This window comes from Python bivittatus, unplaced genomic scaffold (genome assembly GCF_059951505.1).
Source record: "Python bivittatus isolate LINGU-HERP-01145 unplaced genomic scaffold, Pbiv_v1 ctg000610_np1212, whole genome shotgun sequence".
Taxonomy (NCBI): domain Eukaryota; kingdom Metazoa; phylum Chordata; class Lepidosauria; order Squamata; family Pythonidae; genus Python; species Python bivittatus.
In genome coordinates, this window is record NW_028277088.1 from 30,568,386 (window position 1) to 30,712,564 (window position 144,179).

Sequence of the window (144,179 nt, forward strand, 5' to 3'; positions counted from 1 at the left end):
AGGGGGGAAAAAACTCCATTCTCTATTTCAGTATGCTGCTTTTTGTGCTATTATATTTTTTACCCACCTAATAGAACAGATGCCATCATGAAGCCATATGCTGGCTAAAATATAGCAATACACATAAAATATACAATAGGACCCCCAAATTATCCTTTTATTTTCTTTTTGACATTATGGAATGTTGGAAAGGAATTATGTAAAATGAGAAGGGACGTTGTCTTTGAACAGGTGTCTTTGAAAGCAGAATAGAAATGGAATAAATTTGGTGATCTAGGGAGAGAAACTTGGCAAAAATGGACTGGGTGAGGCCAGAGCCTGCAAAGGAAAACATTCCAGAAAAAAACCCCATTGCATCCTTAACAGGAGGGGCATCTGGGCTGCAGCTCAGAGTACTGTTGCCTGCTCCAGTTTAAAGCAGGTCCTCTGTGTCCTTCCTCCCAGTCACATGACCCAGAGAGGGACTATCATTAAGGGTTAGGAAGAATTCCAGGAGCCATGCCCTGCCTGGTTTTCCTCCTTCATTAAAAAGTAATGTAGTGGGCCAAATTAGATTGGGCTCTGGCTCTTGAAGAATGAGTAATCGCTTCCCCGTGTCATTTTCCTGATGTAAATCATCCTTCCTAAAGCTGCTGCTTTCCATTTGAAACCAGAAAGACACCCCACACACACATGCACACACAGCTTTTGGGAAATGCTTTTTAAATCAAGAAAAAGACAGAGAAAAGATTCAAACCTGAACCCAAAATGGTAGCCACAATCCAGTTCAGCCTTTACATTTAAGAAAATTCTTGTGTATTATCTTATTTACCCTGACTGTAAGAAACATACCAACTTAACTAGATCAGTCCCAGTGCCCAGGATACAGAAGTAAAATTCTTGAAAACTAACGTTCAGGCCAAAATGGTTCATATTCAGCATGCCGTATTTAGCTATGGAACTATTGGTAACGTTCTCTACTTTGAGTAACAAATGATTCTAGGAACTGCGGCATGATTACCTAGCCATAATTATAAATAGGCCAGCTTAAAGCTACAAATAATCCATGCATCTGGCAGAGGGAGGCAATTTGGGCTTCTGTGAACAAAAAAAGCTCCTGTAATGGTAACCAAGTGACATTTAAAATGCTCTATGTGCTTTAATATAATTTATTTGTGATAGTAACTTCCGCATCCTACCTTGATCTAGCATACACCCCTTTAGTACAAGTGATGTACCAAAAGGAATGAGGTCTGTTAGCCATGGGAACATATTTGAGCACTCTCACACTACTTTTCACTCCCCAATTTCTCACAAAGCAGTTTGAAGCTATCCTATGACGTTTATTTCTGGAAACCCTAAGCAGGGTACATCATGAGCCAAACTGTGCTCACATCCAGCTGACCAAAAATGCCATTCAATCAATGTTCTGCTACTACAGATTGTGGAACACCACCTTCCCTTCCCTTCCTCTTTGCTAGTGCCCCCCACTTCCATATTCTTAAAACTTTGTATGCTTTTCTGATTGAGTGGTTGTTAGAAAATTCCAGACTTGAGAAACATTATTATTCCATTACATTTTAAAGTTTCTTGCAAGTTATGATGCTGAAATGAGCAAATATGCCTTAATCAGTATTTTTGCAACCAGGAACTATTCCCAGTATCCCTATCCAGGGTTGCATGCTACTAAGGTGGCTGAAATGGGGGAAAGGCATTGCTCTTTGAAGTGGTGGGAAGAGAGTCGTGTTTGCTAGATGCAGGTGACCTGTAATGGTGGAATTAAGTTGCACAATCCATTAAAGTGAAATTTGCCGAAGTAAATGCTAAGCAGGGTCAGACCTATTCAATTTTGATGGAAACACAGGAAATCACAGGACTGTAGGCTAAACTAGGAAGTTGAACATTCTAGAAAATAAAGGCAAACCATTGCCAAGAAATTAACATGGACATGTCCACAGACATCACAGTCAAGTTCTACTTGAAGGAAACTGTACTTACTGTATGAACATCAGAAATATCTCTAATCAGGCATAGAATTATCATTATCATTATTTTCCCCATACTGATTGAAGCTGGGTGGGGTAAAACTGAAGAACAATGGGTTGTCCAAGATCATCCCATGTCAATGCAAGAAATTTTACTTGGACCATAATAAATTACCTGAAAGACAGAAGCTGCCTTACTAGTCCCTCCAGCCAAATCCTGCTAACTCTAGGGCATCAGGCAGAAACCTTCCACAGTATCTGCCGCCTGATCCCTTTAATTATAAATATTTGGAACTCTGCACGCTTCTGCCTGAAAAGCCTATGATTCATTCCCCAAAGAAAGTAAACTTCCTTGTTCAATTATTTTGTTCAATTAACAAGCATTAAACTAGACTATAATGTACAAATACCTTCCTGCATATTTGTCAAGTGAGCAAAGAGGAATTACCTCATTTAGATAAATTTAAGAAACCATGCATCATTGCTGGTATGATTAGATGTCAATTACCTTAATGTAGGTCTGCATATATTCTTAACAAGTAACTTGAAATGCAGAGGATTTTGTAAGGCTGCAGCTGGGTAATGTGTTATGGACCTGTGTTCATAATAGCAGAAGCGCTTTCCCTGAATGACCCATGGATTCTTGTTTAAACTGTTATAGACTTTTTTTTTTTTTTTTAATCTGCACTCAGTCGTTACTGATTCTGCGGCAACTGCCTGGACGAGTCCCTGCAGTTTTCAAGGCAAGGTGTTTCCGAAGTGGTTTGCCATTGCCTCCTTCCTAGAGCAGAGCCCAGCTGGCGAGCACAGGAGGCGGGGTTTTCTGTTGCTTCGCGCTTTTGGGCATGCGCAGTTTCCGCGCTACCGCCAACTGCTCCTGTCTCCTTTTTGCAAGGTGCCACCAGCATTTTTCCTCCCACCAGGGTAAGAGTACCCATTTATCTACTCACGTACGTTTTTGAGCTGCTGGGTTGACAGGAGCTGGGGAGGAAGCAGGAGTTCACTCTGCTGCGCAGAGCTGGGCTCGAACCACTGAAGGGTTGACCATTTCTGGCCGGCAACTTTCAGCGTCATTAAGCCGCTGTGCCACCGCATATTTCCCCCATACTGACTGAAGCTGGGTGGGGTAAAACTGAAGAACAATGGGTTGTCCAAGATCACCCAGGGATTTCATGAGTAATTAAATTAAATATTTGAATACCGGACAGACAGCCCAAGGACATGCTGTGAAACATCCCATTATGGTAGAAAAGTTAAGCAAAAACTCAGAGACATATTCATTAATATCATTTGTATTTTTAAAAGCAATTATTAAAAAAGTTTAAGTGTAACATTTTGCTTTTACAAGTTTTATCTTTGTATTGCTTGCCATTATTTTGACAAATTATTGCTTACTAACTCTCATAAATACACAAAACAGTGATATATACAGAAATCAACACACATGAAATATGTAAAGGGCTACATTGGCAACTGTATTCTTGTTAATTAAACCAGAGTATTTCACATATGCCAGTTCTAATAATGGTAGGTAAGTACAAGTGTGTCCCTGAGAAGTTAGGCAAATAACCTTAGTTTGGGCAATCTTTCTATTACTTTTAATGCAGACTGAAACACAATGGCACTCTGGAGAGACCAAAATGGGCAAAACTAAAGGAGCCGTATCGAAGCTGCAAAAATACAAGCAACCACTAACAGCAGCAACAGCAGCATTCTTTCTCTTTGCTGCCATTCAATTATCCTGGTCTATGCAGCCCAGATGCAAGTAGCCTTTTCTTTGTATCTTGAGAGTGCCTTTGTTCCTAACAATGTAAAAAGAATATAATAAATAGGCTATGCAAATAAATAGTAATTTTAACTTTACTAAAAAGGTTAGTATTTACAACTTAGTTTGCATTTTTTACAGCCATGCAAATATTCATTTACAGTGCTTGATACAATCCAAAAGGTGTTCCACTATTCTGCAGCAGTGCCCTTTTTGTCTGTATTATTTCCTCAGTTTATCTCCTCCCTTTTAATCGCTGGTATTCATGCTCCTCTTATAGGCCTTATAACAGTTTGGGGACCAAGAGTCAGCCAATTTATACTGCAATCCTATATATCTTTACTGAGGAACAAGCCCCATCATGTTAAATGGAACTGACCCTCAAGCGTAAGACTGCGTAACATCGATTCTAATTCTTCTTCTGAAGCCAGCAAGACTTGGGGTGCACACAGAAGAGTTTATACCCGGACTGCTGCTTTGTTATGACAGCAGTACGTATTAACCACCGCAAGGCTGGTTCAGTCATTCAGCTTAAAACTGCCCTCTTGTTTCAGGAGAAAGGTACATAAATGTATGAGGAGTAGGGTAAGATGAGCCTTACACAGTACATACCTGGCTCCTGCTCCAGACTCCCCAATTTCCCCCCCCCCGAACATAACCCTGGAAAGAAAACTCTTCATTTTTACAATCTGCAGCCTGAATACACTTCTGCAGACACTATTATCTACTTGTTTAGCTCTAAGGTAACAAATGAAGTTACAAGACTCTAAAAAACCAGTGCAACACTGGCTGTGCAGGTAATATGTTATTCCCCCAAACCAATAAATTTGTTTTCCCATGTTTTAATATACCTTAAATTACCTATATGCAATTAACTGCTATAATCTCTTGTACAGGCAGAATGAGATCCAAGTTATAACCATAGCTTATTTTTAACTTCATGAAATATTTGGCTCATTACTTAATTCTGACTGATCCCTTTGGCTAAATAATGACCAAGTGGCCACTGAATTGAAGAACTCAAGTAATGCTCCCTACAAAGCCCGGCACCAGATAGTCCAGCTAACAAGATCTGGCAATTACCCAGTTTTTGCTTTACATTGCTAAGCATTAAACTTGCTCATAAAAGCAGGAGAGAGGTTTCAGAACAGCAGCTAAACAGAAAAGCCAGATTTGAATGCACATTGTCTTGTCAAGGAAGAACCAAAACAGTATCTAATGCTAGTCTTAACACTGCAATTACACCAGCTGTTAATGGATGTGTAAAGGCAAGAGGACATCTAGAGGTAAGAGTTAGCCAGCCCGTGTTATGCATCATCAGTCTTACATCTACCAATCCTTCGCTGCAAGTCCCATCCTTTCCAGTTAATTTATTCCATCTGGTGGTAAGTTATTTTATAAGCAGCTGGACAATGAAGTTTTAAAACAAAAGGCAAGTTGCATGTCAGAACTACTAATGTGGATGTATTTTTATTTTATAGGTTTATATCCAGCCGTTTAGCAAACAAGAGGTCCATCCTAACGTATGGATTAAATAACAGGCTCAGATTCTCCCCTCCAAATATCCCCCTGCAGTAGTGTTACGAAACAAGCCAGGTTTGGAATGCCTTGTTTCAAAATGTTCAGTTCCATTCTTGAAGGTGTGGTTGGTTTCTGTACACAGAAAGCTTATTTACAACAGTTGGGACTTCTCCCTCTGAAAATGCTATTTTTGTCTGTGGATAAAAATAATGCTTGAAACATATTTCTTACTACAGCAACTCCTACTGCCAAACCAAAAGCAGCTATTCAGTTAACAAACATATTGCTTCTTCAGTTAAGCTGCTATAAGAAAAACATCCTGGAAATTCCTAAATAGCTTATCTATGTTGTTTCTAATTTGTTCAACTACCTAACAAAGTAATGTATTGTTTACTTAATGATTTCTACCAAATAATTCCTAGAAGACATTGGATAACCAATATACTGAGTACTACCCATTACGTTTCAGAAATATACATTATTCTTTTTATATTATACCTGTACAGGATTTTCAATTCTTTTTATGAGGAAGGCCAAATCTAATGGAAAGACTCTCTACTTCACTGCAAACAAAAGAAAAAAAAACTATAATCAACAATTCCTTATCACTTAAAACTGACTGTCATCCAACAACAGTCAATCTTCTGGGAAGTGGCTTGTGTGGAAAAAGTTCTTGAATAAATGTGAACTAAATAGCACAACAAAGAAAATAGTTCAAATGTTTTCGAGGCAGGCCTAATTTTTAACACAGCTTCTCTTGTTGGCCAGTAGTATCGCAAAGCAGTATGCTCCTGTGGTACTTTAAAAGTCTATGTTATATCAAGCTGCATATAAATAGATTTTCACAGTGAAATCCTTTGCTTTGCATTGTATTTACCACATTCTTTAGGTGATTCCTTGAGAACCCTTAACAGAAGGATAATGAAGACATCCCGAACACAGGAACAAATTGCATACATCATTTCAAGAATGTAAGTGTAGCTTTGATCTCTCAGTGAAAACTGAAGCATGAAAATTATTACACCAAAGCTTTCACTTCTAAGTCACACGTTCAAATGCATTCAAATACACTGCAACAAATCTATGATTGTCACACCTATTTGATGCACACGTTTTAAATCTTTCTCTCCAGGAAGCTTTTTTTTTTATCATGGATTACCATGTTGCCATCCAGAATGAATGTGCTGCTTAAACCTAGTTATGCAAGTGTCATATAAGTTGAGAAAGCGCTACTCGTGAAATCAGGGATTCTCTTTTTCTGTGCTGCATCATGCTGTGATCTTGACAGCACAGTGCTTATATAGCAATGTGAATGAAAAACAGTCTGTTGTCAGTGTGAAACCCAACAATCTTCAGCCTTTGTAACTGCACCTTGATGAAAGAAAGCCAACAAAAAACTTTCTCAGACAGACCTTCGAGAATCACCCATTTCATTTCCAACACAAGTTCTCATCTGGTAGTCAGAGTCCTCCTCATCTTGTAAACTGGAATTCAACCTCAGCTTTTAACAAAGCAAGGGAAAAACAGCAGTATGACTGTTTCTCAAAGTACAACTCTTCTATGGTCAGATTTACACGACAAACCATAATATTATTTGTTTGAATTTGGCTACGTATGCTGTATGAACGTATTCATTATTGTTTATAAATCGTGGTTTACATGATAAACCATAATATTATTTGTTTGAATTTGGCTACGTATGCTGTATGAACGTATTCATTATTGTTTGTAAATCGTGGTTTACATGATAACCCATAATATTATTTGTTTGAATTTGGCTACGTATGCTGTATGAATGTATTCATTATTGTTTGTAAATCATGGTTTACATGATAACCCATAATATTATTTGTTTGAATTTGGCTACGTCTGCTGTATGAACTTATTCATTATTGTTTGTAAATCATGGTTTATGACTTATTCAACAAAATCAGATTTAATTTAGCTATAAAGTATTACCATTTTAAATGTTAATAATAGTAGTAAGTGTGCCATAGTACTTTCACCCTCATTACTTATTTGAGTAATTCTGGGTTCTAGTTTTTTGAGTTGCAAGCAACAGCCCCACAGTATGTTAGATTCTTTCTTACCAATTTATCACTGTTTTGCAATAAACTTGCACCAGTCTAAAGTTAGTAATGGTAATTAGTAACAGCATAGTAAAGTGAACACAGAAGTAAAACACACTACATTTGTTTGTAATAAAGCTATAGGCAGGACACTTTTGTGTCATTGCTTGCCTCTAATAGAATTACTAAGAAAGGACTAAAAAACTGAGATGGCTTTAAAGTTTAAAAAGCATTATCTGTAAGAAATATTAAAAGCAGTGCTCTAAATCCTAATCTGGCATAAAAGCACAGCACAGGTTACCATAATTGATGGTGTGACATCTTGCTTTATAAGCAGCACATTGTGAAATATAAGATGTTAAAATCAAGTATTAACTGTGCTTGGCTTAAATTTTACATTTGTTAAATTCTATTAAGTATGCTAAATTCTAACAACTTGTCTTTCCTTATGCTTTGATCTTGAAGTGGATGCCAGCACATATCTCAGGGAAGATTAATCAATACCTGCCCTGCTGCTTTCATTTTGGCCCCACAGTCAATACTTCAGGCAGCTTATGATTACCGAGGTATATCCCTGTGCGCCAAATTGTGAGCACCTTTCTCAAAGCAGTGCTGCTAGCTGAAAATCCTTATAAGAATAGAACATTTTATTTCAATTTAACACTGATGGACTTGGGACTGAAAGCTACTCTGAACAAGGTTTTCAAGAAAATCAAGGTTTTGAATATGGTGAATGCATTTCTTCTCTCCGCAGCTGAATGGATATGGCATTTCTTCATCTTGGAAGGCTGTTGTGAAGAGCTTCTCCTCTTGCTTTGCTTGGGATGCCAGCAAGTACTGTGGCACCAATTACTGATAAAACTCAGTAATCATCCATTTCTTATGGAAGTAACATGCTTGGCACATAAATCTTCACTTAATTAAAAGTGCTGGAGTTATGTGAGTATGAATTCACATACGAGGTTCTATCCTGTGAGAAAGCTCAAACAACATCTGCTGGTTATCAATGATATGCAAATGATGGACATAGGATTTCAGCTCCTCGTGCTCTTTTGAGGGTATTTCATTTCCTATAGTTTTCAGACGAGAAAAACAAGAAATCAGTTACCCTGCAACATCTTTTCTGAAGGCATATCTCAAAATTTAATCAATAATTTATTTTAATGAAACTCCTGAACTTCACATTTTTTATTTCTAGAAAATAATGGACATTTTCTAATGACTTCTAACTTCACAGTGGCCTGTGAATACTGGCTTTGCATGACTACATTAATGAAGAATATGAAGTAGATACGTCATTCCATTATATGTGTAAACTGTACAGTCTTAAACAAGTTTTTCATCATGAACTGAGATCAAACTGCATTACAAAAAAATTTGTAAAGATTACACTGAAAAACCTGTTCTCCCAATCATCTAGTACATGAACCAAAATATATTTATTTTGGTTCATGTACTAGATAAAACACTCCAGACAATGAAACTAATTTTGTGCAAATCAAAAATACTAACAACTATTTATATGAATATATAGGATTTCATTTCCTGGCATTTTTCATTCCATGACTTGCATGTATTCTGTGTTTGTGTGTGTTGATACGTAACGAGGGTGGAAAACCTGTGTTCCTCCAGATATTACTGAATTCAATGCCCACCAGCCATGCTGCTGCTGGGAGCATGCTAATATTGGCTGGTAAAGGATACTGGGAGTTGATGTTTAACATCTGAAGGGTCCCCCAGAAAACTCCAAAACGAGTTACTAATTTATAATATTTAATGTGATAGAAAGAATTATTAATACATAACTAGAGATAATCATATTAAGTATATTTCATTTTAATGTAATTGAAATAAAACCAAAACTGAACTCATCTACTAATTGTAAGAGTATAGCCACCAGCATATACTCTTAAAACTGAACTCATTTACTAATTTTAAGAGTATAGCCACCAGCATATCAATCAAAAGCCAAGGGTAGCCCTTAGGGCTGAATGAATTTTGCATCCTTGTTCTATATGTAAGAACATAGACACTGAGAAGGTAGGCTCTGATTCACAAAAGTTTAAGCTACAAAGTGGGGGGGAACCTCTCAAAATGACATTCGCTTACCAAACTGGTTGCGCCTGCAATGCCTCAATGATCGGACTGTGTCTGCAATCATGTGCTGTGAAGATAAAATACACAGATTAACACCGAGCCAGTAAACACTAATATTGGGACTGACCAGCATGTATAAGCTCCAAATTATGAGGGCAGGAGGTCTCTACCATAAAATGGAAATTTAGATTGTATTTGCTCCAGAAGTCCCTATATAGATGATTTCAAACATTTAACTCATGGTTGCACTGACACATTTTATACAGGAGCTATAGGAAGCCATTTGAATTCTGCCTTTATCATATTTGATATGACATTTTATCATATTTGTAGAAAGAGGTGACAGAGCAGGAATCTGAAGTTTGTTTTTTTCCAAAAACAGTCCAACCTCCATTCCTTTCGGGAGCAGAATGGCAATTCAGGCAAATAGAAGAGATTTTAGCCAGCAAAAAGTACGCAGTATGGCATCAGAAACTGAAGAAGTCATAAAGTCATTCTTTCCAATATATTTAGGAACTGCAGGTCTTGGACTTAATAGTTTTTTTAAAGGAAGATTTTTATCCTATGCCATTCTTTTCCTAGGTAAAATAGGTCACAGGGATCTACATGTATTAAAGAGAATAGAAGTACACTTATATGATCAGATGTCAGGCTGATTTGAACTGAAAAATCTCCATTAATATTCACTGAGTTATTCCTGCAGAAAATAATGTATTTTTCTACAATTATTATTTAATTATAGTTGCAATCCTTTAATCAATATAGGCCAAATAATTTAATAGTGTATAGTAACGAACTAACCTGACTACAAATTAGCCTTAAGTATATAGAAACGTACAGAATAATAAAAAGCACAAAATGGTTAACTTCCTAAAAATACAACTACCTTAGGAAAATAGAATGTTTTCCTACCTTAATGTAAATTAACACAACATAGTTATAAGAACTCTATGGAAAGAAACAGTTGATAATTCTGTGGACAATGTTAAATTTCCCCAAATTATGTAAATACTTTTACTTCTTCAAACAACTGCCTTCTATTTATCTGATAATCCCTTTTATAAACATTTTCTCCAACCAATAAAAATAAAGTAATCACATTTGATATAACCTGTGCCTGAGCATTGCAATATACCCTGCTGTTTTTGTTCTACTTTAGCTTGTTTTTTTAAAAAATTAAAAAGAGTCATGAAGAAGTGCTTTTGATATGTGATTCAGTATATTATGCTATGGATCTTGTGCCCCTTCTGAAAATGCTTATAAAAGTAAACTTGAAGCCTTCCTTGGCATCTTCCAAAGTTGCTTCAAGTTCTGTTTATTACTGAAACTAATCACAATTACTTTCTCAATTTCTTTTGTTATCATTTTAATGAACTTCCTTTCTTAAAAAATATGAATATTTCTGCAAGGGACGGAACAAACCCACACGTAATCCACAATCACATAAACAACAGAGAACTAAAACGAATGGCAGTGACCAGGTATGTTCTTTTGCATAATAAAGGAAGTATATAATTAAGAATACATGGTGACCAATTAACAAAGTGCAAAATATTTAGAACAGTAGATATTAGCAAAGTCTGACTATTGGGTTAATTATTTTTATAGTGGGAATACTCAGTGGAAAGCTGAAGCAAAGAGAATTAAATCTAGTTTTAATATGAAGAAGAAATAATATAAGAGTAAGAAAGAAAGGAGGATGAACAATAATACAGAAATGGAAGGAAGTCTTTTCATGATGTTGACTTTAGAGTGGGAAATGATACATACCAGCTTTTCAAAATTTACAAGGTTATCCAGAAATGTTTTGTTTCCTTCATGTATAAATGTCACATCTAAAAAACACAAATATATTTTTCAACTTAACTTTCCATTTTTCACATAATAGTAATAAAGCACATTGGTGATCATTGTTACATTTTCTTGTACAAGTAATCATTCAGAAAATTTAACTCTGATACAAATGTAAAAAAAAAAAACTGAAGAAAGGGAGTGAAAAAAACCAAACTGTACAAATTCTGGAGTTCTAAGTGAAATATTATGTGTATCATCATATACACATTAGGCAGTTTTCTGGGAACATCCCTAATGTGCATCAGTCCCTGGTTCCTGTCCACATTTGATTACTCTTCTCCTGTAACCTGCTGATTTGGCAGCACCAAATCTTGTATTTCCTGTCATCAGTGGAATCACCACAACCACCTTATTTAATCAAACCTCCTGATACTCCTTCCTTTTTTATGGACAAATCCTTACTACCATACTGCCCCTGCCAATTAAAACTGGTGGACCTTCGGCATAACTTTCAGATTTTATTTCCATACCAAAAGCTCAGCACCATTAGGGAGGTAACTGATTGCCTGGTATCCCAAAGAAACACCTTCTTCTCTAATCTTTTAAGCTAAAGATCCCAGCACCCACCTCTCATATGGGCTCAGTAGTTTGTCTCTTTGGGGCGATTGAGAGGTGAATGCAGAATGGCAGGAAGGAATTTACAGTGGATCTTGTTGGTTTTCTCAAGGCAACAGGGAGAAGGCTCAACAAAACTCTTATCTCAAGTTAGGAAGATTTAAACAGTAGAAATCCCACCTAGCCCTCCAAAACATAAATTAGACTAATACAGCATGTAGTGGATTTGTGGCAATATATATATATATATATACACACACACACACACACACACACACACACACACACACACACACACACAATTGCACTTTACAGTTGTTCATTCTTATTTTGTTGCAATGTAGTTAGGCTGTTTGAATAGCGGTTATTGCTTCAGAACCATCTGAAGAAGGAAATAGCCAATCTTGTTGACAGGTTTATCACTACCTCCATGTTTCTGTTCAGCTTTTGCATTGACCAAAGACAACCTAAGTTTGTTTCTTTCTGGAGGTCTTAATTTGCATGGTTGGGGGGAAAAAGCCTTGCTCAGGACATATCCATCTGTAAATACAATGTTTGCTGAGTTGAGGGTTACACTTGGTCTTTGAGTAGTATTCTAAAGGCTACACTCCCAAAAGTGATGGGTATGGCCAGGACAAAAACCATTTTTAAAAATGTTCATTTAATCAAATTTAAATATAACCATTTAATTATTTATGTAATGACTCTCCCTTAATAGCTTTCCTCTTCTGTCACATTAAGAATTACTGTGACATCTTTTGATAGTCTTTGGGGTCACACCAAAGGATGATATTTAGCTCTGGGGCTATAGGCTGGACAGTCTGACAGGGCTGGGTCTGTATTGGAGTCTTGCAGCTTGCCATTCACCATTGCCTTCAAGCTTGGTGTAGAACTATGGATGTCCATTCAATGGGACCATTGTTCAGTCAGCTCTGTTTTTAGAGATCTTCAAGACATCTATAATCATTTATCTTTTCTATCTGATTTTAATAATATACAGTAGTTTTAATGTGCATTTTATAGTAATGCAAACGTATTTATTTTGCTTTATGGTATTTAAATTGTTTAAATTTTAATATAAACTACCCTGAGTCTTTTGGAAAGAATAAATGTAGAATAAAAATAAAATTAAATAATTTGCCTCTCTTTTTCTTTTTGATATGCTGCTTTAAGTGTTTAATCAATAAAGGATTAAAGAGTTCCAGTGCCATTGCATATACTCCTTAAAAGATTTTGATTTCTTGAATTCTTTCCAAATTGGCATTTGCCAAATTAATGCCCGAAATGCTACTCATTTTTCCTCTTCTTCCATAGCGATGGGCATTTTTCACTCCTGGAACTTTGTATTATAATATACTTATATATTACATATTATATACATCTTTTTACCTGCTGAATGTGTTACTGTCAATGTTAATAATGAAGGCTTTAACAGCCATTTTTTTAACATTTTATTCAAATCAAAGACAAAACTGAAAGCCTTAGGAGAGAGAGACTGAAGTAAAGAAATCTGCTTTGCTACCAACAATTACAAGCTGAAATAAATTCATCTGAGCTGCAGTGTAAGAGCAAAATAAACAAACCAGAGTTTCAAAAGCAATTATCTGTAAGTCTGTTATAAAAATTCAGCTAATTTAAATGGTGTACTACAGAACTGATACTTAAGAAAGTAGTTCAATTTTCCTTTGAACATTATTAGTCAAAATCAGACCTCTTAGGAAAACAGGCAATACATTTTACCAGTCTATTAATCAGTCAAGATGATTGAGCAGCTCTGTAGGATTTCAAAACAGGATCTTCCCCAGTTATGCAAGCAGACTGAATCTGAAATTGAATCTGATTCAGAACAAATGCATATACCACAGTTAGAATATAGAATAAAATATAGGGGGCTTTATTTTTATGTAAACATGTACATGTTTACATAGAAATAAGGCCCCCTATATTTTGTCAGCTTTACTGGCTAGTAGATTATGTAATGATCTTGCAGCCTACATATGTGTGTTTTAAAGAGTATGCTACTTTACTCTTCAATGCCTAAAAATATAATCCTAAATATTATTGAAAGGGATTAAGACCCATCACATTTGACTGAGGCAAGGCCTTTTAGGATTGCATTATGATATATAATCTGAATAAGCAATAAATATGGTCAAACCGGATTACCTTTAAGGAGTAAAGGCATGAAGGGGATCTTTGGAGACTTCATTTTCTTGAATGCATCCCTATAGGCTTTGTGATTCAGAGAAGGATCCTGTTAAAATGATTTGACGCTATTAAGAAAAGCAGTTTGAAGTCAACTACATTTGTATAAGCTTTCCTTTAGATACAAAATATTTAGATACAGAAGTATTTTTTTCCTTGAAAAACAAGGCAGAAAAAGTTTCTAAAGAGGACTAGATGAAGTAATATATAGTCTTATCTGAAACATGAAATTTGTGTAAAGCTAAATGTTGAATGCAACACATCCAAAGTTAGATAATGATGCTTCCATTTACCAACAAAAATACATAGGTAGGGAAATTAAAGACTTTTCTATACAAAGCCCACTTACTGTCAAACTTTCAAGTTCAGCAAAGAGCTTCTTAAACTTTCCAGGCATTCTCTGCAATACAATACTGCATATTAAAATACTGGAACTGGAATCAAATACTAGATCCTATCAGTGACTCATTTGTAGTATATTAAAAATGAGACTTTCTCTGGCATTATCTTTCTTATCTTAGCATTCTTTGTTATAAAAAGTGTCTGAGAGTGACATAAAAGCTTTATAAGAACCCATATTTATTATTTAATACTGTTTACAAACACCTGAATCTGTATTTCTTTAATAATATCTTTGTAAGATTGATTTGTGTAGAGGAGGAGGAGGAAGATCATCATCAACCACATTATCATCTTTGTTGAAGAGAAAATGCTCTGATTGTTGATTTTACCACAGTAGCTTTACTGGGATTTCGAGGATGGAAAAAATCAGTGCTGTTATATTTGTATGATTTGATTCATCAAATGCAATTTTGCTCAACCAAAAAATATCAAGGGTGAAAATACTAGAAAACTGAAATATTCAACAGAAATATGTTAGCAAACACTTGGAACTCTTACAGTAATTATGCAGGAGAAGTGTCCCTCTCAAGCAAACTGGGCTCAATTAAGCTTTCTTAACTTATACTGGACTGCATTTTTTTAACTTACACTAATTTTGAAGTAATACTTGTACTTTGGAAGAAAATTTCATAACAGTAATACTGTACAAAATTAAATAACAGTATATTTCTATAACCAAGCTTCTGTCTGATACAACGTGTAACTTCCCAGGAATTAACATCTGTTAAATAAATGTATAGGATTTTCCATCGTGGTTCCAAGTCATGCAACTCATATTGAAGGGAAAACTTAGACATTATCAGCTTCCAAAACTGTATATAAATTTTGTTTAGGATTTATTTCCTTAAAATAAGGTTTCTTAAATTTGTTGTTTCAATATCAATAACATTTATGAGAAATTCAGTAACGCTTGCCTGTAGTTAAGTGCAACTTCTTTTTCTTGTCATATATACCATAGTGCTGAAAAACAATATGATTAAAAACAATTACCTAGAAAAAGAAATAAAACAGTAAAACTCTCATATTACCTCCCATGTCTGAGAAAGCCGGCTGACAGAGGCAGTGTTGAGTCCCATGACAATGGCAAAAAATGAATTCAGATTTCGTTGGGCTTTGCAGCTATGAAATAATATCAGAACAATAATTTACTTCTGATGTTCAAAGTTACATAACAACTTGTTGTTTAAAATACAGACTGTTGAATTTATAGAATATTGGCGGGGTTCTATTTTTCAGATAAAATGTATGCAAAGCTATTATTTTCCAACTTCATGAATCTAAACTATGTAAACTTGAAGGATTCATTCAATTTTTTTTAACTCAAAGGAAACACTGCTCCATCCTTTGGAAATTACCCCATTATTGTGATAATTCCAAGCAACACTATTTAAAATGCAGATTAAAAATTCAAAGTTATGGATATTCACAATAGAAAGAGCACTTCCGTTTTCTCTAAACTGCCACTCATTAATGTGCAATTTCTTCTTACAGTTATATATACATTACACACACACACACACACACACACACAAACACCTTGGCAAATTAATATTCTCTAGCTACACAGCTTGGATTTATCTAAATTAAATCTTTCTCCACTGTTGCTTGCACAAAGCTTTGCAATGTTAAGAATACTTTTCATGTGTTCTGCATCCTTCAATAAATTCTATAGCTTCTTATTAAAAGTTTAGTTAACGTGCAACCAATATTTTCTACCAATTATTTATTATTGATTATAATCACATTATGATGACCAGACAAGTACTTTTCTGGTATTTATACAGATCAGATTCTATACAGCAATTTTAATAACAATGATAGTGCTGTCTGGTTGAAGAATCTCATTATCTTAATGGAAATGTTCAGTTTATCTTGTTGGAATATATATTTCTATACCAGAAATACTTGCTCAAAAATTTAAATATGGACATAATATGCAAGTATCAGTTGCACATGACATCACACAATTAATGTTATGTTAACTTACCTGCAAGTTAGTAAAGAAGCTAAATTTTTAAACTACTAATTTTTAAGTTCTTACTCCAAGTATGCATTTGTTTTATGATTCTAATATATTCTGCCATGTGTAATATTTCCAGGACAAAGTATAAATGTGTTATGTACTTTCCTAATTTGTGGGAAATACTTACAGAACAACTTTTGTCTGGATATGCAGTATATTGTTTCAACAGAAGGTACCTTTACTGAGTAAAGACGACAGCATCTTGACAGTATTTTGAATACTATTATAAATTATAATTATAGTTCCATTAGGTGGGCATCTTGTTATTGTTTAAACAAATAATTTGAATGGGGCTTAAATAATTTTTGAATATAATATGACTAAATACAGTTCACTGAAAATGTATATTAAGATTTTAATGTCTATCTTCCAAATACAATAATAAAAATATATAAAAGACTTTTGATGTTAAATTTATGATGCTTAGTTTCAAATTTTCCCAAATTCAAATAACATAGTTAATTTTTTTAGATTCTTGGCTAATTCTTATCTGTGTATACTGTATATTACAATGTCAATCTTGGAAATATGGTAACACAAAATCAACTCCACCTTAAATAATCAAATTTGATAAATACACAAAATGAATTTGTTTCCGTTCATAAAGTTAATATTCATATGAACAGTGTCTTCATGTTTGTAAGCATACTGCTGAGAAATTCATTTTGTACATTTGGTAGTATTTAAGTATAAAACTGAAAGAGACCATGAAGAAAGTTAAGGGGAATTAAATGAAATGAAACTAATATACCTTAATAGTAGTAATAGTTCAGTGAGACTTTGCTTAGTATCACTGTGTGTACAAGAATAGAGTTTCAAACAGAGAAGCAACTGGAGAAATAAATCATGCATATACAGACAAGTGAGACTACAGTAAAGTATAAAAGAATTATCAATGTGCAGCAAGTTTTAGATATATAGTTCTTTTAATCAGGCATAGCATTTTCTAGGCATATTTCAATGGACAAAGCAAAATATATAGAATATTTTATTTCATTATCCCTGGCTGAATGTATTCAACAGGAACCAGCTATTAATATTCATATAATTTTTAACTTACTGAGCAGCAATTTTAATGAACTTTTTCACTAGCTGTACACGTTTACAGAGCTGGTTGCAAAGTAGTATTTCTGTGGCAACCCAGAGTTGAACTTCATTGCATCTTTGAAGCAGAAGACTAAGATTCACAGTGTTTTTCCCACTGCCTTGTCGGCTGAAGGTAAAATATATCAGTTCTTGCTGGAAGACAGTTAAAAAGCATTTAAAATGCAAATTAGAATTTAATAATCTGAAAATGTAACTATTGATACTCAGTCAGATAATCCATTTTAGTAACTTATGAATAAATCTCTAGCAATTCAGAAAGTAATTTGGCGGTTACTCTTTTAGTCAAAACTATGAAAAATGTAATATCAGATTGTGATTTAATATCCATTAAACATCGTTGGTTTCAGTTTGAAAAGCTTTTGAGAATTGGATGATATCTGTTCTTCTTTGTCAAAGAATACACACACACACACACTTGGCAATAAGAATTTTTTCATTCAGCAGTTGAAACTATAACGATTTTTATTTATTTACAGACAAAAATAAATTATCAATTTTAAGGAAAATATTTAGGAGATTTGTGTGGTATGGCCCCAAAACAATTACAAAGAAATAATTACATGAAAAAAACATGTTGCAATCAATCAAAACTAAACAAAGCACTGTTCATACTATGCAAATTCATTATCTTACTTCATGAACCAAATTGAAAAGATTCCAGTCAAAAATTGTTAATTCCAAAGCAAGGTCCCAGGTGTTAATCCCCAGAATTTTCACTGATCGTTGCTGTATTTCCTCATTTTCAGCAAAAGGGATCTAAACCAACAGACACACAAAAAAAGAAGCATATGCAACTTAAAAGTCAGCTGCAAAGAAATGTTTTAAACATTTTTGCCTTGAAATCATTATGGCCTCTAAGACTGAATGAATTTTAATATTAAGAGCAGCAGCATATGTCTTATTACGTTAGGTAACTCCATGAAGATAAGTATCTGTATTTATAGCTGTATCTAGATACACAAAAAGACAATAATCAACAGGATACCTGAAGACCATACTGAAATGAACATCTCAAATAAATTTGGCATACCCAATAAGATTTTACTGCAAGTAAACTAGATTTTATTTCTAAGACCTAAACCAGCATACAATATATTACTGTCCATGTAGTCAGTATGCCTCCATACAATATTCAACTTTGTAGACTTCTTGGACATGTTGGTTCTTTTTTTTAAATGGCTAAATCTAAACATACCCACCAAATAGTATTAAAATAAAAAAATTGTAACACCAAGAAATAAACTTCTTAATTTGTAGTGGTATTTTAATAATTAATCAGTTCTGAGTTTAATCAAAAATTTACTTTTTTTTTTTTTTTTTATAAAACAGTGATATTTTGTAAGAAAGCAAATTATTCAAATGAAACTAATCATGTGGCTCTGCTCTGCATCAGAAATATATCACACCAAATTCAACTGAACTTATTCACAGTAAATGTGTACAGGTATCAAAATGCCAAGGATGGGCCAGAATCTCCAAGTAATATTTCCTTCAATACAGTTGTAATAACAATTCTTCTAATGTGGAATGCCAGTTTCTATTTGAAGTAGCATGCTTTAAGAGCGATTTAACTATTCCACAGGAGTCACTTAAAGCAAACACTTCAGTAATATTTAAAAAGATACATTTCCCCATATTCACTATCATATCATATATCATATCATATCAATGAAGATTTTATAAATGCATGTCTTAAATCTTCATAATAATTCTTACTTTATATCAGAGTTTCTTGATTGTAAATACTTCAGGACAATAGGGAGTCTGAATTTGTGCAAATATTTTTGAAATATGCTATAATAAGGGAGAAAGGCACCCTCAGGGTCAAACCAGTCCCTCTTCTGAGGTCCTTTGGTTCCGAGGTAATTCACCTCTGTAGGTGAACAGTGACTGGGAAATGAGGTCTCCTTGCTGCCACACCCCCCTTCACTATAAAACATTTTCTCCTTTCCTCCCTAACCCTCTGGAGCACCAGGAATTGACTGAAGGGGAAACCCTCACCTTACCTGGGTCTGGCTAAATACAGGAAGGAAAATCAAACAAGAACTTTGGGGAGTCAATAGCTCAGTCAAGCTGAGGTGGATGATAGAAGGCAACCGGTGAATTCCAATTTTATTAATAACTCAATTTTATTAAAGGTAGCAAAAGAAATTAGGTTTCCACACATACAATACAGAATTAAAAAAGATAAAATACAAAAAAAACAAAACCTTAATGCAATTCTAACTATAGCAAAATAACTTTCAACCATGCCTGAGGTAACCGCTTTATCCAGCCAATGCTGTCACACTTCCCACCCAAAACCTGAGGGAACCCCCTTCTCCTCCTTTACAGGCAACTCCCAGAAGTGACTCCCTCTGGGCACCTAAGGCTGGTGGGTTCTTTGAAGCACCAGCTGCCACTACATATGCAATGTCACATATAAATAGAACAGGACATTTAGTTATCTATGAAACAGGTCTATCCAAATCCAAACATTTTAAAGGGGCAAAAAACTATTGAATCAGCCTTCTTCCAGATATCCTGAATTCAGTCCCTGAATTCCCCAGGCAGCACGGTTCATGATAAAATTTCTGGAATTAAGTCCATATATCTGGAGGGCACACAGGCTGGGGAAAAGTGGTCTAGGTAATGATTTTCCTAGTCTTTGTTCATGCTGGGATTGTATGAGAGTAATATTTTTAATCCAATTTAAATTTAAAACTTCAAAGCCACCTAAAAACAAGAACCACAAAGACTTACCAAAGTATCTGTCAGATCCTTTCGAAACACAAACATGCGAGCAGACAACTCAAGAGATTTGGAGATTGCCAGATCATTTGGTTGCAATTCATGCTTTTCTTTAGGAAGGGTGGGAAAAGTATCGTAGTAAGAAATTAAAATGTATTTTTAAACTAAAATCTAATATCTTCATAAGACTGCACAGGAGTGAAGCTTCATATTCAATTTTTATTTATCTATTTTCCTAGGCTAGAAAAGGCAAGTGCTGAATTCAGAGGAGCATTTAATAATCCAGTTATTGTACTATCCAAGACTGCTGGATAATTTATTTCAAAGAGCAAAAATTCAACATTTTAAAAACAACAATTCATTTTTAGAAATTGGTATATGAGTTCTAAATTAAGCATTTAAAAACTTTTTAAAATATTGCTTATAATATTTCGCAAAACATTCATTTTCTGGAAGTAGTATGTCCCAAGGTTTTTCCTGGTTTTGCCTTCATATCTAAATACCATTTGGTTACTTCAAAGAAGGAATCCATTTCCCAGGGTGCATTTTTGTTATACAGGTAGTTTTAGATTATGAACTGGGAGAGTTATCTGTAAAAGCAAACCTTACATGTTTCTGAACAAGAAAAGTCCTTTGCAATCTAAACATCATATGGAATGCATTATCCAACAGAACTGAAGCATTAGCAGTTGTCATGGAAACATCTTTCTGCTGAACAGCTCCTTATTATAACTATGGTCATCCAGCTGTGGACCCATTGGGGAAGAAACCTACATCTGCATTAGAAAATACTTTACAGATAAGGTACCAAAAATGGTATTTAAAAAAAGGGGGGGAATATTAATAGCTGAAAATCATTTACCCTCAGAGAATGAAAGAGCCACTAGAGCCAGATCTTCTTGAGAATGCTGAAGCTTCTCTGCTACAATTTTCAAAATCTCTTGAACTGAAGTGGATAATTTAGTTTTCACGCTGATGTAAGAATGTTCTGTGATATACACATGGCAAAAAACTGCAAAGAGAGAAGGAAAATAATTCCATCAACAGAAGAAATTCTTATTGAAAACTGTAAAAACTTTAATGATTGCACTGCTTTAGACTGAAAACTAGCTTGCCAGTCATTCTTTGATAAAAGAAACTATAGCTGCTATACTCTGATCTTCAAGCAGATTCGCTTTTCCCAATCCAAATCTAATATTATAATTAATCCTGTGTAGGACTAACTGTACAATACCTAGTCGTCAAACAAAGGACAACTTGCTCAACCTGAGAAAACTTCAACTTCTGACTGTCCCATTTTATTGACTCCATTTCTTCAAAGATTTCTAGTGTACAGTACCTCTCAGACCAAAGCTGCCCACAAGTGGCTTAAAGAAATATTTGAAACACTAAAATGAATAAAGTGTGGTGGGCCTACTGAAGATTAAAGCATTCCAAAACTGAGGGAGCATTCTTCAACAGATACTCTAATCCCTATACTCAGCAATCAGGGAGCCATCACAGTAATAAGTGGTGTTATTACCAGTACTACTGCAATAGTAGTAGTAATATTTCTACCAGGGAATCGAAGTGAAATGTGGGATAGGGATTACTATACATAGGGGTGCATGTATATGTATGTGACCATGTCGTATGAATGTGTGATTCTGGGTTTATGTGTTGAAAGAGTGTGAATATGAGAGAACTGTTAAACTGGATTTTTTTTTTTTGCTCACATAATTTATATTAAATCTAAGAATCTATTAAATTTGTCAAATTAAGGAAGGCTGTGGTTGTTAGTTTTCCTATATAATGGTATAAAATACACATGGAGGTCTTTGTTCCTATAACACTTCTTCACCACCAAATTGTGGAGGAACAAGGTCACAGGTCTGGCATTTAACAGAACCAACCTGGCTCCAAAATTCAGCACCAAGGATCTTGGATTGTGGCTGGGAGAATGGGGGAAAAGATGGAACAGGAATCAGGTTCCTTCCTTTCCAGTATTTTTGCAGAAATAGTGGATGCTGTTAACACTTTCTTTCATTCTTTTTGTTTGATTCATACTTACCTTCCTCTGTTTCATTCACAGTTTCTCTGTTCTGGAGCCAGTTCTCCTTGAGGCTGAATTGATGTAAAATGGCTTTATGCTATGAGAGAGTTAAAAAAAGAAAAAGAAAAAAAAAGAATGCCAAAATTGTTGGGTGTTTTAAAAAGGGGAAAAAAAAAAAGAAACCCATACTGTTTTGTCTAAATAAACTAAACACTATCTGTTCATGGGAAACAGATGTGAAGATGAAAAGACCAATGTGTACATGTGAATACATTTTATGAGAAATTTCACTGAAACCTTATTTTCTGCTTCTGATACCTATGATTGAAGTCATATTTGAAAGCTGATTATATTAATCAATCAACCCAGTGAATTTTCTGATAGGAACACATTTCCACATTCATCTCTCTAAATTTGTGAATACATTACTTACACAGGTACAAACATATACACTCTTTCTTTTTGTCACCTAACATTTGCAATCAATATCTTTGTCCATATTTGCTAGTAAAAATCCATTTAGATTCAAAACTATCTTTAGACAGGGCAGGAAATATTACTTGGCTTCTGCTCAGCGCATGCCAACTAACTAAACTTTAATATTGCCACAGGCACCTTCTCTTTGTTTCTATGCTTGGAAGCAAAGCCATACCATCTCTAGCAAGCAGTTTTAACAATGCCAGCAGAACAGTGTAGCTTGCCTATTTATTTATTTTGGCTGTTTGTTTTTATTAATTAAAAGAATTTAAGGCAAAGAAAAATGAAGTTACTAAGTTACAATTCAAATAATAATAGTATTTTTTTTTGTATTACCTTTCTGTGAGGTGAATATTCATCTACTGTGCTGAAAGAAAGAGTAAGTACATTATTCATTTTTCTAATACAAAAGCTTTCAGCATTGATGTAGATCTCTACTATAAAAGGGACACAGAATATTAATGGCTGAGAATGGTCTAGAACCTGGACCTTCAGACACTACACCACGCTGACTCTAGTAATGTAACTATTATATATTACTGATTTTATTATTTATTACATGATATTATTAACTAGTAATCTGTAACAGTAAGTGTTGTGATATGGTAGGAATAATATTTATAGCATTTGCTTACACAAAAATTGCATTGCCTACCTGAAAACTAATCATTCCATCCTTACTTAAGGGTGAACAGGATTCCTTTTTGTCCAGTATTGTAAACACTCACTGGCAGGAAATCTCTGAATTTCAGGCAAGTTTTTCCAGCCCTACCTGGAGACGCCCTCCAATTTTATACTAAATACTCATTAAAATATATCAAAGATTATACAAAGTACACCATCTGTTCTTTTTTGGAAATATTTAATAGGAATTTATATATTTACATAAATGTAATTATGCAATTATGTAATTATATTTATGCAAATATAATTGTGTTTATATAATAATTATATAACTGCAATGTTTATGTGTCATGGGAGCAAAATGAATACTGACTTTTGTTAAAACATATAAGCCCTGTAAGCCACCTAGATTCTGTTGGTTTAAGTCAGTGGACAAATCTCAGAAAAAAAACAAAAAACGAACTGATGACACCATTGGAAATAGAAAGTTAACAGTCATTGTGCAATTGCTTGCTTTCAAATGAGGGAAACTGTTTCATTAAATCATGTTTGAAAGAGGTGGGAAATAAGATTTGTGCACAATAGTTCTCAAAACTGGTACAGATCACTCAGTATTCCTGCAGAGAAAATTAAATTTGTGCCCTATATTAAGCTCTGTTAAAGCACTCCCCCTCCACCCCTCACTCAGATAGTAATGATTTTTACTGCAACAGCCCTCTAACCAACTTTTCTTATAATACTAGTAAGAATGGAAGATTAAATTACAATAATTCCTCTTTGTGTATCAAAGCTATTAGTTAAAGATATACCCTTGTAGCTACATAAAATCAAAGCTTGCCTATACAAACATTAAATGCTTGAAACCATATAGAGCATCTGACATTACTTACTCAAAAAGAAAACAATTATAATTAGCAGAAAACTAATTATAACCCTCTAAAGGAAGAAATTCAAATTAGGGGGGAAAAACTTACTGACGACGATGCATTCCAAGTAATTTCTGGAATTCTTTCAGGTCTTTCTCCAGTATAGGGTATTCATACACATCATCTAACACATTCCTATATATTGTCTACGGAAGGAGGAAGTTGAGAGAAAAGGGGGAGGATAAGGAATCAAATAAATGTATGCTACAGCTTTTTGGTAATTCAGTTAAAGCAAAAGTTTCAAGTTGAGGTTTTCAGAGGGTTTAAAACAAAATTTTTAGCCCCCCTTTTTAAAAAAAGGGGTTTAAAAGAGCCAGTTTGGTATAGTGGATTAAGGCACCAGGCTAGAAACCAGGAGACTGTGAGTTCTAGTCCCGCTGTAGGCACGAAGCCAGTTTGGTGACCTTGGGCCAGTCACTCTCTCTCAGCCCTAGGAAGGAGGCAATGGAAACTACTTCCGAAAATCCTTGCTAAGAAAACTGCAAGACTAGTCCAGAGAGTCGCCAAGAGTCAAAAATGGACTGGAAGGCACACAACCATCAGTCAGTATTAGTTGTCTTGAAAGGCAGTCTCTGTACTATTCCTAAATAAAAGTCCTAAGTGTATCTACTCATACCTACGTCAATATTTAAAGGGACATTTCAGGATATTACTTAAAATCTGCAATCAATTTGGTCTTTCTGTCTCTCCTTAACATGAATATACAAATTCATCACCACTCAACTACTTGACAAAACAAAGTATAATAGCACAGCAGCAAGTAATTCTAACCATTTATGCTGTGCAGAATTATTAAAATATAACTGGTTCCACTCTTCTGTTTATATTCCTAAGTAAGTAATCAGTTTATTCAATCATTATTGAGGCAGAACACTCAAAATCACATGATTTCTAGGTCTTACAAGCACATACAATTTTTTTTGTTGGGAAGATGTGTTATTTTTTTACAACTAGCATATAACCTTGTCATACTTTTTCCAGGGTATTTCATAGTACATCCACTGAAGAATGGATAAAGATAAAGAATGTGTAAAGATTCTAATCAAAACACACCAGCAAATCTGGAGAAAGACACAGAGGCCAATAGATGGAAGAAGTCAATGTATATACGAATAAACAAAGGAGACTAAATAAACTGTACAAACTAACACATAATACCCTTAATTTCACATGCTACCAAAATTATGATTAGGATAATCCAATGCAGATTAGAGCCCTACATGGAAAGGGAGATGCCAGATGTTCAAGCTGGCTTCAGAAAAAATCAAGGAACAAGAGACATTATTGCTGATGTATGCTGAATAATTGAGAAAACCAAAGAATACCCAAAAGTAGTCATTATGTGCTTTGCTGATTATAGAAAGATCTTCAGTGTTGACTATGTTAAGCTATGAAATGTGCTTAGGAAAATGGGAATCCCAGAACATCTCATTGTCCTCATACAAAACCCATACACAAGTCAGGAAGCTACAGTCAGGAAGAAACATGGTGAAAAAGACTGGCTGCAGGTTGGCAAAGAAGTGAGACATTGCTGCATAGTTGCTCCTTATTTGTTCAACCTATATACTGAACATATATTGAGGGAAGCTGAATTAGAGAAAGATTAATGTTGCTTTAAAACTGGAGGAAGGAACCTCCATAATTGTGCTATGCTGATGACACTATTCTGATAGCTGAAAATACAAATCATTTGGAAGCTCTAGTAATAAAAGTCAAGGAAGTCAAGTGAAAAAACGGGACTATGATTAAATCTAAAGAAGACCAAATTAATGACAACCGGTAATCAACCAGCCTTATAACTGACAATAAAAAACTGAAGTGGTAGGTAGCTTCTGCCTTTTAGAACTGACTACCAACAGAAAAAGAATTAGCAATCAAGAAATACACTGGAGACTCTCTGGGAAAGGGGAAAGTCTATAATGCTGGTAAAGAAGGAAACAGAAAAAGAGGGTGACCAGCAGCAAAATGGACGGACTCAGTCACAGCAGATCTCAGGGACCAGCTGGGGACAGACTGTCATAGAGAAAATCTATCTATGTGTTTGCTAAGGGTTCACACTGATTTAATGGCACATAATCAATCAAATCTTATGACAACTATTTTATCATGTGTACTTTCCAGAACAGGTCAAGATTTATTGTTCCATTTTAATCATGTTTCTTTGTATGTAAGGTTATAATCTCATTTTCTACCCTTCACACCATCATGAAAAATTAAGAAAGGGCAAAGGATTTCATGCCCACTCCATGGACATTAGATAGTGAGATGTACCCATCATTAGAACACTAAATCCTCTGAATTCTGGAATCTCAGTTGCACATTTAGGTTGCTTAAAAGAGCAATTATTTGCAGGCTAGGTATTTTTCATCTGGAAGCACCCAGTAGAACTTTAGGAGATACTACATTATAAATGCTGATCTTATATCCCGTAAGTGGGCTTGCCTCAAATTTACTATTAAAGGGAACAGATTGCATAGACTAATGTAGAGTTTTGAAGTTTTTTATTTTATAATTGCCATACTGTACTGGAAAGTATTTAAGTAAACATACCTTAAGGAACTGCTTCAAATGCTCATCTTCATGCAACCAATCTTTGTAGAGTGAAGTCCATTGTGACACCAAATGCAAGACTTTTCGCTTTCTGCAGAGAACATCAAGAATTTCATCCTTGTCTTGATGGTTCTTAGCACAATAAGTATATATAAGTTAAGGTGAAATCTCAAAAATTTACAAAATTTTACCTATAATATTTATGTCCTGTTTTACTGCTTTTCACCCTGTTTCCTGAATATATTTTGCAATTTATGTAAGCAGTACTTTACTTTATTACAGTCAAAGACCAGTACAACTGAAAATGCAACAAAATATATCTAATTAAAAAATTCTTAGATATAATAATAGCAAATAAAATCCATATCATAATTATAATTTGGCAGCCTGGCTATCATTTATACGTGAAGTCAAGCAGCCTATACTGTAGTATATTATTACTCCTAAAATTATGACATCCTAAAGTTATTGTTAACTACTAAAATTACAACAGAATTATAGTATCTAAAATTGAAATGTGTTGCTTATGTAAAAATGTTTACAATAAGTTATTCATCAGATTCCAGTGGACCTTTAGTGCTGCTGCAGAGAATCTAGCTACCTGCGCCGTGACTATAATCTGTTCGTCTTTAAGCAGAAACTGTAGATAGTTGGTGCCAGAGCAGCCTGGATACCTATTAATCATCAGATAAATAAATTTTGTTCGAATGTCTCTATAGAATGAGCATCAAAGAAGAACGTGTCTGGTGGTTTCTACCTCTCCAGAATCACATTTCTGCCAATGGTATCTTTTTATATTTGCCATCCAAAACAGCTGAGAGGAGCGCATGGCATCCTGCAAGTGAGAAAGCTTTCCGATGATTTGCTGACTGATGACTTATTTGATAAATAAGTGACTGATAAATAAACTGGCTAAGATATCTGGCAGGATTAACAGTGTATCTGGTATAGTCTGGAGACAAGAACAATGGGACTTTCTCTAAGTCCACTTGCCTCTCTATGTCCTCTGTCCTTTGTCTCTGATTTTGTTTTGCCTGGTCATAGTCCAATTCAAGTACTGAGGAGGGAGAAAAGACTAGTTTTGCAAGGTGGGACTCAACAGCTTTAATCCATGAAGAGGAAAAAGGCCTTGAGGAAAAAAATTTAGCTTTAGCCAGAGGTTTAAGGAAGCTATACAGATTCTTGATTCAACTTTTGTCAACCCAGTCTCCAGACGTAGGTGTGCATTTGAAACACAGCAAAGCATTTGGAGAATTGCTCTAATAAATTTTGATTGCACTTTATGTAAGCAGCTTTGAGTAAATATTTATTTAGATAAAGCTTTAAAATATTATAATGAAAAAATCAAATATTCATTTGTTCCTCAATGATTCATATGTAATGTTTATTCAGTAATAATGAAAACTGTTTGCTATACACTGTGAAATATATGAAAGCAACTCCTCTTGCCAGATCTTAAAGCTTAAAATACAAAAGATAGCAGTTTCTTTCATACATATTTTTAAAAAAAAACTCTAAAAAGTTTTTTTCTATTTTCCCTATTTATATTCACTGCATTTATTAATACATTGTTGTATGTTTTAAATTTTCATTCCATCTTCTCTCCAAGGTAATTACTAGACCAAAACTGTGCTTCATATAGCACTGTCAGTGCAATTCTCAAATGATATTAAGCTGTTTATACCTGCTGAAAATAAAACTAATGGCTATATTATACTCCTGTACACTAAATAAAGAAGGTGGTGTCATTGATAAAAGGACCTATTGCTACCATTTTTTTATTCAGGAGCACGGAAGTAATTATTTTGTACTCCTAAATCTGTTCTCTATAATCACGTCCACTGGGATGTCTGACACTAATACAGAACATTATTCAAGAATAATTTAATGGCAACACTAACCCCAACACATTCACCTCTGTGTGTGAATAAGATCTGAAAAACCTAGCTTCAAATCTCAAATCAGTCATGAAACGGGCAAGCCCACCTCACAGAGTAGATGCGTGCACAGATTAGGGTAGGAAGGATCATGTATCCCACCTTGAATTTCTTGAAAGAAAAGGATTGTTGTTGTTGTTGTTAAAATTTATTGGCCGCTCATCTCCAGTGAACTCTGGATATATATTTCCCTAGTGCTGTGGAAAGAAGTGCTGAAATTCCGGCCACACTCAACATCTTGTGGAAAGCTTCTTCTAAATTGGCATGTACAATTTCCTGGTTACTGCATGCGTCTGGCTGGCTGTCTTCCTTCCTTCCTGTCATAGACCACCATATGCATTGCATTTTTTTCTTTTTTATCTTCCTTCGTACAGTTGATTTAACTTTTTTTTCTCCTTGAAACTATGGCTCAACTGTCATCTGTCGGACCTGTCAACCACTAGACAGTGACAGAAAAAGTTACAAGTTTAATTAATCTTTTTGCTGCCATGTGGTGGTCATCCAGTTTATGCAGGCACAGGACTATGCTGTTGAAAAGCTGGGATTTGAAACAGGGTTGTAGGTCTGAGAGCTATAAACCAGCCTAAGAACATGACATGAGAAGAACTGGAGAGTCAGGGCTCCTGGAAACAGGGGCCACCAGGAAGGGAATTCCCTACCAGGAAGACTACAGATGCACAAGATTCAAATCCTTTATTTACACTTCTAATTACATACAAATTTGTGGAATAAGAGGGAAACCATCACTTCTAGCATCTAAAACCATCCTCAAACTGCCTCAGCTTTGGATGGAAGTTGGGATATAAGCAGTGGTATATGGACATGTCTACTGGAACGATTAGTAAGTTCTCCTCAACAGGGGCAAAGAGGCTGTGTAGATATTTGCCTTATATCTAACCTATAAAGATCACTAGATACAATGAAGCCTAAATGGAATGATTCCATCTTCTTCCACTAGCGAAGGATATTGTCTCAGCAAAGCTTGACACAAGTCATCTGTTGTCATGAAGACTGTGTACGTAAGGAGGAAGTCATCCAGAAGAGTTTCTGCCAACAAAGCATAACAAAAATAAAAACCATTTTAAAAATGCACAAGATAACTAAAGTGTTATGTAGGCATAGTATTAATGAAGCTCAAACCATGACAGTAAAGAAGTCACAATAAAGTAACAGCAGAATTTCAGATAAATATATACATCTGAAAATGAAAACATTTCCAATTTTTGTTTTTAGCTTTCACTTTCTTCTTTCTTTATGGCACCATGTCTCTCTGAGTTGATAAGATCCAGGGAACAATATGTTGTCTTGATAATCTCTAGATTAGAGAGCCTAATTTGTATAGGATCTCATAAAAATGTTCAGGTTTGCACATGTGGCATAGTAACCAAAATGGGATCCAAATGTTTGGTATAGTCCTTGGCAAGGAATGCTGTATGTGGCAAGGATATGCCTCAGGCTGATAACCTAGCCTACATCTTCTGTATATTACTAAACACTTTATGTGAAAGCATTATGTGACTCAATCCTACCCCTACCATTATGGCCCCAACTTCCTCAAAAATAGTTAAGTGCATCTCCAGCCTACCAAATGATTGTCCACCCTTTTCCCTTTTGGCTTACATCTAAACCCAGCAAAAAATTGTCTTTCAAGATGAAGTCGTTATTGCTATCCTTCTTAAAGAAGAGTTACTGACACTTAAACACTTTGGATTTAATGTCATACGCCTTAACCTTCCACAATATTTTTATTTTTTAAGTTGTTGACTGTAAACCGAATTTTTTCTTAATTAAATTTATATCCTGCATTTTTACTTTGTTGTGACCAAAAAGGAAAATACAGCTAGAACAGTCAGTAAATATAAAACACTATGTGCATACAAGCGGTGCTCTTTAAAAAAAATAATAATAAAACAACCATTAAAAGCAGATCAAATGGATCATCAGACGAAAGACCTTCAGAGGCTATAATAAACAGTACCAAGAAGGTAAAGGATCTGATTTGGAGTGGGATCTCAGCATTGGAAATTAGCATAATTAATTAGAGTTAAGTCCTATACCATGTTTAAAAAAATACACCTAGATGGATCAATTTTTGGCTATATAAACTGCAAGAATGAGAGCCATTTTTCAACTGAATGTTTGTTATTCCTAAAGTAAAGAAATTAGTATTTTTCCTAATAATTTTAGATTGGCTGCTGTCTGGTCAACATACAGGATGTCATTTATCTACCTAATAAAAATGAAACCAACTACTTTTCAAATGTTGATGGTTGTGACATTATCTATATATCCCATCAAACTCTTTTTATCAACAAAATTTAAAATGTGATAATAGGTAAGCATAAAAAATATATTAAGCCTGTGCTATTTTGGCAGCCTCAACAATCCTACTGATTTCAAAGTAGAGCTTTCTAGTTTAAAGAATCAAAAGGCAATCACTCTTCAGGTGGAAAGTGGCCCACATTGGAGCCATGAAACTCCATGGTTCCAATTTCCGCATCATTTTGCACATTCCTGTTTTCACTGAACTCAACATGCATGCGTGAAATTGGCTGGATAATAAGACCTCAGGAGGTTTAACTTTCAGGATTTCCTAATCACCATTTTGAAAGAGAAAGTCATGTTCTCTTCTAATAAGTGGGAGTGTCTCTTGGAGTGTAACAAGAACACTGATTATGAAAAGAAAGAAAGAAAGAAAGAAAGAAAGAAAGAAAGAAAGAAAGAAAGAAAGAAAGAAAGAAAGAAAGAAAGAAAGAACAGACAATTCCAGCTATTCTATTTGTAAAGAAGGCATGCTCTTATATACATTTCAACTTATACTCTCATCACTTGCACATAATACTGAAACAAGAATCCTATTTTAATAGACAAAAATATGCAAAAGCATCACATATTCAAGCTTTGTCCCTACTTGGTGTGAGTTATATCAGCACATTTAAAAAAAAAAAAACAGTTCCCAAGAGATGCAAATCAAGCACAACTTTTAAGTGACTGTAAACAAGCCTGAATTCATAAAATAACTTGAAATCTTATATTATTTCTGCATTCATACTACATAGTTTGCAATTAATTTATAAGCTTTTTTGTTTGCCCTAGTAAAGGTGCTTTACATCTATGCTCTAAAGAACCTTTTACCCAAAACAATAGAAAATCTGGTGAATGGGCATTCTCTTCATTTTTAGAACGAAGAGGATCACCCACTGCTTTAAATCTCATATTCCTGTATGTAACATGGTATCCAATCACTAATTCATTCAGTCTGCAATTTTCATTTAGAATCTGAATTTAAAGTACAGTTGTATTAGTTATTATATTTAGTATATCTTTTATCATTTGTTTCACATCTTGTTTTTATACCACTGTGCCCAATAAGAGTTCTGGAGAATTCAAGACATTGCACTCTGTGTTATCTTTGACCACTGTCCAACTGTACAAAATGCAGACTGCAGAAAAGTTACAGCATGAAAGCAATATCTTTTGCCATGGATGGGGGCTGGGATCAGATCTGGTTCTTAAGGAATCCACAGGGAGTCACAATTAAAACAGAAGTTGGCATGTTCAGATTAAAACCATCATTTTTCTTAAAGCCTACATGCTTTACTTTAATAAACTGATTCTACCCCTCCTCCTCCTCCAAACTTAATCAATCTTAAAATAATTAAGCTTATATTTTAACTTAATTACCAAAAACCTGCAGCAACTGACTGGACTATGAGAACTTAATCGTTTCAGGGATCACATACTGTGTACATTTGGCTTACAGAAGCAGCATCAGAAACCTATGTCTGCCTCTAAACTCTGAAATAAAAATCAGCTCTTGATTTTTGGATCAGGGACAAGCAATTTGTAAACCATGGGCTGCTTACTATATCCCCAGGCTCATTCTGATGAACCCTGGAGCCAATTCAAATTATGTTCCTGAAATTGGTGGGAAAATATTAGGTTCAGTGGCAGCCAAGGAAACAGGTATGTTTAATTCCCCTAAAAGGGCAGGGAGAGAAAAAGGTGAACATTTAGCTCATCCTGTCTAGTGATGACATTTTATTTCCACCTTGTTCTCTGAGATTCTCAGAAACCAAAAATAATGCTATTCTGGTGCTACAGTCAGTAATAAGTAAACAAAATAGAATTCTCAGTGCACCATGCACATAACAAAGATTACATAGAAATAAGGAAAACTGAGAAGGAAAAAAGCCCACCAAATTGATATGACCAACCATATATAATTAAATATATCCTGAGGCATCCATGAACAACTTCTCATATTGGTAGGAACTAATACATGCCACTGACTACTACTAAAAGCTTGTGACAGGCAAGGCATAAGATGTTTCTCTTTAAGATAAATGCCTTTAGGTACTTCTTAGCAGAAATGCCCTATGATCAAAACATTAACTGATACTGATATAGGATTTATAACCAAGGAAAAAGAAGACCATTCTAAGATACACTTTATATACTATTAATGACATTATGTTTAGCCTAGATTTGACTCTGCATTGTGTTTACTGTTTAAAGGTATCCATAACCCAGTTTAAAAGCTGTATTCAATGGACATCTGCAAGCATGTTCATCATAGTCATCTGTTTTCATTTAAAGTACTTAAAGATGGGATTAATAAATTAGATTGCAACTAAATATGGAGATTGGATTTGGAAGGACAGGATTAGCAAGGTAACAGTGTGGGGGAAAAAAGAATATGAGCTGAAATTAGACTGTTTTGAGTAGACAAGAAAAAAAAAGGAAAGTCAGCAAAGATGGCTTCAAAGTTAGGTAAGAACATGAGTTTTATAAATAATAAGTTATTTACTGATATCTTATATTTTCTTTTACATCAATTCAAATTGCTCACTTTTTAAAAAAATACAGGAAATATTATTATTAAAACTCAGATTGGAAAATAAACTTCAATAAGGATGAACTGAAAGCAACAAGCTCAAAGCAGCACCACTAGAAAGAGCACAAATGAAAAATCAGGAAAAGATATTGGAAGAATTTGACATGGAGGTAAGAGATTCTATCATTAAACTTTACAAATATGTCAGGGGAAAGAAGAAAGTTTCATGGATTAGCAAGAACTAAAAAAATTATAAACTGCCTAATAACAAAGTCAGTCTAAAAATGAGTAGCAGTAGTAGTATACTTTATTGATTAGTCATATGACCATAAAAATGAGGATGACTGCACCAAAGACCTTGAGATATGCCACTTTCTCTGGAATAACAGTATAAACAAAATTATAGACAAGATATTAACCACATTTAATAAGCTATTTTCTAGAAAAATATCCCTCAATTTCAACTTGTTTCATAAAGAGAGCTGATTTCCATAACTTAGAGTTATCTTAACAAAAATTTCATCACATATTTGTAGTTTGTCTAGATTGCTTGAGTCATTTGGCATTTGCATACAGCATTCTTTCATTTCTTCTTTTAAAAGTTTCTTGTTTTACTGGGCTTATAGGCTGCTCCAATTGCAAAACAATTCTGTGACATGCATCCCAGTCTCCCTAAATCACAGTAAAAACAATACAATAAAAAATGCATATCAATGATATCAAATAAACACACATTACCGAAAACATCAATAAAATTAATCGGTTCAGTCTAGCGCCCCCCCCCCAAATCTCCTAGGCTTTGTTTTCTGTGTTTTTTCTCAGAAGTGGAGTCGTCTTGGCTTTGCTGCCCTCTCTTCTATAGTTCTTTCTGAAAAAATATAGTCAAATAAAAGAGAACATTCCTACTATAGAATGTTTTGCACAAATATGGAGTGGAAGGTTGATTAATCTGATTAAGAGCAGTATATGATGGAAGTAAAGCATGTATAAGAATAAATGGAACCCTTAACAAATAGTTTAGTAAGTTTACGTGATGTTCCACTGGTTGTTTATTTACAGGTAAATGTGTAAGAAATGCTCGTGGGAACATTAAAATGTACTGCGTGTGAATGTGAATATATGTATACTTTTGTATGAAGATGACTGTGGAGAACCCGAATGATACAGGGTGACTATCAAATTGTATGATGAAACAAGGAGTAAAACCAAAAAATAATATTATTAAAGACCATGACAGTCATTTGATAGAGAAAACAAAGTGAACAATACTATGTTATTCAGAAATGTAACTATAACAAGCCAATTAATTTGTCTATCTCAGTGCTAAAGATGAGAAAATGAATGAAGAAATGTTAACATAAGCAAATGGTGCAGAAAGGTAGTGGGCAGTATGTCTCCTGTTGCAAAGATTCAGTGTTTGTTCAAATAAGCTAAAATAGCATTGTACAGGAAAATGCTTCTGTCTACTTTTAATTTCCTTAAGATGTTTTGGAAGAATTTTGTTGGTTTGTGTGCTACAGTAATGCGAAGTGGTTGTAGTAGTGTGTGGGTTGTCTCAGAGATGTTTTTGATGTATAAGAGTGTTACCCTTTTTGTAGGTTGTGATGTTTGTCTTATAGTAGGTTGTGTATTTAATGCCTTAAGCAAACACAAAAACCCAATACTCAATGAAGAAAAAACAGGAGTCATCTACAACATACAATGTAAGGACTGTAACAGCCACTACATAGACAGAAGGGTAGAAGACTGCCAGACTGCATCCATGAATACCAGCTGGCAACAGAAAAACATGACGAAAACTCCATTCCTGCAACATGTGCACAGGCTCAACCACAGTTTCAACCAGAAATTTAAAAATTTAGATCAAGCCAAATCCAAAACTGCTAGGGAATTCGTGGATGCTTGGCATTCAGACAAATCAGCCAACAACTGTCACGCAGAAATTAACCCCTTTACATACAGTACCGTTTAAAAGACACAACCAAAAGCCTAGGAAGGGAACAAACAGCCTAGAATACATGCCGTCCAGCAGCCAACACCCAAAGAAGCAAGAAACAGCACCAAATAAACAATCAGGGAGAAAATAATACCCTAATCACGGAAACATCCAGGAGGAAACCACACCCCTACCAAGACTGGCCAGGCAAGCTACTATATGTAAACAGCCAGCAAACCCTACTCTCCCTCGCACTGATTAAGTTATTTAGCCTGATAATTAAATGTCTGCAAGTAAGCAATCAAGCTCAGAGAGCACCAAGAATAAAACCAAAGGCAACCATTGCCAATCCACCCTTAGGTTGACAAGAAAGTGCATAGCTTAGTGGGTTGCAACTTTGGGTGGGGCAGGCTGAGCGGCTGTATCTCCCACTGCACTGCCGCAGCTCTTCTCTGCTTTAGATTCAGATTGTGCAGCTTCACAATCAGATGGGGAAAGCTAAAGGACAGTTACACTCCTGGCCACATATCAAAGCGCTGCCACAAACAGGTCTTGGAGACTGTAAGTTTCCTCCTCAGAGGCAGAGCCACGCTTCTCATCTTAAAGCCACAATAAGAAGTGTAGTAGCAGCAGTCAGAGAGCCACTGTAACAGCCTTGCCCCTCACCCCCAGGGTCTCTCAAGTGGAAGGAAAGCCCTACATATGGGAACTGTGGCAGGATGCATGGGCCCAATTCAGGATGCTGGTGTGGACCTGGATGTGGTAGGAGAAAGTGGGGAGGCCCTTTGTTACTCCTAGTCACCCTACATGCAAGCTCCAATGTCCAATACAAACCTCATCACTGAGCAGCTGTTACCACAACTGCTTGGGTTCAGAACCATTCTATCACACGCACACATCCTTTGTGGAGACAGCGAGCAGTCTCTGCTGGCATTGTGCCCTCTGCAGGCCTCAGTTAACATCAGCACCACTATTTGGGAAGATAGGTCACTTTGCTGCATAGAGTAATTTCCTATTAATTAGCAATATCACTGAGAAACTTCAGAAATAGTTATAATTGTATGGTTCTATTTGGCATTCTTTTTTATGCACATCACTAGAGTTTAGAGACTTCTGTATCAACGTATGAAAAAGCTTTAGTGTTGCAGCCCTTAGGCTAATGAACAAGTCTCATGAAGCATTTGTGCTGACTGAATCTGAAACCCTGATTTATACTCAGGGTTTCACATAACTCAGAAATGGAAAGAATACTAATCTGTAACATTAAATGTAACATTAAATCACACGTATTCAAATTTCATAAGTGAGATTTGAGAACCCAATGAGAATCTCAAATTACAAATCTGTCTGACACCACAATGTTTGAAGAAACTAGACACATTTAGCATCTATTTTGAGGCACAAAGACCAAATATTCCATATCTTTTTGCAAACTATGCTTACATGAGGTCATCAGGGATTACAAATGACATTGTTCAGGCACCCTCTTTTAAGACATCAAAAAGGAAAGCATAAATGTCAGCAGGAATGCCAGAACAGCCATTTTACCTTGATAGGCAATGGAAAAATCCACTCCCAAAGAAGATTAGATGGAGAAAAAAGACAACGTGAGTAGTCCCGTCACAGAGATATTTAACCCTTCTGATTGTATTCGAATCCTTGGCCCCTGATTCTCTCTCCTTGCTTCCCTGGGGAGAACTCCAGAGTTACCACAGGAATGCTAAACTGGATTGCAGGAAGTCACAATTATCTAAACAGGTCTCGAGAGCCCATGAGGTATATGACAAGATGACATGAAGAAATAGCTTCAGCAACAAGATTTCAAAACTATAATGTAGGAGGCTGATATGGAAATCTACTCATATTATGAAACCTCTCTTTCAAGTCCATTTTGGAACTATTTTAACATATGAGCATGTAGAATAAAAATTTTAAATTATATGCACACATATTTTTTAAGTTGATATCATTAGAGAAGATCCAAATTTCCTTTGGCCTAGGCCATAACCATAGGAAATCAGCTTACCAAGTGTTTAGGTTTCTATATTCATCTGATATTCCAGAAATCATGAATATCCTCAAGCTATACAATCTCTTGTCAATGTCTCAGTAGTGAAAAAAAACTTAGAACATTTTACATACTGCATCAATGCCAGTATCCTTGTGAAGCATTCTCATTCATTAAAAAAAATGTAAATCCAACAAATCATTTTATTTAATTTGGAAGCCATTTTTAGACTATAATTTAATATATGGATTTCTACCACATCCACCATTTGGGTTTCTCTCAATATAAAGTTTTAATATATCAGTTTTATAGGACTTCTTAAATTAGAACAGATATCTAACAGTATGAACAGAATTTAATGTAGTTTATAGTTTCATTTTATGATTCATACTATGCTATGTACTGTTCTTGATATTTGCATTCAACTCAGACTTTAATAACAGGTTTTAAAATGATATAATATAAGCACTTAATGAAATCCTGAAAAAATGTAACTTTTATTAAACTTCTAAATCCATTTTTATTCACATAATTCTACTCTTTTATTCTTTTTGTTCTCTTATTTTCTGTTTATATATTTTTTCTTAAAGTGTTCAATAAGAATATATTAAAACAAAACAATACTCTTCAAAACTAAATTTTCCTAGACCACTAGCAGGTCAAACCAGTCAATCTTAAAGGAAATCAACCCTGATTGCTCATTGGAAGGATTGATACTGAAGCTCAAGCTCAGATACTTTGGTCACCCAATGCAAAGAGAGGGCTCTTTGGAAAAGACCCTGATGCTGGGAAAGATTGAAGGGAAAAGGAGAAGAGGACAGCAGAGGATGAGATGGTTAGATAGCATCACTGAAGCAATGAGCATGAAAATGAGCAAACTCAGGGAGGCAGTGAAGGACAGGAAGGCCTGGCGCAATATGGTTCATGGGGTCACGAAGAGTCGGACATGACTTAACGACTGAACAATAACAAAATAAAAACAGCAGTCAGAATAGTTAAAATGCTTGTATGCAGCATATAAATATAAAATTAACATATCAAAAGAACTGAGAGAATAAAATTGTCTTTGGTGCCAAAAGTATAAAGTTAGCATCAGATACACTTCACGGGAAACAGCTTTCTAGAATTAAGGGGCTACTACTCCTTGGATAGCCATGTGCCACACTTCATTATGGGAAGGCATCCACAGCAGAAGCTCCAAAGATCATCTTAGGGCAGGGGAATTCTGGGAATTGAAGTCCACCCATCTTAAAGTTGCTGAGGTTGAGGAACCCTGTCTTAGGGTACAAGTAGGAACATAAGGTAAGAGGTGTTCTTCAGATACTGTGACTTCAAGCAAAGCTTTGTAAGCTGATGTCAGCATCTTGAATTGAGACTAGAAATGAAGTAGAAAGCAATGAAAATCATATAAAGCTGATTCATATTCCAATGAGTATTCTCGCTGTTGTGTTTTTACTAGCTGCTAATTTGTGTGCTTTAAAAATTAAAATACTAAAAGATAACTATCCCAGTCTTTTACCATTCAAACAATACTTCCTTTTCCATCCTACAGTCCTTGTTGCTTGCACACTGCATTCAAAATGAATGAGAGGAAAATACTGGTAAATTATTTTTCCCCCTCCAGCTATTACAGAACCTTTTCTCCAATCCACATTTATTTATTTATCAAATTTATATAGCCGCCCATCTCACGAATATGACTCTTGGATGAATCTTCGGGCAGCTTTATAGTCTAAGCTTCAATATTTATTTTAGCTAGTAGCTGGCATCTATGCCCTTTTTTAAAGTACATTTTTAAAGAAAAACAGGGGTATTAGCAATGTTCTAGAAATAACTCTAGTAAAAAAAAAAAAAAAGTAAAAAAAATCCAGCTGGCAATAACAAACCTCTTCTATATCGTTGCTAAGAAAACATCAATATATAGTCACCAAGAGTGGAGTTAAATTGAGGGACAGTTCCCAAGAATTGTTTGTAAAAGACTGGCTTTATTTAGAGATATATGATATGGAAATAAGGATAAAGAAAGGTACAGTGGCATATACTACTTATCAGTCATTACTGTTAACAACTACATGACCAAAATTGAAAAGATAATGTGGTAGGTTATTATATTCTGTTTTCTTCTCATCCTATCCCACTTCCTGAAATAAATAGTAATATATATATGAATATATTCCTAGATATCATATATCTATGAATTTTGTTCAAGCAGAACTACTGTATGTCCTTACCTGAAAATGTATATAGATACTTCTGTACATACATCTACACTCAAATTCAAAATATATATGTAAAATAAGGCAATCTGCCTTGCTTCCTTTCTAGGAAGGGTGGCTCTTTTAAAAACAAAAACAAAAAACTCTTAGCTAAATGTCCTCTGAAGTTGCCTTTTTTTCTTTGTGCTTTCATGGTCTTTCATTCACTACTTTGTCTACATAGCTATTTTCCAATATAATGATTTCTCATCCTATCTAAGCAAACATCAGAAAAGAGAATAACTCATTTTTTTCTGTTCTATAGTGTCCTGGTTCCATTTTAGTTTTATTTTGTGCATTAAATGAAAGTATCATTTATATAATCAATGATATGGTATTTATGATAATCAATGATATGATAATTTGATATATCAAATATATCATAATGGTGCATACGAATACATAATTGTCAGAGACATGGTTTACAAATATGGAAATACAATAAAATACTTATTTGTAGATAAGAAAAGTGACAACTTAAAATTGTAGGCTGATGTAAAAGCCTTACGGTGATACTTCACTAAAGGGAATAATGAAATAAATGTATTTGCTTACTGTATAATGATAATACACATAGACGTAAGCAAGATAAATTTTAGTGTCCAGAGACAATTCACAACAAATGCTAGAGCTACAATTTCAGAAAGAAAAAGCACAGTATTATTGTGGAAAAACCCACTGTGCACCCTTCATTGTTCCATTCAGCCATCTGCTCTATGCAATTGATCAATGTTACACCTTCATGAAAGAGCTCTTTTATTCTTATGCCGGTCAAATTACATTTCTATCTTTAAAGAGGTAGGTCCTCAGATATGTGCTAAACTGTGTGATGTAGAATTACTGCTTATACAATTGGTAAAGATTATTTAATGCATAAATACTTTATATGATTTCACTTTACCAACACCTTAAAATTGATGTTTTGCAGTTTGTCATTTATGGAAAAGACATGTGTTTATTTCATAGCCTTTGGAGTACAAGCATAAATAATACCATACAACCTCTTCTGTCTATAGTTTTTCTGTATAAAATAGTAAGTGAAGTCTTGTCTGAAATTTTGATTGCAACTAATTAAACTGGGACTGTCTTTGAAGACTTACATATAAACTTAGTTCAGAATACTATTTCTAGACTTTTGACTATAATTAGTCAATTAGATAACATCTGCAAGTGTATGCCCTGCTTCCAGTTAGTCTCCAAGGAAAATTCAAAGTGCTGATTTTAATTTATGAAAGACTAACTTCTTGGAGCTTAGATATCTAGTTCCCAAAGAATCTGTTTGTACTTTGAGATCTCATGAGAAGCCCTGCACAGGATGGTACTGTATTCAGAAGGCAGGAAATCACTAGACAGGATTTGCTTGGCAACACACTAATTGAAGATCCTAATGCTGAAGGATAGTGCTTGGAATTAAGGATATAGGCTCATTATTTTAATGTTATGCCCTGTTGTAAAATTATTTTTGTAACCAGTTACTATGTTTTGTTTCCTCGTTAACCACTTTTAAAATCTGATTCTTCAGGTCTTATTGCAGCACATTTAGATATATTCTGACTAAGCCATCTCTTAGCTTGCACTTTCCCAAATATATTACAGGATTTCCCCTTCACAAGAGTGTGTCTATAACTGGATTAACTATAATTCAGAAAATTAATATGTACTTCTTTCTCTAATGCATATTCCTCAATAATCTCATGCAGTTAAAAGTACAAAATATTCAATCCAATGATTAGTTTGGTCTCCCCATCCAGATAAACAGATTTCAAATCCCATTATTCTCAGCAATTACAAGGGAGCTGAATAGTTTATGTGGAAACGCCAACCTAGCTTGGGTTTAAAATTGGTCCATATGAAAGGCCACATAGATCAGAGACAGCTGAAATAGGATTTTGAATGTTTTGAATGTATTTTTAACCAGGGTTGGTAACAGTCTGATATAATGGTAATTGGAAGAAAAAAAGGAATTCAAGGAATCCACACAAGAAAACGGAACTTATTAAACCAGAAAGAGCAAACTGCAATATGCCTGCACTTTCCTGCCCTATTTCTGAAGTCCTGGAATCCCCAAAACTCATGCCAACAGAGCTTAGGAGCAAACTTCCAAAATACAACAGAGCAATTTGATGCCTTTTTAAAAAAGCACAAAGTAAAATAAGCTTAATGCATCTATTTTACTTACCACCTCAACTCTAAAAGATTAAAGAGAGAAAAATTCCACCTCTGCCCTCTATAGTAACATCACACAGCCAATATATCAATCTAACTCCTGATGACAATAAGGCCACACAAACAGAAAGAAATCATGGTATGCTGTATTGGATTACTAAACCTTTGACCAATCTGAGGAAAATTTTCCATTAATGATTATTCACTTTGAACAATATAAGACAGGTATGAAAAGCAAGCCATTATACCTACTTATGTTAACTCAAAAAAAAAAAAAATCCAAAATCTCTGTAGACCTCTTGTTGATATATACATTACAAAACAATGATTTATCTCCAACTGAATGACAAACTGAGATAATGATCTGCAAAAAGGTGATTAAATTTGAGACCTATGTATAGACATTTTCAGATGGAAAAATGGTTGGAAACATTGCAAAGGAGTGCTTTTTTAACTTTGCCATCCTTCACATGCTTTGGGAGGGGAATGAATATAGTCTTTTATTTTTCACAGAAAACATCAGAAACAAGAAAATCTTTGTACTAAAAACCTTTGAATACAGAAAACACTGGAAACACTGAAATGAATGTGCACAATGAACACAGTAACTGAGTTGTGTTCTCTGCTTAAAAGTAAGGTTTTGTTCTGTTATTTAGTGTATTCATTATTCTTATATCCTGTAGTATTCTTATATATGATGAGTCAAGTAAGCTGACATTCTCAAAGCACAAAAATATTCCTTACAGCTCTTGGAAATTGTAAATAGTTAAAAGATTAAAAGGGGCATATTCTACAATTTATTGTATATATACACAGCTTGCTCCTACTTGGAATGCTGGCTAATATTATAAAGACAGATACGTATGTTGAATTTCAAATAAAACATATCTCTTTTCCAGTGATGTTTCTCTTAAAACAATTCATACAGTATCTTAAGCATAGGAATGTAAAAATATATAAATGAAGGTCACATGTCAAACCAGCAAATTTGCTTTAGTTAACAGACAATTGTGCTTGTACACACAACTAGAACTTCTCAGTGGGAATACCATGTTAATGTTCAACAGTTTCTGGTTAATTGCAATATCACAGAAAAGGAAAGGGCCAAGGACCACAGGGGACAGCATTCTTTTAAATGACCACAGCAACTTCACTTTCAAATGTTTAACTAAGAGCTTTAGAAAGACAAAAAAAGCTTCAAGGCAATTCACCAGATATGGAAGATGCAATATTCCAATCCTCCTAAATGTCTAAATTAGCTGTTTGAATTTGTCCATCACCTTTGTTTTTAGACTCAACCACACTGAGGGCCACTTCCATCATTTTAATAATCCAAAGGAACATCATCATGGCATTTAATGGGGACAGCATTTACAATTTTTTTAGCTTAATTCGTTTATTTTCTATATCCATTCTCCATTACCCTTGGAATTTCCACAATATTTTTAAGAAGATGCAAAAAAAGCAGTACACAATTATTTTGAAATTCTCTACACTCAATCATCCTGTATGTCTGTTCTACTTGAAATAGCCGAACAACTGCAGACTCTAACCCAAGAAGAATCTTATGAGTCTCAAAATCTGCATTTTAGTTCAAGAGACAATTAACTATGAAACTCTTCGTATTAATAAGCTACAATGTTTTCCCTCCATAAATTTGGATCAAACAGTATCTTGATAATTGGTAAATAATTTGGGCTTTGGCCATTATAGTATCAATGAAACACCATTCGGTCCAATTTGTGCATTGTAAATATGAACGCGTATATCTCTGAAAGCAAGGTTGAGACAACCTTTATCTATGAAATGCTGACAGAGTGACAATACTGGCTGAAAAAAGACAACTGGATTTTTCTCCCCATTAGATTACTCATGATCATTTAATGTTTTAAGGAATATCAAACTTCAAAAATGTCATAAATCAAGCAGCAAATTGAATAGGTTTTCATATACACATATGCAATTTGTGTACAAACTTTTAAACAGGCTTTTAATTGTTTTAATATGTTTGGACTGAATTGTGATTATGTGTGTGCTTATATATTTATTTTAGTTATTATAACCACTGATTACTGAGGTCCCTAGGTATGAGGGTTATATTAAAATATAACCCTCATACCTAGGGACCTCAGTAATCAGTGGTTATAATAATTAAAATAAATATATAAGCACACACCATTTAATTAACAACACTACCAAAAACAACAAGAGGAAGAAAAGACTTCTACTCCTTATCGTAAGAACTTCAAACTCAGTATAATGAGAATCAGGATGAGACTTGGGATTGAGGTAAGTCACATGATCACACTATTGGCAAAAGCCAGAAGAAGAAATAGGCACCAATTTATTAAGCCATGTAAGTGATAAATAAGAATACTTCCTTTCATTAAAATGCTGTTATAACCTTATATTCTACTGATGACACACAAGCTTACTGATATGACAAGTACAGTCTCACGATCTAGATAATGGGGCAGAAGAGTTTCACCTACTATTTGGATAAGTATAATAAAGATTAGGACTGTGCTATTACATTACAGCAATATTACATCTGAGCAAATCCTTCAAAATAAGTATTTCAGATCACATGACCATCTTTGTAGGCATACGAAAGAGTGTTTGAAATAGCTGTGTGAATCTGGAAAAGTCATGGCTATTTCAAAGGATTTGCACAGCCCTGATAAATTTAACAACTGGCTCCAATTAGTTCATTCAAGGGCACAGTACTGAAAAAAACAAAACTCGATCTCTGAATATATGCAGCAATCTCCCAAAGTCCTCCACATTTTGAATATACAATTAAACTTGAGCATGCTTGTATATCTAATGTACAATTTAAAATCTCAGTCTCTGACGCAATTTCTGTACACATTTTGCTTATGTATATAAAACATACATCAATATGTTGGAGTCAAGCCACAGCTCAGAAATAAAGCACATTCATACAACACAAAATGATGAAAAGAACTGAATAGCCAATCTGCTATAGCATCTGGTTCCCTAAAAATGCCATGGGAATCCCAAAAGGAGACACAATATTAAGGCAATTGTCTTTCTTTTATTCCCTTGCAGGTACTTTTTAAAATAATATTGCCTCTGATAATATATAGCAAGTGTGAGTAGAAGCCTGCAAGTATCGTACACACTTTTTTATAAAAGTATAAATTGCATGGTTTAACTATAAACAAATGAAAATACTTCCTTTTGACCTATCCATAATCTTCCACTATTTAACTTCATCTCTATCCTTACTCTATATCATTATATATATATATTTATCATGTCACCTATTACTTATTTTTTTAAATAAACAAAATAGTCCCTCTAAATGTTGTAACCTTTACTTAAGAGTTGGTCCAGCCGTCCAATACTCTTTGTTACCATTTTCTACACCTGCTCAGAAATACAGTATTTTGGGGAGGTGCAGAAATCAGAATGATACGTAGCATTCCAAGAGTGATCATCCTTAAATTTTATACAAGTATTATGATCCTGTAACTTATTATGATTTCTTTTCTGGCAAGTGACATCTGCTTGATTCAGGGTTGCCATGCATGCAGTGAAACTGAAGTATTTTTCTATTCGGTCAGTGCCAGACCCGATCAACCTACAGTTTGATCCAGTGTGAATCACAATACATTGAACTGTTCCAGTAGAAGATAAATATCTGTAGCTCAGGGTTGAACCATGGAGTTCTTGTGCTCTCTGAGCTTGGCTGTTTGCCTGCAGACGTTTCATTATCCAGCTAAGTAACAACATCTGGTGATGTTACTTAGCTGGATAATGAAACGACTGCAAGCAAACAGCCAAGCTCAGAGAGCACAAGAACTTCACACTGAACTGTATAGGTTAGTTCAATGCCCACTCACCCAACATGGAAATATGTTTTTGGAGCCCATAATCCTCCCCTTTTTAAAAATCATCCGTAATATTTTGGGTGATTTGGATACTTGCAATCATCCAATGAAATTAACTGGAATAAAAACAAAAGTAAACAAAAAGAAACTTGGGCAGATGTGTACGTTCACAAATAAAGAGAAATACAAGTTCACAAATAAGGAGAAATATCAACATTAAACTATCCATTTTCAATTATTTTTTACACAGGACTATAATCTGGACAGATGAAGATAATATATAAGAAAAATCCTTGATAATATAGCTAAGAGATGTTGTGATCACATCCAAAGAAAATTACCCTAACCATAGGATACTTCAAAGCTCTTTGTTGTTGTGTTTATTTCTCAGCCTAAGTAATTTCTCATACTTTTAAATACCACTGATACAAAAGATACTTTTTCATTGTTTTGTGGTAATAAATCTAGCAGTTAACAGAAAATTATTCAATTTCTTTTACACTGCATCAATTTATACAATTTGTACAGTAAGCAAATAGGACTGATTTCTAAAAAAAAATGAAGAAATGTACCAGTTTGCCTACAGCTCCACCATCACAATTTTAAAAGGTTACAATTTAGATAACTAATTTTAGTGGGGTGTAATGCCAACCACGGATTATGGCCTTGTTGACTTGCTGAAATAGATTTAAACACAATCCCTTGCCACAAAGATTTCTCATAAAATTCATCAAGTTCAAAGCTAAAATAATTTTCTGGGGGATTTTTTGAAGAAAGACTCCCAGACTTTCAGGAAAATCTGCTGTACCTGTTATAAGAAACTTACATAATATTAAAAAGATTTCCTTGATTTGAAATAAAGAGGATATACAGTACATTATCCTTCTAATACTGTAAATGGTTGTATCTGATAAAACATAGCAAGGTTATGAAAAAGTCTTTGAACTTCTTTCATCTGGGACTTCAGGCTTTTTTTTTCCTAACTATAATGAGTACTGACAGGTTTTCCGTAAGGCTTTAAATTCAAACACGAAAAGGTGCTTTGGAGTATGTTTGGATGAGTGGATGTCTACAACTCCTTAAGCGAAATATGGGTTCATGTGGCAGCTTGTTTCCATCAATCTCTAATCTTATAAAATCCTCCTTCTTTTCATTCATTATAATGAAGAATTTATCCTCATGCATATAAATAGGAACAGCATAAAAGATCAAGAACTAAAGACTGTTTCCAACTTTTTTTCAAAGCATATTTTGAAACAGTAGACATTAATTACTTAATGACAGTTATTTGGACTTTTTAATGTCTGATATTTGTAGTTAAACCTTGGGGGCCAAACAACAAATGACATTTATCTGAGGCCTTAGGAAACCACCATCTATTAGAATAGCTAGAACTGAATTAAAGATATGAGTAATTTTAACATTTTATGGACCTTCTATATCCTAATCATGACTTTGTTAGTGAAATACTATGAATTTGCACATAGTATTAATGCATGTAAAAGGATTGCATGATCCAGAATTTAAATGAGACTATACTTTTTGGAGATGTATATTAATATAAATATTAAGCTAAATATTATCTAAAAGGTCCCCAAAAAATAAACTGGTAGCAGAACTTGGCTTAAGTTTACTATATATTGTATGCACTCATTTGCTAACTAAGGCAAACCTCAAAATGAATAAATCACTGAGAAAAAAAAGGACAGAATGTTTCCAAAATATCATCAGGCTACAGGCTGTCAGGAAATAACCAGATATCACTCTGTGTGATCAGGAGTCAGGTGCCTTTCCCAGCCAGGTCATGCATCATAAGCAGAGAGTGAGTGTAAGAGTAGGCCTAAGACAAACTATCCAAAAGGAACACCAATGGCCAACCTCTACTGAGGATAAATAGCCGAAAAGACCTGAAGCATGCCCTCTAACGCCTTCAAAGGGGTGGCTTCCAGTCCATCATTTAAATGTTCAGTTCTGCCATCCAGGTGAAGCCTGCCTAAATCTCTTAGCATGTTTAGGAGGAGATTCTTTATTTATTGAGGGCCTTAGAATGGATCAATTCCCAGCACTAATGGACAATGCTTTTCACATTCCAGAAATTATAAAAGAAACTATAGCTAATATGGGATGTTGCTCCAATGCAGCACCATCAAAATGCACTGTGTAAGTTTTTACACTTCAGCTTGTTATGTCTGCATCTAGAAATATTTTGGGATGAACCTCCACAGCCATTTCATTATTTTTTTAATACATAAATTTTGTGTTCTTTTACAGTTCTTAAGATTATATTGCTCATACAAGACTGTTACTGTCAGCTCTTTTGAGAAAGTAGGGATACCCACAAAAATGTTCAGGGAAATAATCACTAAATATATTTTATCTCAGCCAGTCTTGCTTGGATAGCTATTTTTCACCTGTAGTACAGAAGGATGACATATAATATTAAGGAGCACTGGAATAAGTCTGAGAAATGGGAAGGACAACAGGGGAGTAAGAAAGAGTTACTGGAGAAATGAACATTAACTTGTACTCTTTTCAGATTTTAAAAACAAGCAACCATAATGTACATGATTGGGGAGTCCACTATGCCCAATAGGATTTGAAAGATGTACAAATAAATCTACAGGAGTCTACAGGAGAGATTACTCCATATAAACATTCAAATGTTAAGAACACAGTGGGATTTATGCTGCCTAGCCAAGACAAACCTGACATGGACCACCACTTTTTATATAGCTGATTATTTGGTGCTAGAAAAATTACATACAACATTACTATGATTATGCCTGAGGCAATTACACAGCCATGGCTTCCATGCACAAAGTATTAATCCCTATTCACAGAGAAAAAGCTCGGTGGACAGTACAATAAATCAGGCACTGGGTCTTTCTTTTTGCTTATAATTTAGGAAACCTACATAGTGCAGTAAGCACAAATGCCTTATGCCTGACAATGTTCTACAGATTTGCAGTCAGAAAAATCTGACTCAGGAATGCCTAAGAATTCATACATATTATTTATGCTTTAATCTTTTTAATCCTTGCAAATGTGTTTATTTTTAATAATCTCATTTGGAAAACAGCATTCCTCTGAGAACAATAAAAAATATTAATTCCATTTCCAGCTTTCTGTATTTCACAGCCCTTCTGCAATTGTACAGGGAACTCTTAAGAACAGCCAACAGTCTGCTTTAATTAAAACTGTAAATAAATTGTAGGTGGTCTTGATAAACTACCAAAGGAGCTTTGGTGACAGCACAGTATATATTAGAGGTAGAAGATCAAGCTGAAAAATAACCTGCACGTCAAGCAGCCTGATCAATATAATAATTGCTCTAGGCTGAAACAAAAGTACAATCTCTAGCTGAAGGCAGCCAAGTACTAAAGAAGGTTATTCTGTTGCACAATATGTGATGTGGGTAAGCTATTAATGCTAAAAAATTAAGAAACAGTTGGTACTAACCAAGTAGCTATGGAGTACTTTAAATAATTGCTGACTTATATACCCTACAGCTATATAACTCAGCTTGCTATCTTCTGATTGCCTCATTATCACACACCCATTGCTACAATTGTTTTCTTTTATCTTGATAGACATAAGCAGGGTACTGAAACGTTAATGGTACATTTTTAAAAACCCTCATTTTCAAGTTTGATTTTCTATTGTTAAATATAGGTGAATGCTATGCACATGAAATAGTATTATCCAAAAACATTATAAAATTATAATCATTTTAAGAAAACGCTGATAGGAAAAATACCATATTATAGATATATTTGCATAGTAGCTGATCAACCGTGTTTGCTAAGAGCATGAGTGGACACAGAGACACTGCTTTTCATGAGCATGATGTTATTATAATTTACCTGTGTCTTTGTCCTGTACTTCTTCCAGGTGCAAGTCATTCAAGAGATGCTCCAAAATCTTCTCTGGTGTCCCTGATACCACCACATATCTGTCAGAAAGGAGAGAGTCCACAGAATCATCCTCTGTTGAAGACTGAGAACGGCTGCTCCATTCATCTTCCTCATCCTCTTCATCAATGTATTTAAAATAAGGCACATCAAATGTGGGCAAAGGCAGTTCTCTGCCTAGAAACAAAGCAGAATCCTTCTTCTCTATGTGAGGGTCAAAGATCCTCAGTCTGGAACTTCCCATACTGTATGGCAAATAATAATGACATTCCCTCAATGCTGCTCTCTCACTTCGGTTGCCAGCAACCAAATTCACCCAGCTGCTGAGAGCTCTGCGTCAGCGTGACTCTAGCTGTGTCTGAGCACCCAAGGAAAAACTCTTACCTCCAATCACTCTCGGCACTCCCTGATGTGGGGGCTGGGCTCTGTGACAACACTTTCCTAAGCACCAGCACATCTTGGTCCAGTTCCTTCACTTGAACAGTGGTCACTTCATCATCCAGCTTTAATTTGGGGAGGGAGACAAACAACAAAGAGAAAAATGAGTAAAATCCCAAGGGTCTGAAAGAAAGAAGGGGTGGGGAAAAGCTTTGATTAGAGCTGCATTTTCTCTCTATCAGCGCTGCCATCCGCAGCAGCCACTGCCCTTGATTTACATTCAGAAAATTCACAATGCACCAGAATTTGAGCAGCGCTCTCTTTCCCCAGGGGCACTGAGAGCATATAACAAAGCTGTTAATTACAAATTATTAGATTCAACACTTAAATTAAAGGGGGACAGTTAATAATAGAAAAGAGGAGTGTTATTTAGTTTGTTTTTTGCTTGATTGAAGTTACATTCTGCTCTTGCCTGCAACTTAAAATTGCTAAGGAAGTTGTAACCATTTTATGGCATTTTACGGCATTTCAGTGAGTTTAACTGCTATATCAATGTAACCGACCATTCTATAAAACTGCTCACGCAATGAATATGTCAGAAAAAAAGTACAATATTCATTCTTGCACATCGAGCACATATAATGAAATATTAACTTCTGAAAACAAAGCCCACCAAAAGCTTGGGATAAAATTCACAAAAGGGTGCCTCTTGATAAATACACTGCTTATTGTACTGACTTTTTCCACCCCAGATCCTACAGAATGGAAGGATTACTTGTTTATTATACCAACAATCTTAAAGGGGTGACTGTAGAGCAGAGACTGTTGACCAAACAGCCTGCAGGAAGCATTCTGCTTGGTGAAGAACTCTCATTACTTCCAAGAGCCTCCCAGAAAAACCTTGCAAAAATCACACACTGATGTTATTTAAATTAAGTGAAATAATCTGCCCTCCTACTGGTTACGTTCATATGCAAATATTTCTCACACAGAATAAAACAATGCAAATGATAGATCCAGACTCATATTACAGAAGTAAACTGGCCGAATACAACAAAAAAAGGCTAAGGAAACAGAATGATAAAGCAATGTTATTTGATTGTTAACCTTCTTTTGGTCATCATTTTTTAATAACATGAAAGAATTTGAAAATTAATCAGCAATAGAACTACATATTGATGCCAGAGGAGTCACACAAATATGCAATCTTGTTCACACAGCTTTTAGTATTTATATATACCAGAGAAAGAGGGAGAGAGAGAGAGGGAGAGAGCACAATTATTAATTTTTTGCCAGCTCAGATATGCAGGTACTGAACCAATTAACATAAAGCATTTGTTGAAAAATTCCCTTGGGACATCAAGACATCATGTTTCAAGAATACCGATGTACAGCTGTAATTTTCTATTTCACGGTATATGCTTTTGTTGCCCACAATATGCAAGACAGCCATAAAACAGTAAGCTATGCAAAATAAGTAACATTATTCAATTAAAAGAAATTTCTTCATACAGCTTTCTCAGTTTATTTTTCAAACCATCCACACAGAGGTACTGAATTCTAATCTGTTATGGTCACATTTATAACTCAACTTTCCTCTAAGAGCTCAAACCAGTGTATATGGAGGTACCCCTCACTATACCACCCACAACAGCTCTCTGAAATAAATTGCACTGAGATAGTGACTGGTCAACATAAGCTCCTTATTCAAGTAAGAACTTGAATCTAGCTCTCCCAGTCCAATATCTCAATCAATATGACACTAACTTTTGAAATAATTTTTGATATTACTGCTTTCAAATGTAAGTTTTTGCACCTCTAGAAAAAAAAAATCATCACACAAACAATGGGAACTGACAACCATGGGTGTCCGCAAGGGGACCAAATACCCAAGTATGCATTGCAACACAAATTCCACCCTTTTCGTACTTGTGTTGCAACTTTTACACACAAGTATGTAAGAGATGGAATCTGCAATGTGATATCACAAATTAGTGACATAAAAAAAAAATCTCTGATGAAACATATTCCTATACCTTTTATGTCTCCATATAGAAGTATTCTGTACATATATGTTTATGTGAATCTCAAACTTCTACATGTAAATAACTAAAATATATTAAGGTAAACATTCAGCCAAAATTTCTATTATGTCAAGATACAGGAAAACACATATTTAAATCTCACTTACTGCACTAAGCAAGACATACAATGGTGGTTAACTATGGCTGGATCACATACAACAGTATCTATATATTACTCATCTGCCTGTGCTGTGTTGGTTGAGGTGTGTGGCAGTACCTTGTGGTTTCTTTTCTTTTAAGGAACAGATACGATGCCTACTTCTCTGGAACTTGCCAATTACAACATTTTTCTTTTGAAACATTGCCTTCAGTGAAAACCCTTAAATGGACAGTCAGAGAAAATCTCACCCTGCCAATTTAAAAACTAGCAAGAACAAAGATGAAAGCACAATTCAAATTACTACTTTAGTTAAATATTTTCAGATTACATACATTTTTCATCAAATTTCTGAATCATAAGTAGCGATTTTAAAATACCAAAAGAGGCTCTCCTTGTAAGAAGTAGCAGCACAGTAATTGTTTAGAAACATAAAGTTACAAGATGCATTCATTAATCACAGTGAGACATTTAGGGTAATGCCACAGAGAATAGGAAAATTTATTTCACACCTGCATTAGCTAACACTGACACAGCACACTAACACTGATGCATCTAATGATAATCTATTTTTTATCTTCCCACAATGTGATGCTGGTACTTGGGCATGACCTTGAGCGCAAAGCAAAGGGTACATTTGCAGAACATGCCAGCAGCTTCATAGTTATAGAGGGCCCCTATTGAAAAGCAGCATGTCTAAGAAAACAGAAGGTGCTAATACAGTCTTATATTTCTCCAAAAGCCACATGGAATTAAATTTGTCTCTGTGAAATTTGTCATTTCCACTTGAATTATAAGATTAGAAGGCTCAAAAAAAGAGTTTTCAACTTGTACAACTTCCCTTATTTGTATACTAAAAAATAGCCTAGGAAACCAAGAAATTGATTAACATTTGCAATTTCATCACTTTTAGGGAAGAGTAACAAATGATAATTTGCAATTGTGAATCAAGCACTAGTAACAGAATTTCATCACTATTTTCACTATTTGTCACTACTGAAAACATAGTAGTTTCTCTCTGGTGAGAGAATCCTTGCATTGTGGAGATTTCTAAATAGTTCACAAGCAACTCCTCCAATGTAGGAAGTGCTTATCTTACAGACATTCTGGAACTCCTATCTTATCCTCCAGAAACAAGCCAATCAGAAGTGATTTGGCAACATGTCAATGATGGAAGTAAATTTAAATACACAGATACACAGATACACATGTGTGTGCATGCGCACACACACACACACATTTTTAGCTCATATTTTTAAATGGAAATCCAGAAAGTATCTGAATCAGCTCTAAATAAGAAATCCTTTAACTTAATATCCCAAACATATTTGCAAACATATTCCAAACCATAAAAAAGATCAAGAACTGTATGACAGATACACCAGTGATAAGAATAATCATTATTACATCCATTCTGATGGATTTTTAAGCATTTTGCTGATGATACCACCTTATGATGTGTCACTTTTCTTTCCTAAATTGTTTTCTTCCCATTTTGTTTATCTGGATGTTTCTAATTAAAGAAGCCTACCTCTGTACATTTGTGACAAAAGACAATTTAATCTGTCCATATTTCCAGCTACTTTCCTACCTCCTCCACTTCATAATTTGGACTTGCTCTTTGGATAAAATATTTCAGAAACTTTTCTAAGAGATCTGTTTGCCCACAGAAAGATACTTCTTTCCACTGAAGAAGTTAATCTTCTTCATAATACTCCCTTCAAATAACGTTGTCCTTTTTCCTTTAAAATATTTATTGATCCACACATATATGCATGTTCCACGCCTTTAAACTACCAAGGGGAAATTACATCAAGGAATTCGGAGCGGAGAAGCAGACACATATAGGAAAACCACAAACATGAACCAATGGTGAAAATTTTAAAAATGTACTTAATAGCAAATAGACAGTTTAAGCAAAACAGTGGAACAGCGCTACCACTAGAACTGAACCTGCAATATGAAGGGGATTTGCTGAGTGCCCAAGCAATTGTGATCTGGAAAAATAAAATTACAGAAGTGTCTCTCCATTGAGCTATATGATATACCAAGCAGAGAGAATGTGAAATTTCATTTCTATGAAATTCTCTGGATATTCAGGAGATCCAAACCCAAAGAATCAGAATGGACAGATTGAATCAGTACAGGAAGAGCATAGAGTTACAACTTTAAAATAGCTGACTGATATTTAGCTACTCATGTATTTATGTTTGACTGCTCATATGTTTGAATAACTGGCTTTCTGAAGGTCCTAACTTTAGTTTTGCTTTCTATCTGAAAATGATGGAAAATTGTGCTGTTGTATTTTCAATAGCATGGTCATACGGAGTTCAAAAAAGCACATATATACATATCAACTAAAGATTCCCCACTCCCACTTAATGTAGTATGATAAATTCATTCTGTCTGGAAGACAAAATTAACAAAGATTACACTGATAATTAAGAGCAGTTTACACAATCTCCAATCATCATGAGAAAACCCAATTTTGGTGCATTTTTGTTGCAAGCGTGCTATGAAAAACAGTCCTCTTTAGAACATACAAAACTACAAGAATCTGACAGTAAGAAACAGTCACAAAAAATAACATTTCAGATTTGTAGCACAAAGTAATTCTCAAGTGGGGGTGATGCAAGATAGGTCAAACAACTGCTTCATGACAGGCACACACCTCCACTGTACAAAATCCTTATCCTATCCTATCTTAATAAATCCCACCTATAATGAAATACTAACCTTTCCTAAAATATCAAAATAAGAAAATTCTGTTTATCTAAAATGAATCTAACCTGTTGCCAATTTTTTAAAAACAGAAGATTAAACAAGATAGTACATGTACCAAGAACTTTTTCCAAAATTGCTGATGTTATCATCTTAATGGTTAGCTTTTAATAGGTATTATTAGTACTATTAGTAAAATCCTTTTAACTGGAACAAGAACAGAGAGACACATCGAGTCTAAATTAATACTAGTTAAGTACACTAAGCCTATGCTATTGCAAATTTTTATTCAATAAGAAAAATAAATTGACTGCCTTGACTTCTCTTCCATGTGCTACTGTTACAACATTAGGATAGGACAAAGGTCCTTAATTAGAGGGATGGCTGAGAAAAATGCCTGTGGAAAGGTGGATTAATTCAGAGTGCCTCCATCCAATTAGCTTCCATTTGGCTTAATAAGCAAAGCACAATTACCAGGAGACAAAATAATCCCAAAAGCACACGATTCAGATTTACTCAAGAAATACGGTAGTCTTGCACATAGATAGAACTTCCTCCCCCATGGTTCTACTAAGAATTGTTACTCAAGGAATTGGTCTGATTTAAAACTAACATGTCCAAGTACAAACGCAGTTATGACACCTTAGAGCTAACTTACACCTTTGTTTAGTCATCCACCACTTAGGGTTTGCTTTTTAACTCTCTGCAGAACAGACTAATAGCGTTTAGCAAGAAAAATAACATCACAGTTGGTGGCTGGCTTAAGATAAATTAAAAAGAAAAAGTTGCAATTGTATAATGCTCATTTGCTCATAAAAACTACCATAATGAAATTCTAGTACATTGAATTTCAAATGAAACAATGGCCCCACAATCTCTAGAGCAACTATATTTCAGTAAGTTTAAAGTCATCTTGGATCAAACCAAAGACACACCTAGTTCAGCATTCTGTTACAGAGGCCACCTAGATGTCTGTGGGAAATCCAGAAAAGACATGAGTGCAAAACCACCTTCCCATATGTATACATTCCCTAACAAGTGATACTGAGATTACTGTACGTGATATTGACTGTAATATATTTGAACATTCCAACTAGTAGCCATTAACAGCCCTGTCATCCACAATCTTTGTCTTTAAAATAATTTAATAAGAAACAAAAACTAAATTTAATTTACAATGATTATTTCATTACTTACAGGATTTATGTCCAGTATAAACTGGATCAGCAAAAGACATACCACGATCAACATTTCACAAGTCATTTTCCCAGTTTCTATTTTCTCACTCTGCCTAGTAAAGCAATCTAAGTTGCTGAATACCTTGCAGTGAATTCCAGGGTTTAATTGTGTTGCATGAAGAAGTGCCTCCTTCTATCTCTCCTGAAGTTTCCACCATTCAGCTTCTTTGGATGATCCAGGTGTTTTAGTTTTATGAGGGAAAAATATCCTACTTATTTCCAAAAGCATGTATCTATTTGTTTTTATTTCTAAGATAAAAAGCATAGAGTCACTGGGAGTTAAGCAGCATATAGATTTAATAAATTATTATTATTACAGAGGAACTGCTCTTCATCCTTAATCATTTTGATTCTGTTTTCTGCATTTTTACCATCCCTACAATACCCTATTTGAGGCCTGACATCCAGAAGTGTGTACAATATTCCAAGCATGGTGATATTACTGATTTACAATGCAGTGTTGTGCTAATGGAATTTTAATTGGCAATTTCTTTCTAATGAACTTCCACAAAGAAGTTCAGGAATATGAATAATTTGATGAAAATCTCTCACAGCTAATATCTATTCAACCCTGGTATTAAGATTTTCATCAAACTATTCACTGCCAACGCAAGGCACATCCATTAGGAATTTCTGCCCTACTATTTCTGTTGTGGAAGTACAGTCTTTTCCCACATTTCAAATAATATCATTTTTTCCACCAAATATGGCAAAAGATTTACAGTAAACACAAGTGGAAGACTGCCTTGAAAATATCATGGATACTTAACAGTTTCTGTTAACTATCACATCTCTAGGGAGGCAGAATCTAGTCACATCACTGTCCAATCACATCGCCATCAAGTCAGGACCATTTCACATATTTTGAAATTCTTTGGCAACTGAACTCAGACCTGTTCCACTAGTCATAAAATCCTACAAAAGGCATCAAGAATGATCTTCAGCTTTACTGTGCCTTGTTATATCAACCTGGGGGCTTGGAAGCATCTTAAAAGATGCTATACCTTTGCAACATTTTTTTAGCCTCAGATGTGTCAAAAGATATAGCAAAGGTTAAGTCATTACTTCCCCCCTCCATTATAATCCTCATGAAAATTTCCTTTTCTGCAGCAATCACTGTCTTAGAAGATTAATTCATATGAGCACCATGCTGCTACCTTCATCACAATTGGGAGATATATGCCCCAATATAAGGATGCATTTGGGAATGGACAGCTGCAAAGTATAGGAACAAAAGCATCATCTATCTGCAAGCCAGTTTGTCTTATAAGGACTATCTCCTTACTGATCTTGCCTCTTACATTTATTTGCATGCATATTTCAGAAAGTAAGTGAAGTTAGGAACCAGTGGAGTTGAGTTTCTCAATTTTGGGTGGCAAGCCCATACTTACATACAGGTAACCAACCAACCTGAAGAAAATTCTCACAAGCAAGGAAAAGCAACAGGGCGATGATGCCAACATGGGAAACCAGCCCTGCAACAAATGGAGATGTCTACTTTGCCCCCATATCTACACCAACAGCACCATCACAGTCCCCAACAAGTACACACAAAAGATTGGAGGTCTTCCTCCAATGGGATATATGCCATCCTATTCAGGAAAGGAGCTGATTGAACAATCATACCTAACAGGTGTGTGCCTATAACTCTTAGTCAAGCACCCCTTTACTAGATCTATTCAAGCAGAGACTGGACAGCCATCAACTGTCCTCCCTCCCCCTTTTAAGACTGAGTGAATCAGCTCCTGCTGTACTGACATAAATGGTACTATAGAATATACATGGTGTGAGAGGAGGGATTATCCATGTTTTTTCACATTTTCCACCTTGGCTGAGGGGCAGTGGATATTTTAGACCACTACAGTAGCTCTGCAAAGACAACGGATTATCTCAAAGCATTATAGCGCAGACTAGGAAACAGATTTGCATTATTCTTTAAAATACACCCACTACTCTTTATAGCTAGCGCATCTAGAAATCTAGTGTGTCATAATTCCAAAAGATGTGCCACACAGTAATTTATGGGTTAATATAATCACACAAAATAAATATGACAATCTAATTACGAAAGAAACAATCTTTGTCCTTTCCAGCCAGCATTTGCTTTTATCATTGGAGTAGCTTTATATGATAAATAAAATTTATCAGATGAGAACACTAAAGAGTCCTCTCTAACATATTCTCCATAACTTATGGGATATGGGAGTAAATGAGATGGACAGATTTCTATGATGCAGGGTTTTTTTTCCTGTTGGCTTTTATTTTTCTAAAAGCCCCGACTCATTTAACATTTGCTTTCTTTACCCACCAAAGTAATTCAGTTGATGTGCATTAGCTACATTGTCTATGGAAAGAAGCAGTGAGTTAGGAACGGCAAGCATTTCACATGTACGTAGCAAATGGGAAGAGAACTGCTGTAAAAGGATTGGAGCTATTAATTGTCATAAAAGCTGCAGTGACACATTCACCTTTCTGGCTCTAACTTTGTTCAATCCTGAAATGAAGGCCTGGCATCAACTCCATTTATTTTACAAGGGCTTGTGCTTTCTGAGTAGTTTTCAAGAAAGACACATTTCTATTCTACATAGTGTAATAGAAGAAGTTAAATGATTACGATAAATTCTCATAACAAACCAAATGTTATATCTTAAGATTTATTTTCCTATTTTGGGAATACTACAAATCTGTTCAATATACAAATATGCTAAAATTCAAGAAGTGGCACATCCAATAAATTATTTTTCAGCCTTTAAAAAAAGTTACAAAAATGTTTTAAAAATATTGCTTTCTTAAACAAATAGCACTATTAATACAATGAAAAAAGCATGTGCGATTCCCAGAAAGCAAAACTAGAGAGAAACTCTTGTTATTCATGGTCTAATTATCTACAGTTTCACATACCCCCATTTGATAACTATACACCTGAGCCTGTTTTTCATGGTACTCCTTTTCACATATCCATGGATTTTTTTGCATGATGTTCCAAGCAATCTACCATTTTGCACTGGCACAGAAGTACCAATCCTTCTCAATTCCAAGGGATCCCAGAGCTCTGTGTGTTCTAACCACAGATAGTCATCCTGCACTTTCTCAAAAGTGAGCAAGCACACAGCAGAGAATTTCAGTTTCCAAGTGATCTGTGGCATTCTTTAGACTTATAAGAAGAGAGTGCACAGCAGAGAGCAAATGTTTGCACAAAAAGTTGCCCTTGGGTGAAAAATTGAAAATGTTGGAGATACCACCTCATCTAGTGCATAGTGTTGGAACATAAATGGGTCTAATATCCACTGCATAAAAAAAGTGAAGCTATGAATCTGGTGGTATCTGGCAGGTTAGAGTTTCATTGGGATGTTCCATCCATGTAATTCCCACCTCGGACAAATGGAAAAGGCCCCAGTATGTTGATAGAGATCCAGAGGAATATGCCACTAGGTGGACTAGTAGTCCATGAGAAAGTTCTGCAGTTCTATAGGTGCTTGTGATAGAAGGTGTTAAGCATGATTTGCAGGCCAGTAGGTGTGGTTTCACAGATTCAAGTAACACTACAGCATCTACAATGTCAACTTGGCATGAGGATCGTCTCAGGGGATCATAAATCAGCAGACAGATATCCCTAGGAATTCCAGCAGCTGATTGATTCTGAGATTACAGGCCATAGCACGTTTTCAATGTGGTAAGCGTTCTGTTCTGGAAGCAGATGTCATACCATTCCTTCATGAGTAACAAGAAGCAGATGTCATCCCGTTCCTTCATCAATAACAAGAAAAATGTGCTCTTTGTAGCTTTCAAGGCTACCACGGATAATTTCACTCTTCTGATGCCAGGAACAATGCAAGCAAACAAGCAGTTTATTGAATAAATCTCCGTAGCATTTCAGGAACACTACAATATATACATACAACTTAAAACAGAACACTATTATTTAAATCTAAAAGTAATATATTACAAACATTAAAACCTAGACTTAAAGCCTTTTAACCTATATGACTCAATTTTTTAAAATGGTTAATAAATAGAATAAAATGTATATGCATTACACCTATGAACAAGTTCAAACTCCTATAATGAGCACAAAACCCATGTGCCCTAAAGTGGAAGAAAAAAAAATAGATCCCCATTTTTTAGCTAGGCAAGAGGAGAGCATGGGTCAGTTGAGCACTCTTCTCTGGCTTGGATCAACAAGATTTTTGTTGGGTTTTTTTCACTCATTTTCCAAGGCTCTAGAATCCAACCCTTTCATTCCCATTCCATAAACATCCATGGCTTCATTATCTGCAGTTGAACGCTGGAAGTTAACCCACATAAATAAGAACCACCTGCTATGTTGTTTTTATCATATATAAGTATATATGCACTTTACACCAGAAATATCACTTGCTTTATTGAATATTTAGAGCAAAAATAAATAATTATATAGTTGTGCATGACTTCTATAGATTCAGTACATCTATAAGAGCTTGATAATAATAAATCAACAGAGGTAGTGTTAACCAAATAAGTTATCAATAAATGGCCCAATAGTAATATCTCTCCCACATTTTTAATGGTGGGTTAGATCTGAGTTGAATTTAGAATCAATGGGTAAGTTTACAGAGCCTAGTTTAAGTCCCATTAATTAAAACATGACTAATCTATTTTGGATCCAACTCACTGTACAAAATGGCCACAGAACAAAAGGTTTTCTTTTCAAAGAAAAAGAGTATGTTTTCAGTCATGGTAATTTTAGGTTTTGTTAGAGAGAGCTGAAATTAAATTTAAAACAACTCAATTCAAGAATTGCATTGAAAGACAGTATTTTGTTCAAGAGAAAGGAATGTGTTAATTTAGGATTTAAGTAGGACTATTACTAGAAGATCATATTGTAATACAGTACAATGTTTGAGTAAAACAGGGTTGCATTTTGTGTACTATTTTATGCATCAAATCCTAAAGAAATAAGCACAAACACATTAATTATGGGGGGGAAATACATGAAGGCTGTAAAAGTGAAGCTATTTCTCTCTCTGCTCTTTGAAATTAAAAGATATTGCCCACAAAGCATAAGAATATCTATTTACCTAAGACATATAAATATTACGACATATACTGTTTAGATTATTTTTATACAGAAAATAATTGAGCCATCAGTAAATTATGATATCATATCACTAAAACCTCCTCAAAGCATGTCTGCCAGTTTTCTTCCCTTACTGTATCAACCAAGTAACTTCCTAGATTAAAAAAAAACAACAGTTCTCAGTGGATGAAAGTTACAGGTGACAAGGCTTCCCTTGCAGGGGTCACAGATGCTAGTGCTCCTCCCCGCCCTGCTATCTCTTACCTTTCATAGTTAATTCAAACGTAAGAATGGGGCCAAAGAAATGAAGTGGCAACTATCCTCTTCCCAGCTCAATCTACGTATGTGCTCTTGGTTCTTAGTAAAAAAAAGTTCTCCCCATGGTGTCTGTCAGAATGTCAGTCTATGGACAGGCTTGCCATTTGGATTTTAATAAAAAGGCATAAAAGATGAGTCCAGAAATAGCAATTAGAAATAACAAAGGATTTTACATATTAATTCAACGTAGCAAATCCCTACTGACATCTAAGGACCAAATCTTCCCTAGCCTTGCACCTGATGTCATAAAACTTTATAGCCATGTAACAAAAATGCAAAGCTAATTAAAATTGCTAATTGCTGCATGTGCACACTATAGTCTAAGAACATTCTAAATCAAGATCAGATGGTTTTATGGCTCAGAAGCTATATCACGTCGGACAAAAACTCTTCGAAGCAGCCAAATTACTGATGATCCACCATGTAGTTTCAACAAGGGAATGCACACTGCATACATCAAGAGAAGAGCTTTAGCAGATATAAAATAAATCCATCCTTGCCTTGTAGGTATATTATGTACACATCTTTAGAGATTCTTGTTTAAAAAAAACTGAAATCAAGTTTTATAATTAGCAAATTTAACATAGAGGGGGTTCTTAGAAAATACTGTTCCTTGAAGCTTTTTAGCTCTTTTAATTTAAATAATAAAACCAAGTAAATAATGACTTAGATCCAGAATTCACTGAGTGAAAAGAGGGGAGTGGTTATTTCTAATATCCTTCCCCTTTTTTTACATCCCCTATCTGAAAATCTGCTCTGGTTCAGGAGACCTGAATAATAAATTAAAATGAATAATAATTAAAGAATATTTTTTTAAAAAGCAGAATCAAAGGGCATCATGAACTAACAGTTGACAAATAGCACTTATCACTACCAGTGAAAGAGTTTGCTGGATTGCATTTGCTTCTGATAAATAGAATGGAAACTCGGAATGCAAACCAATGTTTCAAAACAAAACAACATTAAAAAGGCATTGTGTGTTGATCTCTTTGAAGCAATATTCACTTCAGGAGTATTATCTTGTAAAAACCATTCGTTTTTGACTAATTGACTAAATACATTTTATTTGTTATTTATTACTCAAATGCAAAATTACCATGTGCAATAAAAACATCATTGTATTTAACAGGGGATGAGGCATATATGGTAACAGTCACATTTTAAAAAGCTTCTCTTTGCTTCATACATCTTACTAAATAATTTTTAAACCACAAAACAGAATTCAGTATGAAGAATGTAAGCTACCTTTTCAGAAAGTACTCTCTGACTGTACAATCCTGTGGCTGGATTTACAGAATGCAGTGAGGCATAATAAGCTTTGCTCAGTTTCAATTTTAAAAGTATACCTGAATACCTTTGGGACCACCGCCTCAAACTGATTCTGCTCAGTGCAGCTTTAAGGGAAGGGATGTTGAATCCTGACTCTGGAGATATAAAAGGGTGGGGAACTCAGAGGCATTTTATTTAGGCATCCAATGAAGGAGAATGGGGGGACAGCTAACAAATATGAAAGCTTATGCTTCTTCACGTAGTGTATTAAATTACTGAACTTGACCACACAATATTTAGTGATGGGCACCAACCTGGATGACTTTATGAAACACAATCCTGGCATTCAGTGGGGTGACAGATGTCATATCAATGTCTATTTGTCCTACTGGCTAACATTATCATCAGTGTTTTAAAGACAAAATGCATTTAAGACCCTGTTGCTATGGAGTAACACTCATATTCTGATTGTGGACTTCTACTAGTATTTGAGTGGAAGGAACACTGGACTTTACAGAATTTGACTATGAAAAAAAGCATCTTCATTCATTAAAAGTTCCCTTATCTTAAGTAGAATCCTTCTAGAATTTCATCCTATACTGTGACTTTATACTGAATAAATTGCTAAAAGGCCGAGTTTAGTACAAAGCTCAACAACAAACTGGGATCATGTGAGAAGCATCTACCTAAAAGTATTTGAAATTTCTTACACACCAACATTCTTAAACAATTTATTAAACAAAAATTTAATCTATTAACTGTTTAAGCCCAGTTGATTTCATTTGGTCTATTCTGGCTAAATGTGTATCCAAACCATAGCTTGTAGTATATCATATCATCTAAAAAGTATGTGGGATGAACAATTTAAAAAAAGAACCTTCCTAAGCATAGTACAGGTACAGGTAATCAGGCAAAGAAAGCCATAATTAATAAGTTTAAATGAGCTAAAAAGCTAAGAAGAAATAGAAAATTAATGAATTAGAAAGTCTTATAAGGTTATTTTATCAGGGAACATAATTTCACACTATTTGAAGTGCAAAGGGAAAAAAATAAAACAATCTGAAAAAACAAGGAATTTTGGATGATGTGATAACAAAAACAATAGCATATAGATTGTAAAGGTATATATTAGAACAGAAGCCAAGCAAGTGACAACAAACAGCAAAAAATACATTAAGTAAATTAGAAACACTCTGATCTACCTGTAGATCTTTCAAATATCTAGAAATTGGGGGGCTGTTCCACCAAACAGTTATTTGCAAATTATCTGAAAAGTTCTACTACCCTTTGTCCTTTTGACTTTTCAATAAAGCTTGATGCAATTGGATGATAAAGGAAGGACAAAATTCAAGAGAGGGAAAACAACAACCAAAAACTATCAAGCCACTTGGACCTGAACTCCTTCCACTTCCCAAAAAAGAAAATGATTTTTCAGCAGTTAAGTTTGAGAAATCAAGCATGTATCAGACAAGAAATTACAGCTAACAGAAGCTTTTCAAAGATTTTGGAAAATCAGTGCAAGTTGTAATTCATGTAAGATGGGAAAACATTAAATGCTAAATGGTATTTAATATTTAGCTGATAAGCTTAAAATCTGACAGTTTATCATAACATCCTTGTAAACAATTAAAAGATAAGACAATCCTAAAACTAGTTTTCTCCTTTAGGGTAGCAATTGTTTTTTTAAAAAAGATAACTAGTTCTTAACTTTTTTCTATTCTGAATAAATACTGAAAAGCTTTTCTTTCAGAAAATACTTTCTTATAACTGCTAGGGAGAAAAAGGAGATATACAGTTAGCTTATTTAAGATACTTTTTAAAGTAAGCTGTCGCCAACAATTGTTAACAAATTTGTGTATATTCAGCACATGGGCTTTCTAGTTTGCAATATATCTTCTAGCATATTGCCTGTACTTTTTTTAATAGGAAGACCAGAAACCGTCATACAAAACCCAAAACCACCATTCACCCCATGCCTGTTACAGATAGCATTGCTTCAGTGCTTACAATGTTGACATCCAGAACATACTGACAGGCAATGAGATTAGAAGCAGTTTGAGAATGTGCCCATTTTCCCCACCCTTCCTTTACCATACAAAGAGAGTAATGTCTGAAATGACAGGTCACAATTATTTGAATGCAGGATTTCCTTTACTCTGGAAACTGAATGCTGCAACACAGAGCAACGCTATCAGAGTCTCTTCTGGAAGAATAATGGGCAATCTCAGCCAGACGATTAGCCTCTTACTCAAATCAATGTCTTCTCGTGTAGTAGGTGGCATTTAGATTTATATTTTGGATTTCTCTGGAAGACAGCAAGAGATTATTACTGACTGGAAACTCCTCACAGACTTTTTGCATGAAACAGAAAAAATGAACTTATGATTTATGATTTTGATGATTAGAAAAAAATAGATTATAGAAAAATGAGAAACGTATTGTAACCACAGAGCAAGAGGTAAACTTATACTTATAACTGCTATAAAGAATTGGAAGCTACTTCTTTATATTTTATTTTTTTTCTGCATTTTTGACTTTGTTTTTTCTTTTTTCGCTTCTTTTCTTTATTCTACATTAGTTTGTCAGTTTTTATATATCTTTTTTAAAATTGTAATAAAACTATAAGAAAAAAAAGACAGCAAGAGAGCGCATGGGTGTTTTGCAGGCTTTCTGATTATGTGCTCCTTGTAGCAGCGGCAACTTTTGAATGGCTTACTAAATTGCTTTGAAAGCCATCCCACCTGTTGTCCATATAAGTGTACGCATACACACAGCACTTCTGCTCAGTTGCACACATATTTTCAGGAAGCCTGCAAAACTGTCATACAAAGCTTCCAGAAGGTGCAGCTGCTTTAATGCTATCTAACTTAGTGAAATTATGCAAGACTTAATAGCCTTAAATTTCCCCGCCCTTAAGTGATAATGCCTGTATGTATGACAGAGTATGTGTGTATGCATGTGTGTGTATAACAAAATGTTATAAATTAGTCCTTCTAGAAGGCTTCCTGCTCATTCTTTTAAGGGGCCCTAGTCTTCTGCTCTGAAATCTTGCCATGACAACCATTTCTATGTCATTACTGGATATTGTGATTAGCAGTGACTCCATTATTTAATTTTTTTTCCCCTAGTCTTCCCCACTTTTCTGAAATCCTGAAACTGAGGAAAATGAAATACAATTATGAAAGCTGACCTTCATCAAATATTGTTTTTGTGTATTAAACTCCTAACATGCATTTCAACACATTTTGTGTGTTGACTATGTTCAACACATAATCCCTCCCACATCTGATCAGTTGTTTAAGTAATTTCTGTTCAATTTCTTGTCAACCAAATAAACCACAAAATATAATGGAAGAAAGCAGCTAGAATTAACAGTCCAAACAGAGATACCAGGAAATAGAGAGATTGTTCATTAATTGGTAGATTGAAAAGTTAATTCATGGGAAATTTACACTACAAATCTTATCAACACAAACCTGTACTGATAAGCAGCTGCTTGCTGGATGCAAAACTGTGATCAAAGTAATATTTGACATCAACTAGGTGTTTTGATGAGTTTTTTTTAAGCTATACTATCACATAGCCTTGCATTATTCCCTTAATTATTAGAATTATATATTTTTTTCTGTTACTTTCACTGTGGATGTCTTGCTTCTTACCAGAAGCCTCATACACTGAAACAGACTCTGAAGAAATAAAAGCTAAATAATTTCTCAAGCAACATAATGGTCCATTTATAACACAAATGCCTTCTCATGGTGCACCTAGAATCATTTATGCAAATCAAATAAAACATATTTTAAAATTAACACTTAAGAACGAGTGTAAAACATTTAAACAAGAACCTGAAATTAGAGGATAAGGAGAAAGCATCTCAGGGTCATGTGGGAGAGTTAATCTAAGGGCCATTTCCTCTTGAAGCAAGTCCTGGCTGAGCAGAGAAGAACAAGAGCAGAAATTACATAATTACAAAGACACAATGTGCCCAATTCTCTCTACAAAGATATTAACCAAAGTATATTAAGTAAGCAACATGCACAGAGAGCTTTATTCAACACAGATTAATAAATAAAAGGAACAATATAATTCACTGCTTCCCTTCGTAAACCGCAAATGGAAAAAAAAAAGGATATTTTGATAGCAATGCCTTTAAGGTGTAATGTTCTTTATGTTCAAAGTAGTACTCCCACCTCCAGCCTAAGAGCAAAACATTAAAGGTGTTTCTTGCTCATGGTTTAGAACATGTAGCAAATAAAATCAAACATCATACAATGTTCAACTTTCAATATTTCTTACTGTATATCAGTGTCAGGTATCAAAATCTGTAACTTACTCCAAATAAGTATTTTCTTTTGTCATGCAAATGGAATTATTTTTTATGCATGACACTGAACTCAAGGTTAATATAATGGTCAAACAACACTGATTTCTGTTCCAAAGAAGTTCAAATTCTGTGGCCAACTTAATTATGTAAATTAAGTAGAATTACATACATATGCTAATGTTGCATAAATTACTTTGCTTCCAAAGCATAAGGTATTATTGTTTAATGTGTTCCCCACTGAATAATTCTATCACCTGAAAGTATGCTATTAACATGTAGTGCCAAATTCATTGGCAAGACCTCAGCAGAATTTCTTGACACTTGACTTGGCACAGCTTGACTAAGCTCTAGGTTAGGAAGACACCTCTAAAATAGCTGATTGACCTGTAAGCATGAAGGTGCAGTTCCCTCCATTGTAATTTCTGGCACTGGTTTCTTTCACCAACCCTATGGGTTAACTCATTTATCCATGTGTTTCTTTATCTGAGGGATTATCTGAGGGAGTTCATCCATTACAAATCTCTCCAACATTAAGATCTGAAGGAGTGACCTTCTGAAGATGTCCTCACTAACAGTGGGAGAAGGCATTCCTCCTCCACTGCTTTCTGACTATGAATATATTCATTCATAAATTCCATTTGGAAATTCTGTAAAGATATATTTCTTTCACAAAGGTTTTGTTAGTTTGACTTGTTCTCATTATTTTATTATTATTGATTATATTACTAATTTTAATTCTGCTTGTCTTTATGGATTTCCCCCTTTGTTAGCCATCTTTAGTACTTGCTTCAGTAGAAAGGCAATTCACAAATTTCACAGACTAAAGACCACTTCTTGCTAATGATGTAACACAGCCTTCTCCAACCTAGCGCCCTCTAAATGTTACGACCACAATTCCCCGAATTTACAGCTAATTTAACTGAAAATTTCAGGCATTGTAATCTCAACACATCTAAAGGTCACAAGATTAAAGAAAGATGGCACAAGTGTTTAAAAATATATGTAGAAATAAGTCTGAATAGCTCAGCAAAGGGATAATTTTTCACCCAAAGACACAGACATATGAAGCAATCATATGCCCTTAAATGTGATTTCATTTCCTGTGTTTGTGTAGTAAAAACTAAATGCTTTATTTATTTCTCCAGCTTGCCACAAAAACTTTGTGAAACCAGGCTGTGGGTTAAAGAAAATATTGGTGAATATTATGCATTCTAAGTTTTTGTTTTTGTTGTTGTTTCTGGGAAACATCCTAAATGAGTATGCAGCAAAGAAAAATATTTTCCAATTTACAAATATATAAAAAAACCAGGAGAGAAAAACACAAGTTATCTAACAAAGCAACTATGAGTTTTAACTTTTATTTGTCAACTACTTGAATAGCTACTTTTTCCATAAGCAAGCAAAATAATGCAACTTTTGTTTCCATACACAGCAAGGGGGAAAAAATCTAAAACAAACTCTAATGTTTTCTATTAGCCAAGGTCAGGAATTTCAATTTTTTTTTCCTTTAAAACAAAATTCAGTATGCCATGGTTCATAACTTAATTAATATTGAATGTCTGATGAGGTGAAAATCAAGAGTCTAGTAGTTCCTTTTCAGACAACAAGTGTTATTAAAAGGCATAAGTTTTCAAGAACCACAGTTCATTTTGTCAGATACATGAAGTGGCTAAACTGATAATAGAATTTAAATTGGGATGAGGTGGAGGGGGGGAAAGGGAGGAGAAGACTGGATGGTTATGTAGATGCAGGTTATGTGTGAGACAGATTACGAATACCTTATCAATTAACAAATGTAATGTGTTACACCCCACTGAGTTTGTTGAGACCTTCTGAGATGACCTGAAGCCTTTTAAAGTAAATGAACTGAGAATCTTTAAACCAGTTTTGCATAATTTCATTGGTTTCCTGCAAGCATCTGGAACGTAGCTAAAGGCTCAAAAGTTTACCCATAGAGCCTCACAGCTTGGGACCAATGTTCATTTATTTATTTTACTTTCCTGTATGCCATTCATCCCCCAAATATTTTAGAGACCACCTTTCCTTAAGAACCATGCTAATTATGAGTAATTATGAAGTGCTGAAATCAAAGCCTTCACTGCACAGATGACCATCTTTTGCAGCAATGGGCCCAGGTTTATAATTATTTGTTCCATTTTGTGGTACCAAAAGACTACAGCGCATACAGTGATGTCACTTGAGTGAGCAGGGCCAACTAAAACCACTAGATTTCAAGTGGTTTTTAATATTTTTAAAATGTGTTAAGTGTGTCTGAGAGCTTATGTATTATTTTTGTTTTGTTTCCCAACAAAGATTAAAGAGCAATCACATCATTATTGTTTGGGCTTTTGCCACTGGATTTCAGAAACTCAGTTTTGAGGAGGTACAAAAAAGAACTGTGAGTTACTCCACTGCACTCTACTCGATTTCCTTCTGATTTATGAATTTATTTTTAATAATTTTAAGAACAGCAGCAATTTAACATAAATTATATTATCACATTCCAAAAACATACCTAATACAAAAAATACTGGAATGCACTGAATCTCACAATGCATAGAACTAATTAGGTAATAATGGGATGGCATGGGACTAGGATATCTGAGGGACCACCTCTCCCCAGTTACATCTACCTGCCTATCAGGTCCAGCAGGAAAGGTATGTTGCAGGTCCTGTCAGCCAGGCAGTTTCGCTGGGCAAGACCTAGTAGGAAAGCCTTTTCTGCCATGGCCTCTGCCCTATGGAATATCATTCCCCCAAGGTGAGGCTGGCCCCAACCCTATTGGACTTCCAGAAGGTCCTTAAAACATGGCTCTGTCAACTAGTATGGGGATCCCATGACAGAGCGGAGCCTGCTAGATGGCTATATAACAGTTAATGGAATGCACTCTTTGCACATTTTGACTCCATTCTGTTTGTTTTTATCTTTTAATTTCAATTGGTTATTTTAATGGTTTTTATGTATTTTGATTGTTTTATTATGTACACCACTATGTGAGATGGGCAATGTACAAATGCGATTAAATAAATGCATGTGAACAAACAGCAGTACAGGAAAGAGAGAGAGAGCGAATAAGTGAAAGAAAAACTAAAAATTCATAAGAGGAATCCTGGGCTTATAGAATATTCTGTTAACAGAAAAGCCCTTTTCTTCTGCAGATGGAATAGGACTCTGCAAAGGTCCCCTACTAGAAGTCAAGATAACAACAGAATTTACTCCCAAGTATAATTAACTCCTAAGATAAAAAAACATCTTGCAGTGTTTTGCCATTTTTAAATACCCAAAAATATATCCTCCTCACCATCACCATTATTACAAAATTTGGAGGAAAAAACTTTATTCCAGTGTTCTTCAGTAATATAAGTATGTTTGGTCGCATAGAATTAACCCTAAATTCTGATAGAGTATTTTTCATTTATCTTGAATTACCATCAGCCCCTACCAACATGGTCAATAGCTAGAGATGATGGTGATTGTAATTTTTAAAAATCTGGAGAAAACTACAGTAGTAAATAAAACCCCTCAAAACATAGTACATTAAATGTATTAACAAGGACAAGATTGAAGCATCATAGGAAAAATGATCTCATAACTGAGAGAAGTAGAATGCCTCACTTTAAATGACTGGGATTTGTGGTTAAATAATAGTATTTCACAGGAACTGTCAGTATCCAAGAATACAGGGTCCATATATTTCAAGAGAGTAAAACTTCTTAGAAACACCTGAAGATCTTGGTTGGATTTCCTCTATCTATCTATCTATCTATCTATCTATCTATCTATCTATCTATCTATCTATCTATCTAACTAACTAACTAACTAACATATATTGATAATAAAAGGTCAGTGTAATTACATCATACCTTTTGTTTAAATGCTAAGGATAATCTCTTTGAGTATCAGGCCAGTTACTAGTGATTTAATCCAGGCTTCTCCAATTTGGACCCCTCCATGTCCCTGGGACTACAATTCTCAGAATTCCCAGCCAGTATGATCATGCCGACACTTCTAGTAGATTGCTGTATCACATCAGGAGCATGACTTTTTAATCAGTTCTAAACAGCTCAAGAAAGCTCTTACCCATCCTAGCACCTTTCAAATGTGCTGGGAATACAGTTCTAGGAGGTCTTATACCAATATATCTGGAAGGTGCCAGGAAGCCTGATTCAAAAGTTCACTTTTATTTCGAAGGGGAAGAATCTGACAAAAATGCAGATGCAAAAAGTAAATCATGAGTCCCATTCAAAGATATGAAATAGGTCATCAATTATGGCTAAGTCTATCTATCTGCCCCTCTCTCTCTTTCTCATTCTCTCTCCATACACACACATGCGCATACACACACACACACACATATATATGTAGATTAAGTTATTTTAACAGCACTTACTTCTAAATAGGTATTCATAGAATTACACTGAAAATTAAATTTCATTGATTCCACTGTGAGTCATTGCTGGACTGTATCCAATTATTTTACTATTTGGAAAAAAATGGAAAAATGTCCTACCTGGTCTGTATTCCCTGGTTCTCTTTTATCTGCCTGTGGAACATGACAATTTTCTTTTGCAAACTTCTGGACAAGTTCAAGGTGCCCAATATCTTCTCGTTCTTGAAGCTTGCACATAACTCCTGCCTTGAGTGTTGGTGGGAAAGGAAAGAGATACTTAAATCCACAATCCCAGGACATGACACTGACAAACTTTTAACTTTACCAAAAACCCATCTTCTCCATTTCACCCTCTGAATTGTTCCAATTTTGTGCTGAGCAAACAGCTGTTTCTTGCTTTAAGAAAGAAACAAAACAGGCACCAAACAGTCACACAACCTCCTCCTCCTAGGCGATGCTATCTGCTTAGCAAAGCAAAGGCAATGTTGAACTAAGTAAGCTGCTATTATGGATGCAGCTGATATGCAGGCAGTGCGTTTGTTCCCGTCAACTTGTTTCCTGTTACATAAGAGAACCACAGTAAAAGTTACAAATTCATGGGAAAGTTAGCCAAGAACAGCCCTGGAAAAGGATGGAGAGCAAGAGAGTCATTCCTAAAAATAACAGCACAGCTTCTATTTCACACACTCCACCCTTCTTTGTATGTTAGATAAAAAAGACAAGAGACAAATATATATTCAATTTTTGTTGTTGTTTCAGACATGATGGGAAAGGTATAAAAATAAATATTTATTTGGTATAGAGTTATTATCAAGTATTTGTGAAAGATAACTAACAGCATCTTGATATATAAATGTCTCTATGTGCATATAGACAGAATCTAAGAATCTAGATATAAGTAAATCTGATGTCTTTCACACTGGTAGCGTAGTGCTAAAGAAGTTGGGCTTACATCAGGAAGCTCCAGGATCAAGTCACCACTGGACTGCAGAGTTCATTGAGTGATTCTGGCCAATCATTCTACCTCAGTCCAGAGTTGTTGAGGGAATTAAATTAGGAGAAAACCCCATATACACCACCTTACAGAGAAAAGGTAGAATATATGTGCAACAGTAAACAATAAAACCACTTCCAGAGCTCCTCAGAAATGCAGTAATTTAAATCAGAAATGAGAGAAAGTAGTAAAATATGGGAAATAATCATATGACCTGCATTTCATTAAGAAATGCATTTTGTTTCTGTCATGACCTTGTTTACTCTTTGAAGTACTACAGAGCTTGGAAAACCAACTCAAAGATCAAGCCTACCCTAATGTGTAACTTGGATGTGCCACTTTTTTGGAACCAAACACCACATATGAATCTAGTGGAATATGTCAGGAAGTTTATGGGAGCAGGACAAGGGGAAAATGGCTGTGGTCAAAGCAGGAAATACAGGTGGTTCTTGCTTAATGACCATTCGTTCAGTGACCCTTCAAACTTCCAACAGTGCTAAATGAGTGGTAGTTGCGACTGGTCCTCATACTTACATCAGTCACAAAATCTCTGCAGTCATGTGATCATGATCCAGGCGCTTGGTGTCCAGCTCACAATTACAACATTGCAGCATCCTACGGTCACGTGATCACCATTTACAACCTTCTTTGCCGGCTTCCTACAAGCAAAGTCAATGAGGAAGCCAGCAGGAGGTTGCAAATGGTGACCACATGACATCCTCACTTAACGACTAGTGGTGATTCACTTAATGATGGCAACCGGAAGTGCAGGAATTACTGTCGCTAAGCGGCATGGTCATGTGATGTTGCACTTTACAACTGCATCGCTTAGTGACAGAAATTCTGGTCCCAATTACCACTGTTAAGTGAGGACTACATGTAAGTGTGTTCAAAGTTAAAAATATATTTAGTTTAAACAGATTTTCCACAAATTCATTCCCTGCATGATCACATCTACCCATTATTGCTTTATCCTGCTTTTAATCACTAAGTCTAATTTTAACTTGCTAGAAATTAATAGTAGTTGAATAGATTCCCTCTCCTGTACATACTGGCTCAAAGATATAAGAATGAGATATATAAAGTCCTACTTCTGACTGGGAATTTTGGCTGCAGGATATTCACAGTGGTACATTTACTTTAATATGAGCATTAATCTTTCATTTTCTATCAATTGTTCAGATATTGTTTCCATATTTGCATTTCCATATTTGTTCAATAAGTAGATCATATATCAAAAAAAATTATTCTAGTCCATGTAACCAGATTTTTTTTATTAATTATTGTGCACTTTGAGTACGTTATTAAAAAATCACTAACTGCGTGTTAAGAATTGTCATCAGTCCATGCATTAATGAAATTGAAGAAACTGGATGCCCTAACAACCTGTACTGAACACTTGGAACAGCACAGATTTCTCTCTCTTGAAAGGAAAAAAAAAATACCACTGTGATTTTGCAGCACTACAGCAAAATGTTACAATCTTATCTTAATAGTAAAATGGTCCCTGAAAATTATGTTCCTAAAGGCAAAATATCACACTAATAAATGAATAAGCCAAAAGTGATACAAAGGTAAATTACTGGATCTCTTGGAGAAAACTGAGAACAAATTGTTTTCACCCCTTTAAGCTCAATGTCACTAACAAGGATTCTCTGTCCTCAGAAGTATTCTAGCTTTACACTCAGACCTTCAAAACTCCTGCTGACTACAAGAAAAATCACAAAAATAATCATCTCAGCTTCCCTTAACCTTGAGATTTGCATTCCATTTATGAATCTGCAGATGTTCATTTGTCAATTTGTAACTGTGCATACAACAACCAAACAAAAAATCATACATCATAGTAAACCATGTACTTATTTATCTATGTTTTATTAAATAAATCAGAATTGGCTAGTTTGGAGAATCAGGCTATACTGTTAACTACAATGGCTTAGCACAAAATGCAAACAAACAACATTACTATTTAATGCAATCTATGAATTTAACTTTCTCTGTATTGTTCTGGCAGGTAAGACATTCTGGCACACAATCAGAAATTTAGAGAAGCAGAAAAATTGTTAGGATTCTGATTCACACTTGGCAAACCAATAAAACTTATTGAACATAATGATTATATACAGTAGGGCAAAAAAGTATTTAGTCAGCCACCAATTGTGCAGGTTCTCCCACTTAAAAAGATGAGAGAGGCCTGTAATTTTCATCATAGGTATACCTCAACTATGAGAGACAAAATGGGGGGAAAAATCCAGAAAATCACATTGTCTGATTTTTAAAGAATTTATTTGCAAATCATGGTGGAAAATAAGTATTTGGTCAATATCAAAAGTTCATCTCAATACTTTGTTATATATCCTTTGTTGACAATGACAGAGGTCAAATGTCTTCTGTAAGTCTTCACAAGGTTTTCACACACTGTTGCTGGTATTTTGGCCCATTCCTCCATGCAGATCTCCTCTAGAGCAGTGATGTTTTGGGGCTGTCGCTGGGCAACACGGACTTTCAACTCCCTCCAAAGGTTTTCCATGGGGTTGAGATCTGGACACTGGCTAGGCCACTCCAGGACCTTGACATGCTTCTTACGAAGCCACTCCTTCGTTACCCGGGTGGTGTGTTTGGGATCATTGTCATGCTGAAAGACCCAGCCACGTTTCATCTTCAATGCCCTTGCTGATGGAAGGAGGTGTTCACTCAAAATCTCACGATACATGGCCCCATTCATTCTTTCCTTTACACGGATCAGTCATCCTGGTCCCTTTGCAGAAAAACAGCCCCAAAGCATGATGTTTCCACCCACATGCTTCACAGTAGATATGGTGTTCTTTGGATGCAACTCAGCATTCTCTCTCCTCCAAACACGACGAGTTTAGACCAAAACGTTCTACTTTGGTTTCATCTGACCATATGACATTCTCCCAATCCTCTTCTGGATCATCCAAATGCTCTCTAGCAAACTTCAGACGGGCCTGAACATGTACTGGCTTAAGCAGGGGGACACATCTGGTACTGCAGGATTTGAGTCCCTGGCAGCATAGTGTGTTACTGATGGTAGCCTTTGTTACTTTGGTCCCAGCTCTCTGCAGGTCATTCACTAGGTCCCCCCGTGTGGTTCTGGGATTTTTGCTCACCGTTCTTGTGATCATTTTGACCCCACAGGGTGAGATCTTACGTGGAGCCCCAGATTGAGGGAGATTATCAGTGGTCTTGTATGTCTTCCATTTTCTAATTATTGCTCCCACAGCTGATTTCTTTACACCAAGCTGCTTGCCTATCGCAGATTCAGTCTTCCCAGCCTGGTGCAGGTCTACAATTTTGTTTCTGGTGTCCTTCGACAGCTCTTTGGTCTTGGCCACAGTGGAGTTTGGAGTGTGACTGTTTGAGGTTGTGGACAGGTGTCTTTTATACTGATAACAAGGTCAAACAGGTGCCATTACTACAGGTAACGAGTGGAGGACAGAGGAGCCTCTTAAAGAAGTAGTTACAGGTCTGTGAGAGCCAGACATCTTGCTTGTTTGTAGGTGACCAAATACTTATTTTCCACCATGATTTGCAAGTAAATTCTTTAAAAATCAGACAATGTGATTTTCTGGATTTTTTTTCTCATTTTGTCTCTCATAGTTGAGGTATACCTATGATGAAAATTACAGGCCTCTCTCATCTTTTTAAGTGGGAGAACTTGCACAATTGGTGGCTGACTAAATACTTTTTTGTCCCACGGTACACAGTTGGCAAATTATTACTTTGTAAACAGTGTTTAATATTCACCAACAATTTCTTTTACAGGAAGAATACATTCATTAGTGCTACCAAATGGTCAAATCTGTGAATTAATACACGATCTTGTACTGGGCTTCTCTGTTTCATTCCAGTTCAACACCCCCAATGATTGCTATAACATAAAAAATGGGATGTTAGCTAATATGCACTTTACCAAATTTGTGAAATTTTCAAAGGAGTTTCTAGACAAATTAAATGACTGGATTCACTGAAATTGAATTACTTTGGTTTTCTGTAATTCACCCGCATAATCTTATTACCATGCTGCTTATTAGAGCAGATGAATACTTAATGAATTCCTTTATTTTTAAATCTTGAACAACAAAACCTTGAAGTGACCATTTATATAAACTAAATATGGACAGCAAGCAGAGCCAGCCTGACGGGAGAATTTATGGACAACCAAATGATAAATCCTTCCACTGATGTACAGTAAATACTGTAAATGTAATGTATTCATTTTATATCTAAATGAAATAGCATTCTCTCTGTCATTATTTATAGTTTCCCAATATTCCTGGATAAATTGTGTTCCTGGACCAACACAACCGAAAGTCTCCAGAAATAAGGACTGTGGGTAACGTTTGGGCAGTTAAACTTGGTGCAAAAGATCCTGTCTATTTTCCCATATGGAGCAAACAGAGAAGAGGGATTAAAATTAGAAACATTTATTCATTCATTCATTCATTTCATATGGCTGCCTAGTTGACCTGCAACTCAGGGTGGTGTACACTATTAAAACCAACAAATAAAAAATATATTAAAACATACTGCATCATTAAATAGTATGAGCAAAGAGTTAACCTGCCCTCTACCAGTGGTGTGAACTTCACTGATGGTACTTAGACAAAACAGAGAAACATTCAGCACAGACCCATCATGTTGTGTCAGGTTTGAGCTTATAAAATGTTACTGAAGTTACTGTTCCACATATCAGCCTTTTCCAAATGACATGAGCCAACTCCCATAATAGTTAGTTAATGTGGCCTAATCCAGCACATCTGTTCATCTCAGTTCAACATCAAGTTGAAGGCAGCTATCATACATTAAATAATGAAGGAGGTAAATTTGACTCCCCCTTATTGAATTTTAAACAGTCAACAGAGGAATTCATCCATATCCTCAAGGGCTAGGTTGCCAAGTCCTTTAATTCAAAGACACATCTTAATTAGTGGCAGAGTCAGCCTGCTACATCAGGAAAAATAAATGCAATAAGGTTTGGAGAAGGAATAAAAAAGAACCACTGCTGGAGCTGACAACTGACAAAATGTTACACCATTTTTTTTCTTCAGAATTTTTTTTATGGCTATATAATAATTTGCCTCACATAGGCAGGACAAATTCCAGAAGAAGAGCAGTGATACAATTTCTCACATAAATGGCCAAGTAGCTACCATCTTACAACAGAAATGCACTGTCCACTTGATACGGACGTGTGTTTTCATCTCCTATCCGGCATCAGTCTATAGCAAAGTTATTTTTTTCTTGTTCCCTGGGCAAAGGTTTCCACTTAGGGCCAAATTTTACATTCTTTTTCAGATATATTCAATAACTGATTTTTTCCTCTCTCTAATTCTAAAGCAAGCACAGAGGAACTTACATGTATTATGGCCCTAGTACATGGAGTATAAGGAGCTTTAAGCTTTGCTTTTCCTGCTATACCTACAAATTATACTGCCCAAAAATAATGTATTAATTCAGTCATATCCATTTTAATCTAAGAAATTAGAATGTAACTAGAATATGAATTGGTCTGACTAAAAATGATGTGATACATATAATAATATGAAAAAGGATAAAGGTAAAACTCCAGTTACACACCTGATTTCCAGGAGGTTAGATCTTTAAATAGCAGAAAGCCCCAAACAAAATCATATAGTTTTGTATGTTGTGCCTAGCAGCACTGAGGTGTAGTATCCAAATATTAGCAAGTGACATATGTAAAAAGAAGGCCCCCAAACGCTGACATGTGTGAGTAATCATTTTCTACCTGTACATCACAGGTATCCTTCTGATCTTCTTGCACTGTTGCTTCTCCACTGCAGTTGTCATAACTTTGATTCATCGCTAAAGCAGAAGAAATAAAAGATATAATATAAGAAGAGCTTCTAACAGGAACTATGAAAGCTAACATTCTACCCCACAATATACAGATTCCAGCCATTTTAAAAGCAACTTACTACCACATTTAATATGATACATCATCTTCAAGAAACATTTTGATTACAGTTTTAGCAAGTATAGTCATATTTTAGTAGTGCAGTGGTAACCTCCTGATGTTATTCCTTTCATACAAGTAAGAGAGAGTACAAGAGATCTTTACTGTATGTTTATTATATTTCTATTCTACTTTTCTTCCACAGAGATCAGCAGGATGTATGTGTGGTGTATGTATGTATGTATATATGTGTGTATGTATACACACCCATACACACACACACTAAAAAGGTATTTTCATAGAAAATCATGAAAAGGCTTACAGTAAAGTAATAAAACAAAAACATCCATCAGTAAAAAAAAATAATAGAAAAAAACAAAATTAAAACAGTGAAGAATCACTACCAGAATGTAGCTGGCAGTACTAACAGCCAGAAAAAATCTGGGACAAACTGTTACGTTCAGTCGTCAGTGAAACCTCCCCAAACTATCGGCCAGCCTTATTTTAAATCTTTTTATCTTCACAGGAACTCCTTTACAGCCACATTAAAGGTATGCTCCGGGTCCCATCTTCTAGACAGTTCCATCTGGAGGGACCCAAGAAGAGAATCTTTTCTGCCTTAGTGCCCGCCCTTTGGAATATCATCCCCCCCGAGACCAGACCTTCCCTTTACCTTGCTGACCTTTTGCAAGGCATTAGAAACTGGGCTGTGCCATCTAGTCTAGGGCCCTGGCAGTATGGGTGAGCCTGTCTCATGACTGATTTGAATGCAGGACATTGTGAATGTTCTTGGCAGTTATTCTGTGCTATTGATGTTGTTTTTAAATTTTGGTTATTTTATCCTGTTTTTGTTTTTAATTGTTAGCCAACCAGAGTCATGTATATGAGATCAGAGGCGGGGGGGAGGGGAGAATATATATTTATTAAATAAATCAAAAAAATGCCTGGGCAAACACTATCCAATGAGCTTCACAACTGAGCAATCTCTTACAGTAAAAGATGAATTTCCTGGATCCTAATCTAACACTCTAACCATTACAGAGATTACTGACTACATAAAGACAAGTATTATCTTTATGTAGTTAGTTAGCAGTAAAAAGTGCTAACCATAGCAGAACACTAATACAGTGACATGGTTCACACATTAAATTAAGCTATAAACACTCTTCATAAACTACAGTAACTGGGTTCACACAATATATTAAATCAAATGAAACGGTATGGTATAGTATGATGTTTTAACTCATTCCATTATTTTGCTAGAAAACTGAAGAAATTAAAAATATCTTATTATATTTTCATTGAAAAGTGGTACAAAGTGCAGCCCATCAAATCCAGTTAGCTCTAAGAATTACTATTCTAAGATTCTGAATATGTAGGATCTTACGCAAATGAAATACAGGGAGTCATACAGCTTCAATTCTAAATAGGTCCAGCTTTTTTATGCACATACAAGGATACACGAGCAGTACGTATACATGCATGGGGAATGACTGAATATACAGGTAGTCCTTCTTTAACAACCACTCATGCAGCAATAGTTTGAAGTTTTGATAGTGCTGAAAAAGGAGACCTAACGATTGGTCCTCAAAGTTGCAGCCATCACAGTGTCCCTGTAGTCATGCGATCACAATTTAGGTGCTTGGCAACCAGCATGAATTTACAAAGGTCGCAACATCCCATAGTCATGTGACCATTTGTGAGCTTCACAGCCAGCTTCCAACAAGCAAAGTCAATGAGGAAGCCAGCAGGAAATCACAAGTCGCACTTAATGACCCACGGTGATTCACTTAATGACCGCAGCTGGAACTAACGAACTGACATCGTAAATCTGGCACAGTCACATGACATTTTACTTTACAACCACATAGCTTAGCGCTGGAGTTGCCAGTCCCAATTGTGGTTGGTAAAGTGAGGACTACCTGTATTTTTTTCAGACATATATTGTATCATTTACCATCTGGACCTCTCCTAAAAATACTTTCTATACACTGATTATTTCACTGTAGTTAATATTGGTGTGGATTTTTTAGATGGCACAAAGGATTCTAAGCTCAAGAATAATTCTGGGAACATTCCACTCTGGTACAGAAAGGCTGTATTTGATGTTTTAAAGATAATATGGAGAATAACCACATGGAGAAAGCAACTATCCTGTTGTAGATTGAGGTGTTTGGGAAGTTCCGCTGCAGTTTGGCAGCAATTTGGAGGGAAAACAAAACAGTCAATTCACTATGAAGCTGGGAAGAATTAGGATGGATACAATGCAGTCAAGAGTGTTATTATCTTAATAAGACAGAAAATGTAGGCTCCATTATATACTATGTTTAAGAATTCGGGAATATCCCAATTATTTCTTGTGTATTATGCAAATCAGGAGATAATATACTATGCAAGTAACAGTTTTCCCCCCCAAAATATTAAAATGAGGCAACAATTTTCCACTTTCCAGTATTTAACTTTATGTCTTTTAAATCTATCTCTCTAGGTCAAATGAGGTCACAAGTACAGGAAATCCTCACTTACCAACTGCAACTGGCACTGGCAACTCCACTGCCAAGCAACATGGTCATAGAGTGAAATGTCACATGACTGTGCCCAACTTAAGACACCAGTTCGGGCTGCGATCGTTAAGTGAATCACCTGCAGTCATTAAGTGCAACATCACGTGACTGCAACTTGCGACTTCCTGCCAGCTTCTGCATTGACTTTGCTTGTCAGAAGCCGGCTGTGAAGGTCGCAAATGGCAATCACGTGACCATGGAACATTGTGGCCATCATAAATGCACATCAGTTGCCAAGTGCCCAAATTGCAATCACGAGATCACAGAAACACTGAGATGGCTGCAACTTCAAGGAGTGGTCATAAATATTCTTTTTCAGCACCATCATAACTTCGACCTGTCACTGAATGAGCGGCCTGTAAGTGAGGAGTACTTATATTCCAGGCGTGTCCCCCTTCTATCCCAAGATCTCAGAGAGTAACTGAATTCTGGCAATTTGATTTTCTCATTCTTTTTCTACAAAATTGAGAATGGGAATGGCTTCTACTCCCACCTTTAAACCACACTCCAACTAACTCAGATTTACCATTTCTGACTAATTTTGGCCCAGGTTTGATTGATGCAGGTAGGCATTAGTGCGGAAAGCCTCTGAGCAGCCAAACCTTCTCTTCAGTACTCTATAAAATACCCTGCAAATTGTTCTAAAATCTTGACTTGCACAGAAATTTAAGATTTGAATTCTCTAGAAACTTTTGCCTGTAGCAGTCTCAAAATCTTGAGAATCTTTGGGTTGTAGTAAGGCCTCCAATAAAAATTCCTATTATGGCAAGAGAAAGAATGCTCATCTATTCATCCCCTCATTGAAAGCAAAAGATATTTTTATAATTGGAACCCAAAAACTGTGTTTAGAGCCATATATCAGTTCAATAATGCACATGTAGTGCAACCAAAGTACAAAAATGCAGTCGGTTTTATTATAGCCACACCTCATTTATACTTAGGGCATTTCTTGTTTTATCCATGCAATAAGGTTCAGCTCCATGAATAAAGGGTAGAATGTTAAATAACATCAGCTTGCTGAAGTGCAATTTCAAATGCACTCATGTCCCCACAAGCCTAAGGAATTTAGGATGTTGATTTTTTAAATAGCCACTTAAAGATCAGGATGCTATGCCTTGTTTCTATTTCATTATTCCCTTGTGGACAGCAGGAAGCATTTTCCTTCAAGATTTTCAAAATAAAACCAATAATAGAGTAAAGGCTTGCTCAGAGCGAGACTGGGTATATTTACTGACAAAATGGATTACTGCTCTTGCTAAGTAAGGTTTATTTAATTTCTGCAGTAAAAATAGCCTTCTCTGACCTTAATGGAAGATTCACTTAAGATACACGATAATCACGTATTACTTCTTTCAGTTAAAATTAAGATTACTCCATAGTAATTCCATTATTGACTTCTACTTTTATTAGTTTATTAGTTTGCCAGAGAAAATCCTATCCCAATCTGAAATCTATGGAATATGGAACTAACTCTAGCTCCACAAGATGGTTTACAATGGATTTGGAGAGGAAACCCCAAGAGTATGCCTTGTCTTTTACCAGAATTGGCTGTAGTATGTTGAGGAAAACTGAATTATAAAAGCAATTTTTCATGATTTTATGTGCAGGTTCTAGATTTTTGTTTAAATATTTAATCCTAATATTTAAACAAAAATCTAGAACCTACACATAAAATCATGAAAAACTGCTTTTATAAGACCCTGAATAGAAATTATGGATACTATAGCTACCCAGTTATGAAAGCATAGAGGAATTGTTATTAGAAAGAGTAACCTGGAGCTGACTGTATGAAAAATGTGTACTTTTCATAATACATCAAAGATGGTTATTATAAAAGAAACATTTTAGTGTACTGGGTACTTTCACCCAAGAACAGTATATGTTTCTGCATGTGTGTGTATCTATCTCAGCATAGTTAATAAAATTCACTCAATTGGTAACATGGAAAAGAAACCGGAATGCCCTAATATCAGTATATATTACTATGTACTAAGTAGTATGTTTTCTAAGTATCTGTACTGAGTATTTACTGTATCTAAATTACAAGTTTCTTATATGACTGCCAGTTATGCACCAGGTTCTGGACTGTAACTTATTATAAAGCTAAGCAGCAGCTTCATTTAAAAAAAATGCTTTTGCTATATTTATCTCAAAATACAATTTAAAATTTAATCCGTAGCCTTCAGTTCTCTTACAGCAGCCTTCCCTAACATTGCTAGCTAGATAATTGGATAATAATATTTGGAGGGGACCAGGTTGGGAAACACTGTTGTGCTATACTGTGCAGAAATGGATTTTTAAACCACAGATTTCAGAGATAAATTTTTCAACACAGACTAATGACCAACGTATAATATATTCTGCAGCAAAACAGAATGGAACAATATAGCCAAGGAAGGTGTCAACTTCCTCTCTTTAGCTTTTACAGGGTGAACTGTTAATATCAGCACTGACTACTTTGTTAAGCTGATACATAAAATGCAAGACAATTCAATTGTTGGAAATGCTAATTGGAGAAAACTTCCCCTCCTCCACTGACTCACACAGAATAGGAACTCATTTTAAGAGAATAATACAGCCTTCCCCAATGTTGCATACCCTGGATGTGTTGGATTACAAAACTCAAAGCTAGCATGGAGCCTAAATATCCAGAGAACACCAGGTTGTATAAACTGAACTCTTTCCTTACCACAATATTTGAGAGAGGAAATTACTCTATAGCTCAGATTGCAGGGACTTTTGCATAAAAATATGGGAAAGTACCTCATTTCCCACCAGCCATGTCAAATGTTTATGTTATGCATTAGATCTACAACCCTATTTGAAAGCATCAAACAGAAATTATATTGCTGGCAATATTATATTTATAATACAGCTTCCAAAACATTAACAATCCGAACAGAAAACCACATAAGAAACTCATAACAATGGCTTTGAGATTATGAGATCCACGGTTTTGCTTTGAAAATGGTAGATGATTAAATAGAGGAGGAGTAGATAGTTAAACAGAAAGGAAAGCAAGATTACTGAATTAGCACCACTCATTTGAGTGCGGTGGTCTTCCTTCATCCCAACTATTCATATTTTTAAAATTAACACACACGCACAAAAATAATTTCCCTCTATCAACTTGCTAGTATGCAAGTCACATGAAAGTCTCACAGATAGCAACTGAAATCAGATGAATAAAAATCTTCATCCAGAAGGAAGAAAAACACAATTGTTAAGAAACAAAAAAGAAAATGTTATTAGTCTTGTATTTAGTAACATATATAAAAAAATTAAAAGGATGCTAAATAGGTATCACTGGAATGTAGACATTTAAAAGCACAATTCTGGTCTATTGATCTATATCCAAAGAACCAAGAAACACAGGAACCACCTCTCCAAATTCAGATTTTTGCTTCAGTAATTTTTGCTGTGAAGAACATTGCTTTCAGGTTTTCAGTTTCAAAACAGCTTACTGTACTTCTGACAATATCTGCTGTAACAAACACAGATGCAATCAAAACAACACATAATACACATATGTATATGTAGCTCTTCCTCCTCTTCACCAAGCAGGACTATTTTTATTTTTTTACATTTTTTATTCTGCTGGGATCAATAAGGCAACAATAGCCTATGTCACTTTTACATTACGAGTATAGTTGACTGAGTATATTTTAGTTTTAAATTAACAAGAATATGAAATGCAATGGAATTTCCTACCTCTGCTGTGCATATAGTCATTAACTTTTTTTAACCCGAGGTGTAAAAACAAATACTGAATTTGCAAAGACAACAAATTATGCTAGTTCAGTTTTTATAAAGAGTCAGTTCCAAAGGCTCTATTTTTCAGATGTTACCAACCAGATCTATTTATCTACAAAATATAAAAGTACATTTATTATAATTTTCTAGCATTTAGGAATATAGTAAATGATAGCTTTAGGGATATTAAGGAAAGTAAAATCTCATCATTTCCAAAATAAAATAACAAGCCAACAAAAAATACCTTTGCAATTAAAATTTAAAAATTGTGATGTGGCCTGTTTGACACTATATTATAAAGGAAGTTCATTATGATCATTTTCTCTACTCAGACTAATTGACCACAAGAGAAATAAGCCATGCCTGAAGAATAACTAATAATAATGTTTTGCATACTTACAAAGAATGTATTCCAATTAATACGGATAAGCTAAAATTAGTCACAAGTTCATTTAAACATGGAAGAAACACTATTTATGACATTTATCTGCAATGATTATGATGATATAAATGTTTTCTCAGAAATGTGCCCCGTATTTCCTAAAAGTCTAATTCCATGTTTGCTCACAATTGTAGTGCTGAAATTATTTCTCCTATCATTTTTTTTATATTTAATGATATAATTAGCTATTATAATTATTTTTTGTATCAAGAACATTATAAACAAATATTTTAACAAATTGCAGTTTCAACTGCAATAGCATTTGCTTAGTTTGAAAAACTTCTTTGCCCTCTTGTGTTTTTTTGCCTAACCCTTTCTTAATAAATTCTCTAAAACAAAGCTACAATTCTTATTGCAGCTCTCCCTATCCTGCCATCTTCCAGGTGTGTTAGGATATAACTCAAACCAGACAGCTAAACTGAACGGGATTTTGGAAATTACCATTGCAGAATATCTCACAGCACCAGCTTGGAAACTACTTTACAGCTGTTGGGAGGGCATTTTCCCTTGTACCTTCAAGGTGATACACAAACTTGCTTCTGAATTTAACTGATAAATTGGGACTGAAGTAACTCATGGAAGCGGGGGTAGAATAAGCTGCTCCTTCTTTTCAGCTTTCACCTGTTGTGAACTGGGTGTTGCTTCTGTGTATCCATTTCAAAATTTTAAATTATAATCCAGAATTTTAACAAAGCTTTTCCCTTGAAAATATGGTATATTTCCAGGATATTACATAAGATTAGAAGAGACATGGATATGCAAGGTTCCTCCCAATAGCAAATATCCCACAGCCCTACTTTGTGCAACTTCCACACAAAGTCACCTAAGTATTGGCAGTTTTGAAAAACATACCTTTGATCACAAATAAGCTACTTTAACAGTGAAAATAAACATCACCTTCAAAATTGAAACCTATGTATTTCAAATTAATGTATTAATTTATAAAATATAAAAATGCAAGCAAATGGAACAAATCAATTATTGTCATAATACATCAAGTAAATATTAATCAGGTGAACAGGAAAGGAAAAAAACCTGATATATTTCATATCTCTCTCTCTCTCTCTCTCTCAAATGCCAAAATATCCAGCAAATATTTCTTGTTACATTCAAACAATCTATTCTGTTTTTCCTTCTGTGAATTTATTCAAAAATGTAGACTCAAAAGCTTGGTATATTCACCTGATTTTCTTGCTTTCATGGCAAGAACAGCTGCCAGTTCCCTCTGCACCTAGCACACCAAGAAGATAATGTGTTACAAATATGCTGATAGAATGTTTTTACATATATACAGTACATAAATTGATTCTACTATTTATGCTGTTTCATGGTTAAATATCAGTGGAACTCCCACTGATTACAGTTTATCTGCTGCCTGTACAAAGAGCAGTAATACAGACAGACTGAATTTCCTGTTTCCATCATCCTGTATTCAAGACCAGAATGGAGTTCAGCTGTAAGCCTTAATTATACTTCCTGGGATGTATGATCCACTAAATGCTGTAGAGCTGAACTGCAGCATTAGCTAAGTGGTATTAACTTCATGAAAAAAGTATTTTAACTTCAGCAGAGTTATGACCAATCTATAAATCTAAAAACTGGGATAAGATATGAGAAGCAATATACAATTTTCAACACATTTGGCACACAGAGTTCCCTCATTTCATCAAACCTCTCCCCAGTAGTCACTCATCAAACTTGATTAGGCCAGGGTAAATAGAAAAGAGTCTCCAAGATAAATCTCACAAATAAGCAACTCAAACTGGCCCAAGTTATAAAGGAATTTGAAAGCCTAAATTAAGAAACTGAATTGTATTTCTTTAATGTCTAGCCCTTTTAACAGTTTCCTGCCCGTCCTAGGAACTTCCATCCCATCATTCACTGTTTTATGTACAGCTCTTACATATTATTTTAATTGACTGAAATAAACTGTCTCTGACTGACCAAAAGTGCACCCTTTGGAGTTATTTCCTGCACTTCAACTAACTTGGCATCATTCAACACAGCTGTTCTCATTCAACAGTCCCTCGCCCTTCTATTGTTTTGGAGGGAACATGCATTTCCTTTATTTACAAGTTTCAGTCTGACTCATCAAGAAATAAGTACTCAGAAAAAAAGACTTTCAAATGTACTTAATCAAAAGTAGGCCCTGAATTGAGGGAAGCAAGAAGTGAAAAGACCAAGGTGCAGAGCTACATCACTCACAAAGGCATATTAGTTATGCATTAAAAGCTTTATTTTACTTTATGTGGTTACAATTCAATTAATATTTTACATGGAGATTATTGTTGGTTAACAGGACTTAACTTAGCAAATGACTTCAGTGCTTTTGGTAAGTTCAGGCTATCAATTCCATGTAGAAGTCTAAACAAATAAATGCATTTATTTACTTTATTTTCTTTATTTTTATGCCACGCATTCCTGAATGCTCTGGATGTCTAACGATCAAAAACATCACCAAGCAAACTACCCTTCAAAACCAATAAATAAACTCACCCATATAATAAACTAAATACAGTATCAAAAGTATACCAAAAGAAGTGTACAAAAACACAGGTCTGCCAGTTCAGGTCTTCAATCACACCATACAGTTCTGCATTGGATAGAATAATCATGTCTTAACTGCTCTTCTGAAACCTAAAAGAGAAGGCGTGACCTAGAAGAGGAGGGATGGAATTCCAGAGTATGGAAATAGCCATATCCTCTGGCGCTTCATCTCACTGAGGTTCTCAGTAAACCAAGGAGCTGTAATGGATCCACGAGAAGGGAGTGGCTGCAATCTGCTCAGGCACCTAATTGCTCCCATTCCAATCAATGATCATGGTCTCGACCAAACTGCCCACCAGATCCTCAGAAAACTCAAGAACCTTCTGAAAACCAACTAGATTCTTTAGGCACCTGGGACAGACTGATCTAACTGATCCTTCCACATACAGAGGGGTTTGTATGTGAACCTCCACAGCAATCAGCATGCGAACTGTCCATGACGAGGGGCCAAGTTCAATGCCCACATGTTCAAATCACTGTCTCTGCCCCAAGACAAAAAACAGATCTAGGATTAACCTCTCATATATGTAAGCTGCATCAGGTTCATGGTTGTCTGGGCCACTCCAGACCCGTCACCCAGGGAAGACCGGTTAAAGTCCCCCAGCCATCACCAGTCTGGGGAATAGCACCATCACCTTAGCAATTAGGTTGAGCAGTCCTGACAGGGATGCCACTGTGCAGCCAGGAGAGTGGTACACCAACAGCAAACCCAACTGTCCCTTTGGACTTAACCTCACACATAAGGTCTTACATCTGGTTATCAGTGCAATTTCTTGATACCAGCAAAGTCACATGGATGACAACAGCTACCCCCTCTACCATATCCTGAGACCTCAGCTGATGCTAAATCTGAAACCCAGGGGGCAGATTTCCAAGAGAGGTAAACCCAGGCCATACCACTGCACAGCTCTCCAAACACACAGGCCATTAATGGCTTCTGCTGATCTTCTGCTGCCTCCTTCACCTCAGAGTTTATCTCCAATGGCTTGTCTCTCAATGTGCCTTAATGATGTAGGAAACAAGCCTGCAATTCTGGGCGTCCAATACATTACAGATTATATGTTTAACTGTGTTTTCTTTAGTAGATGGGCACTGCTATACTGACTGTAAAGATCAGCTGGAGGTTGGTATGCCTAATATACCATGAAAGAACAATATGTGGCCCTCCAGATTTTGTTGAACTCTAATTCCAATCTACTCACACTTGCCGTCATAGTCAAGTGTGAGCGATTATGGGACTTGAAACCCAGCAATACCTGGAGGACCACCTTGCCAATTTCTGATTTACAGAAGGGTTAGGACAGTATTATCTCCTCCTCCCTAACATTCCTCCTCACTGAGCCCAACTATAACTATAACTATAATCCTATAACCCTAACCTAGGCTGATGTGAAAGCAGTTTCCTAATTTTATTCAATGTATTGATTAGTCTAGTGCAGTGTTTTTCAAACTTGGCAACTTTAAAATTGTGGACTTCAATTCCCAAAATTCCCCAGCCAGGATGTTGCTAAGTTTGAAAAACACTGTTCTAATGCAACAACCTCTGATATTATTTGGGACCAGAACTCCAGTATCAGTTCTGCAGTATTTAATCTTTCAATCCCTGCCTAATTCTAGCATAATTATCCACAATAAGAATAGGCAATGAGCTGTCCTCCATATCTTTTAGCCTAGAGGCCTCCAGATCCCTGATAACTGCTCGTTATATTGCTTATTGTGTAGCTACCTGTTCCAAGCATAACGGTTTCTTCTACATAATTAGTAAATAACTAGACAACCTGTGACCCATTGGGTCATTTCAGAGGTATTTCCTTATCTCAACAGAATGACCAAGGAAAAAAAAGCAGTGAGCGACTTGCAACCTGCTGCCGGCTTCCCCACTGACTTTGCTTGTGGGAAGCTGGCAGGGAGGATCAAAAATCTGCCTGCCTGCCTGCCTGCCTTCCCACATACTATAGGCTTGCACCATTTGCCCTCCCCTCATCATCCTCAGGAGAGCCCCCATGAAGCCTCCTCCTCCACCTCAACTGACCTGCAGAACTGCCTGCCACTTTGCGGGGGAGAGGTGGAACAAAAGGAGCCACAGACCAATGAGGAATATTGCACCCCTACTCCCCATTCTAGTGTGCCCCCAAGGGCCCCCTCCCTTGAGGGAGGAACAGGACTCACCCATCGACCACTGACACCCCCCAGCCAGCCCTAGAGTGCTAGCAGGCAAGTTACTCCCCCATCCTTCCCTCACCACCAACTGCCCTTAAGAGATTTCAAATTTCTGCCTCGTTTCCAAAGCAGCCAATCACTGCTTGAACATCAGGCCTTGCTGTCAGCCAACTACGTGCACAGGACAGAGGGAGGTGGGAAAGAGGTCAGAAATATCCCTATGACAATCACGTGACCTGGCCTGACTGCTGCAGTGCAGTGCTGAAGCAACCATAAATTTCCCAAATTTCAATCCAAGGGGAGTCATGGGTCCCAGAATTTGGACGCATTCTGTAAGTTAGCCCATTTGAGGTACTTTGGTTCAAAAACTGTTGCCCTACGATGCACCGTTTTGCCCAGTTGAAGGTTATAGACACAAGAGTTTTAGTAGTATATAGATCTATTCTTTACTTGTAGAATGCAGTATCAGTCTATCCCCCACCTTTCATGAAGAAAAACTGAACCAACTGAGGATGACATTTATTTTAAAATATTTATATACAGCTTTTCCTCCTTAGACATTTTAGGACTAAAATTATAAATTAAACAGATAGCACTGAAGTTTTATTTTTAAAAAATGAAAAGGTGGCAAGATAAGCATTAATGGGCAAAGTTGCCAGGACTCTTTTTAATTAAAATTACAAAACAATGAATAATTTAAAGTGTTTCTCTGATGCATTAAGGGAAAAACCAAATTCTGCAATACTTCAGTTCTGTTAACTAGACATTACTGGCAGATATGAAACATCTAGCAATAAAAATAAACTATTCAGTCTACATGCTAAGCAAAAAAACCCTGTATTTCAAAGCTGTCTAAAATCAAAGAGATCACTATAGGCATGTTTAAAAATAAATGCTACAATGCTCATCAGCATGAGCATGCCTGATCAACAATCAGGGATGAGGGGCATTATAATCCAAAAGAGCTGGAAGACATGAGGGTGAGGAAGGCTATTTTATTTATGAAAGTTAAACACATCCTCCTACAGTAGGCAGGAGCACATGGTTTCTAATGCTGCAAATTACTGAATAGGGGGAAAAAAGGTGAGTATCTGTTTTGAACAATATTTGAAAAAAAAAATACTATTTTTACAGGAGACATGGTATCAGGATATTGTTTTCCTCTTTCTGTCAGGGTTTTGCTTATATGCCCTTTCAACTGTTAAATTGGGTTTGCATGGAACAACAAGTGCTGAACTATTAAACCTTATCTCAGTTGATGTTAAAGGAATAATCCAGCAGAAACACTGGTCTAACAGTGCTCATATTCAGATATTCCACACAGACAGAAAATCTCTTGGTCTAATCCCTGACATTAATATTCACTTTCCTGTGGGCAGGAATCTAAATTAATGGTTTAATGTCTGGTCCTCCCTGCACACTCTTCTGGAGAATGCTGAACAAAGTGCTGCCAAATGAATATATTTTATGAGCTTGTGACCTTAAAGTCAGAATTGGCCAAAGATGTTCCAGTTCCAATAGGCAGATGCAGATCAGTCAAGACAACAAGTTGTACTTGCCCAGTTCCTCTATGGACAAAAGTTAATAGGCTTGAACTCAGTGGGACCTCCGAGAAGATCTTTCTCAGCAATGCCTTAACCACTCTCAAGAAGCCACATATACTTACATTCTATTATTTAAAAAATCCCCCAATCCAACATCAGTAATATCCCTTTTACTGCTAATGGAAGACATGTGGATAATAAATTCCGCAAGGCATTCAAACCTCTACTTCAAGTCCCCCAAATATCCAGAGCAACTGGTGTCCAAAGAGCACATGTCTGAAACAATTTCAAAATTTCTCCCATTAATAGCTTGCCCATTAACAACTTTCTTATTAGAAGTGATTATCAAAATCCTTGAATATGCCCATGCTTTTCAATATCCTTGCTTCACATTTTAGCCACCCTTACCCTAAGTCTGTGTTTATCTGATTCTAATAACTACCTCTGTTCTACATGTAATATTAATTAGTATTGCTCTGGGCCTTTTCCACTGCTAATCACCTTAAAAAATCTTTGAGGATTTACTGTCCAGATATAAATACAATAAACACAATGTTTATGTAACTAATTAAAATCATCCTACAAACTTTAAGAAAGGCTTACTGCTGCTGTGAGGCGAGCAAGAATTTCAGCATTGGTTTCAGCTGTTTCTTCTATTCTTCTGTTATCCCTTTTGAAACAAAAAGAAAATAAAAGCTCATAGTACACCTGAGGTGTAGGATTGGTCTGAATGCACGGGGAAACAAGGAAATAGACTATTGTGACTAAGACATAATATAAATAATTAAAATGTTCCTAACACCAGTACAACCAAATGCCTTTATTTTTATCAGATATGCTTAGATTAAGAAGAAAATCTGTTGCTAAAGCCAAAGGGTAGAATGTTTTAGCATCTGTTACTAACGTTACTTGAATGGCACATATAAAGACTGAATAGCAACCTTAATTTAAGAATGGCACCACAAGGAAATAAACTCTTCAGTTTAATGACAAGAAAGAAGGGTGAACGTTATGAACCTCAGTTACCAGTTTCTCATGATGAATAGATGGAATCAAGAAGGCCACTGACTTCCAATGTGTATATGACATAAGGTACAAGAAACATAGCAGATCACTGTCAGATCTGCATCTGATTTTTTAATCTCAGTTTCTCCCATCAATAAGTTTCTCATAAGATTTCTTTCCATAGGGTTTATTTATATTTACAAGCAAATATTATATTCACATATAATGCTAAGTATCGTAATACCTTCATTCTTATACAAAGCTAAGTCATAAGGAAAAAATAGCTCTTTTTAATATAATAGTTTACGTTTATTTTTATGCAGTCATTTATACAATAGTAATTATATTGGTATTTATGTATATTATTTCAAACTAATAACTTGGGTTTTTCAAGAAATATTAATTGCAAAGTTTTTAAAGTTTATTAAAATTATGTTTGAAAAGTAAGTTAAGCCATAAGAAGCATTTAGGTTATATGTGAAGCAAGTCAGCCAGTAACTAATAGAAAAACACTTACAGGTTACACATATTAATCCTTGGAGAAGTAACAGGCACCAGCTTCAGTAAAAGTTTCACACCATTCTTCCATCCTTTTTCTCCTTCATATTCACAGAACAGATATGTGCACTCATCAGATGAAAACTGATAGAAAACATACTTGTCTTGAAAATAAATCTGCCTATCCACTGTTTAAAGAAAAGAAAAAAATGATTATGTGAACTTTTAAAAAATGGTTCTTGCTTGCTTGCCACAAATCAAAGACACACCCAAGCAATTTAACTTTAGTCTACAATTCGTCAAGTGGAAGCACCTGGCAGACTTTGCATAGACTTGAAAACTATACAGTTAGGGAGATATTTGTATGGGGGAACCCCCCAGGAATTCCAGGGCTGTAGACTAGACAGAAAAGTTAAAAAAAATATATTGAAAATGGCAGTAGCAAAACAACAGGAAAGAACACTTCTATACTGTTGCAAGAAAAACAATGAGTGCGTCTACGTAGTCAATTTGAAGAAGATGGCAAGGACCAATACACAGATGCCAATCAATCATGATTTCTTCACAAGGTTTCTTGTATGTAGAACACACAGTACAGCTTTCCCCAATATAGCATCCAGATATACTGAATTACAACCGCCATTAATTCTCAGCCAGCGTTATGGGAACTGATACATGTGGAAGAAACTGGATTGAACTGAAAAATTTTTTGCACTAGCTGCACATGATTAATCTACAATCTATGGACACCAGTATTCCTATTCCCTCTTCAGTAGCTTCCCATTTCTACTCTATGGGTTGCAGACAGAACTTTATAGATCAGTAATAACTCTCTCCTGAATTTGCTTTCTCCATTATTTTCTTCCTCAAATATTTTAAGTCATGCTGTACAAAACAGAAATTAACCAAACCATTGTTAAACCATATTTCTCCTACCAGGAGTCATAGCTCATGACTCCCAGCTAACCATTTGACTCCTGATCAGCAGTATCAATGAGTTATGCCTTCTTAACAAAAGTTTCATTTTCTGAAAATCTCTTTTATGAGTCCATGCTGGTCTTCTGCCTAAACTACTCTACCTATGAATACTGGCTCTGTGCATTACAAAGTGCTAGTTAGGAATAACTTTGTTAGGCAGCAGTCTGTTCTAGCAAACAAATCCATGCTTTCAAACAAAATCATTTCATTTTGTGTTGTAGGAGAGTTTCTTCACTGAGAGGAAAAAATAATCTGCAGGCATATATAGGTATGCATATTTTGAGCACACATTGTGAAAAAAAATGGTTGCAGCAAGCAATTACTGAAAAGCAGGGATACTTTAGCATGGCTTGAACAGTACAAGAATCTCATGCAACAAATTTGCTGCTGGGTGAACCTGCATTGATTACACCTGACTGCAAGCCCTATGTTGCAAAAAACCTCCCATTTAGTGAAGAAAACACAGAATATCCTAAGTGTTTTCGAGAAGTCATGCAGAACTGATTCAAGAAAGACACAAAGCCGTATGGAGTACAGTAAGCACAGTAACAACAATGAAACATTACATTAAGCAAGTCATTCTGAGCTATCTGAATAAAAGGTAAATGTCACAAGCAAGAACCAATGTAAAAAGATCTAGAGGAGAGATGACCAAGAAGTTCAGTCATAAATAAAGAAGATAAATGGAGAGGCCAGACTCAGCAATGGCTTGGACGTGGATGATAAATGTGATACTAATACATGAAAAAAGGTGAAGATAACTCTCAAAGCAATCCTTAGTATATTTATTAGTGTGTGTGTGTATGTGTGTGTGCGCACATGGTCAACATGCATGCCACCTTAGAATACAATTGTCTGCCCCAAAGGGCCTTACTATCAAAAATATCATTCAAAAAACATGACTGAAGAGGAGGAAGAGATAAATAGGAAAAATAAGGCTTATTCAGTCAAAAAATTATTTTCAAATACCATAACCATACCATGAATTATAGATCCTATTGCTGCCCAGATTTTAGAAATTTGATGGGAATAATGTCAAGGAAACAATGCTAAAAATTACCACAGTGATTTTGAAAACCGTCATGTATTTTCATGGGTATAAATATCTAGCAAATATATCATCGTAATTATTCAGGATATAAAAGATATGAGAGCAAGATTAAGGGAAACTAACTTCAGAATAATATCCCTCTCTTTTTCTTTCTTTTGCATACATCATATATCTAATGCTCAGATAAAGAGGAAAACAACAAGAAAAACTGAACACCTTCCACAACAGGTTGGACTTGCTATGTAAAACTGACCTGATAACACAATTCCCATATTCAGTAGTAGCTGCCATATACCAGTTGCTGTAGATCTGCTCTTAATGAAAGAACAGCACTTTAAAAGCCAATCTACCAGTTCAGATCCAATGCAACTTTGCCTAACAAAACAAAGACCAAAGCTGTAATCCTGAAGTATTTACAAGAAAATATGTTCAGTGCACATGTCATAAACATATATTGTCCTTTGATTCATATAATGCTGAAATATACTTACCTAAACTGAATGGCACATATTTAGTTTTAATTCCAGGTGACAAAAATGAACATAGATATCATGACTGTGCAATAATCTTTTACATCTAATTTTGCAGCTCGGTGTACCTGTGTTCACTCCCAAAGCTGGCACAGTTGCTCCAAGATCTCCTGCCATGAGTCTACATATCCAGAAGAGGTAGCTGTCAAAACAGCCACTTGAACCTCTGCATGGCTGCTGTGAGACACTTCCACTGGAATAGCTGGTGGCGCAAAGCCTATCCAGAAAAGACTGTGAAGGCCTCCATGTACTGAGTTTTCAAGGAGCAAATCCCACTCGGAATGCTTTGCACAGGCCTAATAGGTACAACACTCCAGCAATTACTGTATACTTCACTGATTTACAAAGACCCAAAAAGAGATTGCTGTTGACATTAACTTAGTTCATATATGAACATCATACATCCTTTAGCCTTAATTTTTCCTTACTTTTTGTTTTGTTTTGTTTCTCATAGTTTATGCAACCATACAATGTATGAGTTAAAAGGGACTTCAGGTCATCAAATCCAGTGCTTGCTCAGAGCTGGATGGTTATGAACGTCAAAAGAAAAAATTACCTACTTCAGGGATTTTCAAACTGTAGATTGTGACCCTAGGGGGATAATAAATGTTTCAGGCTTGCACACATGAAACTTTTCCAAAGCTTGGAGCAAACTCTGACCCAGCTTCAGCTTTCCCTGCACAAGCCTCATGGGCCATCCCCTCCTCCCTACACTGTCCAGAATAAGTGTCTTCTAGCCCAAATTCACAAGGCTTATCAGATGATGTGTGCTATGAACTGGGAATCACCAAGCAAGAAGCCATAACAGCATCAGGTCCCTTCTGGCTATTTCCAGTTGCCTCTTGTGTTTGCAGTTGTACAGGGATGCAAAGAAACAAAATTTCTGTATGATTCCAGGCAGCAAATATGCTTGGCAACAGAGTACAAGGAGGTTGCCCAAAACAGGGACACCTGCTGTGAGACAATTAGAAGAGGGAGGGTAGGTTGGTATCACACTGGCCCAGTGGTATGTAATTTGCTCTGGGTGATTGGTTTCCTTGACTTAGCACTAAAAATGGGTGCCTGCCCTCGGCCTATTTTTTATCTGAGAATATCAAACACTGGGGGGAAGAATAACATCCATGCCACTTTAATGATTGGTGTCCTGAGCCACATCTTTCAGTCACAGATGAAAGGCCTCCAGAATGGTGCTCCTCCCCCCCACCCCTGGCATGCCTACATATATAAAACCCGAAATAAGTGTCCACAAAATAATGTCTCTTAGCGAAGGGTGGAGTGAGTCTATGTATTGCAAATATGCTTTTGTTCAGTGGCCACCTATTTATTTGATCAACCAAACTAGTTTGCTCTCTTTGCTATGCATATACACTCACATATACATACTAGACACCTAACTCACAATCAAGCACAAAGCTGTACTAAGGCAACAAAAATCCAGACAAAAGTCAGTAAATTGTAGCAAGACATTAGGCTTCTGTATCTCTTTCTTGCCATCTAGTGATTGTCCACACTTTTGTAGCTCATATCCAGTTCTAATCCAACTGTTCAGCAACATTCAGTCTCAGTAATCAGGCAGATATGTTAAGAAGAAGTCTGCTAGTGTTTGCTGTTGTCAGGGAAACCCTGGTTGGCTGCAATCCAGGTCATATTTTAGTGCCAATTTATGTCTTCTTTTTTTTTCTGCTGCATCTTACCATAGTGAACAGTCCAAGGAAGGCCCTTAGTTAGCTGTGAGCTCACTTGGGCTTTGGGGGAGGCCAGTGGCATATCTTTTTAAGGCATTTAAGTGGTCCTTCTTCCACTGAAACTACATCCATGTCTCGCCATTAGATTTTTATAGATACTCTTACACCTCTGAAATTTGCAGAGCATCTTGGCACAGAACAAAACCAACAAATATCCTTAAAAGAGCAATTAAAGCACTATTTGGGAGTGATTATCTGAGACACAAAAGGTGTGTGCATCTCTTGGGCTTTTCTGATTTGCTTCTCCCCAAGGGGAAAAAAACTGATAGAGCTGATGTCTGTGTCACTGTCAGAACTTGTTCCCATTCTGCCTAGAAAGGACAACAGTTAGAAAGTTCTGAAAGTGCTCTGCTTCTGCTTGTGCAGGTCTCATAGCTTTCACACTCAGGGCTGAATCACTACCAAAATTAGTTCCTGCATTCCCCAGATAAGCCAACAGCTGCCTTGTCCAAGCTAAGCCTTACAGGAGTTCTGGCAAGGCTCCAGCTTTGGATGCACAAGCATCATGTGATATACAAAGCTGGAACACTACCGGAATTTGTTCCCGGTCTGCCTGGGCAAGCCAGCTACAAGTCAGAATTTTCTACAGTTGCTGCAATAAAGAGCAAATATTGATCCAATATAAATGTGTAGTGAAAAATGAGACCAACTCTTTCAAAAATAAAACCCAGATTTCAGAATTATGCAAAACTAATCAAGTTCATCCTTCTCATTGAAAATGTTTTTTAAATCTATTGTTTTATTGTGTATTTCCAATAAATAGTTTTATAACATTGAAAGGCTCTATTATTGCTTTATCTGATGCACAGATTAACATTAAATTATTAAAAGTAGTATATTTCTTGTCTAGTCCTAACCCTAATTGAAATCTTTGGTTTCACTGGGAAGGAGGGAGGGAGGAAATACTTGTGTTTACATGTCTACATGTGTTTCCCACAGGTAAACGATTTTGTACATTAAAAATGGCTTAAATATATTTTACTTAATTAAAATATGGCTTAATATTTTATATAGACCTTTGCTCAAATCCAATATGGCTCTTTCTTAAACTACTAGGGCTGCTGCATCTGGGCTTTAAAATTTCTATGAAAACAAAGTTGTGACAACGAGATACAGAAACATCTAATCCTTTGCTCCCATCTATTTATTTATTTTTATTTATTATTAAATTTGTATCTAGTGGTATTTGCAGGCTCTACTTAAACCAAATCCTAATATTCCAACATAAAATAAAGCTTTCCAATTCAACTTTGCTTTTTAACCATTTTCTCTTCTTTTGCATAGCTGTCCCATTATCTCAAATTGTAATAAGACTAGACTAGTGTCTTCTGTTGACCTTTCTATTTTGATTCTACTAACAATTTGATTTCTTCAGAGTAATGCCTCCAATTTTTCTCTGTCCTGCTAAATTTCTCTCAATTTAAATTGGAGTTTCACATCAGGCTTCTTACTGATTACAAGCTGCATAAATCTGAATGACCACTAGATGACAGAAAAGAGATAAAGAAAACTGGAGAGAATCTTAAAAGTGCAAGGACACCACACTGACAACAAAGGCTGTGAAAGTAGGATCACCAGAAAGGCTGAATTAAAAAAAATAAAAAGTATGGCTTTGACTTTGAATTATGCTGGAAAAACTTGCTGAGGATATCTTGGGCTGTAAGAAATAGAAGATGTAAAACCAGATTGCTTACTGGAACACAAATAATGAAGCTAAAGTTTAAATACACATAATGTGCACTCATAAAGTGAAAGCAAAATTTTTTGGAGAAGATCCCAATGCTTGGAAAAAAATCAAAGCAATCAATAAAGACCATTTTTCCTGTTTTACAACAGACAATTCAGCTCTGTCATCCTGTCATAAATTACTGATCAGCTAATAGCTTATAACTTGGAAATAATATATTGATTATATTTGTGCACTGTACCAATCCAAGGTTTGTTTAACCATGGTTTATTTAATAAACCACAAATCAACTAGCACAAATTAAGCCACATACCATGGTTACAAATCACAACACCAGGGTTTAAGTGAACTACTTTATAACTGGCAGGATGTGTGAAACAGGTGACAAACTAGATCAGAAAGTTAACCCAACCACAAAACTTAACTAAGAATCTCCAGAAGCTGAACAGCACACAAAGGTGATACAACAAAATGTGAATAAAATTAGTAATAAAAACAGTTTACTCTGTGCCTTGGATCACAAAATTATTTCCATGAGGGCTGCTGGTACAACAATGACAATCACTGCATCTACACAGCACCGCAGGAATGCTTTGGATTAAGGAGTAACAGCTTAGAAAGAAATCAGCCAAACCAGATATACATGGTGAATAATTCAGCTCCAATTCATGTGAATGAAGGAGCAAGCAGAAATGATGTTAAGTTAAAATAAGAAAAGCACTGTTACCTGCAAAGCCCCATCAGAGACATTCTATCTTTTATCAGATCAGAAGCTTGTAACAGAAAAACATTTCTGAGAGCTCTTCCAGCACATGAGGCATCCTCTCCATAAATCTAAAGGAAGATAAATTGGACAGACAATAAATTTTGCAATTTACACAGTTACAGCACTATATAAAAGTTGCAGAACCCCGAAAACTAGTACAAGCACTATTTCACTAAACTTACTTTTGAATATATTAGTTATCAATAATATTAAAATCTATTTATTAAAACTTCATTCCACATAGTAATCATGGGCTCAAAAATAAAGAGGTGATAATACTGCCCACACCTAAGTATAAAATAGCTCAAAAGAATGAAGGAATGAAACTAGAGTTTCTATAATAATACAAATACAGAAGTAACAAAAATAATACCTTGTTAGGAGGATTTTCCACATACGGATTTGAAATCCTTCTAGATATAATCTGGAAATTAAAATAAATAACATATTTATATTAACAAATATAACAGTAAATAATAATTTAGGCAACTGAGATAAATGAAGATAAACATTTCTTACCAATCACTTGACACTGGTATTTTGCCTATAAAATACTGAAGTTCTTTTGCAGAACTTCTTAAAAGATATATCTAATTCATCCTTCGCTAAACACAGAAAAACCCAGAGTGGTTTGGCTCCCTTTATACTGCCAGAATTATTTTTATCAACAGTTTTTTTAACTAAAAATTCATTTACTTCCATAAATAGTCCTTCATAAATCATTACCTTAAAGTGGTGAAATGACTTCTACTTAGCAATCAATCAAATCTTTAACAGCCTATTGTTTTAGGTCTGCTTTTCTGTAAAGTGAGAAGAGCACCACATGATATTCATATCCTTTCCTTTCCTTTCACCCTACCTAGGCTGATATTTTGGCCATTAGTATGAATTCTGGTAATGCATTCTAAAATGGAGCTCCCACTATACCAAAGAACTGTTTAATATAACATCTTTATTAATAGTCATTAGTCACCATGTTGTTAAACTATTACTATGTTCTTATCACATGTATTTGTTTGTAGCTACAAGTAGTCCTGAGGTTACAATGGCAATTGGGACCAGAAGTTCCATCACTAAGCAATGTGGTTGTAAAGCGTGACATCACTTGATCACTTAGCGGTGGCAATCTCAGCAGTCTCCACTGCTGTCTTTCAAGTGAGGAATTCAGTATTTTATAGGCAAAATACCAGTGTCAAGTGAAACAGGCACTGAAACTGTATCCCAGGCAAGCAGGCCATCAAGAGAGAGCTACAGGTGGGCAGGTGGGTGTCACAGGCAGGTGCTGCAAGCAGCACTACATATGGAGTATGGGCAGGTGGATGCTACAGAGTATAAGATTCCCATGTTGCCCAGGGATTCCTTGGGGAAAAATGTTAGAAGCGGGAGCAACTTGCAAAAACAACCTGCGACCTTCTGCTGGCTTCCCCTCTGACTTTGCTTATGGGAAGCTGGCAGGAAGGTCGCAAATGGCAATCATGTAACTGCAAGACACTGCAACTGTCATAATTGCAAGCCAGTTGCCAAACGCCCAAATTGCAATCACATGACTGCAGGGTCATAATCAAGGATTGGTCATAAGTCCCCCTCGTTCAGTGCCATCATAACTTTGGTCACTGAATGTGTGATTGTAACCCGAGAACTACCTGTATTTGGTTCCCTACACATAGTTTTGTATAAAGGGACATGCCTAAAAGGTGGAAAACCTGAGATCCACTCAGAGGAAGTCACAAAGAGAGAAGGATTTGTTCTAGTATATTTCAGTTTCTGCAGGGAAGACGAGGACCCTCTGAAAGACTGGAGAAAGGGTGGTTCTCAAAACACATTATTATTCTCAAAAAAAAAAGTTCCCAAGTGAACTGAATGAGGAAGGTGATAGCATTCAAGTGGAAAAATGCCACATGGTGTGAAAAATACCAAGGTGACATTGGCCAAGTCCTATGGTGTTATAAATATCTTCTATGTGACCAACTGTGTGTCATTATAAAAAGGGACCTCTTGGCTTTGAACTACATTCTATTTATGCAATGTAAAATCCAGATACAGATAGTACAACTGCCCTGTTTAGCGACCGTTCGAAGTTACAATGGCACTGAAAAACCAACTTTACAACCAGTCCTTGCAACTGCTGCAGCATCCCCACAGTCACGTGATCAAGATTTGGATACTTTGCAGCCAGCAGGTGTTTACGACCATCACAGTGTCCCTCAGTCACGATTGCCATTTGTGTGCTTCACAGCCAACTTCCAACAAGTAGAGTCAATGGAGAAGCTGGCAGTAAAATCGCAAGTCATTGTCATGCGATGTCTCGCTTAACAACCAGCAGAAGTGAGCTCCTAAGTCTGTTGCAGTCATGTGACATCTCACCTAATGACTGTGTTGCTTAGCAATGGAGTTGCTGGTCCAAATTGTGGTTGTTAAGGGAGGACTAGCTATACTTATTTTTTTCAACATTACTTTCCTGATCCAAGGCAGTTCAGACCAGACTATCAACTGCTTTTTACAAAAGAGAGAACAGCTTGTTAGTTATACTCAATGACCTATTTTCCTATTGATTGAGTTCAATGTGCTACAGCAAGATTACCTTAACCACAGTTTTTACCTAAACCATAAAAGCTGGGTTCATGCACAGTATTAAACCATGAGCAAACAAAAATATGCTTAGCTATATATGAAGCCAGCCATTGTTCCTATGACATTTCTGGGAAATCCATAAGCTGGACATTTTTTTATTTCTTAAACTGATGTGAAAGCACTGGCCTTTACCGTGTCACTTCCAGCAACCAGCATTCAATGGCACATTCCCCTCGAACATACAGACTGTATAGCCACAGACAGAAAATCATTCACAGATTTCTCTAAAGAACAGTTACTCTCCTTTAGTGTATCGTATCTTCTCATTCCAGCACTCACAGTGATTTAGCCTGGCTCTGTAACAGTATACTTATTTGATTAGAATAGTCTCCTATGGATCATATCTACGGTTAAGACATAAACCATAATTGGCAACCGATGGCCGGATTCACACATTATGCTAGGGTGAAACCAAGCCAATCATAGTTTAGTATGATGTATAAATGCAGTTGATTTATATAATCACTAAGCAGGTATGCCCACAGTTCTGTACTAGAATTGCTTTATGCCAACAGAATTCAATAATTTGACCCATACCAATGGAATGTTACAACTGGTATGGTTTAAGATTGTCATATCATACAAGATACGTCACTTAATTCCCAATAAATGAAGTTGGTCAGGTGGATACAAAATGAGTATGAAAATTTCTCTACAGAAGATCAAGTGCAAATGCCAGATGCAACATACATTTTCTTGGCATTTTAAAGTATTTTTAGACTTCACAATTTATAGCCCTTAATGTTTTAAGATACCAAGTATGTTGAGATAATAGCTTTGGCAATTTTTATACTGTAAAAATATTGTACTATTTTTTTCCTGATTATTTGTATATGTACTGTCTAGTTTTTTTATGCAATTGACCACAGAACTGGTTATCAAACAATATAACACAAACAGCTGCATCAAATGACTGCAATCTCAGATAGGGCTGGGTGGAATAGGTTACAACTTACGGCAAATCTGGTTGCATTTTCAGTTGCAATGTTAGCATTAAATCAATGTCTGATCCAAATTTGCATTTATTTGCCTGTGTTGATCTACTCAATTATATCACTTGCTGTATATTCTATTTCTGCTTGCAGAACTGACTGAACAAGCCTAGAATTAGAAACAGTTGCCACTTAAGAAAATGTATATATTCAAGAATCTCCCATCTGTTGTCCCCTGTAGCAGCACTGCACATAAGGTGGATAAACCAATAAGCATTTACACTTCAAACCACTTTCTTAAGCTCCAGTTGTATTCTTCTTTATGTCTTTTGTATTTTTACCTCACTCAAAAGTCAGAACAACACAGAAGAGGATGCCCAAGCCTCAACATGCCGAACATATCTTTCACCTATTCCTTACAGTATACAACAAACGCAACTGCTTTTATAGCTTAACTGTTCCACCTAATCTATTTATAATCCATTAGTATTATTACCTCTCCACTCATTTAAATCAAGAAGCTTTGATTCTCCAAATCAATGTCAATCTCAATTTTCTGTACATCGTTTAATTCAATATTTATATTTTAAAAGGCTGCTAAGAAAAACAAATCAAGAGTGCCAAGAAATAAAAAATAAAAATTGTGAGCTTTGATTTATACACATTTTTCACCAAATACTTCATTTTGCTGCTGATAACTGATAACTGGAAAACAGTACCAGTTAAAATTATGATCAGAATGTATTAATACACTTTCAGGGCCACAGCTCAGAGGTAGGAGGATATGCTTTGCATGCAAAAAGTTTTTGTTATATTGACAGCAGTTCCATTCAGGTAAGTCAGCTATCTTAAACTCTGGAAAGTCAGTGCCAGTCTTTCCCACTCCAAGTGTCCTCCAAAACTGAGGGCTTCAATTCATAAAATTTGCACATTCATACACACACACACACACAGAGCCCTGCTGGGTAGAACATTTGGGGAGTTGAAGTCCAGGCATCTGGAAGGCCCCTAGGCTGGCTTAATGGACTGCTGCCCTATTTTGAGAGATTTCCTTTTGTTCTACATCACCTGAGCTCCTGAAGGAATGGCTGGATGGAAACGTAATACAATCAGTGAAACAAAAGCCTCCAAAGGGAAGGGAGAAGTGGTGGCATATAATAAATGATCTTGCAGTAATCCCACAGATAACAGTTACCAGCCAGAAAGAGAATGCAGAAAGGAAAAAAAGGAAAAATCCACCACTTTCAAACTATTTGGATTGTATTGCTTCTTAGGATGTCAACAAATATGAATATGAATGAACGTAGCACAATTTATACATGTTAAGCCCTAACTTGTTAAGCATGGTCTACTGAATGAACCACAATGGGCTGGATTAAAATGAAATGGTAAACCAAAACCTAACAAACCACTTATGGCTTGGTACAGTGTATAAATGCAATTACTGACTGCAGCAGTTCCCTAATTTACATGCAAGAACTTTTCCAATGTTACTTGGAGATAACAGAAACAGAACATGTGATCTACCATCACTGTGCCTTCTATAAAGCTGACAAAGCATTGGGTAAATTAAAACTATTCTATTAATCTTTGGAAATCAGACAAAATATGTTTCTCGGGAGGGGAATGAATTTTTTTGCTCCCAATTATTTAAAAAAAGGTTTAAAATTTCACATATATGCAAATAGGATTATTCAAAATGCCTCTCATTTGACTAAAACAAATACTTAATATTCAGAAAAGGGATACCATCTAAAGAACATGAGGACAGAAATAAATCCTCTTATGTTCAACAATATTTTATTGTTTCATTTTATTTTTATTTATTTATTTATTTAATAGACTTGTCCCCACCCATCTCCCCACAACGGGGGACTCTGGGCGGCTTACAACAACTAAAATCAAAAATACATAATTAAAAGTTATAAAAACCAGACATTACAAAGATAAAAAGGCTAAAAAATCCAAGAGGCCAATAGGGGCCACACCAGGCCGCTAAGGGGCCAGCCAACCCCATTTCTGATATCCTCCCTCCCCGCCCCAGGCCAGATGGCAGAGCCAGGTCTTCAAATCCCTCTGAAAGGCCTGGAGTGAGGGGGCCTGTCTCACCTCCAGGGGCAAGATGTTCCAAAGGGCGGGGGCTACAGCAGAGAAGGCCCGCCTTCTGGACCCCGCTAATCGAAGTTCTTTTACCGCGGGGATCCGGAGCATGCCCTCTCTGTGAGATCGGGTGGGACGGGTTGAAATTGTGGGGGCGAGGCGGTCCTTCCTTCATTTTGATCAAGAAACTATTTTAATTAAATATCATTGATTAGTGGGAGAAAAGTTAAACATAAATGCAATGAAGCAAGAAAATTTTTTAAAAATCTAGGTGTAATTTTATTACAACTGGTATATGGTTTCTCCCTAAAGCATATCATCAAAGAACATTTTCCTTGTTATATGCTATAGACTAATAAAAATGGAAATCTGAATAATTTTTCTATGTAAACCAACAGTATAGGAAAAAAATCTATGTAAAATAAATGGGCTAGAAGCCAAATATATTTATTGTTACTTAATCTGACTCTGACATATTTTTAATAACAGTGAATTACTATATTTTACTATTTAATATCATGATACATTCAGTTTGCAATTCATTTGCACAAGATCTACTTCCTCTAATCCTCCCACAATTTGGAATAAGATTATTAGAAACAGATTAGCATCTCCACAAACTCACTGTATTATTTAAACAACTTGGTCATGGTTAATTAAAGGCTATTATTATTACATTATCAGTAGAAATTTACAGAATGAAAATTCTTTGGAGAATTAGAAATGGAGCTAGAAAACTAATCACAAAAATTCCAAATTCTACACTCACATTCTTTAACTTCTGTAAACTTATATTCTACCAATGACAGTCTCAATCCAAGGAAAGCAAGGGCAGAATGAAATCCCCAATGAACAACTCTAAGTCACTATTCTGTCTTGTTCTGAAATGAAAGCTTGATGAGCTTTCAAGTCTGGAGCTCTATGATTATTCATTTGATTTATCTCATTGTATGGATTATTATCTGCAGATTAATTAACAGAGACCAGACTCCATATACAGACCTCCATATATATATATATATATATCCACAAAAAGGCAGACACACTTTTGCATATGCGTAGAATATTTAGGGGTTAGGTCTGTGTAATACTCCTACTTCTCAGTTGTGGAAGATCTTACTGAGTCATTCCAGTTGCAAACTCTAAGTTGCTTCCTCTCAGCAGAACCCCTTCAGAACAACTGCTCAGTTGGTGAGAGAAGTCGTTCCATTTAGGTTACATGGCAGTGCAATCAAGTGGCCCCCCTCTGCCAAGATTGTGAAAGAGCCACATGATGAGAGAAGTCAGTGTGACCTGCATTTCACTACTAACCACTCACTTCAGAAAAGACTGGATGACAGGAAGCCATGGAGGTTATTGCAACCAGTATGACTCAACAAGATCCAACCACAACAGAGGAATAATACAGCTACACTGTTCAGATGACCTCTGTGGGATGGAGGAAGAGCTCTCAGGAAGAAGACAACAATGACAGGCTCTTCTGTGATTGTTCCTAAACATTATCTGTGGTTTTGTTACCTGCAATTTCTAGAATGAGTCCCTCTTAAATAACAATCATCACCTGATGAAATACCGTACTGATATTTGAGGCTACTCCCTTCACTTTCATGTGCTTTCTTACTAATACAATACACATGCTATACAACTTTGAACTTTGATCAGGCTAAAAGTTCATATGATGAAGGCCCTACATTAATTTAATAGCACAAAGCTAAGCCGATGTATATAAAAAGGAAGCACATAACTGTTATTTGTTTCTACTATACATAATATTTAGTGACACATCCACCAAGAGTATTCAGCAGTGGTGAATATATTCTGAAGCCCACATATAGGACCGAAAGGAAGTGGGCCTGTCCTATGTTTCTCCCCAGCAAACAGTATTTAGAGGTGTTGACCAATTATGTGCCATTCAATTGTATTGACTCTTAGGAACCACATAAAAAGACCTCAAGGATATTCTCTTCAAGTCTTTCAACAGTGCACCCATTGCCATTGTAAATCAAGTTCATCTACCTTGCTGCTGGTCCTCCTCTTCTCTTTCCTTCCACCTTCCCCAGCATTATAGACTTCTCAAGATAGCAAGGTCTTCACATAATGTGTCAAAAACATGATAATTTAGCCCGGTCATTTGTGCCTTGAGTGATAACTCTTGATTTGTTAAGTGATCCTTTGTTGTCTGGCATTCTCAGTCTTCTTCAACACCAAAGTTGGAGAAGCAAAGTTGGAGCATTAATAATCTTTAGCCTGCTTCATCGAAGTCCAATTTTCACTTCCATAGAGCATCACAGGGAAAATCATTGCCTGCATGATTCTGATCTTTGTAGGTACAGACACATTCTGATATCAGACTAACCTTTTCCAAGGCCATCATGGCTGCTCTACCAAGTGCTGGTTTCCAATGCACTTCTTGACTGCTGGTTCCTTTACTGCTGATGCTGATATTCAATCCCAAAAGGAGAAGCTATTCACCACTTCAATATCTTCATTGTCAATTCTAAGGCTGATTACTGCACCTGTATCATTAGTCTTCTTTATATTTTAGTCCCATTTTTTTACCGTGCTCTTTGACTTTCACTACTAAAGCCAGATCATTCGCAATTGTAGCTATAAGAGTAGTGTCATCAACATAATGCAGGTTATTGATGTTTCCTCTTCCAATTTTAAAACCATACTCATCTTCAATCCAGCCTCACTCTGTATATATTCAGCATATAGACTGAATAAATAAGAAGAGAGTATACAACTTTGTTTCACTCCTTTGATGACCCATCCAGACTCTGGCTTCCTGTCCTGTGTACTGGTTTTGCTTAAGGACAATGAGATGTTCTAGAATTCCCATTTTCCTAAGCACATTCCACAGCTTGATACAGTTGACACAATCAAAAGCCTTTCAATAATCAATGAAGAATCAATGTCTCTTTCTCTACAGCTTTTTCTAAAGCCAACTTGAATGTCTGATATCTCTCTTTCCATGTAGGTCTCTAATCTGAGTTGGATCCTCCTAAGCATTATTTTGCTAACATGTGAAATTAACAATATTAAATTATGGTTTGTACAGTCTGCTAAATCTCCTTTTTTAGTATTGGTATGTAGACTGACCTCTTCCATAATGTTTGTTATCCAGGTTGGCCAAAATCTTTAGTGATTTTTTTTTCTATTGTTTGCCATGTTTCTGTAGATACTCCATCAATTCCTGTAGCCTTCCAATTTGGTAATGACCAGAGTGCTGATCTAACTTCATCTTCTACTACAAGAGTTCCTTGTAAATAGGGAATCATCTTTCAAGGTAGTATGTTGACACCTCAAGTGTTCTACTGTACAGAGTTTCATTATACCCCTGCACTTTATGTATATAGTTGTCATGAATATAATTTATCTCTGTGCAGTGCAATGATTTAAGTTAGTACAAAACAAATTCCCATTTATTCTTTTTCAGATCACTAGTTCCATTAGGGGCTTGAGTCCCATTTAGTGTCCCAGGAATTGCAACTGAAAAAATAAATTCCTACTGAAACTGTCCATGAGTGTTCTTTGATCAGAACAAAATAGTAACAGGGAAAACAGACATAATCCTGCAGCCTGGTAGATCATGGCTACCTAGATATATTTTACATTTATTAATAATACTTCAAGCCAAATATCGTCAACAGCAGGAGCTTATAACTACGTCCAGATTCTGAAGGAAGTACCAAGGCACAACTTTCCTCACAACTTTTCCATTGAAAGAAAAAGCTGTTCTGGAAGAAATGGCTCCTGGAGTCGAATTCAGCAGTGATGAGTATCAGAAAACAAAAGAGATGTTTATCTTTTCCCACTAAGACTCTTTCCATATATTCATATATCGGATAATTATGGGTACCATGAAGAGTAGAGTTTCCAGCTTATCTCTAATGTTCCTTCCCCCACTGTCTACTCTTATTGGATAAAGGCATATCCAGACATTACCAACAACTTATGCTTGTAACTCCTTATCATGTGGTAGGCCAATCACGTGACATTCATGTGAGCAAATAATATTCAAGGATAATTTTTTCCTTTATATCACAGTGCAATAAAATAATATTTATGTATATACAAACATGTTCATAAGAGAACATGCTAGTTGAACATTAGTTTTAATGTACATTAGTTAAGTAATGAAATGCTGCCAAATAAATCAGGGGAAGCAAATCTCAGAATGATTTGAGTGCTAAATCCCACAATTTCTTTCCACTGCCCATGCTAACTAAACCTGTTAGGAGTTGCAGTCTAAAGGGGGTGGAGGGGACTTGCCAACCCCAAAAGTAACAAAGCAATTTCTGAAACACTATTTAAAAAAGTAAGACACGCATTTTTGTTATATAAAAGCAATGTTTCTTAGGTCAACTATTAAGTATCACCAAATAAGGGAACTGGTTATAATATCTTATTTCCTGTGAGAATACTGTTAATCAGTGCTTTCCTAAAAGAGAGAGAAATTTTTGAAGGAAATATCTACATCAGAAGGGGAGGCACATAAAGGCACATCAATACTGCATTCTGCCTAGAACTGACTTCCATACTTTCATACAGAAAACTGTATTTTTAATAACAAGTCCTCTATAGCAGTGTTATAACAAGTCCTCTAGAGCAGTGTTTCTCAACTTCAGCAACTTTAAAATGTGTGGACCTCAACTCCCAGAATTATGGGAATTGAAGTCCATGCATCTTAAAGTTGTTGAAGTTGAGAAACACTGCTCTATAGCCTGCCATGGATGAATCCATTCAATGGTTTTGACAAAAATTAGTTGCAGCGTAAAGCACTGGGAATTATGTTTATAAATCTTTCGTAATACAAGAATAATCCACCGTAACATTACAAATATGAAGTATATTTAAACTTCTTATAGCAAGAATCAAAACAGGCATGAAAGGTGAAGCAATATTTCACATTTTCCAATCTAATTTTAAAGATATAAGACTGAAGACTTCTAAAATATGCAAATGAAATGTATACATAAAGACAGCATTTAAAAGCTTAGCATTTTATTTATGTGATTTAATGATGAATTTCATGTGAGGGCAACTGAAGCATTCAAGATACTTCAAAGTTTGCTTTCTGCGGGCAAAAGCCGCCCCAGTGGAAGCTGCAGAATGCTCTAGCAGTACTGATACTGAACCATCTATCATATTCCACAGGCTGTGAGGATTTTAAAAAATTGCTCTGGACTTTCTGGATGGAATACGGAAGAATGCTGCAGAGTTGCCATCAACTGGGGAACAGAACTTTCATAGGAATGGATGCATTTAACTGGCTTCAAATCTTTATCACTGGAGGTTGTCTGGCTACACTGTGGATAGAATTCCTCTGAATGGTGAGAATTTCTTCCTATCATGAAATATTTAGAAAAAAGGCTACTTTGAAATGTCACAGAAGGTTTACTGGGGATCATGAGATGCTACTAATTTCCTTCCCATTTTGAGCAAGGAATACAGCAAAAATTAGATACAGAAAAAGTGCTAGATTTCCCTTATTAGGTGATCATTGTAACCATAGAAAAGCAGAAAACCAATGGTTTTTAGTAGGACTGTGCATATGAATCCATTGAAGCCCAAATACTGAAATGCATAAGAATAATTCAGATTTTTTTTACCCTGGATTTTTATCAAGGTGGAGTTGATAGCTCTCACTCCCTAACACTAAGCTCCCTTAAACTTCTGGTCCTGATGTGTTACTCCAGGATCCAATCATGCTACAAATGGATCTGCAACAGCCACACACACACACTTTTTCCCCCCCTATTGTAGTCTCCTGCTGATATAGTCTACTCCTGCTGATATAGTCACATACCTCCTACAAATTATCCAAATGGAATCTCCTTGGCAATAAATGTTTAGCTTTCAAAAAGTAAAAGCCACCAACATAAATTATAGCAAATGCAGTTTCTGTATGAACCATGCAACAAGTTTCAAACGCTCACACAATCACAGGAAATGGTCTAATCTGTTCTTCTCAATACAAATTTACAAAGCATTAATGTAAACAATACAAGCTACTTAGAAATAAACCCATGTTATTCAAGCTCTAATGAAAACTGCAAGTAAAATACATAATGAAACCTGGCTAAAGAAGATATATTCACTCTTTTTGCTAATACTTCCGTATAAAACGCAAAACACTGAGGTAGCAACAGTTTAGACAAGGCAAATACGCTTTAAATTATAGTGTAGATCAGTGTTTCTCAACCTTGGCAGCTTTCAGATGGGTGGACTTCAACTCCCAGAATTCCCCAGCCAGCAAGGGGAATGTGGAATTCTGGGAGTTGAAGTCCACCCATCTGAAAGCTGCCAAGGTTGAGAAACTCTGGTGTAAATTGTCAGCACTGCAACATTTTCAATGTAGAGGAAGAGCTGACAAATGTTTTCATATGCTCCACAACAACAAAAAAACAATGACACCTTGCCTTCATACAAAAAAAGAAGATAGAAAATCCTTTTACAGGAAACATCATTAGCATGTTTACCAGCCTTCTCTAATGGTCATGCTGAGGTGATAAGAATATACAGTGGTACCTCTACTTACGAATTTAATCCGTTCCTTGACTCTGATCGCAAGTCGATTTGGTCGCAAGTTGAAGTAAATTTTCCCATAAGGATCAATGTAATTACCGTTAATCCGTTCCGGCGTCCGCAGACCACGCGTCAGGGGCGGAAAAACCGCCGCTGACCACGTGTCAGGGGCGGAAAAATGGCCGCCGACCACATGGAACGGGCGGAAAAATGGCCGCGGACCACGTGGAACGGGCAGAAAATGACCGCGGACCACGTGGAATGGGCGGAAAATGACCGCGGACCACGTGGCATGGGCGGAAAAATGGCCGCGGACCACGTGGCACGGGTGGAAAAATGGCCGCAGAACACGTGGCACGGGCAGAAAATGGCCGCGGACCATGTGGCACGGGCAGAAAAACGGCTCGTAGGTTGAGGCGAGTTTGTAAGTAGAGGTAAATTTTTGGGGCCAGAGCTGATCGTATCTCGAAATTTTCGTAAGTAGGGGCGTTCGTAAGTAGAGGTACCACTGTACTCTTATCCATGATAGCCAGGTTATGCTGCTTTGTAGGCAAATCAAACTATAGTACAGGTTTCTAAGTTTGTGAACACTTCATCCATCATACCTTTCATTTCTACATCAGTTTTTAAAAATACTATTCAGTTGTGTACACTAAATTATTTTCTTAAAAATAATCAGCTACAGATTGCATTGCCCACTAAAGCAGAACACTATTTTCTCAACAGTTCTTTGATTTTACTGTTTTCAATTGCCTTGTCCTCTCATTTTAAAAGTCAATATTCAACCTAGGCAGCAGTTGTGGCTTCAACACAGGCAGGAACAAATTCACAACTTTTTTTGCCAGCACATTAAGTTAAATAAAAGGATGGTAATCCACATCTACTCTTGATTTTTATAAAGGAAAAAAATGTTAATATATGAACACTAGAATGCCCTAACTATAAACAGAGAAAATTCACTTTTGCACTCTCCTTTTAAAGCCTCAGTTATTGCTCACGTATCTTATGGTACTTTACAGTGAGAAAATCCTGGTCACTCATGTCTTCAAAACATTCCCAGCTGATCTGTTTATGTACTAAGCATACTGAGTATGTTACAATAGTTGTAACATTGTAATCCCCACTCTTGTAGACACTAATCACACTATGTCCTACGCATATCAAGTTCTCAGCTTTGCAATGAATTTGCATCACCTCCAGTTAGTCTACTTGATAATTTGGATGGGGCGGAACAGACTTTGGTTGAATCCTAACATGACTGCCTGATCTCCTGGGGTCAGGGATGTTACCATTATTGGTCTTGGATCAGGCTGCACTTCGCCCATTCAAGACTGTTGTACAACTTGGGAGTCCTTCTGGACTTGCAGCTATTGCCTGACGAGGAGGTGCAGCTGTGGCAGGAGGGCCTTTGTACAGGTTCACCTGGATCACCCTTTGCTCAATTTGGAGGCTTTTCAGACAGTTATTCATACCCTGATTGCTTCATGACTAGATTACTGCAATACGCTCTACATGGGGCTGCCCTTGAAGATCACCTGGAATCTACAGCTGGTTCAGAATGCAGCAGCGCAAAGAGTAATGGGTGCTGGCTGGCATGCCCAGGTATCACCACTACTACACAAGCTGCATTGGTTGCCAGTCAGCTTCTGAGTGCAATTAAGGTGCTGCTTATTAACTACAGGTAGTCCTTGGTTAATGACTATTCATTCAGTGAACAGTCGAGTTACAACAGTGCTGAACGAGTGGTACTTATGACCGGTCCTCAAAGCTCTGGACATCCCAACACCCCCGCAGTCACATGATCACAATCTGGGTGCTTGGCAACCAGCTCACACTTATGATGGTTGCAGCACCTCACAGTCACATGATCACTATTTGTGACTTTCCCTGCCAGCTTCCCACAAGCAAAGTCAATGGGAAAGCTGGCAGGGAAGATTGTAAGTCACTTGGGTAAGTCTCCCCCACCCTGCAGCAGCCACCCCCAGTCCTGCTGCGCTCGTGCCGGCCCCTCACATACCCTCCCACAGCCCAAGCCCTGCCGCGCTTGCACCACACTGGCCCCTCATGCACCCAGCAGCAGCCACTTACCTGCCTGCCAGCCTGCTTGCAAGCCACCTGGGACTTGCAACTTCCTGATGGCTTCCCCACTGACTTTGCTTGTCGGAAGCCAGCAGGAAGTTGTGATAAGGTCCTTGCTTAATGACCTGCAATCCTCACTTAATGACGGCAGTGGCAAGTGCCAGGATTGCTATCACTAAGCAATGCAGTCATGTGACATCATGCTTTATGACTTTATCACTTACCGATAGAAATTCCAGTCCCCATTACTGTCATTGACTGAGGACTACCTAAGGAAACCCTGCAAGATGTTGACTGATTCATCGATTATGTGTCACCAAGTCGTTTTCCATTCCTAGTGAACACATAGATTTTCTCCATAATGATCTGTCCCCACTGTATGGCATAGGGCCTGGATATCTGAGGGACTAATCTCTAATTGTTTCTGCCCATTCAGTACGTTCCAGCAGAGTGGGTGTGCTCCAGGGCCCCTCTATTAAATGTTGTCATCTTGCAGGATCGAGGAACTATGCCTCCTCTTCACAGCCCCATTCTCTGGAACAGCATCCCCCCAGAAGTAAGGGCAGCACCCTCTCTCCTAGGGTTTCAAAAAGCTCTTAAAACCTGGCTTTGGTCCCTGGCTGGGGTTGCTTTGTTGTTTTGGGCGGGGCTGTTTATTTTATGTTGTTTTTATATCGTTTTAGTCTAGGTTGTCTGAGATTTTAGGTTTTATCTGTTTTCATGGATTTTGTTTTGTTTTGTACACCACCCAGAGTCCATTGGAGTTTGGTGGCTATTATAAATTTAATAAATAAATAAAATGATTTAAAAGTTATAACAGATTTCTTAAATCCATGACTGGAGGTAACATATTTTGCTATATTTTCAGTAGTCTCTCAGCTCCCTTCTTATTTATCTTCCCACTGTTTTGGAATCCCATTCTGCAAAATGTGATGTGGCAATAGTAATTATATTTTATACCTTGTAGAGTAACAAACAGCACTCTTAACCAGGATGTGACAAATATATTATCTGCAAGCAACCTCATCTCAGAACTTTACAATGGCACACAAGTATAATTTTCATAAGTAATTAGTATTTGTATACAACTCTGGGCACACACATAATATTTAAAGAGACTCATCTAATGAAGAATAAATGTGCTATTTCAATGCCATGTACAACCCATCCCCATACAGAATTTAATATTTGCCTTCCCTTACTGATAGGTTTCTAGTGTCAGAGGACAGATGCACAGTTAAAGCTAGAATTAGTCCTACAAAACTTTTAACAACTTCACACATGGATTAAAGAAAGCATATTTATTTAATTTAAGTACATATTGAGATAGGCTGGATTGGAAGAAGGTGACTGCAGTTTTAAAATTGGAAGAAACACCAATAATCTGCACTGTACTGATAACACTTCTCTGACAGTTAAAAATGTAAATGACCTGGAAGCTCTAATAAAGTTAGTTAAGAAATCCAGTGAAAAATGGGACTAAGATTAAATATAAAGACCAAAACGCCAACAGATGCAGCAATAAGCCTTAGAATTGTCAATGAAAACACTGAAGCGGTGGATTGCTTCTGCCTTTTAGGATCAACTATTAACTGTAAACAAACCTGTGGTCAAGAAATACACTGCAGACCAGCACTTGGCAGAATAGCTATGAAGGCTTTGGAAAGATATTCAGATGCCAGGATGTGTCTATACCTACAAAAATCAGAATCATGCAGGCAATGGTATTCCCTGTGACACTCTATGGAAGTGAAAACTGGACTTTGAAGAAGCAGGATAGAAAGAGCATTGATACTTTTGAACTTTGGTGTTGGAGAAGATTCCTGAGAATTCCATGAACAGCTGAGAAGACAAACAAACCATGTAACAAATCAATCCAGATTTCTCACAAATGACCAGGCTCAAATTATCATGTTTGGGATCCATTATACGAAGACCTAGCTGTCAAGAAATGTATAATGGTGGAAAAGGTAGAAGAAAAGAGAAGACACCTGCAGCAAGGAGGACTCAATTACTGCACACCTGAAGGGCCAAGCTGGGGACAGATCAACCCAGAGAAGGTCTGTGTGGTCGCTAAGAGTTGATACCGACTGGATGGCATATAATAATCAACATTTCTTTCCTAAAAATTACATTTATCTCGCCCATTAAATTAACACATGATACCTACTTTCACTCCCAATCTGGATTAGGCAATTATTCATTCAGTTTTCTTTAAAAAAAAAAAAGCCCTCTGGCTATTGTAAACACAATGCAGCATGTTCATGGATAACAAAAAAAGATTGGACTTTTTAAAAACAGTATTAAAATAAAGGATTCCTCAATCTAAATGGGCAACTTTTTAAATTCTTAGTTTAATTAGAAATGCAGACAGGAAGCATCCTTTTATCTTAGGACCGAATCTTCTAAGGTAATGCACACTGTAACATGTACTTGCTTCATCTAGAACAGGGAAAGGCAAGATGTGGCCCTAGAGATTTCATTGACCTTCAACTCTTTGCATCTCTAGCCAGTGAGAGATGATACTCATTTTTGTCCATCAACATCTGAAAGACTACCTCAGGTCTAGAAATAAAATATGCTTCTTATTTGAAAATTATGTTACTGCCTGCACATTCAATTAATGTTGCTTAATCAACAGTGTTCTTCTATAATGTCTACTCAGCAATAAGCTTGCCTAAATTCAATGAGATTTACTCTTAGGTGAGCAAATATTAGATTATAACCCAAAATTTGCATGTCAGTCAATCTTATTGCAGCCCTGGGGAATTGATCATTTCTACAGAAGAGAAATTACACACAAATTATGGAGCAAAACACAGAACTAGTAATAAGCAGTCTCAGCTATTCTCTGTACTACTGATACTGACTTACCCATCCAATTGCAATTTCTAATTCTAGGCACAGGAGAATGTTGTCCACATCCGATTCACCCATTCACATTCTGTTCATAGAGTATTTGCATAAAAGCTTATTCAAGCTAGCCAACTCATATTTAATGTGTATTCCTTAATAGCTTATATCTGAGGCTTGTGTCTGATTAGGAAGACTACCAATTTCAATTACTTAGGAATTATATATAGGGTCAAGTGGTAAATAGTGAAAGACATCAATATATATTGAATGGTGTCACAGTACCTCACAAATTAAGTGGCTTACTTTAATACAGGTCCTTACAGCCAATATTCCACTGAATCAAGGAATTGACTAGTAATGCAAAACTATATAGCCAGCAAAAACTCGTACCTCAATAAATTGATTAAAGTCCAAGGCTACTTCAACAGATTGTCCCAGCCAAAATAATATCCAAGGCCATTGTTTTAAAAGATCGTTATACTGTTTGATACTATCTATGTTTACTTAGGATAAAATTTCACTGAACTCGGTGGTGCATAACACCGCTGCAAATCTAGTTGCTCTCGAGTAAACTGTTCCCAAAGAACTGCATTATCTCCTCACATCTCCTTTTCGTGCAACATGGCCTCCATTCCAATCGCAACCGCGGATGTACAATTTCAGCGAGCTCAGGTCAGTAGCCCCATGCCCCCAAACCGCAGATTACATGCTCTCTGCAAATCTCACACGGATTAAAGCCAGACTTCCCTTATGGCACAGGCAGATTAAAGGCTAGAGCTGAAGAGAATACGATTCTCCTATGCCATTACTGCCCATTCCTGACGCCCATTATTTTATCTCCGTAGTAGTTATGCATGAATAACAGGGTATCAGTTACGTGTTGGGGATTTTTTTTTTTAACTTAAAATACAGGCAAAGTGCAAAATGCCTCACAGCAAAAAAACCCAACCCCACGAGGGTTCTTCCTTGGGTACCAAGTCACCCACTGGCTTGCAGAGGCCAAGTTGAACTACCAGGGACGGGCAAATTCCTGGGAGCACGCGGCCCAGGGCGCCGTTCACTCACCCGGCCCCCGGCGTCTGAGCGCTTTCTCCGCAGCGTGAGTCCACTCCTGAGCAGCGTCGGCAGTTCCTTCAGCTTTTGCCGCAGCTGAACTTGCTGCTCCTGGCCTCTGGCGTCGGCTGCGTTACGGCTATGGAGCAGCGAGTCGGCCCTGTCACACGCAGGTTGCATCTTGACGGAGCCCCCAGCCATGCATGCTACATTCCGGAGAAGCCCCCTCCCCCGTTCGCCTGCGGCGTCTTCCTTGCTTCAGCGCTTGCTCCTGTGCACGCACAGCGCACACCTTTCTCTTGTCATGCAAAACGCGCCTTTCAGGCAAACGACTTGGCAGCAATCGCAGCAGTGGCGGCGGCGTCCTCCTCTTCTTCCTCCTCCTCACAGGGAATTGGGAAGGAAAAGAGAAAGAAACCCGCACATACAGTACTCCCCACTGGGCACGTAAATCAAGTAGCGCGGGAAGGACAATTCCCTGACCAAAATGCTCAGGATAAGGCGTTTACCACTCAGGTGCAAAAAAATGCGCCAGGAACCTAATCTCTCGTGCGGCCTCCACCTTTCCCTACCCTCGTGGCCCCTCCCCTATTGACGCTGTTTTTCCTCAACTGCTATGACGGGAACAAACAAAAGTCAAAGGAAGGGGCTCGCGAAGGAGCAGTCGTGCACTGAACGTGCAGTAGTACGTTGTGGCTGGCGCGCTACTCTTCTTTTATCCGCGTTTCAGAATGCGGGTCTTTCCCAGGCGGATTGCAAATAGCATCAACAGTCAATAAAACCACAGCAGTAAGTGGATAAAAGTTACAACGAGTGGGTTCACAAACTCTTCTAAGTGATTATTTAATTATGGTTTATTGAATAACCCACAATTAGCTGTAGTATTATATTGGCTCTGGATATCACGCAGGTGTTTGTAAAGGAATCAACCACGTTTTAGGCTGGAGTGCTGGGGAAAATGGGAGCATTAAATACACCACAAATCTAAAAATAGTTTAGCTTGGGGTAGAGGTGTGATGGGTAAGTCTACAAAACCAGATTGAGCTACCTGAACCATGGATAAGCATTAGGCCTGTGCAAGCACATTTAAAGGTGCATTAGTGCAAATAAAGTACTTCTGCAAACTGTTAAAGCATGCCCATCTTTTTCAAGGAACTCTTGATTGCTTCAGAAGCTGTTTCTGCTCATCAGTGTGTGTATATACACTTATACAGCCAGCGAAGCAAAGATTAATAACACTTGCAGAAAAAGCCAGAAACAGCTTTCAAAGCAACTGTAGCAACCTTGCAAAAGTCACTAATATTCTGCAAAAGACCTTTTTCCAAGGACTATAATTGGTTCACAAAGAGTCAAAAGCTATTGAATGACTGAACAGCATATATTAGGCCAGCACAGCTATAATGTTACCCTGTAAATTGCATTTTGCAAAAAGGATACAGTAGTTGAATTCGTATGCTGAAGCCAAAGAAAACATCATATGACATAGTGTGTTGTGTGAACTCAGTGAGTGTAGTTGCAAAACACACTGAGACACTGTTTAATTATTAAGAAGGTCCTGGTTTCCATATTATAGAATCCCATTCTTTTTTAACTGATCTGTAATTTTCCTAAGCGTTCTGTCCAGTTACAGAATTGGCAGGCAATCTTTGCATGAATCTGCTTTCAGGGAAGGCACTGATGTAGATTCTTGATGTAGACTCTTTGGATTCCCTGGGAACTTCAGAGAACTCAAGCACGTGAAAGAGAATCCTTTCTAAACAGTAAATACACTTAATAATACAAAACCTCAGAAACTCCATCCAAATACTGGTTTTCTCACCATGCAGCCCAATTTGATGCTGTTCATTATAGTTCTGTATTCAACTTGCATTTTGATTTTGCTTCTTTCTTGTATTTATTTTTCCCTACTTGTTTGTGCAGGTAATTAAAATCCTTCCAAGTTATATATTCAGTTTTACATACACCACAATCCAGAAAAATATTGGATACTGAATCTCTATTGTAGTGCAGAACTAAGAACTTAAGAGTATGATCCTGTATTTATTTAATTGGGAGTAACGCTCTCTGAATTTGGGGAGCTTATTTCTGAAAAGACAGAAGACAAAACCATATATACTGCTGTAACTGAACATTATTCACCTATAACATCTAAGTTTTAGCACCTGCTGGAAAACCTGAATAGGTTAAGAATAGTCCAGTCAGTGGAAATTGATCAGATATTTTGTCATGTAAATGTAAAAAAAATACAAATGGAAGTTTAGCTTCTAAATCATTTTCTGATTTCTGATACCACAAATGTCGGATACTAGAAACAGAGAGTGGGACAAGAGTTTATGCTAAAAGTCTTGTTTTCACTTATTCCCACTTGATATTTCATGTTACTTTCACTTTGGGTCTTCCTGACATCATTTATTCAGGAAGCCAAAGGTGCTTTTTCCCACCTCATCCACTCTTCAAGAAACTTTGCATGTGCTTTGAAATCCAACACTCTTACAATATCGTTATAATATTATTTGGAATTACTTTGAAATTATTTCTTTGTTTTCCTTTTACTCCTTTTCTCTTTTCACTTGCTGTTGAATCAAGGAAATACTATTAAAAAGAAGTAAAACTTTTTCTAAAAACAAGAAATCCCATAAATTAGGCTAAGATGTTCTTCAGCCATGAATTAAAAATTAGTCCTTAGAGAGTGATTGTATACAGAATCCATTGTTAGTGATAATGGAATCAGATAACATCTAGCACTTACAGTTAAAACTTGGCATAATGACTGATGCAAAAGGACTTTGGAAATACTAACTAATGTGGCATTATTGGTAGAAAATCTGAAACAGCTTTTCACCAATCTCTGCTTGGCATGTGATTTCACATGGATGTCTCAAATATACAATATTCTGCTGAATATTGTGCACAACTGTAGTTACTTGATTAGATGCTTTTCAGTTGCTGGTACAGTACTGTAAATTAAAATGTTACAAGAAGGACTTCACAAAGGAAGGCTGTTAGCCTGACTTTTGTATTCCATGTTTGATTTTAATTCACTTAAGGCAATCCTCTAGAATAGGATGCAAATAGTCTTCAATGTCAAACACACTTGGGAGAAAGCCCACTTGAGGCCTCCGGGCATTTCCATCACCAGGTTGCAGTGTTATTCTTCACCAGAGTTAGCAGTTGCTGAAGTTAAGAAGTAACCATCAAGACTCTTGTGTTTCCATTATGGGTAAGCAGTGTGTATTCAGCCCAACAAAGCCCTAGCCCCTTGAAGCTCTTGAATGATTACTTTCATTCAGTAACATAAAACTAAAATTCTAATGCAAAGAAGACTGGATTATGCAGGCCTCTGTGACAACTAAACAGATGATACAGGACTTCATCACGCACATGCCTTTCACATATACAGTAAGAAAAATTGGTTGCTGAATCCAGGTATGGTTTTGCATTGCATAGCTCTTGGTGTAAGATATGGCAGGTGTTCAATAGGAAAAAAAATAGGATCTCTTAAACACAGTAGTAAAGTCCAAGATCACACCATACAGAATGTGCAAGAAAGACCCTAAATAAAGCAGGCTAATTTACCAGATTTTAAAGCAAACACATTATATTCTAAGTCACTTAACTGTGTAATTGCCTAAGCCCTAAATCAAAACAGTTCCAATAAAATATAAATGAACATTTTTTCTCAGTGTTTTATTACTTTCCTATGACCATTTAGATCTTTTAAATCCATTTTCAGCTTATTTTTAAGCAAAAGGAGTAGGCTGTCCAAAACTTTTGAAATAGGTGTTTTGCAAAGCAGGCTAATGAGAGCAAGAACCACTCCTCAAAGTGTGAAAGCAGCCACATCCTCTAGAACCATGTTTCTCAACCAAAGTAAATTTAAGATATGTGGACTTCAACTCCCAGACTTTCTGAGCCAGTGTGGGGAGTCCACACGTGTTAAAGTTGCCAAGGTTGAGAAACACTGCTCTAGAAAACTTGTGTGGCTATTTTAAAAGTTGCCCCTGGCTGTGAGCATTTCTGGTTTGCTTCTCTGGCAGTTCCTATGGAAGTGTTGTCTGTGCAGACATAAAAAAGTTTGGAAACATTTGAGACAGCTTTGCGAAGCTTTCCAGAGGCTTCTAGAGCAGGGATGATTGACTTTTGGGTGGGTTGAAGGCAGGGCAGTGATGCAATAATGTCACTGCAGAGGGTAATGCCAGGATTTCAACCTTGTTTTTTCTTCTTGGGGTTTCCCCCTACTTTTATTTTTTTCACTAGTTTTTCTTGTATTTCCACAATATTGGGGTCGTTGGAGGCTGTAAAAAAAAAATCAGCATTCCTTTTCTTGTCTCCAAACCCATCCAAAAATTTGGATCCTTTTTTGCGCTGGGGGCATCAAGAGCAAATTGGGGGTCTTAAAACTTAAGGCACCCATGTCATCTCTTTCCTAAATGGGATCTGCACCAGCTATTTTTGGAGGAAGTCCTTCAACATGCCATGCAAACATGGGCAGGTGTTGAGCTTAGGGTTCCTATTCTAAGTCACCTGCTACCATCACCTACTACCTATCTGAAATGTTTGAATTGAAATGCTATATGAGGATCAAACTGGAGACCTCCACATGCAAAATATATGGGCTACATTTCTTTCTTAAGTGAGTACTGAATATGCAAACCAATAGCTACAATGCATTGTTCTATTAATTTTCACATTCACCTTCTTGAGGCAAAAGGTTGATGGTTTGGAATATTAGTGTGGGAAAGAGCATTAATGGTATGTATGCTGTATGCAGTAACTTTTAAAACAGATGTGTTGATGGTGTTGTAAATTAGGTCATAGAAGCAGGCAATGTTCTACAATACAAACGTCTAGGATGTAGTGACAATGATACAGGATTGATTACATTTCCTGGATGACCTCATTCAAAGGGTTCTGCAAGCTGTAGATAAGGATCAGAAAACTTTGGCTTAAAATCTCAAAAGGGAAAGGGAAGGGAGGAGAAATAACTTTTTGCCCATGTGTACTTCTTTCGCCATTCTCAGTTCTCACCACCTGCGATAATTGTGGACTCTTTGCTACTAAGTCTGACTTAATTTAAACAAAAGAAGCCAAGTAGGTCAAACACACAGGTGGCTGGGCAAGATACAACCTTGAATTAAACTTCTTCATTGTACACATGCCTCTATTCTAGTGATGTTTCATTTCTGAGGAAAGATCAAGACTATATCTCATTAACTCATGCAAGATAGCTATGTATAATAAACTCCTTAAATATTTTTAATGATAAATTTCATAGCCTGGTAGATGCTTTCTTGAGTTATTCTAAGGGTTAAGGTCTAGGAAGCATCTTGTTTCAAAAATCAAAGAACTTCCTGCTGGTCAAAATAATAATGACAAGAACAAGAACAACAATGCAATATTTAATTATTTTTATTCTCATGAGACTGAAGCTTGGTAATGATCAAGGGAACTCAAATGCTTCTTAGGTTTGGGTAAATCTTATATATTCCATAGCTCTCCATATTTTTAAAGAACTAGCTGGTTATAAAGAATGGCTGGGGATCATTGTACTGTGACTTTAATCTAATTTGAATGTTAATCTGAATTCTTATCCACTTACTGTAGCAAGAAAATTCCTCACTTGCTGTTTCCTGAGGACATGTCTTTACATCAGAGTCAACATCTTGTAGACATCCTGCTGCTGAGGCAGGGTGAAGTCAGTCCAGTTTTAGCATGAAAGTAGTGTTTTCCCTGTGAAAATAGGGATTATCCATTCACACAATCCATTTGAAGGTGTTTTGAAGTGATGCACCTAGGGGCAGCAATTTGTTTGACTTCAAGTCGCCCATGTGATGGCTTAGGACAACTTGTGAACCCATCCTGGGTGCATAACGTATGAGAGTGATCTCAGGCCATGCAGATAATACATTAGTTTTACTGTAATATGATTGGTATTTCCAGATTTGAAATTTAGGAAAGGAAGAACCCATGTAGGGGAACTATTTCTTGATAAAAGATGGGCAAACTGGGGCCTCCAGATCCCAGAATGTGATTCAGCTGTTCCATCAAGTTCCATACCATTTTAAGACAAGAAATATGAAAATTGTGCTACATGCCTAAATGGATTTAGTAGAGTTCTTGGAACTTTTTTTAAGTGATCCCACCCCTAGAAAATGAAAAGAAAAAAAATCAAATTGAAACATATTCATGAAATGCCTCTACCAATTTTATGTCATCAAAACAACTAGCCCAATGCTGTGTTCTCTTCCCATAGAAACATTAAGTGCAGCCCCAGACCAAAACTCTTTGGGGTCCTCAATCATTTTTAAGAATGTAAAGGGCTACTGAGACCAAAATGTTTGAGAACCACTGTTCTAGTTCATATGTAGATAGCAGCTTAATGTTCTCCAGATCAGGATTTCTCAACCTTGGCAACTTTCAGATGTGTGGACTTCAACTCCCAGAATTCCCCAACCAGGGGAATTATCCATTGCTAACAGCCATGTTTGCTGAGGCTGATAGAAGGGCCAGGATTTCCATCTCGTTCTAAAATCCAGATGAATAGCTTTCAGCTTCCCTTTGGACACAGCCTTTTTCCAATAAATTTTTGTTGTAGACCAAGCATTTGTGTGGTCTACTTAGTTGTTTATATTATAACCTATGGCATTTTGCCACAGCTTACTTAATCAGGTTTTGCTACTTTCCTGGAGTTGCTAAAACAGTGGAATTGTTAAGCTCTAGTAAGCAACTATATAAATTGTACTCCATTTTTCAGGTTTGAGGTTATACACATCTACATTAAGCTTTTATGAAATTCTCTTGTTGTTGTTTCCTTATCTAAATCTCAGTTTACAAGGGCAAAGCCTCTTTAAAAGATTACTGTTTTATCCTAAGTCTCAGGAACAGATACAATTGCTGTACCATGGCTCACTGTGTGCGAGTTATTAGTCCTTGTTCTCATATGCTGATTGGATAATTTAGGGTTCACAGTATTGGTGCTAATGACCAATTGCAGCTATTGAAGGCAGTGATAGTAACACTTAGCAAAATCACATGCTGTAGATGTCTCAGCAGGAGCTGATGCACATTGTTACTCTACTAACCTCTTTAAAAAGATACTGTTGGGGAGGGATAGATTGGCAGCCATACAAAATGGCTGCATGAAGCCAATCTCTGTTATCTGCAAGGGACTAATTGCAAGATATTCCTCATAAAATTAAATAAGAGAGTATACCTATGAATCTCTTCTTTTGAAAGAAAAACAACTGTTAGACAAAAGAAGGGACACATTCTGCAAGCTTCAGGCTCAAGTAATAAAAGAGATCTTCCAAGCATAATGAGGGCAGCAGGGAAGAAAAGAAATGCTTACGGTTCCTGAACCGAAGCTCACCTACCATCAGCAATTCCTTCAAGCTGCAACTGATGCAAAAAAGATGGCTCTTCTTAATCATAAAATAGAAAAGACAATGGCACATGAGGCTTTGAAAAATGCAGATATCTGATTTCTGTACTTAATGTGACTTTAATAAAAACTTGTATCCATTTCAAGGGTAAGATTAGAATAGATAAAAGATATACAGTGGGGCAAAAAAGTGTTTAGTCAGCCACCAATTGTGCAAGTTCTCCCACTTAAAAAGATGAGAGAGGCCTGTAATTTTCATCATAGGTATACCTCTATACTATGAGAGACAAAATGAGAAAAAAAATCCAGAAAAATCACATTGTCTGATTTTTAAAGAATTTACTTGCAAATCATGGTGGAAAATAAGTATTTGGTCACCTACAAACAAGCAAGATGTCTGGCTCTCACAGACCTGTAACTACTTCTTTAAGAGGCTCCTCTGTCCTCCACTCGTTACCTGTAGTAATGGCACCTGTTTGACCTTGTTATCAGTATAAAAGACACCTGTCCACAACCTCAAACAGTCACACTCCAAACTCCACTATGGCCAAGACCAAAGAGCTGTCGAAGGACACCAGAAACAAAATTGTAGACCTGCACCAGGCTGGGAAGACTGAATCTGCGATAGGCAAGCAGCTTGGTGTAAAGAAATCAGCTGTGGGAGCAATAATTAGAAAATGGAAGACATACAAGACCACTGATAATCTCCCTCAATCTGGGGCTCCATGTAAGATCTCACCCTGTGGGGTCAAAATGATCACAAGAACGGTGAGCAAAAATCCCAGAACCACACAGGGGGACCTAGTGAATGACCTGCAGAGAGCTGGGACCAAAGTAACAAAGGCTACCATCAGTAACACACTACACTACCAGGGACTCAAATCCTGCAGTGCCAGACATGTCCCCCTGCTTAAGCCAGTACATGTCCGGGCCCGTCTGAAGTTTGCTAGAGAGCATTTGGATGATCCAGAAGAGGATTGGGAGAATGTCATATGGTCAGATGAAACCAAAGTAGAACGTTTTGGTCTAAACTCAACTCGTCGTGTTTGGAGGAGAGAGAATGCTGAGTTGTATCCAAAGAACACCATACCTACTGTGAAGCATGGGGGTGGAAACATCATGCGTTGGGGCTGTTTTTCTGCAAAGGGACCAGGACGACTGATCCGTGTAAAGGAAAGAATGAATGGGGCCATGTATCGTGAGATTTTGAGTGAACACCTCCTTCCATCAGCAAGGGCATTGAAGATGAAACGTGGCTGGGACTTTCAGCATGACAGTGATCCCAAACACACCGCCCGGGCAATGAAGGAGTGGCTTCGTAAGAAGCATGTCAAGGTCCTGGAGTGGCCTAGCCAGTCTCCAGATCTCAACCCCATGGAAAACCTTTGGAGGGAGTTGAAAGTCCGTGTTGCCCAGCGACAGCCCCAAAACATCACTGCTCTAGAGGAGATCTGCATGGAGGAATGGGCCAAAATACCAACAACAGTGTGTGAAAACCTTGTGAAGACTTACAGAAAACGTTTGACCTCTGTCATTGCCAACAAAGGATATATAACAAAGTATTGAGATGAACTTTTGATATTGACCAAATACTTATTTTCCACCATGATTTGCAAATAAATTCTTTAAAAATCAGACAATGTGATTTTCTGGATTTTTTCCCCCATTTTGTCTCTCATAGTTGAGGTATACCTATGATGAAAATTACAGGCCTCTCTCATCTTTTTAAGTGGGAGAACTTGCACAATTGGTGGCTGACTAAATACTTTTTTGCCCCACTGTATATGTTTAAGAAACTTCAAACAAGTTCCAGGTAGAAATCAAACTTTTCTAGTTACCAGCTAGTTAATCTCACTTGATCTGGGCACTGAAGTTAAAGACAAAGGTGTCTACTGAGGACTGGGCACATTGCCAAGGGAGGGAAACCTGCATAAAGATATAATTGCATTTTACACAAAAAGTAATGGAAGCCCTGCATCAGTTTGATTATAAGGAACGTTCAATTAAAATCTTTCAGGATCTGATACTTCACTGCAGGGGAGAAATCCTCAGCTCATATACTATGGCTCCAAATGACTTGCTACAGTGGACATACTCTTTTAGGCTAGTAGTTGTCACAAAATATGTCACTGGTATTGAGCAACAAGCAACAGATATTTTCAAGCAATGAAATCTATGTCTACAGGATCTGTGATTACAGATACAAAAATTATTTCCCCAGGGCTCTACATGGAAGGATAAGCAATGAAAGGGCAAGCAGAAAGAAACTCAGCTAGCTTCTAGTTGAGATTCTCAGGATTGAAAAAATGAGGACTGATCAATAAAGTTTAAGCTGAATAGATGACAAATTATTGATGACACCCTTCCTTCCTTCCATGCATGCATATGTATATTTATATAAAAGTGTGAGTATATGGAATGAAGTATATTAGTGAGAATATATGCCCTTTTATGTATGTGTATATATGTGAAGTGATATATAAGTGGAAAATATTTCTGGTATACATGGAAAAAATATAAATACACTCTTCTTCTACTATATTATAATGTTAATACTAACAGAAATTGAGATTTTTTTGGACTTCTGGTGAGGATTCCTGGCGAGTTAGATGTCCCTTTTTAAATGGGACGGCGTTTACAGTGGAGGTTGCAGCTGGATGCAGGATCTGGACTGGCGAAGTCTCTCTGGAGCAAGGAGAGAGCGTGAGATAACCCACGTGTACTCTGTATAGCTGCTTCTTGTGAGTAGATCACAGGAACGGAAGTTTTTGTGACCAGCTTCTGAGTTGAGCAACTGGAAGACAGGGATTCCATCTCCGCTCACAGTCGTAACATGGTCTTTTCTATGGATGAAAAGCTTGATTGAGCCTCATCTCTTAATTACTTTTGGAATTATTTTTTACTGTTTTTGAAATATTAAGAACCTTCAGAACAGCAAGTCTTTATTGCACTTACTGGGTGAGTTTCCTTCTCTTCTGCAAAAGAAGTTTAACATACAAGTTTAAGGATTTAGAAAAATAGTATTTTGGTTTTTTGAATAAACAGCAAAAGGAGGTTCAAAGTGATGGTTCTAGAAAGTTAAAAACAGACTAAGGATCCAGATGGTTTTGAAACGAGACTTTGTAATTAAATATAATAATCCTTCTCATGGGAAACTCTGATTGTTTTGGTTTGCTGGAAAGATAACATGATAAGAGGGAACTTTGAATGTTGGACACTAGAGGGAACCAGAGGAAACTAAAGATTACTTAAAGGAGAAGAACACTCAGATTAGACACGTTAATACAAAATGAAACAAAATATTTTAACAGTGGAGGCTTTTATGGAGATTTGTGACTCAGGGACTGAGAAATTAATTTTAAGAATATCTAACATCATAGATGGATGGTGGGCAGACACTGTTACAGAACAAGAACTAGTTATAACGGATAAAAGTGAAATTGATTTGAATATGAATTTAGATATGACATGCTATAAGAATGATATGCAGAAAGGTGACACACCGGTTATACAAATGAAACTGATCTATGTAATTCAGAAGAGTGATTTGGATTTTTTTTTTTTTTTTTTTACTGGATTTACAAAAGAGATCTGTTAAAGTTTTAAAGGATTTGCTGAGAGAAGACAAAGAAAAGATAAAAAGAAATAAACCTCAAGGACATCAATTTAAGGGATTAAAACCTAAGATTATTAAAAGGTTAAAATAGTTATGTAGTTATTTCTAGTAGCCCTTAATAGACTTTTGCTGACTAGGAATGAATGACAAGGCTTTAAGATTTTGTTAATAGTTAAGAGATGAGTTATGGGAAGAAGAGTGCATTTGCTGTATCTTAAGAGATGGTGATAATTTACTAAAATTGTTTGTACTTATAATGAAGGGAGAAGTTACTTCTTTATTTTTTTCTATTTTTTTTCCTGCACTTTCTATTTTTCTTTTTATATTTTTTGTAGTTTATATTAGTTTTTACTTTTCCAATTGTAATCTTAATAAAATTATGTGGAAAAAAATTAAGATTTTCTAATAAGTTGTATATGTGTATTCCCTTAACCACATTAATGTTTAATATTAAATAAGAATAGCCCTTGTAGGATAAGACTATTTTACTATTTACATTTCAATTAACCAAGAAGTTGGACTGCCAAATCTTATCTCTCTCATTTTTCCAAAACCCAAAGAAATGGGATACATGATTTATGATCCTAAAAAGTCTCCCAGGTTTAGGAGACTGTGTTCTACTGGACCTTCATTAAAACTATATATTATGAAAATAAATACTTAAATATATTAATTATGTCACAATTTTTGGTAAATTTGGGGGTTTTTTCTTGTTAATTTTTTTAAAAGCTTTGATTAGTTTTAACATTGCATAAGCATTATACCAAAATGTGGGGTTTTGGGGGGGTGCCTTCTAGTCAGTGTTGACTCCTGGCGACTCCCTGGACAAATCCCTGTAGTTTTCTTGGCAAAATTTTTAGAAGTGGTTTGCCATTGTCTCCTTTCTAGGGCTGAGAGAGAGAGAGACTGGCTCAAGGTCACCAGGCTGGCTTCATGACTAAGGCAGGACCAGAAGTTATGGTCTCCTGATTTCTAGCCTGATGCCTTAACCACTACACCAAACTGTCTGTCCTATACAAAAGTAGGAAATCAAAAATAGAGATGCAAGAAGTAAGATATACAGTAGTCCTCAGGTTACAACTACCTGTTCAGTGACTGTTCAAAGTTATGATGGCGCTGAATGAGGGGACTTGCAATCAGTCCTCAAAGTTGCAGCCATCACAGCATCCCTGCAGTTTCATTATTGCAATTCAGGCACTTGGCAATTGGCTCACACGGTGACCTTCCCTGTTGGCTTCCCACAAGCAAAGTCAGTGGGGAAGCTGGCAAGAGGTTGCAAGTCGCTCCCGCAAGTTGCAAAGGTCTTTGTGGCCACAGCTCTCACTTAGTCCTCCAGCAGGAGCCATTCATCTAATCCCCGGACTGCAAACCTGCTCTTTGTGGGAGAGTACAGTGCTGCCTAGAGACAAAGACAGACTTTCTCCAAATCAATCCTCTTCCAGATTCACAGGTTTAGTTCCAACAAGATGACTGTTTAAGTCTGCTTCTCCCCTCCAGGAAAGAACTTCAACTGCATCTTTTGATCAGCCTGGAGTGAAGATATATAACTTGGTATCATCAGCATATGGATAATTCATGCCATATTGGTAGATGGCCTCACCTAGTGGCTGCATGTAGATATTAAGCTGTTAGGAGAAAAGGGGTGAGCCTTGTGCCATTTCAAATTGGACCATCTGAGGACTTCACTAGTCCCACCACCAACTGAAACTGATTATTCAGGAAGAAAGAGGACTACTACAATGCAGTACTTCCCAGCCTTCATAGCTGGACCAGAAACAGCCCCATTTATTTCAAATAATATTTCTCGTTTCTCCTCCCACTTATCTGCATGTATGTGAGAAGAGCATGCTTCTCATGTAGACTTATAGCTAGGTACAACCTCCTTGTCCCATTGGCCTCCAGTGTCATGCTCAGAAATTAAAACCATAATTAATCAGTTTAAGCCAGGAAAAGCCCCTGGATCAGTTCTCATTACTTATAAAGTTATAAATAGCAATGTGGATTGGTGGGATCCAGCGCTGGCTTCTCTTTTTACAACAGTAGATCATTTCACCAAGGTTCCCAAGGACTAGGGATTAGTTATTATAATTCCAGTATACAAGAAAGGTAAAAGAGACCATCCTGCTAGCTTCTGCTGAATTTCTCTGTTGAGTCAAATCAGCAAAATGCCAAACACAAGTTAAATTTTGCAACGTGCTGAAATCTGAAACCTCTATAGTTTTTCAAGCCTCTGGAAGCCCAAATACTCACCTGGATTATGCATCTAAAAATACAAAAATCAGCTTTAGCTATCCAAGGTTAACTGCTTTGCTTGAGGTGCACAGTTTATACCTGCTGTAATTAAATTATTTGGAATGAAAGCCCTAACAGAGCTACTATATGGGCTCAACTAGGACCATACAACAATACAGTTATCCTAGAAAGAGTCCAAACCAAATCTTTGAGAAATATCTTCCGAACCGCTCTCTGGATTCCAAACACAGTGCTCCAGCAGAAAGCAATAAAGCCAAATCTACTCTCTGGATAAATATTTTTACTTACTGGCTAAACTATTCCATAATCCAGTTGGATTGGCCTATTGAATTCTGGCAGACAGTTTCAAAACCTCCTGGGAAAATGTAACCCTGAAGAAATTGAATTACCATGGTTTCATCTGTAACGCTGTTTTGCCCCTGGAGCCAGATCAAGCTAAATTAACTTTAAGACAAAGGATTTGTGTCTCTAGAAGGTCAATTAGGATCTGATGTTCTCCCATGGGATATATTCCTCAACAATCAAGTTTTGAATTTTAAACCAGCTTCTTCTTATTTATACTAAATTTTAGTTCCCAAATTTAGAAGATCTCTAACTCTAGCCTGTTTCAGTATGCTTCCCATACCAGTTTTGGAGAAGAAATGCAGGAAAGCTCTTTTTTGAAATAGCACACTGCCCCAGTGGTGTGGGTGCCATAGAACTATGGCCCACGTCTTCCTTTACTACCCCAGTTTTACAAAGACATTGATTGTCAGCTGACTATCTAAATTTCTTGGGAGCTTTGATAGGTTTTATTTACACTATTTACAGGTAGTCCCAGTTTAAGAACGAGTTCCGTTCCCAAGGTCTGTCCTTAAGTCAAATTTGTATGTAAGCTGGAATAGTATTATTGTATAATACTGTATAAGTAATATTGTGTAATAAACTTGAGCCATTCTGTACTCAGTTCAAATAATTGTGTATTTAACTCAAATTTTGTTACAATAGGCTCCATTCTTAACTGTGGGTTGTCTATAAACTGGATGTTCTTAACTTGGGGACTACCTGTACTAAATGATCATGTTATTTGATCATAATTTTATATCTCTAAATGTAGTAAAATTCTGTTACATCCTGCATACACTTTGCCCACAATGGCCAGTAACAATTGATGATGTGGCCTAAATACCTATTTTATTATGACTGCAGCAATATAATTCATTTACCCATAAACATTAGAGTTATTAGACTGACAAGACAATGCTTATATACCTGTGGTTATTTTTAGTTCTTTAGGATTTTAGTGTTATGACCGTTCCTTTCTATATACCACTTTATTTTACACCATACTATTATAGTTCTTATTATTTCAAGACCAACATTAAATATAATTGTAGATTTTAGTGAGATGGTGATTTTAAATTTTGTGCTAGCTGTTTTTAGCTATTCCATAATTTTATACATTAACATCCAATTATATAAATCTACTCTGTGCTATGCTTGTTCTTGTCTTCATAATGTAATCTTACAGCGTTAATGGGATTGGTATCACAGTTTTATAGTTTGTGTTAGTAACACAAATCTACTATCACAAAATGCTGTGATTTTATCACTGAATGTTATTTTATGAGGTCAATGACTAAAATACAGATACAGCTACTAGATATTATTTGTCTTCAAGAAATTCATCATGTTTCCAGAAGCATGGAATTATAGAGAATAAATCTGTCACTGCTAAATATATATTTCAGAGTGCATGGAAAGGAGCCCTAAACTTATTTCATTTATAAAAGTATTATCCTTTTTTTAAAATAAACCATATAGAACGTATCAGTTAAATACATTAAAAGGGTGCATCTCTGATTCTTTTAACACTAAGGGAATTTCATCAAATATTTTATATTAGCCACAGTAGGGTTTTTTTTCTTGCAGAGCCTTTAAACACTTCGGGACAGGAACTCGATGAATCTCAGTTAAATTCTTTATTAAGTCCATTTCAATGAATCATAAAAATAACAATAAAGATAATTGGTAATGTTATAATACATTACAATTAGTTTACATTAATCATAAGCTTTCTACATTGTGTTAGCAAAGGTGTTACAAATTGGCACATATTTTCATCTTTGTTGGCAATGCTTATTATAGCAAAGTTTCTGTTGAAAGTTTTGATGAATTTGAGAAGATCTAACCACTATCTTTTAAAATGAATCTCACAGTAGGATTACTGTCTATATCTTCTACAACTTATTTTAAAGAATATTGCATTAAAACTGGCTGTCCATCTCGCAAAAGTGACTCTGGACAGCTAATATAAAATTAAAACTCAATTGAAAACAACCGATAACAATAACAATAAATGTGTGTATAGTGGCAACCGAGAACAACAGTTATCACAACAGTAGTATCCATTTCATGGGCCCACTAATGTAATAGTCTGTGAGAATGCCCTTGAGAGACAGGAGGAGGAAGAAGAGAAGCCGCACACAAGGCTTCTCTTGTCAGATAAGAGGCAGCTTAGTCCACAGAAGGAATGGGAGCATGGCAAACATCTCAGAAGGGACCCTCCCTACAGTAGTTTCTTGGACTGTGAAGGTGAGGGGAGAGAGAAGGGTGTGTGTGTGTGTAATCTTTTGTTTTGTGTTGTGTTTCTTGGCTTATTTTTGTATTTTTAAGCTTATATCTGGATAGCATGTTTATTGTATACACTAAACATGAAAAATATTTTGAAAAGAAAGCTAGCTAGATATCAAGGCTGCAGAAATGCACATAATTTTCAATAAAACAATGACAAATTATTAATACCCAACATTCTAATTCAAATTACTAGAAAAAGGAAAAGACAATTAAGGTTACAATAAATAGGCTGTATTTATTCAGTCTATTGTTTCATTTGACAAGAAATGATAAGTTTAGGAAACATGGCTCAAGTGAGTGAGAGGAAAAATTGGACAGAGGAATTACAGATTGAGCTTCTACCTATTTTAACATGCAGTTCTGGATCATTGGTGTTAATGTTTTTCACACCTTAAAAATGCCTTTAGGTTAAATGACATTATACCATCTACAGAAGCCATAGAGATGTTGGGGTGTTTTCATTAGCATAAATATCTGCCAAATTTTGTCGTAGCAGGAATACAATAGACTCTAAGCATCCACTGAACAGCATCTATCCACAAATGGCACCTAAAGTTGGTCATACTCCCTTTTTTATCCACATGTATACATTCTCTATGTTTTCTGCAGAGTTGCACTTTTCAGGGCATCTGTCCTCAAATTCACCTGAAATCTTACAAAATTTAGTAACCTTGTGGGAATCTGTGCATAGATTTAAAATTTTAATTTGATTTAAGGAGCTGTAGGCACTATTTTGAGAGCAAAGAATGATTTGTCACGCAAAAGTGCTGAATTACTGATCAGTTAAGTGGCTCCATTCACTTTCAAAAGAGGAGGAGGAATTATTACTCTTCAGTTTTCTCCAGGAGATGAGTCCTGCATTTAAAGCTGAAGGCAGCAATCCAGAAAAGTGTCTGTATTCAGAATTCTGCCATTTCTGGTGGAACAAGGCAAGATAAACTAAAAGTGGGAAGTAAACAGTTTTAATGGAAACTAAACAGAAGATTTTCAGTTTGCTAGTAGGAACTGGTGGAATAGCACTAGTAAAGATTTGGATACCTGCATAGTTCTCCATCATCTTAATATTTCTTTGGATCCTGCCACTGTTGGTTTAATTGCCTGGATTAGTGATTTAAAAATTGTGGCTTTTTGATATGGTCAAGCTAACCTGAATTACCTAGCAATTGGTCTCATCACTGCTCTGTAGCCCTTAGCATCCTGAAAGACCTGTGAATTGAAGTGCGAACAATATTAAAAAGAAATAATCCCTTGAAGTGATTCTGAAAACAGCCCATTAAATTAATCCCAATTAGCTAGGAATTAGTACTTCCATTTCAGTTTTGATGCAATTTCATAAAGGCAGCTCTCATTTCAAAAGTGGATTTAAAACATAGAAGAGTATTTTCTATTCAGTTTTTTTTTTAATATTCTGAAATTATTACATGGATAGAGGCTTAAGATCAGTCTGAGCACTGGAACAACAATTAAAGGAAATTTTACTTTGCCTGGAAGAAATCCCTGCAGATACTCATTTTGAACTGAAAAGTGAAATCTATGAACTGAAATAAACAAACATGTCTGAACTGGCCAAGGAGTTCAGCTTTTACTGACAAGAGAGGTTCTTGTAATTGCTATAACCTAGTACCTTCCAGGACTGTTGGAAATCTTATTTAAGGATGGAAATAATATTAAGATAATGGAAGTGTTTACAAAACAGGAAGTCATGTTAAGCAGAGATAGAAATGTGTACAGTATGTCTCTGTCCTGTGGTACTTTCCATATACCTAATTTGTGAGATTTCTTGACATAGGCTATAATATAAACAATATTAATTATTCAAGAAAAAGGAAAGAAAGGGTTGGCTTCTCTTTTTCAAAGAAAAATATTGGATTCAACTGTTAACTGTAGTTTATGGCTTATTGTGATGTGTTAGCACAGCCACTTGTGATATTTTGTTCAAGGAACCATGGTTAAGTAAACAATGGCTTAATCTATTCTGTTCATAATCTATGAACAGAAATCAACTACACGGCTAATCTTGCAATGGGGTGGGATCCACATCCTGCCTCCAGTTGCAGAGGGGATGCTAGGGTGTCACGTTCAGGGCGGTTTTACAATTTTCCAAATGTTGCCACTAAGGCTATCACTTAAAACCTGACCAGAGATATTACCTTGTATGCATATATATTGTAAACTTGGTGACACCTTGTAGAAACGAACATTGCCCATAAAAAATTACCATGGTAGTGATGAACAAGAATGACTGGGACAAAAGTAGCATGCCTTCTCAGTAACGGCTCCTGCTTTCTGGAATGATATCCCCCTGGAGATTTATACGGTTCCCACCCTATTGATTTTTCACATATAGCTGAAAACTTGGTTGTTCTCCTAGACCTTGGGGAAGGATGGCTGGAAGAGCCCCTTTGTCTTTTTGGTTAGGCATTTTTTGGTTTTTTATGTTCTGAGTTGATCTTCTGTTCAGCCATATCTTCTTTTCTTTGACATATGTTATTAAAATTTTCCTTCATTGCAAGCTACCCAGAGTTGTTGCAGAGCCAGACAGCCTTGAAATTCGAATATTAAATTGAATTTGCACAAAACGCCATTCTCTACTTTCTCTGCATATTAAGAGCCAATCTTATAACATCTCCACTCAACTGTTAAGCTCACTAGGTGACTATGGGATAGTCACTGTCTTTCAGCACAACCTACTTTACAGTGGAGATGAAATCAGAAGAGTCTTCCCTGTGGGCTACCTTGAGCTTCTAGGGGAAAGACAGGATATGAATGCACTAAATAAATAAATAAAATTAGTCTACCAGATCTGGGCTGCAAAAGTGGATGAGAATGTGAGTTTTGATGCCGTCTAGGTCAGATTTGATAACTCTAACTCTAAGAAAATATTTATTTATTTTATATTTCTAATAAAATATTGTCTGCCGTTCTGCTCTAAGCATCAACAGTGTAGTAGCCCTGCAATGTTTTGGGTTACTAAAGAACATGGGATATGATCTCCTTTCAAACCTTTATATACTAATATTTATTGTAGTTCTAATCTACTTAAGAATAAGAATTCTTTGGACAGTTTATAAACTGAAGATATGCTCAGTAATATGAATGTACTTTCTAAGTTAAGAAGCTGCATTTGACCCTGACTCTCAGTGTGTACAGTGTGTACCTGTAACTATATGTCTCCTTTTTTTCTAGGATGTACCTGTTAAATTATTTTGATATTTATTTTACTGTTACTGTTACTTTTAATGTGCATTTTTAACTTTTCATAACCTGTTTTTAAATTTGGTGAGCCACGCTGAGTACTTGCCAGAGCCGAAAGTGGGGTATAAATCAAACAAGTCAGTAATCCAGCCTCTATCTTACATATATCCCCTCCATTTAAATTTAAAGCTATACAGCCTAAAACATGCTGACAGCTTTTGTTAAAGATACAGACCTCTGCCACCCCTCCCATCCATAATATGAGAAGATGGAAATATTTAGCTTAGAGTTGTCACTATTCATAAGATCCCATCTGAGACCAGCTCACTATTTGAGAAAGTACTTCTATTCAGCTCACACTGAAACTACTTTGACACAGAAACTACATTCAGAGCAAGTTTTGTTCCTCCTGTGAAGCCACTTCAGGAAACACAAAGGGCTGACACTTTTAAATGCAATAGAATGAAATCCTCAGTCACTGTTTAGGGCAGGGGTCCCCAAACTCTTCAGCTTATCGACCCCTTCATAAAGTTTCAGATTGTTCATTGACCCTGAAACATTTATTATATGAAAATAATTTAATAAATATTAGTTTAATAGTACTATAAGTAACAATAACAACAACCTCTTGGATAGTCCCATTAACCCTTGGGGGACAATATTGCCCCCTTCAGAAAACTCTGGTTTATGGTATGACCCACTTCTTTGAGGGCCAGAGTACAGGGAGGGTTTCACTGCATCATAAGCCCTTTGGCCATTGGCCCAGCAGGCAGCAATGGGCATGACTTCTTACTGCAGCCAATCAACATTTGGGATATACAGTATATTCTACCAGTGAGTTCTGCAGTGAAAAAGCTTGTTTTTTTCTGTTTGTTCCTTCCCTTTGTGTTTTTCTTGAAGGACAAGATATACAGAATGAATCAATTTACTGGATTTCTTTCCTCCCCTTTCAAAAGGACTCTTTAAGACCGATTGGTATATAGATCACAAAAATTGTGAAATTAACCTGGATCCTGAACATTTTAATGATATAAATTATATAACATGTAGACAGAATGCAATGACTACAAATGTAGGGATTGTCTTTTAGTTAGAAAAATCTTAGGGCTTTGTTTAGCTTCTTAGCCCTTGAAAGAAATAATAATGGGTAAATTAGCACCATCTAGTGGAAGGACGTAAAGGAAATTGTTTTCTGTTACTAGTCTATGAGATTGCTACATTACTATTTATTTTAAATGGATTGTATGTTACTTTTATTTTAGTGTTGATGCCTTTGAATTTCTTGATTTGTTTTTAAAGTAAGAGCATGCCCTTTGATCTGTTTCACTTAGCACATTTAAAATTACAGTACAAATGTTATCAAAATTTAGAGCTCCCAAGAGAAATGGTAGCCTGTATATTTTTGAAACACAAAGAATATTTTATTCAGTTTCTTTTGGGTTCCTTGTTTCTTTACATATTAATTTTTTTAAAAACTTCACTCACTTACAAACTTTTATATAGACTATATTGAACATAATTACTATTAATCAGAAAATAGTCATTATACTACCTCACTGAGCATAAGAGCTGAGAAATGCCATATATGCATCTTAATAGAAAAGAGAATGAAAGATTTATATTATCTTATACAACCATAGCTTATAACCATGACTGTTGCTATGATGGAGTTACTGTATCTGTAGTACTAATAGTACTGTCATTCACAAGATAATTTATTCAACCTATGGAATCCAAGATAAAAAATAAAGCAGGGATAGGAATATTTTTTTACATTATATTAATTTTAAAAGCTAACACTGAAGTAATATGAATAGTTGTCTAAAGGCCCTTTTCCCAGATGAATTAAGACCATTACCTTCAGGACCTAAAATTATTTAACTTCATATGGGACCAAGGCAAAGTCACTAATAGAAGTAAGATATTTCTTTATAAGACCAAATGGTTTTTAGTACATTTTGAATGATTCTACATCATAGCCTATTTTTTCTCCTCAGTAATTTTTCAAAATATTGGTCCAGTTCTGTCACCTTCTTTCCAACTTTCTCTCAATACAGGATTTTAACTAAGTTAGGTATAAGGCTTACAGAGTATATTAATTCATTCATCAAAATAATTTGAAATGTAAATTGTGAGAAGTATACATATAAAAATGTAAGAAGAGGCATGGTGGCTGGGGCAAAAGACCTATTTTGTCCATCATCTTGTTCCCATAGTAACTAACTAACTATTGTCTAGTAACACAAGCAGGTAGCACTGTCCATCTGATGTTTCCCTGCAACTGTTCTTCAGATACATATTGCCTCTGATACTGAAGATGATGAACAGCCATCATAACTAGTAACCATTCATAACATTGTCCCCTATAAACTTAGTGCTCCCCTTTAAAGCCATGTTGGCCTTCATCTGTGATGATATATGTATTTCCTTTCATCTCTCTTGAGCTCTTTTCAGTCATCTTCATTCTAGTATTTTTAGAGAGGGGAAAATTCTGTCAAAGTAGCCTTACAATAAAGTAGCTCATCTGGTCATGTTTCCTGTCTGGTTTACCTGGGAAGACTGATATTAATCTTGCAAGTATGAAAGTACAAATCTCCTGCTGTCTCCTTTACAGCCTGAGAAGCTAGGAAGGGTCGCTTCTGAGCCTCTTTCTCCACCCATTATGCAGCTGTGGTCTATGCCCTCTCTTATCTGACCATTCCCTAGGCAGCATCTCTTCACCCCATCTCTCAAAGTTTTTCTCACATACCATTGCAGCCCGGGACACTTTTTTTTTCTTTTCTCAGATATTTTCACCCTATTTACACCGTAAGTAATTTTAATTACAGCAGCACCCATTGTTGTCATACAGCAACAATTCTGCAAAATTATATTTAATTCTCGAGCAGGCATGCTGGCTCACAGAGTGCCCTGTTACTGCTTTTCATTTTTTTTTTTAATGTGTTTTTTGGAAGTCTCTTTGATTTTGGTGCCTCCTAAAATTTGGTGCCCCTAGGCTGGTGTCTACTTGACCTTAGCCTGGAGCCGGCCCTAAGGAGAAGCATTGTACGCTGGTAGAAGCAACATCCTAAATTCTTAGAATGGTTATTGCATTTCCTGGTTGCCAGTTAGTATCATTCTTACACTTTCATAGTGGCAACAACAGTAGCGTAATTTGTGCTGTCACGCCTTGCCCAACTGTGTATAAACCTAATTGCCTAACAGGAACATGTAACACTGTGCCCGTTAACTGAAAATAGATAAGGGCAGAGTGGGGGCAGAGGAAGAACATTTGCCAATGAACAGAAATATGAATGAATTGGGAAAATATGTTATTTGACTCAGACAGTAGGAAAGGGACTTCATTCATAATTTCATAACTTCCCCTTTTTTTGCAGAAGGGTTATGCTTAAACTAAGCATCGTTCCTCAACCTGCTGCCCTTCAGAAGGTGTCGGCTCTATTTCCTATCATTCATTCATTCATTCAAACACACACACACACACACACACACACATACAGTATACACACACACACACACACACACATATATGTAAAATTAGAATTTTTCAATACACTAAAAATATACAAAACAAAAAAAGATAGAAAGTAAGAAAAAAGAAAAGGAATGGAAAGAGAAAAAAACATACAATTATGCCTTCTGCCCTTCTTTCCACTTTAGCATATTTTGATTTAATATTGTTTTTTAGCCAAAATTCTTTGTCTGTATATACTTTTCTTAATTATCCTGATATTGTCCATTTATTTTTGGATATTTTGGATAATTGAGTCCCAATTGTCTTGTGCTGACTGATGACCGCAATAAAGTTATTGTATTGTATTGAATAATTATCATCTTATTCTTTTCCCCATCCTGTTTGGCCTTTTTTAATTCCCAAGTCCAGAAATCATCAATTCAATCTTTTCTTCTTTCAACAAAAAGTCCATATACATTTTCAAGTCTTTCAAAAAAATCTCTGTTGTTTTTTCTCTGAAAAAACTGGTCTGCTTCACCATTTCTGCAAATTCAGTTAATTTTATGATCCAATCTTCCACTGTATGTATTTCATTACTTTTCCAACATTTTGCATACAATAATCTTGCCACAGCTATTTCCTATCATTCCTGCCAGCACTGTTATCCAATACATGGCACTAAGCTGGCTTAGCCATAGAATTAGAAAGGTTAAGCTTAGAAAGTTGGTTTTAGAGATGGAGGGAAGGTAAAATTCCATTTTAGGAATGTAATGGTATCATACAAGAGATGCAGTAGAAGATATTACTGTATGTCACTGGCATTTAACTCCAACTAGGCAAGCACAAATTGCCCATAATTATTCATCAAAATATTGGAGGGGGTGCAATCAGAAAGGAACACTTTTCCATCTATAGTTGACTTGTGAAAAGATGGTGCTTTATTGGAAGAGACTGTTCTAAGACATTAGAATACTATAATAACGAAACAAGAAGTAGAATGTCCTCCGGAATTGGGGTTATTACATATTTCTGAGGGAGGTAATTCTAAACTAAAGAAAAAGGAGCATATTGTATTCCTACTCCTAGCTGCAAAATTAAGAATTGCACAAAACTGGGAATTTCTAGATAACCTATCATTGAATAATTGCTGTGCAAAAGTATGCTCAATTGTCATTATGGAAAAAGTTATTGATAAAATTGAAATACTGACTTCTCAGAGAGATGAGTCACATTTTTATCTGATCTGACAAGATTATATATGTTATGCTTATAATAACCTCTTCTATTGATAAATTAAGTGTTATAAGTAACCTATGATTGAATGTTGTCCAGATATATATTATTCTGGACTGTTACCTTGTATTTTTGTGTCTTCTTGCCTTACAGAATATTAAAATTGAAAAATAAATTTTAAAACGTGGATTATCACATGAAGATCACTATTGGCATATATGATGATAGTAGTCCTTTAAAAAAAAAAATCAAAAAATCCAAGTCTTCACAACACTTCAACGTTACTTGCAGGCCCTGTGTGATGGAAGGCATGAGCGAGGAGGATCTTGGAATGGAGCTTCAAAGTTACAGGGAAGGGGGAGAGACATTCCAAGGGAAGCATCTCCTCAGCCCCCAGCCGGAGCATGTGAAAGTTAAGATGCTTAAGGAGACTGGCCCCTCCCTAAGGGGTTCAGGGTTATAGTTGCTGATGTTGGGGGTTGGAGTGAGTCTGGCGAGATTGATGTCAGGTTCATCCCAAGAACCACAGCAAGACAAATCCAGGAACAGTTCAGTTACTTTATTAGCTTACACCTATTAGACAGAATCTTGCCAGACTCACTCTAACCCCAACAACAGCAACTATAACCCTGAACCCCTTAGGGAGGGGCCAGTCTCCTTCTCTTAAGTTTCACAGGCTCCGGCTGGGGGCTGAGGAGATGCTTGGAATGCCTCTCCCCCTCCCTGTAACCTTGAAGCTCCATTCCAAGATCTTCCTCACTCATGCCTTCCATCACACCCTGCTTGTTTAGAATTAAATAACTGATTGGCTGGATTCACATAACAAACTGAACTTGTATTATACATAACTATTATACTCATAACATGCTTTGCCCCACAAAATCAACCTTATTATGGCTTATCATTATGACCTTGTTCACAAGTATGAAAACCCAGTGGCTGAGTTCCCACAACACACTGTACCACAAACAACATAACCACATTTTAGCCTACCTTAACAAAATCTGGCCTTTTTCTTCACTGTCAGTTTTACACAAGGCCAAGAGTCCTGTATATTACTTAGCCTTCACTTCGTATGTTCAACACAGGAAGGAAGGTGAGATTGTATGTTATTTGTGTTGAGACAGATTCTGGAGTTGCCATATTGCTATCAAATTAATTAAGAAAACTTGCAGCACTTTCCATGTTCAATTTATTCAAAACTGTATCATGGTCAATACAGGGATATGAAACCTGATTAAAATCTCTCCCCATAATTATCTGATAAAACCCAAAAGATGGGCAAAACATCCACTGTATATAAGATGTGTGAAGAGAGTTCTAGTTACCATTTATCTAGCTCAGAAAATGTTTAGAAGAGTATAGAAATGTATGCAAAGTTTAATATTATCCCATTTGAATTAGTGCTGAACTTGAAGCCAGATGGGAAAAAACCTGAAGTCTGCTTAAAGCTGGTCTGGGCATTTCCAAATCCTTTTCCACAGCTTACCCAGGTTGCTTTTGAGACACCATCACTTCTGTTTGGTTTTTCTTATAAACACTCCAGATGTTAAAAATAGGCATGTAAATGACTCTTGTGGTTTTGTTCTCTGGTGCATGATTAGACTCAGGGATTTAGCGGGGGTTCTTCCCCATGGCTTAGTTAAAATGCTCTCCTCCCATCTGCTAGCCAGCAGAAAATGAAAGCAGCACAGATTTTCCTTATCCCACCACTGACAGAATTGCCTCTGTTTTGGGCTGCAGCTGGAGGACAGTCCTCATTTCTCATGCACGGAAGGCTGCCTTCACCATACCTTCTCAATTTCACCAGCCAACAGGAAAACCAGATGTTGCCACCATCAATCAGAACTTGTCCTCTCCTCATTACCTGCCATCTCTCTCAGGCCAGGGATCAGGTGCCTGAGGTGAAAGAGGTGACAGATGAAAGGGGAGAGTAGACTCTTTACCTGCCATGTCTTCAAGCCAGTTCTTGGCTTTGAGATCTCAGTCAGCCTAAATAGCTAACAGCCTGAATAATGGCTGGCAGATGTGAGGAGGGGTTGACAAGTTGGTTCCCTCTTTGATGCTTCACCACACAACTCCCTACACCAGTCAGCTCCTGTTGGCTGCTTTCAAACACAGTTTAGCACTCTTTTATTGTATGAATCCCATTCCCTTCCATTACATTCCATGAAGGAGGCAAGGGGCTATACAATAAAGCTTAATTTGAAAGTTCCTTCTACTCCGAAGCAAAAAGAAAGAAAAAGATATCAGTAGGGTTGAATATTGATCTCTTAAGCTAAATATTATTTTTTCAGCTGCCCTAACCTCAACATGCCCACCTGCATCTTCTGGACACTGAAGATGATACCATGTTGGGTGCT

At 36.2% G+C, this 144,179-nt stretch overlaps 1 protein-coding gene across 4 annotated transcripts; it reads right to left on the reverse strand.

Moving 5' to 3' along the window:
• Positions 1 to 3,240: 3,240 nt before the first annotated feature.
• RAPGEF5 (Rap guanine nucleotide exchange factor 5) lies at positions 3,241 to 118,641 on the reverse strand. 4 transcript variants are annotated; one of them, XR_015797859.1, is made up of 28 exons: positions 118,081 to 118,641; positions 100,260 to 100,310; positions 99,848 to 99,954; positions 95,412 to 95,533; positions 93,149 to 93,317; positions 92,230 to 92,296; positions 86,558 to 86,606; positions 78,449 to 78,525; positions 71,805 to 71,930; positions 50,193 to 50,311; positions 49,761 to 49,849; positions 29,807 to 29,885; positions 26,902 to 27,046; positions 24,400 to 24,497; positions 23,138 to 23,168; positions 22,343 to 22,421; positions 21,155 to 21,304; positions 20,305 to 20,402; positions 18,196 to 18,318; positions 17,516 to 17,694; positions 15,461 to 15,551; positions 14,380 to 14,430; positions 13,992 to 14,079; positions 11,187 to 11,251; positions 9,429 to 9,483; positions 8,279 to 8,389; positions 5,749 to 5,813; positions 3,241 to 3,766 (listed from the first exon to the last, which is right to left on the reverse strand). XR_015797859.1 is itself a non-coding variant. In XM_025171762.2 (27 exons), the coding sequence occupies exons 1-27, from the start codon at positions 118,267 to 118,269 to the stop codon at positions 5,806 to 5,808; spliced, it is 2,616 nt and encodes an 871-aa protein (XP_025027530.1). In that variant the 5' UTR covers positions 118,270 to 118,641; the 3' UTR covers positions 3,241 to 5,805. The 4 variants fall into 4 exon arrangements, 2 of the variants coding, with proteins under 2 accessions (XP_025027530.1, XP_007436160.1); XR_015797858.1 differs by having other exon boundaries at positions 5,749 to 8,389; XM_025171762.2 differs by having other exon boundaries at positions 3,241 to 5,813.
• Between the last annotated feature and the right edge of the window lie 25,538 nt (positions 118,642 to 144,179).

Bases quoted from the DNA above. Each gene is read 5' to 3' on its own strand.
- RAPGEF5 (XM_025171762.2), bottom strand. From the start codon at position 118,269: ATGGCTGGGGGCTCCGTCAAGATGCAACCTGCGTGTGACAGGGCCGAC. The intron at 11,252-13,991 runs GTAATCCGGTTT...TGTGTTTTTTAG, and splicing joins CATGCCTTTACTCCTTAAAG to ATGTGACATTTATACATGAA. The intron at 9,484-11,186 runs GTATGTATCATT...TTATCTTCACAG, and splicing joins TTGTAAATTTTGAAAAGCTG to CACATGATTGCAGACACAGT.